Source organism: Mastacembelus armatus, chromosome 16 (assembly GCF_900324485.2).
Source record: "Mastacembelus armatus chromosome 16, fMasArm1.2, whole genome shotgun sequence".
Taxonomy (NCBI): domain Eukaryota; kingdom Metazoa; phylum Chordata; class Actinopteri; order Synbranchiformes; family Mastacembelidae; genus Mastacembelus; species Mastacembelus armatus.
Window position 1 is genome coordinate 10,827,581 of NC_046648.1, and position 144,179 is coordinate 10,971,759.

Genomic DNA, 144,179 nt, shown 5'->3' on the forward strand with positions numbered 1-144,179 from the left:
TGTTCTGGTGTTAATACAGAAAATGTACAAGGTACACACTGTCTTTTTTCCTTTATTTTCAATTTCATTTTCATGTTTTTCACTGAGATTTTCTCACTGTGCTTTTTTCACAGGCTTGTGACACTGCAGTATTCAACTGATTACCCTTTATGACTATCTTGTAGAAGATTTAGTATAATAATTGTGGAGAAATTATTAAATTAAAAATGAATTAATCTCACTCTGATATACCAGTCTAACTTTATAGAAGTTTTTTTTTCACCAAGTTTCTGATCAGTCACCCTAGCATAGATGTTGCCTCAGTAATCAATATCCATCAGTCCAAATTACGCAACTGATGTGCCAGCCAAATTTTTTTGCATATCATAGAATTTGATGATGCAAAGGAGTAATTTTACACAATTTGTACTTCAGAGAAGTGTGAATCTGTCTGTGTCTTGCAGCCTTGTGGTATTTTGCCTTGTAGTTTACATGGCAGTGTGGCAGGAGGTCCCTGTGTTACTCTGCTAATCAGCCTGTAATCCCTGTGCCACTGATGTGAGAAGTGATGCTCCACGCGACTCTATCATCTTCTCATCAGTGTTCTCTTTGTCTCCTCTGTCTCTCTCTTCCATTACGTCTCTGTCTGAGGGACTGTTGCTTTTCTGTGATTGGGCCATTGTTCTGGCTTGCTCACTGAGCCAGCCTGTTGGGCATGTTTACATGGATTCATGCTTCTAGGCTGCTGGCTAATGCAACACCTTTGTTCTTTTAATTGCTTGCTGTTCCAGCCACAGGCTGAAAGGAATGAATAATTCCTCAGCTACAAAATACCAAAATTTTCACTCAGTAAAGAACTTCGCATTCTGAACATGAAATGTGCCCAGGCAGGTTGGTACTGAATATGGACAGCAGCAACATGTACAAGTACTGCTGTTGTTTGAAAATGACTCCAGTTTTGGAAGTGTTAATTTAAAAGATAATTCTTGCTCTCAGTATCATTAATGAACTTTAGACACAGCAATGTGGCAAACAACAGTGCCATCTAAGAGAATTTGCAGCTTCCACAATGAGTCATTTTATTTGTCACCAGGTCAAATTTGGTTGAAGTTAAGCAGTAAACGGCGTATAATAAAAGTCTCCTCAAGGACTTAAAAAGCATCAGTGGTCCTTTAATGCCCAGACTCACCATTTTCTTTCTGCGTCGTTTGGTGTGCTGGAAAATATATTGCAGCCATTGGCTCTTGATAGCTTTTAAAAAACTGTAATGCAACGTGCAGCAGCAGAGACTCAAAGAGTTGCATCGATTAATTGACAGGGAACATCAAGTTTAATCTTCAAGTCAGATTTCATTCAGCAGATCATCACTGTGCAGCTCTGGTTTAAATCTCTCCTTTCACTGCCATTTCCCATTCTTGTCTGCTGAGTAGGTGAAAGTGTGCTAATAGCTGCTCTCTATCTGTTAGCTTCTCAAACACAAAGATCGATCAAGTATGGGGTGTGTGTGCCTGTTTATGTGTTTTAGGGTTGGAGGTAAGGAGTGGGGGGAAGTGCTTGGTGTTAGTAATGAGGAGAGTCTTGACATGCACAGGAAGCTCAAATAGAACACCGCATGTTGGACAATCAGACTCCCTTGTGGCATCTTAGGAGGAGGAGGGTGGGGTGCGCTGGCTGTGTGGGGTCTGGAGATAGATGAGGTGAAGCTGTCAATAAAAAGCAGCTCTTTATCCTCTGTTAATGCTCCATTCATTTCATTACTGTCAGGCTTGTCTGGTCAAAGAGACATAGGTAGTTTTCCCTGAATGCTTTTTGGTACGATGTGAAGGTAGAGAGGCCAGACAAGGCAAGCTGAAATAGGACGAGACAGAGGTGGGCTGAGATAAAATGAGACAGGATGAATCACTGTAGAAGAAAAGCCTTTTGGTGGTAGGGTATATTAAATAGAGGGACTCTGCCAGATCTTTGAGTTTTGAGAATTGACTCCCCTGGATTAAATCAGGGGTTATTTTGGCCTCACAATAGGATTGCTCCATTGTTGTAGGGCATCACTTCTACTGCATTTCCCTAGAGAAGGCTGGCATGCTAGCTACTGTCAGAGGCAGACAATTACTAATTAAAACAAAAGATTAATAACACTGCCTTTCTTAATTCTTGCTCGCAGGAAGTAAACCTGGTCTAAAGAGAGGTTTGTGTCTTTAAACTATAAATGACCCTTTGAAATGCTCACTTAGCACTTTCTATGCAATCTTGATCCATGTTCATGTGACATTATTTTCGTCAGATGCCATGCCAGGTTCCATGTATATAATTTGTGAGCTGTTAAGATAATACAAGGTAATATAAGATAAGATAAGATAAAACAAACGTTATCAATCCTTAAAGGAAAATTCAGAAAGTTGAATTAGTTGAGTTTCAGTCTGGTTGTATGCTTCTAATCATTTGCTTTCTGGGAAGGTCACTGCCCATCTCTCTTTCTAAAATCATGTGTAATGTTTGAATTTTAGGACTGGAACCTGTTTCACATGAGCGATTATCAGGCAAGACAGCAGTGGAATCACATTTCACCAGTGTTTGTTACACTAAATAGCAGATAGATTTACCAAGCTTGTCAAAATGAGAGCTGAACAGGCCTTTTGCTGCAAACTGTTGTGTGGATGAGCTCCTTATCAGGTTTTAGACAGCTCCACATCTCAAGACCAAGACAAACAGTTTTTGAGTGATCTCAGTTTTTATACATGAACAGTAAAATGTGTGTTCTTAAAAGATGTCGCAGGTTGCTCAGTGATGAAACCCTAATTAAAGTTTAAGCACATGCACAGGTTGATTAAAGTTTGCTTGTAAGGAAAGCTGAATTCTGTGGCAACAATACAGTATACTTTCCTGTAATGGATTGCTTTTAAACGATGTTCTGTTTAATTATGTTTTATTGGTTCTGAAGGATTATCTTTATTGGGTTTTGACAACTTATTTTTTTTTACTCCAGCCCACCATCATGCTGCCCAACAGGCACACATAGAAACATTGTGTGAGGCCCACAGCTCATGATGATTAATCCGTGTGAGGCTTCACTCAGCTGGTGGCCTCAGCTGCACTGCACACTTGAGCCGTCACATTCTCTCCATCTAAAATCTAGATCAGGGAACTGGACAGGGATCCAGTGGTGCTCTGTTGTCAAAGTAACTGCCACATTTGTCTTGTCAATTGAATCTGTAGCCAGGTGGAACTAATTCTCTAGGGTGCCTGGAGACCTGGTTCAAAGAGGACCATATTTTGACATCGATGGAGATATCGATTGCGCTAGTACCTAAAGTCCCTCCTCTTTAAGTACTGGACAGAGGACTTCATTTCTATTAAAAAATACACAGTCAATTAATCAATGTAACGTTTACAACCACCTGGGAGCAACACAATAAGCTGAAAAACAATATAAGAAATACTGACCTTTTAAAGTAGATATGACAAAAAGTTAGCACTTACCTACTGTAGTTACATATGGGCATACTGTATGTTTGCACACATGATGTTTGGAAGTCCAATATTCAGGTCTGTCTGAACTCCACTTGGTATGGGCCAATCCAACTTTCTTGCGTGACACACAATTCACTGACTTTATCAAGCCAATGCCAGTGATCTCTGTCCAAATTAAAATCTGTATTTCTCACGAAGTAGAGTTCAGTGCAATATTTGTTTATAAGATAAGTCCAAAGACACTAATGCTTTAAATGAATGTAAGTATTGGCAGAAAAATCAATTTGGTTGATGACACATGTATCCATACCAGTACTATCGTACACAGTATTAGTAGCTGCCGCCACTTTCTGCCACGGTAGGTTTCCACTTTCACTGCGACAGTTCGACATTTGTACCGTGGCATGGCATGCGTTACACTATAATGTCTGTAGGTGGCGCTCAGCTTACACTCAAATATACAACAGCCTGCACATGCATAGACCATACTGTAGCCCAGTGGTTCCATGGTTCCCAATCCTGGTTCTAAAAGACCCCTGCCCTGCTTGTTTTCCAGGGGACGAGGACCAGGGTTGGGAACCCTGCTCTATAATGCAAATGTACTTAGAAATTGTAGTAAAGAAGAAGCCTTGTGGTCAGGGTCTGCTGTAAACTGTAATTTATTCTCTCTCTCTCTCTCTCTCTATATATATATATATATATATATATATATATATATATATACACATATATATATTTTACCAGCATTAACACTGTCTTTCATGTGCATGGTCAAGGGTTTACTTTGTGAAAAAGTAGAAATGCACTACCCTCATTTAAAGATTTCAGTAACCCCCCGCCCACTTCCACACACACACACACACACACACACACACACAGACACACCAACCGACTGTAAAACATTTCAGCTTACCGAATGTAAGTGACAGCCAGAATCAATGAAAGTGATCATGCTTCAAATGTGAATGCACAATGTAACATTTCTATGTGCAATTTAGAAGCAATATTTATTGTCTCTGAATAAACAGTTTCCACTTATTTTTTTGTTTATATACTGATTACAGTATTTTTTAAAATTTTGTTTGTATTGTTCATATTCTAATTATCTTGGCTGTTACTTTTTCTTTTTACCTGTTATGCATCAGCCTCCTCTCTGTAAAGAGCCTTACTGCCAGAGCAGAACTCAAGTTAGAGTCGAACCTGCACATTTGTACCTTCACCATCCTCTCCAACAATCAGCTTGTCGGCGAGAATCAGCTGCTGTTCCTTAGAAATGATAGCACTGACTCAAAAAAAGACTATATAGTAACAGTGCAGTACACTGTTAAACCTCCACTCTCCCCTCTTTGTGTTCAGCTACATTGTTTTAATGAAGCCCAGTTGACAATATTTTTGCTGATAAAATTAAAGCAGCTGTGTGTTATATCAGATTTGAAATGAGACCTTTTCATTCTAGCAAACTGTACTATTTTGGCAACTTATGGTGTTGTGCTCCATGTTTAATAGATCTTTGAATCAAAGATACAGTATGTGAAACCTGGTGTAACAGATTATAATTATTTATCTGCCACTGCACCTGTATATTTCCTGTGGCCCACAAACAGGCTTATAGGTTTTGCGACACCTGGTGGCAGAAAGGAGAACTGCATGATGGATTGTTTTTTGTTTAGTCCGGTACACGACTAAAACCACTGCATTCCCGTAAAGCCACTGCCAAACATATCTCAATAAAAAAAGTGTGAAACTTTGAATCACTACATCTGTGTACAGCAACTGACCGATGTGGAGAGAGTACAAAAATATTCTACTCAAGCAAAACTACTGTTACTTTAATGAAAATTTACTTGAGTACAAGTAAAATTATTGCAAAAATCTACTCAGTAAAAAGTAGCCCTTTTAAAATGTGCTCAAAGTAAAAGTTACTTAGTTACTTTTCAGTGCATACAAAATAAGGCATGTCGACACATGGCATTTAGGAAACTACATTTCATTATTTTACTGCTCTGTTTTAAAAAACATTCAAAATTAAAGTGCCATAAAAATAACAGGATGTGTGATTTAAAATATATTGGAAATGCATGTCATGTATTTTTGTGCAACAAACATCCTTTTTTTCATCAACACTAATATTGCAATTGTGCAAATTTAAAAATTCTTTAATTGCATCAGGTATAAAACTGCTCTACCTGTCAAATACCCAAAAAAGGTTCAATACAGCCAGGGGTCTTTTCATCTGAATTAGGCTCAAACTCTTCTTCAACCAGTGCATCAGGAGGCGGGTCAGTGTTGATCGACTCACCTGGTTTGACTCTTGTCTTACTGAATAGGCATTATCAGCGTACATCAGTCCTATTTATATAGATCAGTAGGTCCCTACTCACCTACTGAAACCTACTGGTAGGTTCTGAAGGTTGTTTTTATCCTACATATCTTCATTGTCGTCATTACGTAAGTTACGTCCTTACGTTTAAGCACAACAACTACTCAGTTATATTTAGGCATTAAAGCATCTTGGTTAGGTTTAGGAAATAAAATGTCTTGGTTAGGGTTAGGAAATAAAACATATTGGTTAGGTTTAGGAAATAAAACATATTGGTTAGTTTTAGGAAATAAAACATATTGGTTAGTTTTAGGAAATAAAATGTCTCCAGCTCTGTGTTAATTTAGCACCACTGTTAAATACACTCTGGAAACACTACAGTAGTTTCCGGTTCTGCATTTCTTATTGTTTCCTTTTTACTCAGTACGAAATGTACCAAAGTACAATACTTAAAAATATATATACTTAAGTAAAAGTAAAATTACAGATTTTAAAAACTACTTTAAAAAGTACAGGTACACATAAAACCTACTTCATTACAGTAACGTGAGTAAATGGATTAATGCATCTATGGCCTTCACAGCTTCCTCTGAAAAACTTTTGCTTTTAGCTAATAACTGCTATGTTGACCGCCCTATTCACTAATAAGAATAATAATAATAATAATAATAGTGAATTCTGCCATGAATTCATTTGATGCATTGTTAATGTAAATGTTGCAGCTAGAGATGCCAGCAAATGCTAGTGGAGCATAACATGACATAACATGACGACAACAATGATTTTATTCTTCATAACAAAATTCAAGGAACCTAAAAGAATAAAAAGCTCAGAACAATGAAAGGCAGCCAATGACCAATGTCGGTGTTGCTTAATAAATTGTGACATCGGATGAGTACCACTCAGTTGCGAAAATACCAGTTTTTTACAGTTTTTTTAATCCTCTGTGAGGTCATCATAAGAAGCGAACTGTTTTATTTTGATAATTAATATATGAAATATTACTTAATGCAGTTTTAAATAATAATTAATACATTGAGTTTTCCCCAGATTCCCAGTCAATATGTTCAGCTCGTCTGTGTGGTGTTTAATTGAAAGTTCCATAAAAGTCAATTTGATTTTCAATCCAAAGTGCAACACCAACATTCTTGTAAATACACCCCAGCAATGCAAAAAGAGCACCTTTTTTTCACAGGGTATTTAAATGATAATAAAATCATAATAAAACAATTTTCCATGTCATAGCTTTTCAATAAAGTAACATTGATTATAATGTATAATTGCAAAGTTAAATCATGAAAGAAAAATATAAAAAAGACAAAAAAGTTTTGATATCTAACATCAGCTTATTGTTTAGGCTTTAATAAGCAAAAATAGAGTAATATGGATCATGCCATTGCTGCCTGTATCTCCCTGATAAAGTGGTGTAATGTATGAGTGCAGGTGTTGCCTTTTTTGTAATTAATAGTCTTATAATTGGATAAATTAATGAGCTGGCAGATGAAATATGGGAGCAGACATGTGAGGAAAACAGTTATCTCTCAGGAAAAGACCAATCTGAACTTGTGTAATGAAGAAAAACTTTGCTAACTCACTGGCTCCCTCCCTCCATCTGCTCCTGTTTGACTTGCTGTTGTTCTCCAGGGCCCGAGTCACTGCAGTTGCTCTCAGTTTACAATGCAAACAGTAACAGCTGATAGTGATTTCTCGTTGTGGAGATAAATAAAATCAGTGTAATCCTATTTCATTGTCTGATCAGATAGGAAGTCTAATTCATAGCTTGTCTCTTCCATTTCACAGGTTCTTGTGAATCTCTGGGTCGACCGATGCAGCCATGGGCAGAGTGTTGGACCTCTGAGCGCAACCTTCCTCCCCCTCCTCCTCTACTGCATTATTTTACTCTTCTCCATCCTCCTCTTCTCTTCTTCCTTTGTCCTACGCAGATGTACATTCCGTCCTACAGAAACTAGCCATCAACCTATCATACCTCCTCCTTCCCGCCATCTGCAAACCATGACAAGTATTGTTTCTCCAAATCCTGGCCAAGCAAGGCAGTTTCTCCCAGTTCTACTCTTGTATTTTGTACCTCTGTTGTTAATGGGGAGTTGGAGTTACGCAGCCCCCTCAGGCCCAGAGTCAGACTCCTGCTCCACCTTAGTCCAGAACCGTTTCTTTGGATTCTTCCTATCATCATCCGTGTTCCCCACAGTGCCTTGTTCTTGGACCCTCCAGAACCCTGATCCACGGCGTTATACCATCTTCATTAAGGTGACCAAACCTACAGAGGATTGTGCACCATCACAGCTACGCACTTTCCAGTATGACTCCTTTCTGGAAACCACACGCACCTACCTGGGCATGGAGAGCTTTGATGAGGTGGTCAGGCTGTGTGATACCTCTGCCCCAGTGGCCTTCCTGGAGGCTGGAAAGCAATTCCTCCAAATGAGGAAGGGACCTTCTCGGATGATCTCAGGCATAACAAATGGTGATGGGGATTTCAAAACAGAGTACTTGGTGGTGGGAAAACGCAACCCCAGCATGGCAGCCTGTCAGATGCTATGCCAGTGGCTGGAGGACTGTCTGGCCTCCAGTACATCTAACAGGCCCTGTGGTATTATGCAGACTCCATGTTTGTGCTGGGAACCTCCACCACAGCTCAGTGAGGGGGATAGGTGTTATCACAATGGAGTTTACCTGGAAAACTGTTTACCCAGCATGAAGGAGAGGGGAAAAGAAGCAGAAATAAATGGTGAGTTGAAAAGATTTTACAAGTCCTCAATTAAAACATTTGTAAATTCATGATGTTTTTTGTTATTTGATCAGGGCATCGTCATCTGCACAATTCAGAAAAGCACCTAAGTGGTAAGATTGACAGTTACCTGTGCTTTTCTGTAAAAGAAGTAGGTCAATAATGAAAAACAAACCACACTCTAAACTCTCTTCATGCTCTCAGCAAAATAACATCTTCGATGCCAGTCCAACTGGTAAAGCTGTGTATGATGTGAAACTTCAGGATTATTGTGGAACACTGGAAAAAACCAAGAGGAGTGCTGTGGCTGAAGACGTAAGGACAGAATGAGGCAAATGGAAGGTTTAGTGTTTCAATTGATGGAATTGAGCTCTGTGACCTTGCACGGTCAGCACCATATTCCATCTCTCTGTAGTCCAGGGAGGGACACTCAATCGGCCTTTGGGAAACATGTGGAAACAGAGGAGAATCGAGTGTTGATATTGGATAGCTTTAGGGATGCTCAGAGCATGGAGAAGGGACTGAGATGTAAAGAGAGACAAAAAGACAAAAGAGGAATCTAGAAAAACAGAGGCAGAAATGTGATGGGATAGGGGCCTGTGGCTTGAAGTCTAATTGTCTGTTTCCCTCCCCTTCGCTCAGCAGACAGGATGTAGCCTGACATCTCTATCCTGGTTTCTTCAGGACTATGGCCAGAGGGATGGAACATTTCTTAGCTCCCCTTTCTCCCCCTAACTTTTCCACCCTCTATCTCACCCTCCTTCCTCTGCTCGCTTCCCCTAATCAGCCTGTGGTCTTATTTTCTCAGTCCTCCTCCTATTCTGAGCCACCATTGCTGCCTCCCCATCTTTCCCTCCCCAGGCTGGTAGTGGGCTGATATTGAGCCAGTCGTGGGAAGCCAACCAAGCAGAGAAGATACTGTGGTGGGTATCTCCTGCCTTATCCCTCCTCCGGTCTCTAGAGCAGCTAATATCCCCTTGCCGCCCCAGCCTCCTCTCAACTAGTTATTGCACTTATGTAATCCCACTTATGGTGTTCAACAGCGGGGTGTGGGCTGTTTGTGCCTTAAGGTGTGAAAAACAAAAAAATATATATACCATCCATAGTTGGCTTGTGCAGACATAGAAAAAAGAAGGATGCATTATAGCTTTTCTTCTCCCTATGTGTGCGTCAAACTACACTGACACTGTCTCCTAGATGATAGTTCCTGGTTCAGATTGAGAAAATGGATGTGCAACCCCATGATGAACTCAAAGGGAAGAGGATAGCAGTATGTGAATATTTGGCTGGATGAGTGACTGGATGGATTGAATTGGTAGATGAAGATTAAGAGAGGCTGGGGAGATGTAATGGATTCTGTGTGAAAATAGGTTGGGGAGCTGGGTGGTTATGGCCTGCTGTGCAGCAAAAGGGGGAATAGAAGGGGTAATAGTTGTCAGTGATGAATGAAGGAAAGACAATAGATAGAGAGATGAGAGAGATAGATCAGCAGAGGAAAATTAAGGAGAGTGAAGAGGTTGACACCAGCTGAGAAGGGATAGTTGTCTGATGTAGCCTTGATGAGGATAAATAGTTGATGCTTGGGCCAGGCAATATGCAGCTGGACTTGTTTGGTCTCAGCACCTTCAGTAACAGAGGAGTTCATATATTACAGTCTCTCTCCCAGCCTTCTTCACTCCCTCTCTACATAATGACTGGGGTCCTGCCCAGCAGATGGAGGGGTGAGACCTGCTGCCAGCACTGAGCTCTGCTTATGTCTACCTGATAGGGGCTAGGTGAGGAGCTTGGCTCCCTATACAGAGACAGTGTGAGAGCTGTGTCTTTTGTTCTACTCCTTCACGTATGGCCCTGTGTACCCAGAGCTTAGAATTTAACAGAAAAACAACATAGGAAAGATAACACTGCACAGATAGTTTTAAAATATTTTTTTCTGATGCTATCTAGAGATAACTTGAATTTGCATTATCTTTCAGGTTCATGCTGAGGTCATGTTCATTTTAGCAAATTTCTTACCCAGGAATCTCTAGCTGTACACAAGTAGTTGAAAATCTGCACTGTGTCATGACAGGAAACAGTAATGCCATTATGTACAAGGCTGAAGGTAAAGGGTGTAGAAATTGGACTGGTGGAAAACTGTATATCTGACTTTGTTTTTACAACACTAGCCACAAGATGTTTGCAGCAATATTCACATGCTGTACATCAACATAAGGAAAAGAAAGTTCGCTCAACAAAACCAATTTTAGGAAAACTAAACACAATTCAAACAACCAGCAGTTAAATAGATGCATATCGAAAACAAGTTAAAGGTGCAAGACCTAAAAAATGTTGTGAAATTTTAAATGAAATATAATAATTAATAATTACAATTTCATGCAATTTCATGCTAATGCAACAAGCTATGCACGTTTAAAAGCTAACGCTAATCTAGCATATTCTCTACTAAAAAAACTCACTGAAATACCAGCCAAAGAATTGCAGATATAAATGTTGCATTATGTCATTTTAAAGTTTTTCAGTTTCTTTTACATACTTACTTAACTTACTTAATTCCCTTATTAGTCCCACAATGGGGAAATTCCATTTCCACCCAAGCACACACACACAGTAGTGAACACACAAACACACCGTGCACACACACCCGGAGCAGTGGGCAGCCAATGCTTCGGCGCCCGGGGAGCCTGGCGTCCGGTGCTTTGCCTAAGGGTCTCACCTCGGTCGTGGCATTGAGAGTGGACAGGGCGCTGGCTGTTCACTCTGCCCACTGACAATTCCTGCCGGACCTGAGACTCGAACCTGTGACTTTTAATTTACTCCCTATCCATTAGGCCATGACTGCCCCATTTTTTGGAATGGTGGTAATGATTAATTGATAATCCATCTATTATGGTTGTAGTATTTGTGTATGGTCTTCGTCAATAAATTCCATTGCTGTTCTAAGACGATTAGCCAGTTGTGTATGCGGGGGCATAGTTAGATTACTCTATTGACTTGCAAGCTGATGTGTCAATAACATGGGCAATAGTACACTTTTAATAATAATGCGAATACACAATTGCTGCCCGATGAGTGTGGGTGACCTCTTGCTTGACAGAAATGGTACAGTTTGCTTATCTTCTGCTTTACTACATCAATAGAGTCATCAATAGGAAGCTCTTAACCTGAATTGATTTTAATATGACCTTTTGATCATCTAGGATTAGGCTCCGGGGTGGAAGTCTGTTTTTTTTTTTTTTAAATCAATATCATTCAGGTTTCAGTTAAGAGTTTCAGTGTCCCTAGATAGCATAAATTTGGGGGAACATAAAAGCAAATATCCTACAAACTTAATTCCAGTACAGAAACATTGGAAAATTCTTTCAATTAGCTGCTTCAGTTAGTTTGTTAAAAAAAATAATACTAATCAGTTTTGATACAGTAATTACAACTAATGAGGAGAACACCATGCTTTACACATCGACAGCTCACTGTGTGGTGTGAGAAACAGTTAACCTTTAAAAGTTGTACAGAAATACTGTCCGTGAAAATCCATTTTGGTAGACTTCCAATGAATGGTTGTGCGTATGTGTGTGGATGTGGGATGTTTTGTGTCACGATCTGTAGCACAGAGAAGGAAAGGATTCATTTGTTCACCCTCAGTGGACAGCAGGGGAGGCAGAGTGATTAAAGGGTGGATCACAAAGATGAGAGGAGATGAGACGGCTCATGACTCAGTCTAAATAAAATAACCGCTTTTGTGATAACATTGAGAAAGTTTCAGGAATAAACTTATGATGCAGTTGGTCTGCTACAATTTACTTGCAATACTGTGGGATCATCTGGGTCATGACCTTTATTACACTTTATTCATTTTCATTCTCCAATGTGAAAAATTCAATACAATGAACAAAATCCTTTCTAATAACTAAGGCACCTATCTGTGTCACAGTGCTTTCAGTCTGTGACAGTGTGTCCTTGTTTGGATAGTTTCAATGTTGCAAACAAGGTTCTAGGTATGAAATAAGTACTTCTATTATGGGGGCTTTCTATGTGGAATTTGCAGGTTCTTTACTCACTGCGATCCAACACCAAGATTGGGTGAACTGAAAACCACATTAGCTGTAGATGTCAGCCAATTAATGTGTGGCTGAATCTTTAAAAGTGTGCTACTTGCTGGGTATATGAGAAAACACTATCAAGGTCATTTTAAATTAGTCTATTGTGCACTGGTCAGTTTTAGGGTGACCTTTACTTAAAGGGTCATTCATGCAGTTCTCATAAATTAAAAAAATAAATAAATTAATAAAATTCAGGTGACTATATTATATTGATTGATAAATTCAGGTCATTAACTCGAGCAATGCAAAACCTACTGAAGTCAACTTGTTACTTTTATTCAAAAGGTGTTACACAGTTAATAAATGTGGACATACATGCTATTTGCTGGTAAAGGGAGGGTAAAGGTTTTCAGTCACACATATATGAAGGAGTTTAACCCTCCCCCCCACACACACACACATATACACAATTGTTTGTGGTGTGCCTTGCCTTTGGCACAGTGCATGCTGGGATAGGGTCCAGGATAAGAGGATATAGAAAATGAGGGTTGGAGCGAACTGTCTCTACTGTCTGTCTGTTTTGTTGATTATGGCTCTCTGAAGACTGTTTGCTGTAGTTACTGAGGCTTGAAAAAACAAAGATGATCTTTGCCTAGTCTGTCTTTGACAAGAACTGCCAGCTCACCACACATTATACATATTCCCATTCTCATTGTCAGTTTGGACTCTGGGGAATATGAAGCACTGAATGTTTGTTTCCTCTTATATGTTTTTTTTTTTTCTCAGAACATTTTTCCTGTTTCTTCCAGTTTTCTCAAATCTTGAGTGGAGTATGACACTCATAGCAGTGACAGTCACAGAGCTGTCACCAAGCTAGTACTAGTTGTCATACAGTATGTGTGACAGTAACTACATTTTTGTTTTGTTTTCATCACTGACCCCATTAGTGAGCTTTTGTGACTACTGTCCAAAAATGTAGAGTGTGAAAAATACATCCCAACTGTATACCACAGTATAACGCAAAGAAGTTAAATAGCACTACAAACTACAGCCATTACATTGAAAAGGTGCTGAGGTCAAATTTATTACTTTAACAGTCATCGTCCTGCTTAGCAACACAGGTGAAGAAGGTTTGAATGGAGGACCACAGTCCTCTGCATCTCCATGTCCCTCTGTACCACGTTGGTTGTCCAGCTGATCAACCGTTTTGTTAATGGGCCTAAAGACAGTGGGGCAAAAATACTGTAGGTGTGGATGTGTGTTAATCTAACAATAACGGAAATAGGATTTAAAATGTTTAAGTTTCTCCTTTTGAGATTTAATTGTACTTATTCTGGTAGTTAGTTCTGGACATGACAGAAAAGTGTTTAGATACATCATTTCACTACTGTCTCACATAGAGATTATGATGGAAAGGTGAAGAAATAATAAGAACCAGACACATCCACAGTTCAAAAAAGTGACAGTATGTGGAGAGACGTCGGAAGAAATACCCATGAACTCTCCTGATGTGCACACCTTTCTCCAGTTGCTGGCATGGATGAATGGCAAGATGAATGTGTGCTATGTCTCTCCTTGCAAGCTGCTGCATGGCTGGAACACATTGTTGCTAACCTAAGGGATTTCCAACCTGCCTCCATAAGGAGCGCTGAAGAATCCTAAAGCAGCGATAATGCATTAGCTCCTTTTGACACTCATACGCATGGACGTGCGCACCTACATGCACACACATCCACACTGTCTGCAACATTCACTGTACATGGTGAAATGTCACACCAGCAAATGGCACACACACTGGTGCAACCACACACTGGTCCCTCATGACTAAATGTGGGTGGCTGACTGAAGGAGAGAATAAAGCTGATTTTGTGTGTGTGTGCGTGTGCGTGTGTGTATGTGCGTGTGTGTATCATCATGTGTAGAGAGCAAGGCGTGGTGTTAACCACAGGGAGTGTGGTGTGGGCAGGAATAAACCGAAGAGAGATGGCAGTGAGATGCTCCGTGCTGGTGTAGAGGTCGCTCTGCCTGCAGGGAGCCTCGCAGCCTGTTTGGAAAGTTTTCATATGGAGCTTTCTCTTTTGGGATGAAGGCAGGGAAAACAATTTATGCAGTCCTATTTGTGGTCATGCACGTTCACCTCATTCACAATTAGTGCAATTATTAGAGCGGTGGCTGTGATTTCTGTTGTTTCTTTCCAAGTCAAATGAAAACCCTCACTAACAGTTACACAGATATATTTAAAAATGTAAATAAATGAAATAATGGGAGAGAGTGGGGCCAGGACTCCTGCAGTCTACCATGCCCAGCACTGCAGCATGGGTAATTTTAAAAAAAAAAAGGAGAAAGCACTGTTGTGCTTTCTATTAGAGAAACCGCTTTATTAGCATATACAGCTGCTCTTCTGTTGTAGAGGAAAAGGTGACAGTTTTATGTCATGTTAGCACAATATTCAATTGCATGTTAGCATGCTATTATTAAGATTTTGCTTAAAGCACCACTGTACCTAAATGCAGCATCACAGAGACAGTAACATGGCTGTAGAAACTTGTTGCAGGCAGGATTAGGATGTGCCTATATGGAAGTGAATAACTTAACATTTTATCAGAGTTCAAGCCAGTGACCTCACTTCTCATGATGTTTTCTGGCTTTTACCACCTTCACCTGTTGTCTGGCAAAGGAATGACCTGAAATTTAAGGTCAGTGTGAAGCAAGCTGAGGAGTTGTCTGTCTCCTTTCTCCAGGCTGTCTTTGAATAGAAGGCCTTTCTCTGGACCCTCCTCACTCAGCCGGAGGGTTTATTAAAAATTCATGCTTTAATTAAGCAATTTTACTGCTGCTACTTAGTGGGTGATGATAAAAGTATTGCTCCAGGATAAGCATGACAAGCAGACAAGTGTATGTGTGTGTGTGTATATATACATATATATATGTATATATATATATATATATATGTACTCATGCTCATGTTTGTATGTGTGCATGCATGTGCGTCAAGACATTCATATGTAAGGTCATTAATTTCCTGCGATAAAGAAAAGTGTGAGGATTAGAGAAAAGACAAGTCGAATTTTTTTACCTCCCTCATCAGTCACACATGACTGCAGGAGAACGGTCGGCGAATAACGTTGCAGTGTGATAGGGATCCTTCTGTTCTGTGACAAGCAGCTTGTCACTGTTCACCTGTTCACTGATACACTCTCTTTCTCTTCTCTATTTTACACTTCATCAAACATTTTTTTTTTTGGAGAAACCTGGTAGAGTCAAGATTTGAAACTCTATTTCTCCTCTCAGAAAAGTGCTTGGAGGGTGAAATTGTGTGTGTGAGGGAGAAAATAGAGAATTAGAGTGTGCGCTCATGTTGCCAGTCTCCTTGGCTGTGAGGACATTTAATGCTAGTCTGACTGTCTCACTGTCATTCTTCAGATTTGATGACTTGGGCAATGAGGATGAATTACCTCAGATCACACTGCAATGTACAAGTTTACTGCTGCTGTGCACCAGACTCGGTGAAAGTCTCTAAATGTGCGTGTGTGTGTGAGAGAGAGAGAGAGAGTGTGTGTGTATATATGTGTTGTTGCATCTGTGCCCTTGTTAAGAGCAGGTGATTGCTCTGCGGGATGGCTGTAAAGTCTGCTCTCCTTGGCTACATCACCTGAAATGACACCCAGAGGTGACACACTGTCATAACAGACACCCACATGGACTGTACTCATACACACCCACAAAAAGTTAAACATATCTTGGCCAGGGCCAAGGAATGAACTTATTAGTGCAGACATGTTCCATGTGCTCTTCTAACAATACACACACAAGCAGAAAATGCACAGACAGACTCCACCAAATTCTTTTTCTTTTCTGAAGGCTATACATGAATGCATAACCATTCAAGTCTACCCTCAATTCCATTAGTACCTAATTAGCTGGTAAGTGTGTACGTTTCAGGCACTTCTTTGTCTTCATTGCTGGTTTTGGAGTTCTTTAGGTAATAGGCCAGAGACATGTCTGAGAGGTATTTTGTGCACAGTTTAATTCAGTTTTCTTCTGCCCACAACATTATCAATTTGAGGTGTTTAAGATTTAACAAGTCAAACTCAAGCCAATCTTCCTCTTAAGTTATTTGTGCAATCTTCTTACACCAGACTGTTTTCCCCAAACATCCAGTGTACTAACAAGTGTATATGTTAGCCTTCTATATATTTATTTATTTATTGCTCCTCCAAAGGTGCTTAAAATTCATCTGAATCTGCTGTTAGTGCAATACGTGCAGTCTACTGCCAGTCTGATCATGACTAATTTCATTTTCTGATACAATTGGTTTGTTTTCTTAGATTTGTAATGAAATAATATAGATGAATTGTGATTTTGAAAAGAGAAATTTCATTATTGAGAAATCATATTGATATGTTAGTATGTTAAATGTACCTTAGAATCAAACCTGGACTGCTATATAGCATTTGTCACAATAACTTGGCCACTGGATGCCCTGTAATTCTAATTTCTACATCACACCCAACTGTGCTTCTCCAACAGCAGTCAAACATAAATACAGACATTAGGGCAACATAACTATCATAGGAAGTGTTCTGCCGGTATGTCAGCTCTCTTTCTGTAATGTAGGTTTGAAATCAACTTTTTGGTTTAGAGTGATTTATTTACTCCCATCAAAGCATGAAAACATAAAATTGGTGTGCTCTTCCAGTTTCTCATTTATATGCTTGACAGACTTCTTATCTTTTCATGGCTCTCCTATCCACTAAAAAGTGTATTGCTCAATCTGAGACCAAATTTTCCATGACATCTTTTCAGGCATTTTGTACATGGGCCTGTAAACAGAGATAGCTCCATTCATAAATGTTTTCTCAGTTTTGATGGTGTTTCTTAGGTGACAAGTCAAAACAATATCTTAGCATAATTTTAAGAGTTCTTTTTATTATTTAAGCACCAACAGTAGGACAAGATGATAGATTTTCTTTTTTTTTTATCTTTTGAGAGTTCTCATTATATTTGTATAGATTTAACTGGCATAGCCTATACAAAGAAGAACAACAACATTATCACAATTTCTTTAAAAGCTGCTATTTCCTCCAGTTGGTCTTGAACAAAATCTTCATAAATGTCCAACAGATTTAAAAGTTCCTGGTCTCTCCACTGACCCCCATTGCTGTGGCTGCTCTCCTCCATCTTTATATTTGCCTGTCGGTGAAGGGCCCACAAATCATATATAAATCTGATCTACAAACCGACATATGCAAGTGACCCAGATCCAATCTGGAAATATGTAATTTTATTTGTTCATACTGATGTGAGAAAATCAGATCTGATTCACCTGGAGGGAAAAAATGGAATTTGGATCATTTCAGTATGTAAATTCAAATAGCTACTGTATGAGACAAAAGGTTGACACTGATTACAACTGGACTTAGCATTTTCTGTTATGGTTATGATTATGCTCAGTAGATGTTTTCTGACATAAATGTAAAAACCTGAGCTTGCAAGATGTGGTAATATAACATGAGTAAATGGTGAGGGCAGATCAACTGCCTAGGGGACCCAAGGGCAAAAATGTACCGTTATCTGATGAATCATAAATTTATTTAGACATATTAACCATTGAAGAACAATATGAACTAAAAATAAAAGCTTTCATGCCAAAAAAAACCAAAACAAAACAATATACAGCCTCGGGTCTTTGATGCCCCTGCTGTTCTGGGATCCCACAGCAGTAAAAAACGTACTGTGTTGATAAGGTAATACAAGAGTACAGAAAAAAAATAAAGCTTTATTGCTGTTTGTTGTTTACATACAATCCATTAACTTGTTGGTTAGAGCATGGGTGTATTATATTGGCATCATGCTTAAGTGCCTATTTTCAGCATTACCCATTAGAGAAAGTGATGTTTTAGTTTTCAGGATTTCCTAAATGAGTATTCATTGTGACTTAAAGATCTCAGTATGCAACATACTATACAATAGGTCTTGTCAGGGGCGGTTCTAGACTCAACTAGATCAACTATTAAACTATCAAAATTTATTGAAAGTATATTTTTTACTTTTTAAAATAAAAATGAAAATAACAAGAAATGGAGGACATGTCGATTAAAAAAAAAAGATCTGAGTTTTTCAAAATTATTTATTTATTAAATTCTTTTTGCTATTCTGCACATACGTGATAGCCCTTCCTTAGAAGTGCAACGGCTTGTGCTGTATGTCAGCTGGAGGCGGGAGACGATGAAACGTCTTGTGACGCGTAGGTGGTTATAGAAGGTAGGTTGTGTTATCAGCAACAATAGTGCAGGCTAAGCCCCCCTAAGGATGAAATCCTGGAACCGCCCCTGAGTCTTGCTGACTTTCACTGGTTGATGTCAAAATGTTATTTGAAGAAATTAAATACAAACATCGAAAAGGCCATCTCTTAGATGTGTTCAGCTTTGTGAGCTTTTGCAGTGGAATTTTTTTTTTTTTATGTTCTGACTTATCAATCTTTATGCAGATATTTATTTTGCAAGGCACCCTTATTTAGTTTCCCTCGAACTAAATGAAAATTTGAATTTCTATGCCATTTTGTCAGAATTAAACCCACTAAAATGTGGAAATTCATTTCCATCCATTGCTTTCAAAATACTTAAAATTGGTGGGTCCAAGCTAGATGTGCCACTAGAACCTTAAGTACCAGAAGTCAGCACAGCAGTTGATCTGCTCTTTAATAACAGGAAAAGGCCTGGCTGCTCCTGGTACTGTTAGCAGAATAATAACTAAGGCACATTTCAAAACATGAAATATCACTCAGTTCACAGGTTTCCATCTGTCAGATGCTGCTCACGGAGACAGGAGGGTTCATTTAAGTGCTTCCACATAGAACTATAATGACTCCAGCCACCTCTGATTTAAAAGAGGTCACTCAGCATTAAGAACCCAGTTTGATTGTGAAAGGTTCCTTGAATAAATCACTCACAAAGGCATATGTTCACCGCTATCACGGGCACTGCTGTAGCACAGTGTGAGAGGGAACTTGGTGCACATTTCATTTTTCAGAATGTTGCACACACAGGTGCAAAGCTTTCCATTGGTTTCAGAGTCTGAGGTGTGAAGTCTTGACAGTTTTTCCACATACCAGCGTCCAATTATAACTCAAGACTCACAGGATTCACATAAATACAGATGAGATGTTTTCAACGTTTTATTTATGTCACTTTGGTATAAAGTTTAGGTTGTTATTGATATTGAACACTGGTGGAAAATTTAGGCCCATTCCTTCCTAATGAAGATGTAAATCATTATGGAGTTTTATTTTTTGAAAAGGCTTAGTAATTTCCTATAACAACTGGATACCATATTTGATTTTGATATTACTCAAATAGGAGGAAATTTGCATTTGTTGAGGACTACTTTTAGTTGCAGATGAATAGACATTCAGTGCTCTTGGTGACTTCTGTGACTGTTGAAAATCACATTTTGTGACAGTGGTCATTTAGGCTCCACTCTTTAGCTTTGAGGCTCTTCTGTTGAACCTGTCTGCAGGGATTTTCTCCCATTCAGCCAGAAGAGCATTAGGAAAGTCCAACACTGATGCTGATAAGGTCTGGCTCACAGCCGTTGTTCCAGGCCATCAAATACATGTTAGACGGGACTAAGGTCAGGACTCTGTGTAAGCCAGTCAGTCCATATGGACCTGGTTTTGTACTTTACATCAAGATATGTTCAAACAGGGAAAAGTCTCAACAAAAAGACAAAAAGTTAGATGAAGTATCTAAAAACTGCATACAAGAACCATTCATGAAAACAACACATTTTTAAGTATCACCAACACTTCCTTAAATTAAAAAATACAATGCCTTAATCTGAGTCTTTGGAATAACTAATTTCAATAGGTTTGCAAGAACAAACCTAATCTAAGAAAAACATGACTTAAGGATAACAGTATATACATATCTGACACAAGGGTTCTGACTTTTGCTGTAATGACAAGAATCTACTTAATTGGAAGTATGTCATATGGACAGGGATGTCAACCTACCTTTGGTCATATGTAAACGGGCATGTGTAAAGAATACATGGAACTACACAAAACGAATTGTGTTGTTCATAGATGCACCCACCAGAGTGGAGGTGGGAGCCGAGAACTTCAATTTCCATACATGTACAACTGTATGCACATTATACATGGTGACCTGAGAGGTTCTTCCTTCATGGCCCACAAAAGATGAACCCCCAGCAGCCCCCTGCCACCTCCTCACTCTCATCTCTCTGTTTCTCTCACTGTATCTTTCTGTGTCTGAGTCACAATGCAGTCACCATCCCACACTGTGTGGGGAGACAAGGGCTTCTGATGTATGAGCGTGTTATAAAGCGTGGGAAGAGTAAACCGCATTGCTCAGACATCTGTGCATAAGTAGTGTGTGTGTGTGTGTGTGTGTGTGTGTGTGTGTGTGTGTGTGTGTGTGAACACGTGCATGTGTGCTCTTGTATCTGTTTGTTTGTGTGCCAGTGGATTTCAGGGTTTACAGGTTAGAGATCCCTGGATGCCTCTGAATATATTTCATATACTGTAGCGTGCTGGATGGGTTTTAAATTGAGCAGTTAAATGTGCTCCCAAAGTAACTTGGAGAAACTCTTAGGAGAAAAACAATGGCACATTCATCAGCTGTGGAATGAATGAAGAAGCTGCAGAGAACTAAGGATACACCAGAGCACAGCGGGGGCGATTTTGAGTCTTAATAGCCATGCGGAGGAAGGTTGAGGGGGTGGGGAATCCACTCAGGTCCATGGAGGAAATAGACACGAGAGCCCTGACAGTTCCATAGGAACATTATACCCTCATGCCCAGCACATTGGTGGTACTGGGAGAGACAACCTGTAAACAACATGCAGCTGAAGTTAAAGTACTTCTCTGCAGCGTAGAAGCTTTAACTGCAGTGGAAATCAACAGACACAAAAACAAGGCTGAATTTGCAGCGTGGTTGGCAGTGACTTCCAGAATAATTGCACTGAGTTGTTTGACAAGCAAACATGCGCATGGATTTGTGCAGCTTCGTGCACAATTGCTATCTGAGCACTCAGGCTTTATCAGCAGTTGTTTCTGGCAAAGATTGATGTGTGTCGAAAAGGACAAAAAAAAAATGTGTGTGCTGTCCATCAGACCAGAGTAAAAATAAGAAAAGCATCTGATCCCTGTGGTGAAAGACCTTTGGAGTCTTTTTCTTATCGTTGCCTCTGAAATGGGATATCCATCTTCGGAATTGAAATGTCTGGTTAGCTGACCTGCACCTGCAACCAAAGAGCTGCCCACATGAAATGTATTTATAGACAATGGGTTTCAGAGACAGTGCTGCTTTGGAAGGCGCGATGGTTTGTGGATGATGGTGTGGCTAAAGAGGTGACACAGCATTACACTGGCTCAAGGAACTGCTAAAATGCAGCATTTTCATTTTCCAATTAGTTTTTTCAGTGAATTACAACTGGGAGCACTGTGCGTGTGCTTTTTTTTGGTATTTTAACGACATGAATTTGACAGATACATGGGTTTTGAATAGTCAACTCTGACATGCATGTCATGGAAATGCACTGACAGTTTGACATGTTGATCTCAGATCTGAGTCACATTTCTGCACAAATCACAACAGCAAACAAACTTGCCTAGACTTTGGACAACATTTCCAGCTCAACATCAACTTTCAGTTAAAAGCTGTCATATTATTAGGAAGATCACGGCAGCACTCTGGGTTTGCAAAGATATATAGTTGTGCAGCTTGCTTGGCCATCTATTTATTTATTTATTAATGTTTTTTACATCAGCTTGCTAAGAACAGTTTGTTGGTTGTGATGGACTGCAACAGAATCAGAACTACAAACTTTTATTCAGGTCAGTGGCTTGTCAATTGCTGTAACCCTATCTATAATTGCTATACATCAATATATATGAATATTGAGTAATGACTTCATACAGAAGCAGCATGCACGCCTGGCCTCACATCCGGAAGATATCACATTCTATGAAAGTTAACAGAAAATGTTATAAGCAAACCTACCTTTAATAGAAAATGAAGGCTATGCTTGACCCTCCCAAGGTATGTGGCCCATTCACCTCCTGCATCATTCTTAGCTTGGACACACACAGAGAGACATAAAACATTAACCCTTCCAGCAGTAATACAAGGAAAAACACCTCATGCACTGACCATTCTGCAGAACTGATGTTATTCCTGTTCTACTGACTCACATTTTTTGAGAACAGAGAACAGCTTACTAAGTAGAACACAGCACTACAAATGTAATAGTAGCATCTCTTAATACATTAAATGACATCATCCAGCCTGAGGGACACTATGGTAGCTGTGCTTCAGGTATGTTTTATTCTGTACTGTCTTGTACATCTCCAGATTCTGCTTATTCTTCTAAATGATGCAGTTCATTTTTAGTGCCATTATAAACAACTCTGACACAGAATTGGTTCAGACTTGTGGCTGTAAAGTGTTTTCCAAATCGAAGTTCTGTGACAGTGACAGCTGGGGCCTGAGGAATTATGTTTTCAGGTTATCCATCTGTACGTCCCATTCTTGTGAATATGATATCCTGGAAATGCCTTGAGGGAACTTCTTCAAATTTGGGGGTTTCATATTCAGTGAAGTTATAGTCTAACTTGCATGTAAAGCATAAGGTGGCTTGTTGGGAGAGGCATACAACCGCAATGTGGTAATTCTACCTTCAAGAAAAAAAAAAGTTAAGGAAAAATCAAACTTACATTTGTGTTTGTTTCTCTGTAACCTTGGGTCATTTCTCTTCAACACAATTTTGACTTTTTGCTTATAACATTTTCTGTTCCCTTTCAAAAGAGTCCAGGATTGTGATTGGAATCAAAATGACAGGAGAACAGTAAATTTGGGGGGGACGGTAATTTATTTTTCAGCTTGAGCACAAAAACGAGTAGAACATAGTAATGGTGTAAATGCTTTTAAACTATCCAACATATAGTGTGCATCACTAACCCTTTTAAGCAAATTATGGTCAATTTTGCTATGGCTATAGATGCAACCAGAGTCCAGAGGACTCCTAATAACTTTTATATGATTATTTTCTCAAATATAGCATGACAACACATAGACCTGATTAATAGATTAGATCATTGTAAATTTGTGGTTCCAATCTCTTAAGAGTGAAAATTTGTGACTTTTACTTAATGTAAGACAATAATGTCTTGCATATTTCCTGGGCATAAGCAATATGAACTTGGGCTCCTGTGATAACAATTTTTACAGTTTTTTTTTTATGTTGGATAAACTATACAAATAATGCTAAAATAATCAACAAATTAGATTCTGTGAGAGAACAGAAAGCACCCTGCTTTCTTGATATCAATTAAACCTCTGCTTTGCATTCATTAACTTAACACTGTTATTCAGCAGTGACACTGCTCCCTCTGGCACAATGATTTCTAAGTAACATGGAGCTTTTTTATTATCTTACCAGTCATTTTGCATATGAATAATCCTTTACTGGGTTTGACAACACAAAAAAAAGTTACCTCTGAAGCTTAATGATACTAACACCGCTGCATATTCCATGTCTGGAATGTGTGCTGATATTTGGTCAGTGTTCCTGATTTCTGCTAGCCACTGTTTTGATATCATTTGAATGTGGCTGACTTGATTCCAGTGTAGTGTACAATACTGTATAAAAAAAATGCAATGAATGCTGCCTTCTTCTCCTGAAAGCAAGGGTAAAAAAGCCTAAAAGATGGTGTTTCACCATCTTCTTCCTGACACGAATTTTAAAAAACTGGATGGAAACAGGGTGCCATTTTTATAACTTTCGACATGTGGATACACTGCTGGTTTGTTTAAACAAATGCTTGGTTCTTGATGTGTCAGAATTCCATTTTATTAACACACCTCTGAATTTACTTTAGTGGCTGCATGTTGACAGAAATACTACTAGACTCAAATTCTAATAAAATGTAAATATCCTCCATTACACGCCTCTAGTTTACCTTGACTCAATAATACTCACTCATTCATTGTCCTTCCTCCTTTTGGAAATACTTTCTAAGGCACCAAATATGTATTCATTTGCTGCTGAAAGAAAACAGAGAAAGAAGAGAGAAGAAGAGAAAGAACCATTTGTCAAAGACTACAATAAACAGCTGTTTTACCAACTACTGGGTGTGTTTGAGAAATAAAACTATATTATTGTGATGTTATACATAAATATTACCATGTTTAGTAGAAAACAATGAACATAGGATTCAGAGCCACAGACAAGATAAGGTTAGGGTTAGGACTAAGAGTTAAGGTTAGTCTTACTAGATGGACTAACACATTGCTGATCTTGACCTTTGGAATTTGTTGACAGTGAGAAAAGTAAGCCACGGCTATAGTACCTTTCATTTGCACATTTTTAGATTTATTTGACTTTCTACAGCTTTATTTTAAAAATATTGGTACTGGTTTAGGTTTTATGTGGGTTTTCTCTGGGTACTCCGGTTTCCTCCTACACTCCAAAATCATTTATGTCAGGTTGATCAGTGATTTTAAATTGCCCATAGACCTGTGATGGACTGGTGAGCTGTCCAGGGTTTACCCCTGCGTTTCACGCAAAGAGAGCTGGGAAAGGCTCCAGCACCTTAAATAGGAATAAGCAGGTATAGATAATGAATGGATGGATAGATTGATGATACTGAAATACAGCAATATAAAATTAACCCTATTGAACTGAATAAAAAAAAGAAAATCTGGTTGTAACAGAGGGAACAACCAGAGGCAGAATACTGGCATATTATGTTGGTGACTGCTTTCTTAATGTCACAAATGACTTGGCAGTTGAGCTCATTGGGTGCTGGGTGCTCTGTGGTAGGTTCATCCACAGGTTAAGCTTCTTGTGCTACAGGAGGAGACTGATCGATGAGAAGCAGTTGTCCTATCTATTTTCTTTTTGTCCAGAACACAGAACAAAATCTGCAGGGAACACAGACCTGTTGGAAACACAGTTAACATTCACAACTGCTATTCACATAATAGTTATGGCTATTATATATAATATATATGAATTTGTTATGCATTTCTCATAGAGCAGAAAATCAGTTTGATGAAACCAACAGCATATTTTCTCTAAGAAATATCAGATGGCGAATGGTATTTTGACTGCTAAAATCAGAAAAAACAAAACATTATGTCTTTTATAAATAAAGTGTGAGCATTTTCATTAATGTGAATTCAGTTCAGCGCACCTTTTTTCCCTCTTTTTCATTTCCCCCTCTCTTCTTATCTGTCCTAATATTTTTCCCCTCTTCCTGTTCCTGTCTTCGTTCATCTCTCTCCCTCCATCCCCCCCATGCTCTCTCCTTTCACCGCCTGTTATCTCCACCATGCAGTTGACTGCTTCTGTCCTCTGGGTGTCAGCACTTCCCTTATCCTTCATTCAGCCGTGCAGCTTTGTGTGAACCAATGGCCCCATTTCTGCCTGCATTTCATGTTTCCATGAGGATTTTCTCCTTTCCTCTTTCTCTTGTCTTAACATTTTCCACAGCCTCATCTCCTCCTTCCCCCATCTGCCTGCTTGTTGCCACAATAATTGTCAACTTCTGCACCATATTACATCCATCCTTTCTTCCCATCACACACACACACACACACACACACACCTACAAACACAGCTGTACTTCTGCATTTGTGAGGACACTCATTCACGATCATGATGCATTCCCTAGTGCCAACTTACACTATAAAACTCAAAATGTCCTCACTTTCCAAAAATTGCCTCACTTCCAAGGTATCCAACTAAGCTGCTTCTAACAAAGATAGCCATACAAGTACATACACACATCTCTCAATCAATAACACTGCAGTAACCCTATCTGTAAGAGCTCTTTGAGCATGTGTGTGTGTGTGTGTGTGTGTGTGTGTGTGGTTCAGTGGAAAGTTGGGATGTTGTGGTATTGTTGATTTCAAAGCTGCAGAAACTGGAGCTGTAATAGGAGATAGCCATACACTCATCCCACTGCTCCAAATAGCAGAAAGTCTTTAGGATGTTCATTATAGGCACACACACACACGTTGGATGATACACACGCAGGGACCCAGTGCTCACAGAGTAATTGAAGGGGAACGTGTGTGTTTTGGAGAAAGTGAAGGTCAAAGTAAAGCAGGGATTTTGGAAGGTAAAGGAGGGAGGATGAGTTTATGGATTACTGAGGTGACTTGGACAATCCAGCCACTTCGAGGGTGTTCTGACAAAAGACCTCCTCTGAATTATTGAGAACTTAATGCAATGTCCTTGCAGAGGGAGAAAGACAACACCGCAATACTCTCCTCCTACTTTTCTCCTCCACCCTGACTCTGATTATTGGGTAGGGGGAAAAAGAAAAAACTTCATAGTCTTGTCATTTTTTCTTTTTTCTGCAACAGAATGAGTCTTTTCTGTATAAGGACCCCCTCCCCCTCTTTTCCTCTTGCCTTGCCAAAACCTTCATTTGACAGAAGGCACTTCTGTCCTTTGCTCCAAACTGCAGTTAATCTTCCTCTGTATTCATAAAGCATATTTGTTCACAATAAACCTTGAATGATTCAGGATAGTGGCTGAAGGTTATTCTGCTGTCAGGTTGAATACAACCCCCAACACAGAGAGTTTGCAGTAAAAGATGCACTTGGTTCACATTGCAATGAATGCTCTATATGATTCTTGAATGGAAAGGCTAATTAGAGGCTAATTACTATGTTGATTGGTTTTTTACACACTCATTAAATCTAAGTTTGATTTACTTACTGGTTAGTACGTTCGAAGAACAGTCAAAAACTACAAGGACAAAAGGAGTCCTGAAGTGTCCTAAAGCAGAGTTAAATGCAGTTTTATTTTCTTAAAGGTCATTGTATGACTTCACATTCTTTTTCATATGAAACCCATTGGGTCCTACTGAAGATGTAAATCTTTAAAAGCGTAAATCTTTAAACATGCCTTTAGTTCTATATCTTGTTTCATTATTTGAAGATAATGCAAATGTTTATCTCTCTGTCCATTCTTTTTTAAAATTCCCCTTCTTCATATTAACTTTCCCTTTCCTCACAAACTTTAACATTTTGCTTCAGGCATTAATGAAGTTTGATTGACCATACTGGTAATGCTTTTATGATTCTGGTGACCGGGCTGGCACAAAGACAGCTCTCACCAGAAAATGTACACCTATAATATAGATAAGGGACACATGTTCTAGTCTTTATTGATTCACACTCCAGGTCAGTTTACGATTACATAACGCATTACATTTCTGATGTACTGGTAACAGTAATTACAGGATATTAACTCTATGTTTTGAGGTCCTGTAGAATATGGTTTTGATTATTTAATCTTCATTTGATTTTCACTCTTAAACCTTTTCTACATTTTGTTTACATTTTTTTAGTAAAACCTCTGTAGAGAAATGAACAGATGAATGGGTGGATCAGTATTACTGGTAACTAAAAGGCCAGAAACAAACCACCTGTCAGAGAAGGTGCACTCTAAACCTTTTTAATCTATTTTTTCTTAATAACAATGATTCAGTAGTACAAATAATAATTACTATATCACACATCAATTGTCGATTTACAACACAAAAATAGTTTACAAGGCTTATGAAAGGTAGTAATTTGTTGAAAAATCCTACTTTTCTCTGTAAAACAAAGGCTCTGAATCACCTGCTTGGAACTACATGTTTTTTCAAAACTCGCTGTCATAACTCTTCATAACTCTACAGGAGTCCTTTACAGGCCAATGCAGGCAAGTTGGACTCAACAAAACCCTAATGTGCACATGTTTCTTGGATCTCCTGAACATCATACAACACAGAGAGATCACAATACATGATCACTCATTCACCACACAAGTAAAATACTGCTGATCTTGATTAACAGGTGCATCTTGCTGTCCTTTATTCATATCAGCCCTTTAGGCAATTCTAAATTAAGTCATGATTGATTCAACTTTATCAATCATCAAATTATTATTTGTTCATTAAACAGAATATAGTCTAGCCAAGATAGTGCAGGTCAGCCTTGGGAAAGAAGCAATTCTTGACCTGACTTGAGTTTAGACCTGCAGCACCTCTGAGCACACAAATTGATGACATTTCTTTTTTCTTTGTGGATTTAGATTTTGTAGTGCCATTAAACAAGATACAGATGATGCAGAGAATAAGAATAAATCAATATTCCAATTTGTACAGTTTGGATTCTTATCACATGGTCAGCTCCTGCCTGTGCTGGACTGCTTATGAACTGATTGAGTGTGGTCACAGAAATATGAGCAAATTCATTTTCACAGCCATAAGCAAACACTTGGGCCACACTCGGTCAGTCTGCTGACAACAAACAGATATTGACTGTGATCACTGGTGCTTACTGATTTCATTTTGGAAGTGAAAGATCGTTTACACGTATGGACTTTATTCACTGGAATGTGTCTCTTTTAATCTATAAAGTTTGACTCGTCATGCAGACATGGTGAGATCACACTCAGCTGTAGAGGAACTGTGTGTGTGTTTGTCTGTGTGCTCGCGGATGCGTGTGTGTGTGTGTGTGTGTGTGTGTGTGTGTATGTGTGCAACAATGTCTGACTCTTTTGACTGACTTAATGCTCTCCCTGGTCCACTCCCTCATCCTGCCTCTTTCCCCAATGGAAATTGATTTGTGAGTAATTAAACACATGCGTGTCTGGATATTGGCCAACTTCATGTTCTATTCATTCAGATTAATACATATTTGTCGTTGCCAATGGGAGCTGAAAGGCATCTGCCTGTGCTATTAAACATTCATGAGTGTGCAGGACAGAGAGAGAGAGAGAGAGAGAGAGAGAGAGGAAGAAAGAGAGAGAGACATTCGGCAGCTTTTTTCCTGCTCTTCCTCATATCAGCACACATCTTAATGGAGTGCATTAAATCAGAATGGCCAAACAGGGAATTTCACAATGACAATGGCATCCATCACACCTCTGCTTTAAAGGAAAACTTTCCCCTCAGATCCTCTTTCACTGTTAGATACCATCAGTCTGTTCAGAGCAGGAGTTGTGCTGCAGGTTACTTTTTAGTGTGTTCAACTTTATAACTGTGACACCATACATCTGCAAATACCAATGTCTTTGTCTGTGCCTTTTTGACAAATCTGGTCTTTTACTGTATATGTGTATGATATTTACCATAAAGAGTTTGCCAACTATTTTTTTTATTTATCTTTTTATTTGCTCTGCATTGCGGTCACTATAGTTGTTAAATTTGTCCATCTGTAGATTTCTCCCTGTACTGCTGATGAATACCATTGTGCTATAGAAAAGTTGGGAGAGGACATTCAGTTATACAGTAGGTGCTTAAAGGTTTACATCAAGAACAGGTGATCAAATTTCACATAGTATGCATTAGAGGTGAAACACAAAACTGCTATGTTACAACAAATAATCTGTCTGCTTCATCACTAGAAAGAGAAGTCTGGACAGTGTTGGTTACATATTGTAACCCAAGATTCTGTGAAATGGGAGCAGCTCAGTGGGCTTTCGCTAATGGGTCTTATCCCATTCCTCATGCTAAGCACTGAAGAGAAAATTGTCTACACCCACATCGGGTGGGCACCTTCCGCCCGAACCATGTGATCTCATCACGTCCGTGCTACTCATACATAAGCGGCAGTTTAGGTGGTATCTTCCGAAAAAAAAGCGCTAGATTTTTCTTCAGCTAGAAGTGGGGCCCACAGCCCAGAGGTCAGGTGCCCAATTCACAGAATCTTGGATTACAATACATAACCAATGGTCTGCCTCATTGGTGCGCAGGCCTCTGGGCTATTGCTAATGGGTCAATGCTTCTTCTTCTCCTTTCGGCTGCTCCCTTCAGGGGTTGCCACAGCGAAGCCTCCATTTTACCCTATCCTCAGTATCCTTCACATCCACACCAGCTATCCTCATATCCTCCTTCACTACATTCAAGAACCTCCTTTTTGGTCTTCCTCTAGGCCTCCTTTCTGGCAGCTCTAACCTCAGCATCCTTTTAAAAATGTATTCACTGTCCCTCCTCTGAACATGTCCAAACCATCTATATCTGGCTTCCCAGGCTTTTTCTCCAAAACATCTAACATAAGCTTTCCCTCTGATGTACTCATTCCTGATCCTATCCATCCTCGTCCCTCCCAGAGAGAACCTCAATATCTTCAGCTCTGCTACGTCCAGCTCTGCCTTCTGTCTTTTTCTCAGTGCCACTGTCTCTAAACCATACAACATTGCTGGTCTCACCACTGTCTTGTACACCTTTCCTTTCATTCTTGCTGAGACTCTTTTGTCACACGTCACACCTGACACTTTCCTCCACCCGTTCCAACTTGCTTGCACACGTCTCTTCACCTCTTTTCCACACTCTCTGTTGCTCTGGACTGTTGTTGACCCTAGGTACTTAAAATCCTCCACCTTCTTCACCTCTACTCCCTGTAACCTCACCGTTCTACTTGAGCCCCTCTCATTTACACACATGTACTCTGTTTTACTGTGGCTAACCTTCATTCCTCTCCTTTCCAGAGCAAACCTCCAACTCTCTAGATTTTTCTCCACCTGCTCCCTGCTCTCACTACAGATGACAATGTCATCTGCAAACATCATGGTCCATGGAGATTCCTGTCTAACCTCATCTGTCAGCCTGTCCATCACCACAGCAAACAAGAAGGGGCTCAAAGCCGATCCTTGGTGCAGTCCCACCTCCACCTTGAACTCCTCTGTCACCCCTACAGCACACCTCCCCACTGTCTTACAGCTCTCATACATGTCCTGCACCACTCGAACATACTTCTCTGCCACTCCAGACTTCCTCATACAAAACCACAGCTCCTCTCTCGTCACCCTGTCATACGCTTTTTCCAAATCTACAAAGACACAATGCAGCTCCTTCTGGCTTTCTCTGTACTTCTCCATCAGCATTCTCAAAGCAAATATTGCATCTGTGGTGCTCTTTCTAGGCATGAAACCATACTGCACGAATGCTCACTTCTGACCTCAGCCAAGCCTCCACTACTCTTTCCCATGACTTAATTGTGTGACTCATCAGCTTCTGTAGATTCCACAACTCTGCATGTCTCCCTTGTTCTTAAAGATGGGCACCAGTACACTTCTCCTCCATTCCTCAGGCATCCTCTCACTCTCCAAGCTCTTGTTAAGTAGCCCAGTCAAAAACTTGCTAATGGGTCATTGTGATAGCCAGGAATGCTCCATGCCTCACTGGGCCTGACAACCCAGGAGAAAAACCAAAAATTTAAAGCCTGAACCAAACCAAACTCCAAGTGGGGAACATAAGTACACACATAACCAGAAACCCAGGCTCTTAACATCAATGGCTTAGATAAGTGGGTCACACGCCTGCGCCTCCACAATGAGCTGCCCGTGCAAATGTGGTTACCCAGCTTGGTCATGTCCTAGAGAAGACACTCCCATAGTGGAATGTGCACAAATATTGGCTGGTGGCTCCCTTTGTGCCTCAGTGTGAACTTGTGTGATAGTGTCACCCAACTCACAGTCAGGATGGCCCAGCCAACGGACTCTGTAGTGAAATAAATGCTGCTCAAGCCGGTGAATATCCGCCGTGCGCTCCATGTAGCATGCCAGCACATGCAATTCAATTCAATTCAATTCAATTCAATTTATTTGTATAGCGCCAAATCACAATACAAATCATCTCAAGGCACTTTACAAAAACTAAAGCTAAAAACCCAACAATTCCCTTATGAGCAAGCACTTGGCGACAGTGGAGAGGAAAAACTCCCTTTAACGGAAGAAAAAACCTTCAGCAGAACCGAGCTCAGTTTGGGCGGCCATCTGCCTCGACCGGTTGGGATGAGTGGATAGAGGAGAGAGAAAAGAACAGCAACAATAAAGAACAAATAGACATTGCAGGTTGGTGAGACCAGTAACTGCACATCAGCGACATACAGCTCCAGGACCAGGAACACCTGCAGAAGGTACAGAGAGAACAGAGAGAGAGGGAGAGAGCACAAACTAGGGGAGAGAGAGAGCAGAAGGTTAGTAACATTCAATGGTGGAATATACATGAGGTGGGAGGAGAGAAGAGAGGGGAGGGGAAAGGAGGGGGGGTTAGGGTAGGGGAGCTCAGTGCACCGATGGTCCTCAGGCAGTCTAGGCCTATAGCAGCATAACTAAGGGATGGTTCAGGGTTGCCTGAAGCCAGCCCTATTTATATGCTTTGTCAAGGAGGAAGGTTTTAAGTCTAGCCTTAAAAGTACATGCAAGCCAAGAAAATGAGTCTTAGAAGAAAGATGAGGAAGAAGTCCCTCCAGAGTGATCACCTTGGATCTGAATGTGGTGCTGAATGCATTTAGAGTGCAGGATTAGGATGCATTTAAGCTGTACTGTGATTTTCTCTGAATTATATGCAAAGTAGGGACACCAATAGAACTGAGAGATCGCTCATTCTCTTGCTGGGGCCAAGCCAATAAGAAGGTGGTTTTCAAAAGAGGGAAAAACACAGTATGGCCCGCTTCAGGGACTCAAAAGGAGCAACCACGAGTGTGCACAAAAACAGAATGAGATTATTATTATGGTGCCCAGAAGCGCACAACAGAGGAAGCGGGCAAGTGGACAGAGAGATGTCCCTTGTAGCCATGTTGAAAATGTGAAAGAGCATATGAATCAGTAGTATGAACCCTCAGGATAGTGGCTAACAACACCATGGGGAAAAAACTCCAAGGTCGCTAATGCTCCCTCTCAGTGGCTGGACCCACCCGGGCTGTGCTAATACATCAGCAGGTGCAACAGGACCTGAGGATGTGATGCTGCAGTCATTAGAGTTACTCTCCTGTCCTTCTCCTGAATCAGGTCCACCAAAGGTGGGATCAGAGACATTGGGGAAAAAACATACCAAAGGTCTTCATGCACTGCTGCTGAGTAAACGCATCCACTTCCAGAGGGGGATTATCCTGTGCCCACAGAGAAAAGCAACATGCGCATTGCCGCATGCTATAAAGTGAACCGCTGACTTTTGCTCAGACCTGTCCCAACTAAGTGACCAAATCATGAGGACTAAAGCAAAACATTATGTTAACAACTGCATTTCCCATGGTTGGTGAGAATGAGAGTTATTTTGATCAACAGGAGGTGCGCATGATGACAAGCAATGTTTAAGAAATCCGATGAGCAAACTCCAGCTTGACTATTCGTATCTGCTGTTGCTGTCATGTTATCCAACTGTTATTCAACTATCCAACTCAGGACAAAAAAGTCACTCCACAATGGAGGAAAATGTTGAAACACTTTTCTAGTTCCAGCCCATTTATGTGTGCTGCTTGTTAGGGTCATAGCACCCTGACGGCTCTGTGAGGGAGGCTTCAGTATGATGTGTGATGTATGATTGCCCTGGGGAAAACCCCTGCCTCAGCATGAGGGAGTTCTCCACCTACAGAATATCCAAGCCGCCCTGATGGCACATGATTAAGGACATTGTGCCTGTCTGGTGAGGAGTGAAGACATGCAGCATAGGTGAGAGTTCTACCAATCTCTCTTCAGAGAGGCAAGCCCTCATACTGAGCACATTACACTCCACACCCAGATAAACAAAAACCTGAATGGACTGGGATGATCTCTTTTCCCAATGTAACGCGACACCCTACGTGATCAGATGGGACACCAGCTCCGTGGTCTTTAATTGCAGCTCCTCCTGGGAGCAAACTAACAACAGCAGGTTATCTGCATAAGAAACAGCCCCCTCATTCCCCATCTCCTCAGGGGTTCCAGAGCCATCTCCACGCACTTGGAGAAGGTACAGGGAGTGAGCTAGAAGCTGAACAGTCAAATGAAGAATGATCATGTCAGATCTTACTAAGTAAACCAATCATTCTGGTTAACACAGTGTGAAACCTGCGTTGTCATGACCATGTGAAACACTCCTGACCTGCACCAATATTTAAGCAATGTCATATCGAGCAAAAACACTCCTCTCCCCCGATTTCCTGGGCATGAGGAAATAATGGGAGTAGAGGAATGTCCACGTCCTCTGGTGGCACTTTGGAAAACTAGCCACCCTCACTAACCACTTGTGGATATCCACCCACAGCACCTCAGGATGCGCAGAGGAGTGAGTCAAGGCTTATGTAACCCACAGAATAGCAGCTAGGATGGGGAGGGGACAACCAGGAAAATGGTCACTATGGATTAAATTGTCGATCAGTCAGTCCATTGCGCACAGTCGTAATAATACTCTGTGATCAGAGAGTGATGTGGTGGTTTTAGCAGAGCATGGTTTTCCAGCCAGACATTTGTCTGCTATTTATTGCATTGTATTAAACATACATATACAGTGCAAAGGCTGAACTCGAAGTTATAAACATGTTTCTACAAACTTTCTCTGGTAGCTTTGCAATGTTTTATAAACTTGTGTATGTATGTGTCCAGGTGGCTGGAGTATGTGGGGTCAGTGGGCGCAGTGCAGCAGTGAGTGCGGAGGTGGAATTCAAACTAGGACTAGGACCTGTCAGTCACCTCCAGAGGAGTCATACCTGTGTGAGGGTGTGGTGGAGGAGGGACGACCCTGTAACTCCCAGGCCTGCACCGGTAAGCTACTCTTTCTATGTGTGTCTGTGTGTAGGTGTGTTGTGATTTCTGTATACATCCATATCTGCCACTGTGTGCCGTTTTTATGCTTGGTGGATTAATGAGTGTGTGGTGTGTGCAATGTTTTTACAGATATATATGTATATTTATTTTTTTCTTTTCCTTTCTTACATCTTGTTCATCTGTTTGTGCATCCATCCTCTATAAGTCAGTCTTTGACTTAAGGAGTGCATGTTGGAAAGGGGACTTTGATCGATGAAAAATAACAATGACATGGTGAGGACCATGCAGAGTCTGTTAGAATCATTACCCCAATGAAATGGCAAAAGGGACACAGAAAATCAACCTCTGAGCATTATTATTTAGATGGTATTTACCAAGAAGTTTTAGTGCTTCCACTTAATTGTTTCAGAAGATAAAGCTTTCCTCATCTGTAAAGAACTATCAATGCATTTGTCTTACAAATAGCTCAAACAGCAGATAAACATTCCTATAGATGTGTTTTTGTTTTTTTTGTTAATTATTTTAATTTAGTCTTGCTATCAGTAGCATTTAAACTCTCTGATAAACAGTATACAACAGCAGAAATAAATAAGAACCCCACACACAGAACATAAACACTGACAGCACAACAAAAGTCCCAAGTTTGGCTGATGCTGTTCTGGGTGACCAATCACGTCACGGTTGTGTCCCAATTATAAGCCATTAATGAAGAAGCTCTGGTTGCTAACCCCGCCCCCTCCTCCCCCGGCCTTGCCTCACCCCCTTTAGGCAAAGGTCGCCATCTCTCTCGCAGCCAATCGCTTCGCTCAGTGGACAGCCGAAAGCGTGATGACGTAGACAAGCCCCGCAGCGGACATCAGAGCCCACAGACAGGTAAGACAACGGGACGCAGAGGGATCCCATGCATCAGTCACTGTGGCAGCTTGGGTAATCACTACACTTGTACAATACATACAAAATGACAACCAAAAACTAGAGAGCTACACTCACTTTTAATATACACATCAATCAAAATCTCCCAAAGTAGAGACTCGTCCGCAAAGGACTAATTCCAACATGGACCCTGACTAAACATAGTGAAACTGTATTTTATGTGAGGTCATAACAGGACACTGTGCCCTGTTTGTAAAACACTATATCAAATGGAGTCCTCCCTCTCTGTTAAAGTGATACTCCACCCAAAATCAAGCATGGGAAGCACCTCAACCCCTCAACCCCTTGTTGGCTGAAAGAAGTTGTTGCAACAATTTGGGATCTATGTTTATTTGCTACATTTTATTTGCTATATTATTTTAGATGCCACTCGTATGTATGTGCAGTTTAGGAGTCAGGATGTGTTTAGCTTAGCTAAGCATTGTGACTACAAAAAGTTAACACAGAGAAATTACTAAACTGACTGACTTAATATAAAGCTGAAAAATACTTCAGACAACCCCTTCAGGGCTCAATGATATACAGTGCACATCAAAAATATTATTAAACCAGGGACTCCTCCAACTCTGGGTTGCTAAATACAGTCATTGAGTACAAGGAGAACAAAAATGTTAACCTCCATTACGTCACTGCACAGAGCTGTTTATATTTTGATATAATAAATAGAATAGTAACTCAATGTAAAACTACAAATGCTGATTTTCACGTCTCATTTTATCTTTAATTAAAGATAAAAGCAGTGTTTCTCAAAGGGGGGTTGGAAACCATAAGGCTCGCTTGAACATTTATAGCATAACATAAGATGCTTCTTAGATCCTTTGGAGGAAGTTCCCCTTCTTATCTAAAAAAGAAGGGCTATGCAGAAAAAGTATGGGAACCACTGTATTAATGAAACATAAAATGTATGACATTAAGTCAACTTTAGAGGCAAAGGTAGGTACCTTTTTTAAGACAGCGAAACATTTATGCTAAGCTAGCAAAGCTAATCACATCCTGACATGATGTGAGTGAAGTTTTTTTTTTGCTTCTGTTTAGCAGGATCTGATAGGAGTAGTTTCTATGATGCCTGTTTATGCCAAAACCATTGCCAGTACAGTACAAGCCTTTCACGTCCACAGGGGGTAAATGTTTGATACGTCAACATAGACTTTGGGTGAAGTATTAACATAATTTGATAACTGATTCCCCGCATCCTGTTTAAGTTTTGCTCCCTGCTTCCCAAGCTGTGACTGCTTAATTTTCCTGTTTTGGTCAATTGACCCATTGACTCAACATTGAAAAGATGACTGACATATCCTAAGCCAGTGGCATTCACTTCCTCTGGAAGTCGATGCAAAGGATATGACATCAGAACCCCAGAGATGAAGAAGGACAAGTAGAACCGAAGCTGGTGTTCATTTGCAGGGCCACCTCATTTAAAAGATGCCAAACATTAGATTGCTGGACCTGTGTCTCCTTTCCAAATGAGATGGTCTAAAGAAGATGTAGGCATTCTTACATGTTTCTGTCTCTGCCTTTTAAAAATGAGCAGGGTAGAACGATTTGCAAAATCACACATCATAAAGGATGACCACTTATGTAGTGGTCATCCTGGTGAGGAACCGTCAGCGTGGAGTGTGTGTTCTGCCACATGTGGGGAAAGCTGGCAGAGTCACACTCGTTTCTGTGTCCTTATGTAGTGGTCATCCTTGACACCAGTTAGATCCTTGAAGAAGACTTCATTAATCAGCTAGATTTGAGGGGACCTTTGGGGTGGAACAGCCCTATCCACCTGGTAGGAAATATTAAACTTTTGAAGGAGGTGGCCCCTAAAATGTGGCAGAGCTAAAATCTACCTTTTATCACACCACACCCCTTCCTCTTTTGGCCACGGAGGCTGCATCCTGCATGATAATTAGTTACGGCCCTCTCCTTTCCTTCTCCTTCTCCTCATCCCTCCTTTCTCCCTCTATCCTACTATCCTTAACCCACCCCTTCCTCCTCAGTAGACTCATCTTCAGGTGAGGAATGGTCAGCGTGGAGTGTGTGTTCTGCCACATGTGGGGAAGGCTGGCAGAGTCGCACTCGTTTCTGTGTGTCCTCCTCCTACAGCACCCAGTGTAGTGGGCCATTACGAGAGCAGAGACCTTGCAACAACTCTGCTGTTTGTCCAGGTAAGCCCCCCATCCCCCCTCTTGTGCAACCATCCTGCTCTCTCCCAGCCTTCTCCTGGATCCTCCCTTACCCATACAAGACCCACCCGACTCCTCTCTTCAGGCATTTAGACCTGTGATCCCTGGGATGATTTCTACTTTCACCTTATGGAAGGATATTTGCCTGCAATTTATACTGATTCCTGCAGAATTTTTAACAGAGATATAATGGTGATATATGATATATTATATGCAGACAGGCAGGGAGACTCCTTAACTTAGAAAGCAATATTACCCCAGGACAATGGATTGCAAAGGTGACCCCAATAAAACCAAGCAGTAGCAAAGCTAATAATGGCCACTGTAGTTCAGTATCTCAGTGATGTTTTCTTTTATTGTTATGGTATATTAAGGAGGGTTGCTTTTGTCATACCCTAGCTGCTCTGATTACAGTGCATGGTGCTTGGGACGAGTGGTCACCATGGAGTTTGTGTTCATCAACCTGTGGTCGAGGTTACAGGTCCCGAACACGAACCTGCACTCCCCCTCAATTTGGGGGAGATCCCTGTGAGGGCCCAGAGAAACAGACCAAATTCTGCAACATAGCTGTCTGTCCAGGTGAGAAACTCAGGAAGAAACTCATCTTAACTATGAAACTTTTCAAAAAAAATTGTTTATTCTGCACCATACAATCAAATGTTGCCCGGCAAATGCTACCAGCATCTGAAAATCCCACCCTCTAACACATTTGTATTAGTGGCAGTGTGTCTAACAATTGCTCTACCTGTATCTGCAGTACTGTATGTTTCTGTGTTTTGACTTGATGTAGAATAAACAGGTCACTCTATAATACCTTTGCAATGCGAATGTGATCATTCAAATGCCAAATAAGTAACATGTTTTACTGTTTTTTTTTTGTTTGTTTGTTTGTTTTTTTGGGGTGACCCTGGCCATCCTCAGTGGATGGGGTATGGAATGAGTGGTCCAGCTGGAGCTCCTGCTCCTCTTCCTGCTCTAATGGAACCATGCAGAGAACCAGGGAGTGTAATGGCCCTTCATATGGTGGTTCTGAGTGCAGAGGAGAATGGCTGGAGACTGTGGACTGCTTCCTTGGGGAGTGCCCAGGTGCTCATGTAACCTACCAGACTGATTTCAACACTTTGGAAATGTTTACATTAGATATTCTGGTATTTGATTGTAATATTGGAATGGAGTGTTGGATCGATGAAATGATGTCTTAGCTATGTTACGTGAGACTTTAAAGGACCACACTGTGATTTATCCAGTGATGTGGGAGGATTTTATTCAATGCCAAGTTAGATATTGTGCCTGACACCTATGCCTGAAAGCATAACAATAAGATGATGCAGAAATAAAACAAACTGGTAGTGAGCCTCAAATGAGTACAATTGCACTGTTTATTCATAGGTAACAGGTAAAATGTAAATGACTAATACAGTAGGAAAAAAATAATGAATGTGTTTTATTCTTTCAAAACTACAATCATTTTCTATTTATTTTAGTATTTTATGAATTATCAAATCACGTGATTTGGTCACATTAGACTTCTAAGGGTTAAGGAACTCTGAAGTCTCTGCTACTTAGGTCTAATGCTCTATAGAGGTACATATGAAATAATGTTCATTTTAAAAATACAAAATCATACACCATGTTTTGAAATTTGATCTAGAGTAATGTAAAGCATACATAATTTGTACTGAATGGACTAAACCATGTAAAAAGACTGGCATGGTCTGTGTTTATGACTGGTATGTGTGTGTTATATTTTGCCTGACTGACTTATGTCTAACATTGACATGTTGTATTCATTCTGTCAGTGGATGGCAAGTGGCAGCCATGGTCTTTGTGGTCAGGCTGTTCAAAAACCTGCGGAGGAGGGAGCCAGCAGAGAAACAGGATTTGTTATGGGCCCTTTTTTGGAGGACAGTCTTGTCCTGGAGAACGCGAGGAGGTGCGACGCTGTAATGAAAAGAGATGCCCAGGTCAGTGGTGGAAAGAGAGGCTGCTTTATCAGCAGCATTTCATCAGGGCCCGAAAGCCATGCTATTTAGAAAAGAAAAGTGTTGGACTGTACTATAACAAATGCATACATGGTACAGTTCTTCAAAACTCACCTATACTTCTCTGTGAGCAGAACCTCATGAAATATGTGGTGAAGACAACTTCTCTAATGTTGTTTGGAAAACGACTCCTGCTGGAGATACAGCAGCAGTGCGCTGTCCTCCCAATGCTATGGGTGAGTTATACCATATATAAGACTTGGTGTTTTAAATACAGTGCATTCAGAAAGTATTCAGACCCCTTCAATTTTTACAATTTTAATATGTTGCAACCTAAAACTACAATTGTTTAATTTTTTTCTTATTAATCTACACATAATGACAAAGTGAAAACAGAATTGCATGAATGTTTGTTAATGTATTAAAATGGCAAAACTGAAATATCACATCTACATAAGTATTCAGAGCCCAGGAGCACATAATACTCAAAAAGTTTGGCACAATCAGGACTCTTCCAAAGTATCAAGGGAGAAGGGTCTTAGTAACAGAGGTGACCAAGAATCTGATGGTCACTCTGACTGAGCTCCAGAGATCCTGTGTGGAGATGGTCCAAAGTTCCAGAAGGACAACAATCACTGCAGCACTCCACCAATCTGGGCTTCATGGAAGAGTGGCTAGACGGAAGCCTCTCCCGCAAAAAAGCACCTGAAAGACCCTTAGACTGTGAGGAAAAAGATTCTCTTGTCTGATGAACCTGTTCTAAATGTTATGTCTGAAGGAAACCAGGCACCTCTCATCAGCTGCCCAGTACCATCCCAACAGTGAAGCATGGTGGTGGCAGCATCAAGCTGTGGGGGTGTTTTTCAGCAGCAGGGAGATTGGTCAGGGTTGAGGAAAAGCTGAATGGAGCAAAGCACAGAGATATCCTCAATGAAAACCTGTTTCCCAGTGCCCAGGTCCACAGACCAGGCCAAAGATTCAATTCCAACATGACAATGACCCTAAGCACACATCCAAGGCAACACAGAATTGGCTTAGGGACAACTCTGTGAATGTCCTACAGTGTCCCAGCCAGAGCCCTGACTTCAACCCTGTGGAACATCTATGGAGAGACCTGAAAATGGCTGTCCACCTATGGTTCCCATCCAACCTGACCAAGCTTGAGAGGATTTACAAAGAAGAATGGCAAAAAAATCCTTCAATCCCGGTCTGCAAAGATTGTTGCATCATACTAAAAAAAAGACTTGAGGCTGTAATTGCTTCTAAAGGTGCTTTAACTAAGTACTGAGTAAAGGCTTTGGATACTTATGAAATATGGTATTTCAGTTTTTCCTTTTTAATACATTTACAAACATTCCTTAAAATTCTGTTTTCACATTGTGGTACTGAGAAAAAAATAAACAACTGTAGTCAGGCTGTAACATAATAAAATGTAAAAAAAGTGACAGGGTTCTGAAAACTTTCTGAATGCACTGTATACTGTATATTAGAAAAACATTGCTAATATTGAGCTCTTGTTGCATGTGTCCCCATACAGGTCTCATCCTGCGCCGCTGCACCCTGGATGAAGAAGGCATTGCTTACTGGGAGAACCCCACCTACATGAAATGTATTTCCAATGACTATCGCAGTATACAAACTTTGGTAGGAATCTACAAGTGTTTTCCATTATAGTCCTTAGACCCAAGTAATTGATTGTGGTTTTTAAAATGCTGTGTCAGAGCAGAAAGGTGGGGGAGTTCAGCAGATTTTAATATTAGTCTACAAGATATGCCAAAACCTGTTGCTGCTTTATTACATTGTCTTCATAAAAACCTGCAAAATAAAGCAGCCCAAATCAAAGACTCCAAAATGGTACAAAATCAGACAGTGCCCTGGGCTGATGCAGAAGGAAACTGACATGTTTATAGGAGCATCAAACTGTGATGATCACAAACTGTAACAACTAACAGGATTCACTTTCTCTGTCAGACTCGGGAACATTTGTCCAAAGCACAGCGTGGTCTTGTGGGAGATGGTGTTTCAGAGGTGATGACCAAGCTGAGAGTTACGTCCAGTGATGGGACCAGCTACAGCGGTGATCTGCTTGCCATTGTGGATGTACTGAAAAACATGACAGAGATATTCAGGAGGGCCTACTATAGTCCTAGCAGTGCAGACATGAGGGTGAGGTGATATATAGGTTGACTAGTAGTCTGCTGATGTTAATTGTGTACGAGGGTGATATAACACACAAATAAAATAAGCAAGACAACTCAACTTAATAAGAACAAGAATAATAAAAGGCATAACTAATCAACAAAAAGCATAATGTATACTGTATAAATGAGTAGTAGCACTGATAATCAGTGACCAAAAGCAGCAAATTTAGAATTTAATTTAATTTAGATTTGAAGGATTCAATTGAGTTGGCTGACTCACAGTACTATCAGGTGGCAGTGAATTCCTGATATACAATAAGCAAAGGCTCTAGAACCAGTAGATTTTTTTTTCTTAACAGAGAGGACAACCAGAAGGTAGGCAAAAGTGGAGAGAATGAGAGGGATGATAAGACCAATGGAGAGTGAAAAGATAAGGTAGGGCAATGCCCTGAATGATGTACAAAGGTAATATTAATACTTTAAAATACGCTCTATATGTGGATTGGGATTCAGTGTAGAGAAACAAGAATGATTGTAATATGTAATGTACTGTATGTAATACTTGCATGGTTTTATAGTATTATTGGGGCAGTGTGTTGGATTTTCGAAAGACAAGCAAGGGAGACGAGAATAGGACATTGAATGATCCAAACAAGTTGAGATGAATCAAGATCTCCCTTTTTAAACTGGATAAGCAAGATTTGTTGTTTTTGTTTTTATGCTGCTAAACCAAAGAGCCGCTAAACTGCATTTCATAGTTTTTTACTCACGAGTGACAATTAGACTTCTATTCTGTTCTATCCAATATTCCTCAATAAAGCAGATGTGGTAACTGATTCAATGTGCGGTTTAAACAAGATAAATTTGTCAAATAAGATATATTGATTATTTCCCTTTTGTACTTGGGGCTTAGTGTGGTTGTTTAGCCCAGTGATAAGGCTATCAAAATGAGATTGTAGATGAGTAGGGCTAATGACAAGAAATAATGTTTTATGATTGTTCAAATGCAATGATTGGCTTGGCAGCACTATTCCATTGATTCCAGTTCAGATATGCCATTTGCTTTCATAGTTATGTATATCTGAATGTCATCTGCACCGCAATAAAAGTAGATGTTAAACAATAATGAGAAATAAGGGCAAAGAGGGCAGAGAGCAGTGGCCAAGAACTCAGTCCCGAGGTATGCCATGATGTAGTGCTGCCAGTGCCGACAGCTCATTATTATGGGGGACTTGAATAGACCATCCAGAAAGGTAGGACTGAAGCCAGCTTTAAGAAGCCCCCTGCACCATAAAATTGTTCTCAGGGCTATACAGAAGGATGTCATGATCAATCTTTGAAAGCAGCACTCAGGTCAATAAGGAATACAATTGACCCAAATTGTTGCCCAGATGTATTACATTATCACTTGTGACCCTGGTGAGAAGTGGTTCAGTTGTGTGAAAGCAGTGGAAGGCTGAATAAAAAGGCTCAAGTCTTTAGTTGACTGGGTAGTTTGGGTCAATAGAAGGCTACTTAAGAAGGGGAGAAATGCTTGTAATTTCAACACTATGACTGAATAAGTGATTGCGTGTAATGCTAGGTGCAACAAGATGATTTTAACAGATCAGTTGAAATGAAATCTAATATATAGGCTGCAGCCTTACTTTCCATAATAAGGTCATTAGTAGCTGTCAGTGAGACTGATGTGAAAATTAAAAGGGAAACTGTGGATATATAGGACTGCTGGAAAAAATGATCAGTTAAAGGCAGAATTTGGAAGATTTCAGACCTGATAGTGTCAGTTACATTGCAAAAGAAATCTGAAAGGTTTTGTGTAGTCGAAGAGATAGTGCTGAGAAGGCTAAAGAGTGTGATTAGTTTCATTTACTTGGGAATCAGGTGAACCAGAAGCAAGAAGGAGAGCAGCAAGTGCAGGAGGTAAATGTTTGCAAAAATAATCTAAAGTATGTGGAGATATGGAACAGGATTTAAAGGTAATTGGTGAGCAATGTAATATATAGAGATATTGGGCGAGAGAGTACAAGCATTCAAATTAGAACCTGAAACATCTTGGATTAGAATTAGATCAAGAATGTCCTTATGCAGGTGAGCTGAGACATTGATATGCTGGGTAAAATCGAGAATATTAACTATTGCTAAAAAAATCAACAATCCTAAAGGCTTATTAACGCGAACATTAAAATCACCTACTAAAATGTTGTCATTCTGGAAAGTCAGGTAGGTTAATTTAGATCTAATCTAGATTAACATAATCTAATCTAGAAATTTCTATGAACCAACTGGCCTGTAAGGCACAACAAGCAGAAATGGTGGATAAGAAGATGTTAGAATAGAGTCAGTTGTTATAATTAAAGTTTCAAAAATAGACAATGAACGTTGAGTAGATGGAATGAAGCCAAAGACAGATTTAAACAATATTCGAATGCCACTCCCAGATCTGCCATGTTGTGCGAGCAAGTCTCCCTTCTAAGATTTGATCAAATTTAAATGACTCAAAGGGACATTAACATTCTACTGTAGATATTAGTATAACCCCATGATGGACAAAACCACATTATTCTTTTTCTTATTGCTAAAAGATGGTGATATGAGGCAATAGTTTTGCAACATGCATGCATATTACATCCTACAATAGGTATCTCCAACAACTTGATTTTGCACCTTTTAGTAAAGGTTTTTTTTTTTTTTCAGCTATGGATTTACACACATTCTCTAGTAAGGAGCAGGATGTTGTATGTGGGACAGGGTTAAAAAAAAACTACATTTGTTATTGTTGGTTAGGGTCTTTCCACATGCCAAAACTTAAAACCATTAAAATATTAATTATTAATTATATATTTTCTCATTTTTTCCAGAACTTTGTGCAGTCAGTCAGCAATCTGTTGATGGAAGAGAACAGGGAGAGATGGGAAGAAGCACAACTGGTTAGTATATTTATCTTTCTAAATCAGGACTCACACCATCACCTCATCTGTAATTGCATCTTTTGTTGAACTTAGCACACAATAATAATAACTACCCTGAGTCTGTAGAATCTTTGCGTTAGACAATGTGACAAAGACACAGGTGGACGAACAGCCCACCTGTGTCTTTATAGATGGACAGTGGTTGATGGAGAGGAGAGCTGCCAAAGGACAGAAATAGCTACAGTTTATGAGTAACTGAGTTAATGCAAACACCCACTTCTCCATGTGTTACATTCATCCACATGTTCCACAGCATCTTTGCTTCTGAAAAGCTATCTCTTTAAAATAAGCATAAATTCTTAAAATACAAATAACACAAAGTTAGAGTTAGTAGTTTATGCAGTTGCAGTAAATGAGCCATGATTAAAAATTTAGTTTTAATGCTTTTGTTTTGAAAAGCAAACCTGACACTGATAGTTTTAGATATCTTAAGCAAGTTTTAGGTCTCTGCAACTCAATTTTATACTATATGAAAATAAATGGAGCATCAGTTGGAGCCTGAAAGGCAGAAAACTACATTAAATTGTAAGACACTAGAGGGTGCTTTGGTAAATGATCTGCAATAATGCTGCAATAGATGATAAAATTAGATTAAAAACACACTGATATAGACATTAGCACTTACCAGTCTATTTTAGCTTGAACACACCCCCTTTACATATTACAAAATGCATAGTAGTAGTAACATGGAAAACAGAACTGTACACTAAATATATGTGTATAGCTGTATTATTTCTAAATGACTTACATGCCATTTACAGTAGTGTACTTTGGGGATGTAGTGTATCACCATGCTTCATATTTTAGTAACAATTACAAAGAACTGCCAGTAAAATGAACAACACAGACTCAAACTAGAATCAGTTGATAGTAAACGGTCACTTTATTATCCTAACTAATTATTAATTTATCCATCCATCATCTATACCCGCTTATTCCTATTTAGGGTCACTGGGATCTGCTGGAGCCTATCCCAGCTTTCTTTGGGTGAAAGGCAGGGGTACATCCTGGACAGGTCACCAGTCCATCACAGCCTTACTAATTAAATAAAACACAAATGTAATATTTATAGAAAACTAAATATTACGTTGTCTTAACTGAGATGGTAATTAACTGTTTTATTTGCCCAACTAATATATAGTACTGTGCAGAAGTTTTAGGCACTTTAGATGTTTAATTTGCCCAACTAATATATAGTACTGTGCAGAAGTTTTAGGCACTTTAGATGTTTAATTTGCCCAACTAATATATAGTACTGTGCAGAAGTTTTAGGCACTTTAGATGTTTAATATTCTTGTCACACAGCACTGTCAGGTGTCCGATTGATCCCAGGTTCATTGTGAAAGACAACAAGGACATCGAGAATCCATTAGAGTTCATCAAGAACTTTTTTAGAGGCTAAAAGAATCAGAAGTCTTATAGCAGATGGTCTGACCCACAAAATGTCCAGATCTGGGCAGCGTGGAGTCAGTCTTGGATCACACGAAGAGATAGAAACACTGGGACAGCCTGAATCTACAGAAGAACTTCAGCAGGTTCTCTAAGATGCTGCACAGTACCAGGAGAAACTGTGTGCAGGTCAAACCAAAGAGAACTGCTCCTAGTTTAAGGGCAAAGGGAAGTGCTGCAAATACTGATTAAAGCCTTTGCACAGTACTGTGCCTCATACCTTTAGGGAGTCCTGAGTATTGTAAAACAGTCCCCTCATTCTGGAAGGTTACGGTCTCTGAATTTATCCCCATTTAAAACATGAAAATGAAGAAGAAAACCATAAGAAACAGATCGTAAATGTTAATGCTGGGCACAGCTGTATGGAATATGAGAAAGGGTTGCACTGAAACATCAGGGGATGGTGTGAGTGTTTTCCCCAAATGCAGTTTTTCTACAGATATTTTTTGTGTGTCAAGTTTTTCAACAGCAGTCTGAAATATTCTCCTCAAATCTATTTTTTTTTTTTTTTCATTTGTTGTGCTTTTATGTGTCTGTTTTCTCAGCTAGGGCCCAACATCAAAGAGCTGTTTCGTCTTGTGGAGGACTTTGTGGATGTCATTGGACTGAGGATGAAAGACTTTCAAGACATGTATGAAGTCACCGATAACCTAGGTCAGCATTATCTCTGTCCAGGAGATCTTCATAGCTATCTCAGCTCATCACAATAAATTCTCCTATCACAACTTTCCTTTCTCTGAAGATCGATCTTCATAACTACAATATCAGTACATAAAAGTAAGGGTGAGGGAGGATGACCTGGTGGTAAAACACAAATTTCACATTTCACTTCAGTTTCAAACTCAGCTACAACAATGTAACACGCAGCAAGGTTTAGATGATTCCTCAGTTATATTGATAATGGGGTGTAAATCAGTCAAGAGGAAACATGAAATTGTATTTGTAATTCTCATGAAAGACACTATATTTGAAAGGGAGAGGGGTTTTGATGGGGACAACCACAATAACAATAACATGACTTTTATAGTGGACATCAGGACAGCGTGCATCTCCTCTTTCCAATTTTGCATCAGGACATAATTTTCAAACAACAACAAAAAAACAATAAAATAATATTTAAAAAATAAATTAAGATTGGGATGGTATTCCTAATATTTTGACCATGCGATTTGTATCATTGAGCATAGGATAAATAACAGAAACATTTCTACGTATGATACAGCCAGCACCTCTGTATACTGGGATTTTGAACGCTTTTAATTCATATCATTTGAGTTGTTTTATATTGTTAAGCTTACTGTTATTGTTTTATTAACTGTGTTGATTGGTCACATGATACATATATTATTATGGGACTTGTGTGGACAATATTAATGAACTTATTGGTACATAAATGTTCCAGTGCTAGTGAGCTGGCTACTTTTACTTTTTGGGTGTTCTAAAACAAATACATTGACAGAATAAGACCTACAAACATTAAGAGGCTGAAGTGAACATGCATGAGACAGGGCACAATTTTTGCAATGCAACATGAAGCAGCAATCACTCGTACAACAATTCAATGAACACATTCACTGTTACATGCCACCACACAAAGCAGTATAAAACAATAGCACATAAATGAGCAATAATAATACTTACTCCATTATGCACATATTAGTCATGCAGAGCAATAAGACACAGATAAAGTATAATTTTACAACAAATTGTATTGTATATGATGTTTTTCAGCTCCATTTGCATTTGCTCTGTTTCAACTAATTGTATTATTATTGTATCGAGGCATGGCATAATCTCTGTAGCATTCAATTTCTGTTCCCCAGTATTGACATCAAGTTAATATTAGCACTGCCCAGGCCAGCAGGTCTTTGCATGTGTCTTATGGGATTCAGAAACTATATTCACAACCACCTGCTTGGCAACCGTAAACGCTCTATTTTTCTTAAAAAGGGGGGAAAAAATGTAGCGTAGTCATCACCAAGTCTCCGCTGCTCCCTGTGACCTCCAGATAAAAACGAGGCAGAGTTTGAATTGAGTCAAAGGAGAGTATGTGGGAATTGAGGCCAGATGAGAGGTCCTGTTTATAGCGTTGCCACCTCGCTGTCTGGAGCCAAACAGCCGCCCACAGCAGCAGCATGCCTCCCCTGGGGCATCTGACCTCCTCTCGCCTCCTACACCTCAAACATAAGCAAAGCCACGCACAGGAACACTCCTTCATCTGCCTACATATAGTTAGACCAGAGTTTCTTCTTACCAACTAATGCAGTTATATAGGATGTGGGAATTTACCTGCTTGTTTTTGTTTATTTTGTTTGTTCCTGATCACTTTGATAAATTCTATTGTATTTTTTCCATTTAAATGTATGTCTGAAGATTTTCAGTCATCCAGGTGAAGTTAGAAGTAGAAGTACTGGGAGAATGAATAAACCATACATTTAAATCTAGAAGCTGAGTCATGGCAACTGGACTTCTAGTGAAATTGAAATGTTTCACCACTAATCTAAGTAGCTTCATCAGCTGGTGTGGAATCTCAAATTTATTCTTCAGGCTGGTTTCACTCCACCTCTAGCCTAAATAGGCCTATTAGGTGGACTATGTGGCGAGAATTATTACATCCACACTCCTGAGTTGGTTTCACTTCACACTTGGCCTGAATAGGCTTTTTAGGTAAACAATAAGTGAGCACAGGTGAGGATTTTTAGGATCTAATAGTAGACTCTTGTGAACCCTCTGACTGGGTGTAATGTGTGTCCTTCCTGAAGGACGTTTAAAAAGTTCTTTAATTTCCTGGGAATAGCTGAATGGGCAGCCTGGTAGAGTGAAGACAGGTTATGTCTAAGCCGCCCACCCCTGTTAAGGGAGGGGTTTTTCTACTTGAATAAATGTAGCTTCTCTGACTCCTCTCTCAAACCGCCATCCAGTCTTCAAATGGGTGTCCTGTTTCCTTTAAATGGAGGTGCATAGCTGACTGTAGGAGAAGCAAAGGAGTTGCACTGAGCCATCATCCTGTTAAGTAGTTGTTTGGTTTCCAATGTAGAGTATATTTTTCTCTATACTAGACTGCATACACTACAGTGCTCATCTTTTGTTTTGGTATCTGGTCTTTAGGATGAATCAGTCTCTGTGTTGTTGGGTCTGAAGTGAACTGGTATGTGGTGCTTCCCAAAGATCCTTTTAAGCCTCTCTGAAGGATGTGGATGCTGCCTTATTGAAATCAGCCTCATTTAGATTTAAAGGTGTGGTTTATTCATTCTCACAGAAATGAGATTATTGTAGATTAATCAAATGTGTAGGGCTAATGAAGAGATCTTTTCCACTTTGCTTTTGGAGGTGAACTGCTTCAGTGGCATGAATTAGAAAAAACACGCATCCTGGCAGTATCTGCTCTCCATGTTAGCGCAGAGAAGACAGAGAGATCTTAGCCCAGCAGCTGGGCTCCCTAGCAGGTTAATTCAACTGTGCTAGCATTACAAAATTATGCTACACTGCTACATGTTCTTGCAGCTGCTTTACTTGGAGAAATTGACTTTCACATTAATGTGTATACAGGACCATAAGTCAAGTAAAGTCAGGTCAATTTAATTTAACCAGGCCAAATTCACAAATTTATCAGTGAGGGCTTGATAGCAGATGGTACTCACACATAATTCAAATTCAAAAAAAGGAGGAAAAAAATACTGATTTAATTTCAGGTCTTAATTCCTAACCCCAACTCTAACCCAGAGAATGTCAATATTGATATTACTGCTGCTACTACATAACATTAAATAAAAAGTGTTAAGAGCTACAGTGCTTTCTCTGTTACAGTTTTGAGCATCCATAAACGTCCAGTGGTGGGTCATGCAGACATCAACTTTCCCATGAAAGGCTGGAGGGGTATGGTGGACTGGGCCCGCAGTTCAGAGGACAGAGTCACCATCCCCAAAAACATCCTGTCTACTGGCAAGCCAGGTGAGAGCACCACCTCATATCTGTACTGACAGGGAGGAAATGCAGGGTTTTTTTTGTTTTTACTGTTTTCCCTGTAACAATGAACAACAGGTTATTCTTAGTCTTTCCTCCATAATTTACCACTTTTACCTTAAGAGAGCAAAACATATAACCCAAGTACTGATTATAGCCTGTCTGCATTCTGTTCGAGAATTCAAGAATGTCTTTAAGAATGCATTTGTGTTTGAATCTGAATATGTATGTGTGCGTTTGATTGAGGTGGGGTGTGTGTGTGTGTGTGTGTGTGTCGGTGGGGGGGTGGGTGGGTGTCAAGACAAAAAAGTAGAAATGGGGAAACAGCAGTTGATTTATAAAATTTATGAAACAGTTTTCACTGCCATTAATCTGCAAAGGAAAGCTCCCTGCTCAGATAAACACATGCAGAGATGGTTGTATTTAATGTTGCAAATAAAACATGCAGGAGAATAACAAATTCATTTTACATCACCCGCTGTTCAGCAGCTGTACAACAAAAAGGCGCATTGGCTTCAATAAGGGGAGAGTAAGTTTCATAAAATGTTAATACAAAGACCATCTGCCTGAACAGTTTGACAGCAGTTAAATGCAAACATGAACACTTACATACTTATTTGTTCTTTATAGACAAAAGATCTTAAATGAGGAACAAAGCAAGGACGCAAAAGCCATAATGTACATGTGAAAATTTACTTGCATCTGATTGGAGGATTTGCTGTTTTCCTCCATTTCAAGTCATTGTTAAAAAAAACTTAATTGGAGGTCTGTTTACCTTTCCAGAGTTTTAAGAATATCTCATGGTCTCCCACAGAGTTTGCTCAGGTGTAACCATGGAGCATAATGCCGTAAGGTGACACTAAGCCACCTTTATGACAGCTGAGCAAATGCTGAGGAAGACTGTGAGGTGGCGCCGAAAGTGTAGGAAAAAGACACAGTTTTGTTAACCATTTAAATTCTCTATAGTTCATGCCATCATATGGTGGTCAATACGGAAAACTAGTTGTTTCAAAGAGAATCACCTCATGATTTTAATACTGTAAACCATTTTGAGATATCAATGTCAGAGAAAAAGTTATTCCTTGTTTTAGAAAGGATACTTACAGAACATTTCTGGTTTCATATCAAGTGAAATTAGTTTCTACTCTACAGCTGTACCCTGCTAGCTTGGCAAAAGTCTGATAAACAAACAGAAGGTAAAATTGTAGCACGACAATGTTATTATCCTTGAGAAATATTATTAAAACCACTGATGTTTAGAAGTCTCCACAGTGTGTTCTTAGAGGCCTGGAGTTCCAGTTAGCATTGTAACTGTATGGGTTGCATGGTAAAAAGAGGTAACCAATAATTAGCCAACGGTTTAACATGGTCAATTATGAACATGTTTAGTGAGTTGCAGCCCTACACAATGAATTAATTATTTAGTGATGAGGTATTTGTGGAAAATGACTATATGGGATAGTGAAAAAATATTAAATTCATTTTTCAGAAACCAGAAGAAAAATTGGAACATCAACAAAACCAAAAGTAAATTTTTATAATCTATTCCTCAGGTTTACACATTTACTGTATCTATAGTGTGTATGTTTGCCTATGCATGTGCTGCAAATACTTCCTCCAGCACACCATCTCAAATAGTGAAGTAGTTCAGAACTTAAACTTCTCACATGTGACATCTGAATACAACTAATTAACATGGGCAGCTTTCAGTTCTTTATCTGTGACTCACAGCAGTTCCTCATTCATCCATCCAGTTCCTGCTGCTCAGCTAGCTAGCTATGTGCTAGAAGGTTATACACATTTCGCCAGATGTTTTCTTATCCTGTCACATCAACCAGCTCTTTCGTAGGGGATTCCAAGATGTTACTAAATCCAGATAGAATATAGTCTTGAGGTTTCAGCAGGACCAAAAATGGCGCCATTTGTTGTTACGTTGTTTTTGACTCTCATCGCTCAAAAGATCAAGTTTGTATGCCAAACACTCTTGGATCTTCAATCATCTACCAAAGATGTGGTAGCGCTTGATGATGGAGGACAAAATTTGTTGCCCGTTTTTCTCGGAGATTCCGCATCACCTCTGCTGAGCTGTGGTTTAAATATCCCGCTGCAGACGCCGAAAACGGTGTGATAGGCGTGGAGGTCAGCTGGTGCAGCTGAGGGTTCACCTGTTGGGTTTTTCCGTTACCTCTTGGACAAAGCATGGACTATGGCTCTCCATGTCCCCACACTTCTAGGACGCCTGTTTGAGTGGTGAGCTCCCCAGAGGACGAGGCGTTCTAGCCCCACCGGCCACCTTCTCTGTGGCTCCTGTGGGGGATGAATTTCTGTAACCTGAAGCTGCCGCACCAGGTTTGGCCTGCCAAAAGCAAACATTGTTTGCCAACAAAACCTTCATAATCTGAGATTTCTTCAGCTCCGGTGACCTGACCGAGATGAGTCTAGTGTCCGAGTTTCTACCGGTTGGTTGTGGCTACTTTAATTCCCTGCGGACATCAGGCCACGGAGGATGAATAGCAATTGCTTACAAAGAGGGCTATAAATGTAAGTCCTCCTTCTTGTCTACTTTCTCCAGCACTGAATTGACTTTATTTGAAAACGGTCATTCTTATCAGTTGCTGTGTGTCGTCATTTATCGGCCCCCCATATACAATAATGATTTTATCAATGGTTTTTCTGATTTTTTTGGCAGGAATCAGGCCTGATTATGACCATGTCCTTATTCTTGGGGATTTTAACTAACTGCCTAGTTTCACTCCTCTTGCCAAGCCATCCTGGACTCCCTGGCTCCATTAAAAACCAAGCTGCCAAAAGCTAAATCTGAGGCCCTGATTCAATGATAGAACTTGCGCAGTCAAATGGGTGTGTCACAGAGTTGAACATAGGTGGAAGGACAAGCTAAAGGTGTCATTCCAAATTTTAAGAGATTGTTGCCATCATTATAACACTGTGAAAGAACACTTCTCAAAGAGAATCTCTTCTAACTGTCATAACCCACATGTACTATTTTAACAATCAACTCTGTTCTTAATGCCTCAAAATCTGTCAGCTTAGAACTCTACTTAAAACTCATTTTTATCCCCTGGCCTTCGACCCAGCATGAAACACTGATCTTATTTGTTTTCATTCTAAGACAGTTGATCTTAGTTGTCCTGCTACTGTACTTTTAGTTCTTTTTTAATGCCTTGTCCATCCATCCATCTTCTTCCACTTATCCGAGGCCGGGTCACAGGGGCAGTAGCCTAAGCAGGGAGATCCAGACTTCCCTTTCCCTGGACACTTCCTCCAGCTCTTCCGGGGGGACAACGGAGCATTCCCAGGCCAGCCGAGAGACATGGTCCCTCCAGCATGTCCTGGGTCTTCCCCGGGGCCTCCTCCCGGTGGGACATGCCTGGAACACCTCCCCAGGGGAGTCGCCCATGAGGCATCCGGAACAGATGCCTGAGCCACCTCAGCTGGCTTCCCTTGATGTGGAGGAGCAGCGGCTCTACTCCGACCTCCTCCCGGGTGACCGAGCTCCTTTCGGCTCAGCTCCTTCTTCACCATGACGGACTGGTACACCAACCGCATTACTGCTGCTTATGCCCCGATCTGTCTGTCAATCTCGCGTTCTGTCCTTCCCTCACTCGTGAACAAGATCCCAAGATACTTAAACTACTCCACCTGAGGCAGGATCTCTCCCCTGGCCTAGAGATGGCAAGCCACCTTTTTCCGATTGAGAACCATGGCCTCGGACTTGGAAGTGCTGATTCTCATCCCAGCCTCTACACACTTGGTTGCAAACCGCCCCCACACATGCTGGAGTTCCTGGCTCGATACAGCAAACAGGATAACATCATCTGCAAAAAGCAGAGATGAGATCCTGTGGTCCCCGAACTGGACTCCCTCCGGCCCCTGGCTGCACCTAGAAATTCTGTCCATAAAAATGATGAACAGAACCGGTGACAAAGGGAAGCCCTGCCGGAGTCCAACATGCACTGGGAAAAGGTCTGACTTACTGCCGGCAATGCGAACCAAGCTCCTGCTTCGTGTGTACAGAGACCGGATAGCCCTCAGCAAAGGGCCACGGACCCCATACTCCTGGATCACCTCCCACAGGATGTCGCGAGGGACCCAGTCGAATGCCTTCTCCAAACCCACAAAGCACATGTGAACTGGTTGGGCAAACTCCTATGAACCCTCGAGCACCCTCGAGAGGATATAGAAAATGCCTTGTTATATGTCCTATGTCCTATGTCCTAATTATTATAGTATTTATTTATTTAATTTATTTATGGTGATTTTGTGTCAGCTGTGGCTGCTTTTAAAGGGCTTTATGAATAAAGTTGTATTGCACTGTATTATTGTAGTTTATAGTCTGCCATGGGTTTTCCATGGCCCAGAGCAACAGAAGACAACTTAGATGTCTCTGAAGGGGAAAGACAGCAGCCATTGAAATTAGTTTCATTTTAATTACAGACAATTCAGTTCTTGATGATGCAGTAACATCTAATAGTGATGTTAAAAAAAACACTACTCATAATGTATCCTGAGAATCTGAATTATTTCTTTATTGAACGTGGGGAACACTTTTGCTTTATTGAATATGAAATTGTGATAGGTGCATTTTACAGGCTAAATTGTTTCCCATTTATTGTACCAAGGATATATTTTCTTTGGCAGATGCTAAACAACTAAAACATTCACACTATACATTTCAGACTTATACATGCAAAACATTTGGGAAACAATCATTTAAAAAACATGTACCACATAATTATGCATAATTTAAAAACAAAATGCCATCCCATACAGCTGCACACAGACAGTCTGTAGTATAGTACGAATACTTCAACTAAATGCATACATCCACTTTAATAACTCAGACAGGGTAGAAACTCAAAGTCTGATAACTAATTCATCTGCGCTGTATGTGCTGACAACAGATCAGCCTGATACCTGCAGATTGTTGTTAGATTGCATTAGCGCTTCAACAAGAACAAACTGAATAAAGTAGATTCCACACACTGTTTAGTTGATTTTCATGGCCTAACATCTTGATCTTGACATTTTTCTATATCAGTACATTCAGTTGTCAGCCGGCATGTGTTCAACCATAAAAGGACAGCCCTGTACTGCTAACATGCTAATGAGGCCGTCACTCCTAATCAGGAGTCAACAGGAGCCAATCAGAAGCAATTAGGGACAATTTTCTCCCCAGCTGGGAGATGTGTCTCCACACCAGCAGCCAGGCCTCTTTATGCATACAGCTTGAACCTACTTACATAGAGTTAAACAGCTCTCTGATGCCTCATACACTGACTGATTGGTCCCTTCTCACATCTCAAATGTTCTGAAACATTTCCTTAAAATATATAATACAAATGGACACACAAAAAATGCCATTTATAATCAAAGACCTAACCTAACTCAAGGACCGCATGATAGCTCTCTAAGTACAAATCATAGATATTTGTTTCCTGGCCTTTTTTGAAATCATGCTGTTCAGTTTTAGATTTCTGGGTGTGTTTTTCCAAAGACATGAAATTCTTTAGGCCTTTATTTTCTCGTGTATGTACACAGTGAGCCCAGCTTCAAAGAATACAAGATTAAAAACTGGCAGGGAAAGAATGAACAACCAGGAAACAGGGAGATCAGGGCATGGGGAAGTGTACTAAGTGAACTATTGTGAGCTGCATGATATAAACCCAGATTCTTACCAATCTCAGAACTCAGCAGTAATTCAATTCATACTTTTCTACAGGATCGCTCCTTTTTTTTACTCTGGGTCACAGATGCCATTTTTCAAAGTAGTTTTCAAGTAAAAAGCAGCCGTCACCACCAGATGCCTAGTTTACCAAGATGTTTTGTTACTTCAGCTGGAAGTATATAACAGTAAATATCCATTAAAATAGAATCAGCGTTACTGTGCATTTATATGTAATGATACAGGTCATATGACACCAAAATGGCAAACTGTGTGGTGGAGAATGCAGACCGGTATGTAAGCCAAGTACAAGATTATGTTTAAACAAAATAATTACTGATATAAAAAAAGATATTAGATGGTTATCAGAGGAACTGTGTCTAAAAGACTCATTTCTGTCTAAAGCCCTTGATGTGGCTTGTAGGTGGTTTGTGAAGAAAGTAAAAAACTGATGAAGGATTGTGAAAGAGGCAGTGCACACTCAAAGAAACACCTGGTCTCTCTAGGGATGGAGGGTCTTTCACCTGTGCTTCCATCTGACAGCCTGCTGCTACCTCCAGCCACTGGCCCACAACTCATCCTCGTGTGTATTTATTTACACTCCCTATTCCAGTTTGAACAGGTAGAACTGGTCGTTTCAGTGCAATTGAGATTTTGAGCCTATACACTTGCCTACAGCAGGCTTGCAGCACCAGAAAAAAAAAAAAAAAAAAAAAAAAATATATATATATATATATATATATATATATATATATAATTCAATTTATAAGTATTATAATATAATTATATAATTGAAATAATAGAAATAATAATTATTATATATATGTGTGTGTGTGTATGTGTGTGTGTAGTCTTGCCATTAAGCTTAGATTTAGGTAGTCCCAAGAGATAGTTGGTATCAAGCTAAGACCAGATCTTGTGCTGTATTTTGTGGAACTCACTGTTCTCTGGGAAGATGCTAGATGCTCTTGTACTGACCTATATAAATAGGACTGATGTACGCTGATAACCCCTATTCAATATTAAGACAACATTCAAATCGGCTGGCTACCTTCTGCTTCTAGATTAGTTTGTTCTGCTGCTGAGCAAGATGTCCGAACTGGTATTTAGTTATTTGTGTGCACTGTGAGTTGACCAGGTCTGTAGCTTTCTGCTTAGCTTGCTAATAGCATAGTCATAGTAATATGGCATGAATCAGGGCTGTGGATCAATAACACTTTAGCTTATTTCTACGAGCCCAGTTTTTCTGCTGCAGCGCGCTGTCCAACCCAGTGGCAACAGTTCATAGTAAGCGTATGAGGTCTGTTTCTCTTTTTCTTTAGCTGAGATCTAAGGTAGGCTCAGGGCCTACTAGGCTGGTTTCGGTGTGTGGGTGCAGGCAAAGAGGTGCTGGCCTCTCTCCAATAGTGTGTTTTGGGACGCTATTAAGACTTCTTGGTGTTTGTGGGCCCAAGTCAACAAAACACCATTATTGAGAGGGTGCTCACCTGTTGACCCTGTAGGCTTGCCTGTACTCTCATACCCACACTGAGGCCCTATTTTGAAATAATGAAAGCAATAGCATTAGTAGGTTATCAAAGAGAAGGTGGAAAGCAACATAGAATATAATATGTGACCAGGTTTAGGATAGGGAGGGTTGGAACACAATCTTGTGGGACCTTGAATATTTATGATGGCATAGCCTGATAACCCCCTCTTTGGGGCAACATGACAGGGCAATCTAGATAGGGAGCTTCCATATGAAGGCTCATTCATTTCTTAGTACATTCCATTATGTGTTTTGGTAACAGGAGGGATAGTATACACCCAAACAAATAAAGAAAACACAGTACTCTGTACAATCTACACATTTCTAGAGCAGTCATCATACAATACCTGACTGCATACAGTCTCATGTAAATTAACACATAAATCTGACAACAACATGCCCTTAACAAGTCTATTATTTAGACGGTTACGCTTAATTTTAGGTGCCCCAGGATCGGATCCGGTCCCAAAGTTGGTCCAAAGTATGTCCAGATATTTCACCAAAAATCATCGGATAAATTTGAATACACAAATTTTATATCTAATAAAACCTTAAGGTCTCACGATTCAAATGGTATAAAGCAATTTAGGATTGAATAATCACATTGTCTACAGTTTCTTAATATTTAACAACAGTACAAATACAGTACAGTAAGCTGGTTCTTACCTTTTTGTCGTGTTACTTCATACGTGTACTCAAACATCGTGTCGCATATCGTTTTGTTCATTAGAATCCATGGAGCCAACAGGACAACATCATCTGCAAAAAGCAGAGATGAAATCCTGTGGTCCCCGAACTGGACTCCCTCCGGCCCCTGGCTGCGCCTAGAATTTCTGTCCATAAAAGTAATGAACAGAACCGGTGACAAAGGGAAGCCCTGCCGGAGTCCAACATGCACTGGGAAAAGGTCTGACTTATGGAAGACGTGTTGACGGGATTGAGGAGATCCTCGAATGATTCCTTCCACCGTCTGACAATATCCCCAGTCGAGGTCAGCAGCTCCCCACTTCCACTGTAAACAGCGTTGGTAGAGCACTGCTTCCCCCTCCTGAGGCGCCGGACGCTTTGCCAGAATTTCTTCGGGGCCGACAGGTAGTCCTTCTCCATGGCCTCACCGAACTCCTCCCATACCCGAGTTTTTGCCTCCGTCACCTCCTGGGCTGCAGCACACTTGGCCCTGCGGTACCTGTCAGCTGCTTCGGAAGTCCCACAAGCCAACCAAGCTTGGTAGGACTCCTTCTTCAGCTTGACGGCATCCCTTACCACCGGTGTCCACCACCGGGTTCGGGGATTGCCGCCACGACAGGCACCCGAAACCTTACGGCCACAGCTCCTAGTCTCCGCGTCGACAATCACAGCTCCTAGCCGCCGCATCGACAATGGAGGTAGAAAACATGGTCCATTCGGACTCAATGTCCCCAGCCTCCCCCGGGATATGGTAGAAGCTCTCTCGGAGATGTGAGTTAAAGACCCCTCTGACAGTGGGTTCAGCCAAACATTCCCAACAGACCCTCACAGTACGTTTGGGCCTGCCAAGTCTGTCCTGCTTCCTCCTCCGCCAGCGGATCCAACTCACCACCAGGTGGTGATCAGTTGACAGCTCTGCCCCTCTCTTCACCCGAGTGTCCAAGACATACGGTCAGATGACCTCTGGCCTAGGGTGTCCTGGTGCCATGTGCACTGATGAACACCCTTATGCTTGAACATGGTGTTCGTTATGGACAAACTGTGACTAGCTCAGAAGTCCAACAACAGAACACCACTCGGGTTCATATCGGGGAGGCCGTTCCTCCCAATCACGCCCCTCCAGGTTTCACTGTCGCTGCCCACGTGAGCGTTGAAGTCCCCCAACTGAATTATGGCGTCCCCGGTAGGAGCACCTTTCACCACCCCCCCGAGAGACTCCAAAAAGGCCGGGTACTCTGCACTGCTGTTCGGCCCATAGGCCAAAACAACAGTGAGAAACCTATCCCCGACCCAAAGGCGCAGGGAAACGACCCTTTCACTCTGGGGGGAAAACTCCAACACGTGGCGGCTGAGCTGGGGAGCTATGAGCAAGCCCACACCAGCTCACCGCCACTCACCGCGAGCAACTCCAGAGTAGAAGAGAGTCCAGCCCCTCTCAAGGAGCTGGGTTCCAGAGCCCAGGCTGTGCGTGGAGGTAAGTCCGACTATCTCTAGTCAGTACCGCTCGACCTCCTGCACAAGCTCAGGCTCCTTCCCCCCCAGTGAGGTGACATTCCATGTCTCTAGAGCCAGTTTCAGCATCCAGAGATTGGGTCGCTGAGGTCCCCGTCCTCGACCACTGCCCGATCCACTATGCACCAGCCCCTTATGGATCCTCCTGCGGGTGGTGGGTCCACAGAAGGGCGGCCCCATGTCGCTCTTTCAGGCTTTGCCCGGCTGGGCCCCATGGGGGGAGACCCAGCCACCAGGCGCTCGCCTACGGGCCCGAACCCCAGGCCTGGCTCCAGGGTGGGGCCCCGGCTTCGCCATGCCGGGCGACATCACGGTCCTCGTTTGTCTTTCCATAAGAGGTCACTGAACGCTCTTAGTCTGGTCCGTCACCTAGGACCTGTTTGCCTTGGGAGACCCTGCCAGGGGCATATAGCCCCAGACAACATAGCTCCTAGGATCATACGGGCACTCAAACCCCTCCACCACGATAAGGTGGCGGTTCAATTCCTGTTAGGATTTTGTATAGCTTTGTCAAATTAATTAATTAAGGACAGACTTCATAAACATAATAATCTGATAACAATTTTAGCTAAAGCTGCAGTTCCAACTTTTGCCTCAAAAAAGCAAGATCATCTTGGCTCTTTTAACACTAGAACTGCCAAGGGGTCATTTTTTTACTGCCCTCCTGTTTTCAAATGCCTGTAACTCTGTTAAAATAAAAGCCATACATATCTCCGTTCATAGCTTTTCCTAAAATGGTGTTATTGGGGTTGGGTTAAAAGAAAAAGAAAATATGGCCATTTATACCTAGTCAAGTCAATTTTATTTATATAGCACATTTAAAAAACAACATAAATTGACCCAAAGTGTTTTCCAGAGTATAGAAGTGAGGCAGGTACAAATACACAAGGTAGCTCCAACAATTAAAAACATAAAAACATGAAACAATTGATAACATTAACTTAAAAGAACAGGTGTAAATTAAAAGGCAACCTTAACAGCTGTACAGTAAAAAAAAAAGTAAAAAGCCAATGAACAGATAAAATTGAAATAAGTAATAAAAAGACATAAATTACATAAATTAACCTGAGATATAAGCGAGAGAGTCTTTAATTTGGATTTGAAAATGACAATAGAAGGGCTGGACCTGATGTGAGGGGGGAGACACTTCCAGAGCCTAAGGGCAATGATGGAGAAATCTCTATCACCTTTGATCTTTAAGCGTGAGTGGGGAATGATGAATAGCAGTTGTGATGATGACCTGAGTGACCTAGGTTTGGAGCATGGTGTAAGCAAGTCAGTGATGTAGGATGGAGCTAACCCATGTAGGGCTTTAAAAACAAAAAAGTAACATTTTAAAATCAATTCTAAATTTCACAGGCAACCAGTGAAAATTCGCGAGAATGTGAGTAATATGTTTCTTGGTTCCTGTAAGGAGGCGTGCAGCAGCATTTTGTACAAGCTGTAGTTCAGTACGAGATAAAACAGGTTTAACCCTCGCTATGTTTCTCAGATGATAAAAACTCCCATTTACTACACTGTTTACTTATTTGTTCAAATTCAGTGAGCTGTCCAACCATTTTTCACAACAGGGTGCAGTTCAGTGCAACTGGCTTACTCTGTTGAAAAATATGCACAGAACTCGTGATAACGCTCATGTTTTTACAACAAAAACAGTTGTCTCTGCTCTGCCGCATACGTCATATTGTTCATTTCTCTGATTGGTTTATTCTGCGTCTATTGGCCAGCCCCTGGTATTCGATTTCAACCAAAGAGATTCCAGACTAATTCTTTGTAAAGAATAGAAAAAGAGTTAGTCTGGCTAGTTAATCCTGGCAAGACAAGGCAAGTTTATTTCTAGCACAATTAAAATTACACAGAGTAATTCAAAGTGCTTTACAGAAATAAAAGGCAAGTTAAAAGTACATAGGCAAAATTACAGCAAATGGTATACAAAATTAAAGGAGAATGAGTTCAGATAAAACACTTTGAATAGTCATATGCAGAGCTAAAATGAAAAGTTTTTAGCTTGAACTTAAACATTGTGAGAGTTGATGCTTGTCTAACATTATCAGGAAGATTTTAGCTGCATAAAATTGTAACACTGCTTCTCTATGTTTAGTCCTGACTCTGGGCACGAGCAGAAGGCCTGTCCCTGATGTTTTCAGAGTTTGAGATAGTTCATATGGCAGCAACATGTCAGAGATGTACTGTGGTGCTGAGCCATGAAGACACTTGGACACAAGCATTGCTGTTTTAAGGTCTATTCTCTCAGCGACAGGAGGCCAGTGCAAAGATCTGAAAATGGGACAAATGTGGTTCTACTTCCTGGTTCTAGTCAGGACCCGGGCAGCAGTGTTCTGAATGTACTCTAGCCCCATGATCAGGCTGTTACAGTAATCTAACCTGCTGGAGATAAATCCATGGATGAGTCTCTCCATGTCTTGTTTAGACATGATCCCTTTGAATCTGGCAATGTTTCTGAGGTAGTAAAATGCTGATGATGTAGTTGATTTATTGTGGCTGTTACAATTCAAGTCGTGTTTACCCCTAGATTTCTAACCTGAATTTTAGATTTTAGAGAAAGAGACTGACTGACACATGTCATGACCCCACATGTCAAAGCCATTTGGTCTGAGACACAGTTACCAATTTCAAAGTACTTCCTGTCTTCAAAATAGGACTTAAACCATTTAAGGGAAGTACCAGAGATGCCTATCCAGTCCTCTAACCTTTGTAACAGGATCATCATCAACTTTTCGTTTGGACGTTGATTGTCCATATCGGGATTCTCGGAGTCATTTCTCTATTAGTCTATCCAGTCTGCTTGATACCATATCCCACTTGAAACTGTCATCTAGTCCCCTCGACAGGATTCCAACAAAGGTCCTAATTGAAGTAATAGACTGCTTAAGACCAACTTATTATTCATATTTAATTGGATTTAAGTCACTGTCATGTGGTTGTATCCCAGATTATTGTAAAATTGCTTGCATTGAACCAATTTTGAAGAATCCCGGTCTTGATCAAACTAATCCAGAAAACTTTTGTCCCATTTCTAAACTGCCTTTCATTGCTATCATTCTGGAAAAAATAGTTTCTGAGCAATTGCTAGATGTGTTGGAAGCTAACAGCATCTTAGAAAAGTTCTAAACTGGTTTTCACCACAGCACAGAGACAGCTCTCTCAAGTCACCAATGACCTCTTGAATGCTGATACCGGCAAGTGCTCCATCCTGTTACTGTTGGATTTCTTCTCACCTTGACTATTGTTATAGTTTTTTTTCTTGTCTTACAAACTGTTCAGAACTTAGCTGCCAGGGAAATAACTGGAACAGGGAGATTTGACCACATTACTCCTCTTTGTGCCTCTCTCCACCCTGCTCACTGTTTGTTTTAGGATGAATTGGCAGCGACTAAAAACAAAAGGGGACAGAGCCTTTTCCTTCTGGGCTCCAAGACTGGAATAATCTACCTAAGGAAATCATACTCTCAGAATTACTGTTTTCCTTTAAATCACATCTGAAAACACATTTTTATTGTATTGCTTTCTCAGATTTAATTTGAGCATTTTATTGGTCTTAATTTTGTTGTGCCTACTTTTATTATTATATTTATTACAATTTTTTTGTTCTTACTGATTTATTTGCTTTTACTTCTATTGTCCAGCATTTTGTTCTAAATCCTAAGTGCTTTAAAAAACAATGTTATTATTATTATGAATTTAGAAAAACTGATACTATTGTTGCTCACACTACCAACATTAAAATACAGCAAAGCCTTGTGTGCTTGATCAAAATAATATGTGACAGCAGCAAGAGGAGGGTTAAATTTGTATGATGTTTACTTTGTTCTTTAAGAGGTAATAGAGTATATTAGGTAAGCACAACTGCACACTCCACTCAATATTAAAGGTTTTTGTAGTCCACTTACTCTCACTGCTAACTGGTTGAGAAGGGGCCTTACTAATGGAGATGATATGGGTTGAATGCAGTGTAGAAACAGGAATTGAACTGAGCCATAATCTGTGCTTTAGTGAAGAATCTAGCTTCATCCACTAATTTCACATGTGAGGCCATGTGAATGAAGAAGCTTCTGCAACACTTCATGCAAACCCACATTCAACTTCACAAATGCCAACAAATATTCAGCACATATATCACACAAATAGATGTATATGGACAGATACTTGGCTATAACCCACTTCAGCTTTCTCACACAGACTCATAACTTGAATCACTATTATGAGTCTGCTAAAAGTCCCTCCAGGCTACCTCTTGTTGGGCACAGCAATCTGGCTGAGCATATTGGATGGGCCAGCCAAAGAGTGGATGAGTAGGACAGATAATACTTCATCCCCCTGACACACACACAAACATACACAACCACACATACATTTTGCTTGGTTCCCCCCGATGCCCATGGGAACTCAGCTGTTGCCTGGGAGCTACAGCCCCTGCCTGCTGCCTGGCACACTGCTGTGTGCTCTCAGGCTGCCATATAGTGTGTTGGAGCAGAAGAGCTGGATGTCTTCAGATGGCATGGCAGATGGAGTTGTGTGTGTGTGTGTGTTTATTTATTTTTATTTTATTTATTTAGTTTTCGCTTCTGATACTGCAGTCGGAAAGAGGAGGCTTCTCCATGCCCCAGGCTCGTCTGTGCCTTCATGTCGTCCAGCAGTGAAGTTTTGACAAATATGTTCCCATGCTGCCCCTAACTGCAGCAGGGAGAGCACACCCACAGAGAGTTGCAGCCAGAAGTTGTTCTTCCTCTTTTGCATCTCTGAAGGAATTGATGCCCAGTGCTTGTTTGCCTCTACAGTGGTCAGACAATCCTGTCACCACATGAAAATACTGAATTGCGATTGGTGATTTCTATCTTCTAGCATAGCTGAGGTCGGATAAAGGTTATGGGTTTGTCACTATACTATATTACTATTGTAACGTGGTGGTTATGGTAACTAACCATCTACAATTTCTTAAACTTTAGTTAGAGATAAAAATGTTTGTGAATTACTATTAATGTCAGATTGATACACCGAGTCTTACTTTCAGCCTCACTACATAAAGAGCACATGTCTGGTATTTAATGTTGACAAGATGGTCATCCACTACAGAACCAGTCATGCTGTCACGTCCAGCCTAGCTTTTGTTCCACTACTTTCTGCAACACAATGCAGTCTCTGCTTTAGCACTTCTTTAATTTGTCTTTTTGAGGGCATGACGTTTGTTCCTGTGATTTATTTTTCTGTTCTATGACAAATCAGAGTAGTTGTTATGAGAAATTGAGACCAGCATGATTTTAATAAACTGACAGTAGTAGCGGTTCAAAGTGTCACTTTGCCACAGTAAGTTGCCACTTTCACTGCGACAGTTTGTCATTTGTACCACAGCATGACATGTGTTACACTATAATGTCTGTAGGTGGCGCTCAGCTTACACTGACATGTTTTTTTTTTTTTTTTTTTTTTGCAGTACGATTTACCCAAAGGAAAAGGACAGGAACGTACAGTACAGTATTTGAATGAGTGACAGTTGTGGTGACTTCATTAGTTACTAGTATTATTAAATGTCTCTGCATTGCTTTTATTTTTACAATGCCAAAGACATTAAAGATTTAGTAGAAAGAAGAGAGAGATAACATTATGACAGAAACAGAAAAGACTATGCTACAGGTACAGTACATTTACTGATGACGATTTTTCATACACTGCATTCAGAAAGTATTCAGACCCCCTTCACTTTTTTCAGTTTTGATATGTTGCAACCTGATATTAAGAAAGTGAAAGTGACTTATAGGGCCAAGTATGGTGACCCATACTCGGAATTTGTGCTCTGCATTTAACACACACAGTGCTCTGCATTTAACACACAAGTGCACACACACAGCAGTGAACACACACACGGAGCAGTGGGCAGCAAGTGCTGCGGCACCCGGGGAGCAGTTGGGGGTCCGGTGCCTTGCTCAAAGGTCTCACCTCAGTTATGGTACTGAAGGTGGACAGGGCGCTAGCTATTCACTCCATGTCACCGACAATTCCTGCTGGACCTGAGACTCAAACCTGCAATTTTCAGGTTACAAGTCCGACTCCCGTGACATTAGGCTACGATTGCCCCCGATTGTTTAAATTTGTTTTTTCTCTCAATCTATACTCAATGACATAATGACAAAGTGAAAACAGGATTTTAGGAATGGTTGTTTATTTGAAAGGAAAAACTGAAAGGGAAGGGAATGGAAATTTAGTCATTGTATTTTCAAGAGTGAGGACAGTATCAACCTCTGCTCCCACAATTTGCTGTTATGGACATCAGCAGTATCATATCACATTAAAAGATGAGGACAATACTGTGTATGTGCTGATGGCAACTGATTTTATACAGTAGTGTGTTCAAAAACCAGGTTACATATACTCTTAATTTCTGAGATCTGTCTATGTGAATTTCATTGTGCCTGAATGAATTTAAGAGTGTGCAGTTGCTCGCACGTGCATCTGTGTGTGTGTGCATGTGCGGCTGTAAAGTAGTGTAAGAGACAGTGTTTATAGCTGACTAGTCATGTAGGCCAGCTTCAGTGTAAACAGCTCTAAGGAGCTGGGAGCGGGGGCAGCAGGGCTGACATGCCTTCTCCTTTGTAGCAGGCCACTGTACTACCAGAGAATGAAGTATTTGATCTGTACCAACACTTACCTGATTTAATTTTGATTTTGATTTTGATTTTGTGAATGTGTACATTTCTGATTTGTCCCCAACACAGATTCAGACGACTCCTCAGCATTTGTAACCGGCATTGTTCTGTACAGAAACCTGGGCAGTATTCTGACTCTGCAGAGGTAAGACTACTGAATACTTTACAGCAACAACTGAAATACTAGAAGGTTTGTTGACCAGTTTCTGTCTGATCATGAAGCTACATCACTATTACAAGACTTTAGACAGGTAGATTCCAGTCATGGAGTCCACAGCGATTACATGAATTTGAACATGAATTTATTTGAAAAACCTTAAAGTTATTGTGCTAATTGTTTTCTATCTCTATTGGCACATTAACACACCAGTGTCATGCAGAATGGCATGATCACTTATCATTAAACAACTAAGTGAACCTTAAATTAAGATTATTTTTACAAATGAAGCTTCACAAATTGTATGAAATGACAAATGCTTGACAGAAATATACCAGAATATCCCAGGTTTTCCTCATGCTAGGAGCACAACAGAACTGTATGGAAGTTCACAGTAGGATATGGTTGAATTATTTGGGTTTTACAGTTAAAGCTATAAGGGAATATGTTTAATATGCCCTTCTGTTTTTAGTAATCCAAACAGCATAGCTCTCTGAATGCTAATTATGCACATGCTTTTATAATACCAAGACAGTGAACCTCAGTGTTGGTCACCTGTCATTTTCTCAAATTTTAAGTGAAATAGCTCAACTTACCTACAGGATTGATTCCTGTGATATTTTTAATAGATATTCATCTTCCCCTTAGAATGAATGCAACTTACCCCTGACATCTTATTATGTATGTGCCATGAGCTAGAACTGAAAGTCCTGAGAGATCAAAAACAGGTAAAGGGACAGATGAATAGGTGGAAGAACACCAAAATATTGCTTTTGCATTTCCAGATCTAGTGACCCGAACATTGTTTGTTAGTGACATTCAACTTGATTAGGTTCAGGGAAAGATCATAGTTCAGGTTTACAATAGAGATTTTGTATTTTCATTAAACCAGCTAGACACTGAAATGTATTAAATGATGATGTTAAACCAAGTGAACCATGTTCTAGGGTCTACTAATAAACTGCGCTAGGTTTATGGACTGTCACAGTACAGTCAGTGCTTTTTACATCAGTGCTGCAGTGAATGTGTTACCAGTTAAATGAAAACAAGGATCTGATGCAGACACAGCAGTACACTAGCGTGTATGTCTTTTATCTTCATGAGAAAAGTAAAGCATTTCTTAGACAAAGTTGCTGTTACTGCTTACATGATCAGCAACATACATTTTAACACAGCAGTGTTATGTAATAACTGTGGCTATGTTGGTAAAGAGCTCCTCATTACAATACTATGGTAAAAGCACATAATGAACTGGTAACACAGAAATTCGAAATGAAGCACTCATTTTCTTGTCTTTCCATGTTTGTCTGAAGTCTTGGGCTTGGTGTTGCTCTCCATATTTCTCCACTCATTTTCACTTTTCTTTTTTTTTTATTTTCATCCTTGTCCTGTCTTTGTTTCTGCATTTGATTGCCCTTCAAGGAAAATGAGATGAGTTTGAGGCAAGAGACTAGATGACACAAAAGTTTAAGTTGACTGATTATGTTTTGAAATGGTGAGAGTGTGGTTGTGAATAGAGGATACAGTGATAATGTAACGAACTGGAAAACACAGCAGAGGCTGTGGAACATGTTTGGCCGATTGGAAGCTTTCGGTGTCAGTACTTCCAGTAGCAATTCACTTTTTCCTGATTGCCTCATTCCACATGATTGATAGTACCTGTGAAAAGCAGAAATTGCAATGCATATTAAGCAGACAGAGACAATGTAAATAAAATACCCCAAAATGCTGTATACGCTGTTGAAAAACAATGTTTCAGATACTAAGAAAAGTTTTCTAGACTCTTAAGGGTTTACTTTGCAGGTAAGATTGTGTATACTATGTATTTGCTCTGGAAACTTCATTTAATGAATTATCCTTCAGTTTTTTCTTGAAAACAGCAGCCACATAGGAAACTGACACACTAAAAACAGTTCATACACTCTCATGAGAAATACATGAGAGTATGAGTATACATACTCATGTATGAGTATACATGAGAATATGCAAACTCCACACAGAAAGGCACCTGCTGGGTTTCGAACCAGGAACCGTCTTGCTGTGAGGCAATAGTGCTAACTGCAACTGTGTTGCCCTCATGAGAAATCATCAAAATTAATTAAAACTTATCTTTCTCTGCTAAATATGGTATCTCTCTCGGGACCTTCAGCCATGAACAGCCGCCTGCTTGACCTTCTTTATAAGTGTGGCCAAATAACACCTGGACCCCTGTATTTTAAATTATAATACATGTAGACATGTCACTGGGACCCTACCTTTCCTCTGAGAAAAAACACTCCACAGGATTCTCAGTTGTCAGTGCATCAGGATAAAGTAGTGAATGTGATGGCCATGACTATCACAGTCTATTATGCCCACCTAAAATATAGTCCTTCTGAGTCCACCCTATTTCTAAATTCAGCAGAGGTGCGCCAGGTGTGGCTGGCTGCAGAATAACCAAATGTGTTTGTGTATACGTGACTGCTGTCATCACCAGTTTCAGAAAAATAGTACCCTTAATCTTGTTAAATGTTACAACATCAATTTTCTTTTTTCCCCCATATAGGAACAGCACAGTCCTCAACTCCAAGGTTTTGTCAGTGACTATCAAGCCTACGCCTGCTTCCCTGTCTGCTCCAGTTGTAGTTGAGTTTTCTCACCTCTACAATGTGAGGGACGAATTTAATTTTTATCTGAAAGAAATTCCACATATGCAACTACTGTGATATGCTAATGGTGTTTATTATTAATACTTCCACGTTAGGTTTATGGTGATTTTATTGTCTTTGCTCTATCCATTCATTAGGGTACCACCAACCAGACGTGTATATCATGGGATGAGAGTGACAGGTAAGATCCAGATTATTCACTTCTCATGTGACCATGCACACACATCCTAACTTGCTAATGTGTGAACCTGGATTTACACGACTACCTCCACCATTAGTGCCTCCACCAAACTGAAGGTTCACTTGGAGGGAGCATAAAGGTCTAAGTGGGAGAATGCCCTTAAATTTGCTGAGAACATGCTTGCTCCCCAAAGGATGAAGAGAAAACAAACATTAATTCAAACATTTATTATATTATTTATTTATTCCTGCAACTGGTCTAATAACCAAAAACATGTGAAGCATGTGGATTAAACATCCACTGATGAATCTTTCTCACTATAGAGGCAAAAAGTGGCAGAAAGAGTCAGAAGCATCAAATCTTTGTAAGCCATTATTTCATTGTACAGTCTGCTTGTGCAGATTTTGAACATTTCCATGGCAAAAAACCAGCAGTGATCTCCTTTTCATTATTTTGTCCTAATATTTAATTTTATATCAGGTCAGTTCCCCCTACAGACACCCAGTCAAATTGCAGCATTCTAGCTGACAATGAGTGGTCTAGATGCCATTTGTAATTATTTCAGTATCTGTGGCATAAACACTGGCAGCCCCGCATGTACAATAGTCTATAGTGCATGAGCGAGGTCTCTGTACTGCAAGTTGGCGTTTTAGAGACGCCATGTTCCCTATGAAAGTTCTATGGTTGGCCACTGCATTTTAATCTTGACAAAGTCAGTGTGCCGCTCCCGAGTGAAAGGTGCTGAGTGTGTTGGACAGCTCGGCAGCAGTTGTCTGGGACAACACTAACCCCACGCTATCACTGCTACGACACTGATGCAGCATGTGGAAAATTAAAAGTGTCACTCACAGCTTTTCTCCTCCTCCCACGCACACATATCAACACACACACGATAGAGAGCAGTTCAGAGTGTTGAGAGAGATGGAGTATTGAGCATGAAGGATAAATAAAGGTAAAAGACACATATTCATCTACTAAACCATTTGGTCTTTGCACTTAAGCACCCTCTTTGTTTGAGACAAGAAGCTTGTTCCAGTGTAAGCACGATGTGAGGAAAAGAGCCAGGCAGAAAGAGGCAAACATTTTGAAGCCTTATTGCAATATGGGTTTGGACATTTGCACTTAGATGGAGAGGTATGCTTTTATCCCGCTGAATAAGAGCAGAACATTAATTGTATTGGCCAAAGGATTAAAGGAACTTTGGCTCAACACATATACGGTAGATGTGGAACAAGAGTGAAGCACAGAGAGACAAGTGATTTGGTAAAAAAAGTATTAAATACTGAATTGAAGAGATTTTACTAGATCAGCATGTCTTAATAACAGTGTAAATAGGTTGCTACAGTTCTAACAGTGTTATGTGAAATTCAAAATTACTGTAAACTCTTGAGTGGAGACTTTATTTATTTTAACTGCAGAGAGAAGCAGACCCTCACATTAGAAACCATCTATTTGCTCAAATGATGTGAAAGAGCCGGAAGATTAATATTAAGTTTCATTCATGGCAGATTAATTGTGATGACAAAAGAGAAACGTCCATCCATAGTGATTTAAATTCATCAGTGGCTGCAAATACTTTTTTGTATTAAAAAGAGTCATTTAGAACAGCAGAGTGATGAAGAAGAAATGGCTTGTTTACCGATGGCATAATTATAGCACACACAGTTTCAATCCCTTTGTGGTTTTTATGCTGCCTTTATATTGTCTACCAGCCTTTTTTGGGACTTTTTGGGCTTTTGTTTTGGACCAGTCATGGTCATTTGAAAACTAGCTTTTGACTGACAATTAATAGTACTGCACATACAGTATATGATCTATTGCCAGTTGGTAACCAAAACTGTGTCTAAAGGACTTTTACTAAAAAAATGTTACCATGATATATTAAGTAAGTTTAATATGTTTTGCCATGGTTGCCATGGTTACTAATCATATATAAAAGACATGATAATAGGAAAGACAATGACAGAAACAGGACACAGAATCTAATCTTGTGGTGCTTAGGTGTGTGGCTGCGGTTTGGAGCTGTGAGGCGACATGTTTTATGCAAAATTAAAATCCACCTTGGACAGCAGCTATGATTAATGAGCTAATATTTGGGAGAGAAATTGGAATGTGAGGCATCATCTTTGTCATGTTGATAAGAGCTGTGAAGCAGATTGGCCCTTCACTCCCACCATGCTTCAGCCTCCTGAAGTCAATAACATCAGAAGATTCTTTCTGCGTGTCTCACTCTCACACTGATATTACTTTGTTGTGTATACAGTATTATTTGCGTGATATTATGCTGATGCTATAAAGAAGTAAATGTGATTTGGCACATCTGACAATTACAACACTCTAAAAGCAATACCCCAGTAGGTAGATTAGTCTGTTGGGCAACTTAGCATTAGGTGTTCTGTTATCCTGTTAATCTTATATGATTTAATGATTATTATTGGCACATTTTATCACTTTATTGTTATTGACCTTAAAGAAAGTTAGGAGTAAAACGGATGGGGGACAGCATATAAATATGGAACCCCTGCCAGATGTGACTCAGAGATGTTGGATTTTTTGGTTAGTGCTCCAAAACCCTTGGCCATCAGGATGCCTCTACTCAAAAGAGATTTAAATACTGTTTTAAATTAAAGAGAGACAACATGGTGAGACAACCTAAATCATCCATCCATCTATTTTCTGCACTGCTTATTCCTATGGTGGGTCGTAGGGAGCTGGCGCTAATTCCAGACGAGTAAGATGGGTACACCCTGTATAGATTATCAATCTTATCACGGGGCTGACACATAAAGACTGTGGAATCCACACAAGAGAACATGCAAAATCCACACACAGAATGCTCTGGGGAGTTCTAAGTGAACAATGCTGTCCATTGCTTGAGGGTGACACCTCCAGCTAGAAATCACTGCATAGGTTAATACATTCCCAGAACAATCTGTTTTAAAATGAATTACAACCTAATACAAATTGTGTCCGAGTGCTAGAACAGAGAAACAGAGAATGGATTTTTGTGTTTAAACTTATCTTTGGACACTCTCCCAGATAAAAAATAAATAAATTAAATAAAAAAACCTTGTTAACATTTCATTTGTTCCCTACATAAACCCATTAACTTGTAGTCATTCTTTATCATGCCTTACAATAAAATGAAATAAATATATTTTTGGTGCCTTGTATCCACCTTTTCAAGCAAAACCTGCATATCTCTCATTGTTTTTGAACCTATATTTCAAGTCTGTGCATTATTAACAAGTTTTGCCACATCCCATCATCATCCTCACTGTGCTGTGTGCAGAGAACAGCCCTGCAGTCAGTGGTCAAAGCAGGCCAACTGCTCTAAAAAACAGTTAGATTTGGACAGTGCAGGACAAATGAAAAGAAACTGTTTGCAGGGCTGTTTTAGAAGACAGAGGTATTAATTAGAAGTTGCATAGCTAGAAGCTAGAAGTTCTTTACCTGACTGCCTTGATTCTTATCATACAAATCAACTTTGCTGTCTCAGTTAGTTTACAGAGTCGCTGATGATGTTATGAAGTTGCCTCAGTTCATAAAAGATGTTGAAGCTAAGCACTGTGGACTTGAATTTTCATCATTACCACAATACAATTATAAGAGAACAGTTGGGGTTCAGTGGGCAAGAGGCAGTTTTGTTTAAAAAGGGTGAATAGACTGTATTTTATTTCACTTTATATTCAGAGTATAGTAATCCATTCAAACTCTTATATCAGCCAACCCACCAGCTGTTTCAGAGTTGATCAATACCCTGGAAGTGTTACCCTACATCTGACTGGCATTAATCTATGAGCAAAAAGACAGAGGCCAAAGTTGTGTTGTTTTTTATAAATGTGTTTCCCACAATCCAGTTGAACTAGCTCATCTTATCATGGGCTTTACAATTGTATAGTTTCATTTAGAAAGGCTTAAATACACCAGTTAAATACCTTTATGACAGCTGTGAGAAGAAAATATCAGCTCTTTAAATAATTTGGTTCTCCAAGCTGCTTTAATTTGCCACTTTGGAACTGTATAAGAGCAGTTAACACAACAGTTATTATCAGCTAATCTAGCTGTTATGGTGAACATAATTAAAGACAGACAAACACAGAGCAATATCAGCATCCATTAGGAGTTGTGTCTGTTTTTAACTGGCAAACTAGTGGTCTGGCAAGTTAGTTGATAGTAGCTCCAGTTTGTTCATCAGTTAGTTGCTAAAATGAGCTAGTAGGTGAGACTGGATAAAAGCAGTAATCTAACAAATGAGCAAACCAAAATAAAGATAAAAGATAAAGATAAAGATAAAGAAATATGCTAAAATTCTCTTTATATCCACGCACTTTAGATCTAGATTTTAGATTTTTTCAACCTTCAGAGTTGAAAATGTCTATGGGTGGAGACACCTTTTACTTGATCCAGGTTTGAATAAACATACTGACTGGTACAACCTTGAAACTGATTTTAACTTTTCCTTGTTAAAAGGGAATAAAAATATCTTAGACTGTTAACAGTGAGTCAATTTATTGATTGCACTTCTACAGTAAAGAAGATAATTAATGAAGTTCTTAATGTAAAAATCTAGATTTAAAGGGGTGCACCAGCACTTGCAAGAAACAGATTTAAAAAATAACAGAAAAACTGAAGCCTCAGAGGCTGACAGACACTGATTTTAAGTTTTGAGTATATGGGTCAAGTTTCAAAAACTGTGAACCCTATCTTTTCTGTAATGCAACTTGACATGTCCCCATTTCATAATGCAAGGTCTCACTTAGAACTCTGTAGCCTCTCAGCCCAAACCAAGATGACACTGATGAGATCACAGGGCTTATTTACATAATGTTGTGTTGTACTTACCATTACTATTCAACTAAAATAAATAAAAACCACAGGTTATACCTTTAAAAAAAAATGTAATTTTTGATTCAATGTCACGAGGCAAGTGTAAGGCTACACAATAACACTGTTGGCTATGATGGCTAATGTGTTCTGAAAATATTTTTAATCAAACACACAAAATCTTACTATTGTTGTGTCACAGAAAACATCTATAAATACCCATTACTGCATAAAAGTCAATGTTTCTTTTGTGCTTATAGATTGCTTGTCATCCAAGTAACTTGTTTTTGGCAGAGGACATCTGTTCATGCAGGGCTGCTCCACCACCACCTAAATTAGCCAATTAGATGGTGGGGCAAAACTGTCTGCAGGGCAGTGTGTGATTCACAACTCCACAGAGACATAATATATCAACATTTTTGGTAAGCTGATGTGCTAATGTTAACAGTGAGTCATCTCCTGGGGACAACACATACATACAGATGCACAACCAACACAGTCTGAAATCATACATTTGTGTTTATGTATTTATTGTATAAAACCTTTGGATGTGAGAGGGTATTAATGGGTATTTTCAGTAATCTGCTACAGGCATCACCATTATGTTGTTAAAATGCTGCTGTTTTGGGTTGATGTACAGATGGATGGCTCACTCGTTCACTTGTCTGCCTGGGGGTTCACTGAAAAGTTTGATTAGTATGAAAATTACTGAAAATTACATGTATGTGAATCATATACCTTCACAGTCACCAGGTTTGAACCAACCTGAACACTTAGGACAGAGTTTGAAGTAACATGTAATATACAAATGACGTGTTAATTGTGTTAAAAAGTAGGGGTAGGATCATGTATACATGTAAACGCGCCATACAGTAATTTTTTGCATGACTCAGCTCAAACTCTTGCCAGTTTTCTGTTGTAAGAAGTTAATAATTAATAAATTATTCATTATAATGTGAGCCCTGCACAGCTGGGAGGGAGTGCGGCACATACTCTCACTTGGACCAATGGCTCATTGAGTTCAGCAGCCCAACACTGTCAGCTCTCCCAACACCTCCTATACCATCTTTACACACAATGACCAGTATTGTGCTAAAGAGGTGTATTCCAGTCAGTCATAGGCAATCACTGATCTGACGCTTAAATCCACTCACAATAATTAGTCTACAAAATAACACATGAATGCAGCTCAAGAACAAATACCCTGCACATGTCCAGATGATGTGTCTGGCACTACTGACAACAGATGAAGTCAGTGTAGCTACTGTTACTCAACCAATCTGTGCAGGGATCACAATAGGGGGTACAGAGAATATGATTGACTCTGAGCATGAGTGATATTATATTAGATACCTACAATGCCATAGATTTGGAACTATATTTCTATATGCTGATCATGCTGTGGGTGGCTCATATAGCGCTATAACTTTCCACCATTAACTAGGGTGTTGATAGTTCAGCTCTGCAGATCACAGGCCGATTTGTCTTAACCCATCTGGTCTGAGTTATAGATTATATCGGTGAACAGTCATTCACAGAAATCCCTTTTCACTTGCTGTTTTCATTTTCAAACCAGAGTCCAGTATAAGGACCTCATTATATTATTATGTTAATTTATTATATTATAACTATAATAACTTCAAATTATAGTGCTTATGTCTGGTTTCATGATCTGTCTGTACTTTACACAAACATTTTGTAACTTCATTTGTAAATTAATTAAAACACATTTTCAGTTTATTGCCTGATGAAACATCAAACAGCTACAGTATCACACACTCCTACAGTTTCAATGACAACTTGACAACTGTGCACCTCAGGTCTGCAGCCCTTCAGTAAGGTTAGAAAAAAAATATTCATATACCACCTGTAGTAAGACTTGCTGCCAAGCTACCTGTTAAACTTTATCAAACTGAGCCGTCCTCATTGCAGGACAAACTGGTCTCTGTGCAGCCGCTGTGAGACGAGTGCACAGGGACCATCTCCAGCATGCAAACAGTTTGTTCTGATGAAATTTGGCTGCAGGTCGTCTGTCTTACGATGGTTGTAAAAGGCATCATATGTGTTTTAACAGTTTTTCGCTATTGAGTGATTGATCCATGAACTTTGAATCTTTCCAACATTGCCAATACCTCACATGGCAACTTATTGCGGCGGAGTGTAACACCACTATTATTGTAGTGCTCTCCAGCGCTATTAAAACATTAACTGAGGTAATATCTTTACCTACTCCAGCAGAGTTCCACATATTTTTGAGATTGTAAGACAAGAACTGCATTTCATTCTGGAGGCTAAAAGTGAAATAATATCTAACTTCTAACTTTTTGCATAGGATTTTATGTATTTGTTTTTTTGCATTTCAGCCTTTCAAACCTAGTGGTCATGGTACAGTGAACAGATAGCTCTTATCTCTGTATTCTTATCTCTTATCTGCTGCTGCCATTGTGAGAAGGTTTTAGGGGGCACATATTTGGATCTCCAAAGATGCCAAATTACTTAAATTATTGGTATTGTTCTGTTGTGCTTAATTAATTAATACATTAATTTAGAAGAGTTGCAGTTCAGAATGTATAATAGGTTTAACAGCAGTGACTGGCTTATTGTTATATATATATATATATATATATATTTTTTTTTTTTTAAATCTGATTCTGGTTTGTTGATGGGGACAGGGAGAGTTATTATATTTCAGCATTCTTTCAATTGTTGCTTAGAGCCCAAGGTTGTTGTTCACTTTGGCTTTAGAATTCTAGAGCTATTGTTGATTAACTTTGGGTGTATTTTTCAAAGTGAAATGTCAAAAAATTGCCATATACCAGGATTTGAATCAGCTGTATCACGCTTGGAGTGGAGGTCTCACCATATGTTCTGTTCAGCATTGTTTTTTATCTCTATTTTTCAAAACAGTAAATATCTACAAAATGTTGTTCTCAAAAAATGGTTAGTTTTTTTAGTAGTATAGCAGCAATTCCAGGAATAAGTGAAGATCATCTTCCACCCAAGTGAAAAAAAAAAAAACACATTTATTTTCAACTTACTACTTTGACCTTTTCAGTAGGAAATTTTTCAGTGCAGCTTTTTATAATCCATGTTACTATGTGTAAATCTTTTCATGCTTAAGATGTGCTTAGTCTTCTACGGTAGGTGAGAGGCACACATTTATCACCAATCAGGTCTAAAAGTGTTTTTAGTTATAACGCTTTTAGGTATCTTACTTTAAGAAGATCATCATATCATTAGCCATAAGATTCTTTTGGGAATGACCTGGAATGTAAAAATACTGAGGGGAAAAAAGCCTGGAATAAGGGACTCTGCTCATGCCTTTGGTAGCCAATGGCACACTCACTGGAAAGACACCAGTGAGTTACAGTGGAGCTGTATGATGCATCTGTGACTAGAGGATTTCGAGGATTAAACTGGATTTAGTGATGTCCAGTTACCTTGGAAGATTTTTTAGACCCCTTTAGACCCCGATTTTTGCACCCTTAATGTTGTAGATTTTATTTGAAATTGATAAATTTTCTATTTTACCATCACCCGTGGAGACAAAATAAAAATATATTTTGTGGGAATTTTTGCAAATATAAATTGCTCAAAAAATTAATGGAAGACTATCACAACAGGGATATCAGTCTCTCCATTTAAGAAGCCCATGTGATTGTGTTATTTTTACTTGCTTTGGCGCAAATAAATAACTGGTGAAATGGAGAGGCAAAAACCAGACAATCCACCAAAAGGGAATAGTTTAGCATGTGGAGGCCACAGACAAATGCTTTCTCCTTATCCATCAGGACTAATACTTCACAAGTTTTGTGTTTCATTGTTGACCTTGTCACTACTGGTTTGAGGCATGAGGCAGGTTGCACAGGTAGTCCAATTACTCCAAGATGGCAAATCCACACATGCAGTCGTAAGAAGGTTTGTTGTGTTTCCAGGCGCAGTTTCAAGAGCATGGAGGCAATACCAGGACACTGGCCCTTACACGAGAGCTGGTTTGTGGTGGGTCACTGATGGTCTGGGGAGGCAAATCCATGGAATGAAATTTTCAAAGCAACTTTCAGACTACAGTGTAAAGGTTCATCCTGGTGCAGGACAATTCTCAGCCTCATGTGGTCAGTGTAGGCAGTTCCTGGATGACAAAGACATTAATGCAATTAAGTAGCCCTCACATCCCCATAACCTAAGTCCAACTGAGCACCTATGGGACATTATCCAGGCTTTTCCACTACCATAATTCAGGTCGACTTAACTCAACTCAACTCGACTGGGTTTTTTTGGTTTTCCATTAGTGGATAGTACCTGGTAGCAGGTACTTTTTTAGTACCTCAAAGGTTGAGATGCCAAGCAAGCTGAGCCAATACTGAAATGTGATGTCAACAAACTGATGTCACTGGAAGAGTCATGAGAGCTATGTCCAACCGTGTCCAACTTGGTCTTTAGTATTGTCTTTAGTGAGGCAAATAGTTAAAAGCTACTTGCAAAACAACACGTCAATAAGCAAGTATAGATAATGGATGGATAGAATATTTAAGGTGAGATCCTATTGAACTCACAAGGCAGTCACAGCCAATCAAAGGGGACTTCCCTACTCACTGCTGATTAGGTGCATTCTTCCCATCAGAAGCTTTACAACATTAACGTTGTCTTCATGCAGGTACTGAGGCCACTGTGCTCCAGGGAAGCTTCTGACCAGCTTCTGGTCTTCTGCTACAGTCAAAGGTGTTACTTTGGAATTAGTTTGTAAATTATAAACCTAAGATAATCAAGCGTTAACTATGGTCACTAACGGTGGTTGAATATGTTTGTGAAGTTGACAAACAGCACTATGTTATATTTTACAAAATTAAAGCAAAGAGGTTGCACCTGACAATGATATGGAATAAGACATGTTTTCTTTTTGCCATTATGGGTTACTGAGTATAACTTGTTGGGCAAAACTTGACAGTTTTTTTCTATACAAAATCTCTAACACAAATTGGGCAAATAACGAATGGATCCAGATGCTTTCTGAATACACCATAATATGAAGATGCAGAAATAAAAGTCAGAGTCAGCCATATACAGTAACATGACTTACATAATTGGCTTATTGCTTAGCCTCTATTTGATTAGTCTATATGGGGCAGTCTCTAAATTTTTCTGCATTCTTTTCAAAAAAAGCAGCATGATGATTGACATTTCAAGTACTTGCTATTGTCAGTGCCTGACAAGTTAATTTGGATTCCATGGTTTTAGTATAACCTTGAGTCAAAGCGTGCATGCTACTCAATCAAGCTGATGTATATTTGAGTCAGTCAAATGGATGTAAAGTTGTGTGAGGAGAATTGAGTCTGTCACTTGTTGCTGCCTTTGTTAATTCGTAACACTTGTTTGCTTTTTCGTCAATTTGACATATTTGCTTAACTTTTCAGTGCAGTGAAACGGAGTAATCCAAGGCAAGTCTGTGTCAGCGGTCCAGTCAAATGGAGTTTAGTTGTTCAAAACGCCAGATGTGTAAAATCACGTAACCCTACAGCAACAATATATCAAACATTCATGTACTACTCACATAGTAGATGAATGTAGTTTACCATTTTCTTTTTGAAACGAATCACACAAATATTTGGAAATAGGTCAGCAAAATAAGTCAACACTATGGAGTACTTTACAAAATGTTTAAAAATTGGAGATATTATGCTTTGAGCTGCGTGTTTCATTCTAAATCAGTATTGATGTAGTAAGTCAAACTTCTGATTTACTAAAATCTGAACTCTTTCCATTTTCACGTAACTAATTTAATAGTCCTACAATTTCTTCATTATTTTTGCTGGTAAATGGCTTCCACAACACCTTATCAAAACACAATTCACATAAATATTCACAAAAGATATTACATTTCTAAAACTCTTTCAGAAAGTCTCTACAATATTGTGACCGAACCTCACATTAAAACTCCTCTTTAACAGGCCTTTTGTTGCAGAAGTCATTTTGATTTCTCACAAAAAAGAAAGAAAGAAACGGAAGTGTACAATTAAGCTATGCGGTAAGCCAGCCTGCAAAACACCAGAACAGTGAACCTAACCCGTTATTAATGTGATTAATTACCTGCATATTTTCTCTGCTCCATTGTTAGTCACCAGGTGTGATTGATTGTTACCAAGAAACACAGCTCTGACAGAGAGAATTAGTGTTCAGTCTTTGTCAATGTTAAATGCTCAAATGATTTTTAACAGGAAAAAAGCAAATAATAATAATAAATAATAATAGTTAATCAAGGGTTTGGCATGTTTATAGCACGCTTTTTCCACAGTGCCATGTGTAGCATACACTTATTTTTAATAGGATTACAAGGAGTAGGCTATTAAAAAAATAATATATGTACAGAATAATATTGTAATTCATAACCTACTCATAATAAATAAGGGCAATAGTAGCTATTTATGAATTTGTTGTACTAATTATGCTTACCATATTGCACTACTACTACTAGTAGTTATTATTATTATTGTTATTATTGTTAATATTAATATTAATATCAATATTAACAATATTCATGTTGTTGTTCTTTGGGGCTGATGTTGCTGTTTGCGGTGTAGAGGTATAATGTGTCCAGGGAAAGACCTGCAGCACGCCGCCTCACAGCCTCCCCATCACCGCGTTCACTTCGCTCGCTGCACCTTCGCCTTCAACCGGCGGAGATGTAAAGTGGATTAAACAGCCGGTGTAACGCGGTGGGAGTTGATCCGCTTTCTTATTTATTTTGTCAGGACTGTATCTATATTCACCGCATCGCTTCTGTGTGTGTGTCTGTGTGTGTGTGTGTGTGTGTTTGTGTGCGCGTGTGTTTGTATGTGTGTGTGTGCGCGCGTGTGTGTGTTTTTCCCGTGCAGCTCCTCTCTGCTGGGATCCTGGTCTGCCAGGGGCTGCAAAGCCGTGCTAGTCGACTCATTCAGAACCAAATGCGTGTGTGACAGACTGTCCACCTTCGCCATTTTAGCACGGCTAAATCCCGAAATGGTAAGTCGGACAACCTCCCGTTGACTTCGTTGGCGTTAAAGGTATCGGAGACGGTGTGTTTTTGTGGAGTTTGTGTGAATGTATCAGCTGTTTTTTTTTTTTTTTTTTTTTCCCAAAGGGCGTCATTGTCATTACATATCAACAGATCCTCCCTCTCTCCCTCTTCCCCCTCCTTCCCTCTCTCTGTCTCGACATGCCAAAGCCATGCTGCAAAAGGTTATTATAAGCTTGCCAAGTTAAAGGATTTGGAAGGGGGTGTCTTTATTCACGTTGCGCCTAGAAGCAGATGGGCTGTTAGTGTGTTCCAAGAGAACATGCACACAGGAAGAGCAGCATGGTGCTAACCTGTGCTTTAAGCTGTGAGATGCACTGATAGTCATACTGTACATGACATGGTGAGTGGGGTTTATGATCATTTTTGTAGTTGATGATCACCTGCATGCACCCCCCTCCCCCACCTTCCTTTTTTTCTGATTTGATGTGAACACCAACAACTGATGTTCATATTAGCATATTTTAACATAGTAGACTGTCAGTCTTGTCTCCATGGTTACCAGGGCCCATGGAGAGCATGCTTCCTGGCTATTCGGTAATGTATACAAAAAAGGGACAGGTACATTTTGACAAGATGTGGAGCTACATTAGGCTACATCAGAACACACTTCTCTTAGACCATAGCTGCAGCTGGACACAGTGAGCCAGCAGTGTGTATGCGTGATAACAGGAAACATCTTTATGCTAAAAATCACAGAATTCCACTGAAACAAACGTGCCCCGGTTTCTTCGGGGAAAGGCCAGTGTCATTGTGGGGAATTTTCATTCAGTGCGATTAGTTATTATTAGACTGGAAATTGCCTCGGAAGCAGTTTGTTCACCAGTTGCCCTGGTAACAAGATGGGTACTGAGGTTTTCTTAAAGACACAGGATGCAGTATGCTGTTCATCCTGCTGCCTGCAAGGCCTACACAGAAGGCTAGGCCAGGGAAATATGTGGATTATGTTGATAAAACAGGCTTTACAAGCACCTATGGTTCCGTTTGTTGAGGATAGATTTGATTGAAACAGATAGATGACAATGTAAAGTACAGCTGTATGGTTTGATGGCTTCTGCATTGTTAGTCCTAATAGATAGTGGCTTCAGTGGCATGTTATATTTGCACATGTAAACGCAGTGCTGAAATAATTCATTAGGCGAATGTACACAACGAGAAAGGTAAAAATGTCAGTTTGGCTGGAGTTATGCTATGTGACACATATTATTTGTGTCTCACTGTCAGTCACTAAGAATTAGGTCCCTGATGCCCCATGTTGTGAACTCACAAGTAATTGCTTTGTCATTTCCGTTTGAGTTTCAGGTGTTTTGCATCAGTCTAGTTTTCTCAGAGGCGTAGAGGTGTTGGCTGTTAGATGTTTTTTTGCTTTTACTTAAGACAGAACCATAGTAACTTTTTCCCCCCTCCATTCAGTCTTTGTTCTAGGATAAGCTAACTGTGTCTTCAATCCCTTCAGTCTTTACTCTAAGGTAGGCTAACCATGTCTTTAGTCCCTTAAATCTGTATGCTAAGTTAGTCTAACTGTATCCTGATTCCAGCTTCATCCTTAATGTACAAACATGAGATTGGTGTCAATCTTATTATTTCAGTTTTGGAAAAAAAACTACATAACAACGGCATAACCTTCTTAACTGTTGTGGACAACATAGCCTGAACTAGGGGCTGAACCAAAATGAGATGGCCTAGTCTATGGAGGACTTCCTGCCCAACTGTTCCCGCCCCTGTTGTTGCTTTACGAACCACTGCTCCTGTCGCCTAGCAACCTTGGCAGCTGCAGGTGGACCAGAGTTAGATGATGGTAGTGGGAAAATTTATTAATACTATAGCTAATGATGGAGTCAGAAATGTTGGTTATATTTTTTGTTTTATGCTCTGTTGGAGGAAAATGAGATGCCTCACCGCCACCTTGACATTATTAGATAAGTCTCCTTACTTTTTGTATTGTTATTTATTCACATGAGTTGAAGCCCATTACTTACATTTGTGTAAAAGATTGAATTTGGCCCAGATTCACTGATTCAGCACTTTAGTCCTGTTCACTTTTTGACATTGGGGCCAAGGATATGTTGGGCTGCAAAGGATCAAATAGATGAAGCTTTCGTTTCCCAGTGAAAGAAAGATGCAGAGTTTGTGATGCAATCGGCCTTTAAATGCAGCCTTCGAAGGATGTGTCCAATGAATTGGTACACAATCTAAACCTCACAGAGCCTCTAGCTGTAGACTTTTTGTCTTGCTCAAATACAGATATATATATATGAAATATGAATATCTGCATATAATTGTAATTGAACCAATAATGCCTCAGTTTGCATTCCTCCTTGCAGCCTGCCTCCACCTGTGCAGATGACAGCCTGTTCACAACGTACCATGAGGGAAGCTAAATTGTGACAGATCTTTGTGCCAGAATCTCAGGAAAAAGCAACTCCCCTTCCTCACGCAGCTGTCCCTTCCCCCCACATTATATTATTTCGTGAGACAGCCATGGCTACCATGCTAATTATTTCTACTGCACACACACTAAAAGGTCCAGCCACTCTGTCTGCTGCTAGAAACCTACAGCCCCAGCATGACAAACACCCCAACCGCTTTTTTTCCTGTCTTTCCTCTCACTCATCTCTTCGTTCTATCTCTCTGTTCTCCCCTTCAGTCATTTCATCACACCATTTTTCATGCTCTGATGCTGCATTATATTTTTGCTCTCCTTTGCTCCCTGAGCTTACTACATCATTTACTCTCTTGCTGCTACCTCTTGTGTCCATTTTGCTCAGTCTAATTTTGCTGCAGGCTTTTTGAAGGAAAAACAGAGGCAGAAATGCACTGTAGTCAATGGCAAACCTCTTCTCAAAGTCCAGTTTGAGTGGCAAGAGGATGGATGAAAATGCCAGTGCTTATATCGTATTGGATGTTGTAAGCCTTCATCACCTTTTCTTCAGGTTGAGACTATAGTTGTGTTGACATATATTGTCTTTGGTGGCTCTGCTGAAATGAAGAAAACTGTGTAATGGGTTTTAAAAAATACAATGGAAAGTGAATGCTGTATAGAAGAGTAGATATATCACCTCAAGGCTTTGCAAAAAAGTGGTTTCATTAATATCCTGTTGGGCCATATTCAGAGTTTGAAATTCATTATAGAAAACTCAAGGAAGAAGTTAGCATTCTGTGAAACATTCGTATTTGCTTACTTGCAAATTAGCATCGCAAGACTGAAAGAACTCTTTTCTGTACATCTCCCAATAATAAATAAATGTACCAATCAGAACCTCTGAAGCTCACTTATCAGTATGTTATTATGTTATACATTATTCCCTTTGTTTCTTTACATACATATTATAATAGCATGTTTTGGTTTTGTTTTCTTTTTTTTTCCTCTAGGAGGAGTGACTTCCCAGAGTCTCTTTTGGGTCCAGTTATTTGTATATTGTCACTATGGTCATTTGCTTTTTGGTAACAAACAGATCTACCATGTAACTTCCCCTAAGAACACAGGATGAAGTAAACAAGATATAATGTAATAATTTGTGTGTTTTACTTCACCAGATGTAGATATTGTTTTTCTTGTTGACCTTTTGATTAAACTAACAATTATTTTAATCAGTGATTACTATTCCATTATTTAACCAGTACATTTTTTTTCTTCATTGTAAATTGTGCAGTTGTCAGTATTTATCATTGCTAAGTTATCAACTCTTTTTTTAATCTCAGATTTCACTAACCTTCAGTAAATATGGTCATTCAGTATTTACCAATACACCAGATAATAACAAAGATTTGTGTATTCGTGTGTGAATTTATTTTTACTTTATTTGATAGGGTTTGACAATATATAACTGAAGATGCATAAATGTTTTGGTTCATATTTAGATCAGTAGTTTTATCATCTAGTCCCTCCATTCTCATATTGTGATAGCAAGTGATAGCAGCGGAACTTTAAGTAGTTGCAGTTGTATACTGGTAATATTGGCGGCAGTGCATCTGATTTCTTGAGGAAATGACATCCCCTAAAACTATTGAGTGGTGGTAGATGGAGTGTCTTCATGTCTGCCCATGTAGAATAATGCAGTCTGGTCCCTTTTTTGTTTGATGCTAGTACTGTTGTTTGGATGCTGCATGAGGTTTCCAACATTGTCACTGTCAAGAAGGAACTAAAAGTTTGTCTGGCTCAGCAGACGCCTTTCCATTCCACTGCACTCATAATCTTTTTCTCGCCCCCTTTGCTCTTAGAGAAGAAACTCACTGCAGTGCAGATTAATCAGAGGGATTTAATTACTTTGGCCCCAGCACACACATCAAACCTGGAGACAAGACAGGCAATAAACTCAGCCAATTATCTCCTGCTAGTGGGAGGATTGGGGGGTGGTACTCCCTTATGTCGTGGCCCCCTCATGGCCACCCACTGGCCACCTCCAACAACTGCAAAGCTTATTTCATTAAAAAGTCCTCTCACCTCGCCTTAACTCTTCATCTGACAAAAACACCACACAGCAGCATTAGGGGTGGTTTGTAGACATTGGGGTCTGTAAAGAACTTGAGTATAAGTTTTGATATCTGCTAAATGATAGATAAATGACACCTGGGTTTGTGGTTTATGATATACAGATTCTGTATATCCCCCGCCCCCTGCCAGCTCTAATAATGTTGGTGATTCCCTGGCTTTTGTTGTGGATTTCAGTGAAATATATCAATATCTAGAGGACTGATTGGCATTGGCATTGCATTGGCATGCAACTGCATATTGTGCTGCATTCATGGTTTCTAGGTTATATCCTACTGAACTTCCCTCCACCACTGCCATGAGTTTATAGAGTTGATGGACAAACACAAATTGTATTTTATATTTGCTATATTTGAACTTTGGGGTATGCCTCTGGACAGAGGAGCAGCGAGCAGGTACGTTGTTGATGATGAACCTTTGAGATATGACTTCATGTTGAGTGGTTCTCCAATCAGTTCTTAAATATTTAATGTCTGAAATTGTCAAAGTTGTGTCTTAGATTGGTACCTGAAACCAGCAACCTTTAGGGCTTTTTAGTTCATGCCAGACATTCACAAAGACTAAGATGTTTGGGGTGCTAAATGTGAGGTGAGGAAGCTTTAAAAATACTGGAATGATATTTTTAATTATATATTTATCTGTTTCACTTAAGGCCTTTGTGGAAGCAACCCTTCTGTGCAGAATGTTTGCCTGTATCTTCCGATGCAGTGTTTTTTTGGCACTTACATTAGTAATGCCAGATAATCTTGGCTAGGTTAGGTGATTGACTGTCTTTTTCAAACATTTTCTGTATCTTGTTTATTTGTTCCCTTCCCTTTATATTTTTGCCTATGATACTACATTACTTAAATTTTTGTTACTGTTAATTTACACATTCTGGAAGAGTTTTTTTTCCTCTATTTTGTGTGGCTCTAAGATATTAATTATTAAATGTATATCTTGTCTTACAGAAAACAAGTTGAAAATTAAAACCCAGAAAATCATTTTTGAAATATTGTCTCTATATTTAGACACGCAGCCCATTCACCCTGCTGCAGATGCTCCTGCCATGGTAACAAAGACAATGTCTGCTGTAGCAAAGTGATGGCATTTGGCTGTCAGTTTTCAGCATAGGAAAGAATGTCAGCCTCATATTATGTGCATGTTAATTATTTATAGTTGACTTGACCTGCTTCACTAGTTGTGTGTGTGTGTGTGTGTGTGTGTGTGTGTGTTTGTATATATGTGTTTAAGCTGATTTTAGGTGTTGGGGTTTATTTATGAATCACCTTGAAATAACCTTTCTCTGTAACCAGGCCCAATAGGTGGTCACACTGTCAACTGCATGATATTATTCTTGTCATGGTAAAAAAGTCTAAAAGCCATACCAGTGAAGTTATTTTAGTTGAGTGTGTGTGTATGTGTGTTTGGGAGGGGGGGGTCATCCTGCTCACTGTTATGTCTGACTGAGACTACATACTTTAGCTTACTGACTTTAATCATCTACGTGCGTGTCTCATCAAATTGTCAGTCTTTCAAGTCAAATGGCCATTTCCTATATGTTGTTTTTTCGCCCACAGAACTACCATTAGGTAAAAGCTAATATAGATAATGAGCAACAAGTCTGCAGTGCACAGACTGAGTGGCTGTTTGTCTACAGAGACAGCACTCCTTGCCTTGTTTATCATTCTTTATTGACATTTTTACTCACTCCAGTGGTTTAACTTCTCACCTTGCTGCAGTGACACAGAAGTGAACCAATCCTAAGTGCATCCTGCTCATAATTCACACCTAAACCACAGAATGATTTAGCTCAAGCGTTCAGAGCATTGAAAAACTGTGACATATGACCTAGAAACTATTATTTGTACAATGCCCATGCTCTATAGAGGTCCTAGGATTTATGACTCCTTTCCATTGGGAATGTAAAGAGCAATAAGGAAGTATTATGTCATTATTATAGAGTCACAGAGTCAGGAGGTTAGGACAACAAACTTGAGGATTTTTAACTTGTTTCCCGTTTCCCATCAGACAAGGCAAAGGCAAGGCAAGTTTATTTGTATAGCACAATTCATACAAGGAGTAGTTCAAAGTTTACAGAAATAAAAGACAAGTTAAAAATCAAATTTTAAAACAATGTATAGAATCTACAATATATAGATTTTAAATAGAATTTAAAAATTCCTTAGATTTAAATTAGAAGAGAATAATTACAGATAAAACACTTTCAGCTGTCATATACATTTTAGCTCCATTTTAAAAGATACATACTCGAATGATAAAAACTCCACAAATGACAGTCTGTGGGTAACCATACTATCCCAAAAAAGGCACAGACACCACTACCCTTTTTGTTTCAGAAATGTGAAATTAGGTGGGGTGGCTTCAATAAGAACTACATTTCCTGTCTAGCTGTCTAACCATGTTTCTGTTAAAACATACAATCAAGATTATAAGAGGAAATAAATTTATTGATTAAAAATGATAAAAGCCAATTTTGAGTATAGCCCTGAAGTGAGCACATTTTCTTCTTTTTGTAAAATTGGTGAGAATCAGTGACAGAATGGCTGCAAGAAGGCTCTTTTTTTGAGATGCACTAAACCAGTGTAATGGAGTTTGATAAAACAAACTTGAGTGCCATTTTTTGGGAACTTTAGCCTACAGAAATCATCTAAGAGACTGAAGTGATTATACAGAAAATGTGGTCTGCTGCTTTTGAACCATGAATAATCCATTTAGGGGGTGAGGTCAAATAGAGCCAAGAGGGGATTTTTCTGCTTTAGTATCTGTCCATGCCAAACCTTCTCATTGATGTTGTTTGCAATGGTGGTTTTCAAGTTCTGTGCTATAGTTTTTCTAATCATCTTACTGTTCAAAGGAGCATTTTGATGATTGTGTATAATTAGTTGTAGCTTTGGGAAACAGGATGTACTATCACATTTGCAGGTTGAAGTTTGATTATATCATAATCTTTGGAGAACATAACATAACCGCAACACTCTTTTTCTGTGTTGTCTTCTTGTTTTTCAGAACATGGATAAGACACAGCTCCCATCTGTGACACTGATTGTGGGGTGTGGAGTCTCTTCACTGACATTGTTACTACTCATCATCATCTATGTGTCTGTCTGGAGGTGAGATAACACAGCTTGTTTTGGAAACATGAGAAGTGGGCTGTTCATGCAGAAGCACTAACATTGGCAGAGACTGTTATTGTAAGTGAAATAAAAAAGGAGACGATGTTACTGAAAGTTAAAATTAATGAGGAAATCATAATGCGAGAATGTTCTTCTTTACACAAAAAAGAAAAAAAATCAACTATCCTTAAGTGTGCCCCTTCTCCAACAACATTCTTGCTGTCTTTAAAAGATTCCTGAGCTGTCATGTTTGGAACAGTGGAAGCCACATACACAATATGCGTCCATTAGTGCACCTCTTGAGAACACACTTGAATCAGTAGTCTCCTAAAACAGTGAATGATTTTGTTTGTTTACTATTGATTCTGAAGAAAAAGGTTAAAAATGTTAATGAAAATGAAATGAAAGATGGCACAATGAGAAACACTGAGTCATTCTGCTAAACTCTTCAAGTGAACAGTATTCCATTTGAAGGCACTGTTGTCGTAGGCCAGCTGGATTTCTCACACCAGAGACCTTTTCTTACACAAACATGTAGCTTTGATACAAGATGAAAATATACAACTGTCCAGCATGTGAATATTTATGTTCATATTTATATTATTGCTTATTTGGTCTCTTATGTGTGTTTTTATTTAAATCCATATATTTTTCTGTTGACTACAAAGCACATCAAGAGCCACTTTACTGGAACCATTTCTTGAGTCTCCAATACTTAGCCAATACAGCTGATTCTGATTCTAATGACATTCAGCAGCATTTTGTTTGTTTGTTTTTTTTTGCAATATCTTTCATTTTCTCACAGGTACATCCGGTCTGAGCGCTCCGTTATTCTCATTAACTTCTGCCTCTCCATCATCTCCTCCAATGCCCTTATTCTCATTGGACAGACACAGACAAGGAATAAGGTAAAAACCGGTCACATTGCCTGATTTACAGTTTTGTAAAAAATGTTTTCCTAACATTTTATGTGTGTTGTTCATTTTTATTTTTTTGGTCATTTCAGGTTTTATGCACCCTGATTGCTGCATTCCTTCATTTCTTCTTCCTGTCATCATTCTGCTGGGTTCTGACTGAGGCATGGCAGTCATACATGGCAGTGACAGGACGCCTCAGGAATCGCATCATACGCAAGCGCTTCCTGTGTCTCGGCTGGGGTGGGCCTTGTGTCTGTTGATCATTATGTTGTTTATATGACCTGTCTTATTTCTTTTGTGTTAATGTCCATTTTTTATTCACCACCCAGGGCTCCCTGCACTAGTAGTGGCAATCTCAGTGGGATTCACTAAGGCAAAGGGATATGGAACACCAAGCTAGTAAGCATGCTTGTCTATCGATATACCTCCTCCTCTTTAACTATTAATGCAGGGCTATTACACATGATGGGGGAGGGTATGTTTGCTGCATAATTAACCACTCTCTTTATCTGTGCCATCTATCTTTTACCTTCCTCGCCATGCATCTATCTTTCATCTTATTCTATCCCTTTTCTTCACAATCTTTTACTTTACATTGCACTTTCCTCCATCATCGACCTTTCTAATCACATCACTCTTTTCTCTGCATTTTCCTGCTCCTCTCTTGTAGTTGCTGGCTCTCTCTGGAAGGAGGTCTTCTTTATGCATTTGTTGGACCTGCTGCAGCTGTTGTCTTGGTATTTTCTCTTTCATCTAAAGTCTGTCCATGTTGGTTTATTTATATCTTTGTAGGATCTACAATACTAATACAAGTTAACAACACTAGTAATAATCTCACTTATATTCATCTGTTTTTGGTTTTTATTTTATTTACAACCAAATCAAATATTTAATACAATATATGATTTAAACACAACATTTAAAGAACAGACGTAGGCAACAGTTTGGACAACCTTATTTTTTATATCATAAATGGAAACAATAGTTAGTGAGTAGTATTTGAGTAAAGCTTTGATTTTATTGCTCTTTTCAAAATGCAGATTATAAAGTTCTTCGCCTAAAATAAATAAAATAAAATACACCTAAAATATGCATATGTAGCCTCATATGCATGCACAACCAAAAAACAAGTAAAACTAAATTTTCACATGCATGGACATGCACACAAATTTGTATTAGTGCAAGGTGTATGTGAACACATACATGCCTGTGGACGTTTTCTGTCAACTGTCTACTGAAATAATAATAATCCAGTATTAATCTTCTACAAGATGAAAATTAGCAGAAGATCACATAAAAGCTTTCCTGTAGAGGTATTTCTAGGCCAGTTTTAAAAGAAGAGGTACTTTGCTGAACTGAGAGTTTCCATAGGTGTGGGACATTGTACAGCAAAAGCAGAACTACATGGATATTTACTAAGCTCAAAACAGCAGACTGTAAAGGTGCTTTTAGTTTGTATAGGGCCAATAGTTCACCAAAGAAGAGGGCCAGGCCACATAGGGCTTTAAAAGCAATCACAAAATTTAAAAAATCAGTTCTGAAATTAACCGGTAGCCAGCAGAGTGAGGCAGAGACAGGTGTAGTGTGATGTTTTTTTGGTGGATTATGTCGACGATCTAGCAACTGCATTCTGAACAAAGGTGAGCAATAGATTTATGGTTGAGCCCAGTGTATAGAGAGTTGCAGTGATCTATATGGGACAGAATAATAGTACGAATGACGTTTTCAAGGTGAGCAAAGGTGAGAATATTTTTAATTTTGATAATATTCCTGAGATGTAAAAACAGGATTGAACTGTCTTTATCTATTGTTCAAACAGTGCATTGCCTTTTGAAGAAAGCCTTGTTTTATCTGTTTGCTGCTGCTGCTGAAAAAAAAAAACCATGCAATTTACCCAAATGTTTACATACAATTGTATAACACCTTTGCTCCCCCCATGTTCAGCCTACATCTGAGGTAAATCACAGAACACATAGTGCAGTGACTTTGTGTCCTCTTGTTTCACTAATCAAATCCATTGGCTACAGTTTCAGTGATTCACTTCCCACTTCTTTCCCACCTACAAGTTAACAGCTTGGTTTGGGTGCCCTTTGTACCAACACTGCTTCTTTAATAAAGAGCTACTGCTCCAATTGGCAGTCATACTGAAGGCCTCTTCTTCATTCTGAGAAGCAGAAAAGCTCTAAAATTGTAGGAATTACTGCGTCAAGGATATACTGTATCATCCTGCCTTTGATTTCACACAGCTCATATTGTACAGTTTCTTTTTTCAGCACACCATCTATAATCAAAAATTAATTTATATGTTAGGAGTTCCTCCTTTCACCTATTTTTACTTCTCATACATCATTGAGTGCAAGATAGTTTTTGTCACTAACTTTAAAGATGTCTTAGTCATAGTATTTACAGTACACCACCAACAGTGAGTACAGCTAGTGTGTGTGATCATATTTGTGTTCATGCTGCAGGCATCATCTTGTAACAAAAGCTGTCATCACCATCCATTGTCAGGACAGTGCTGCATGTTCTGAAGTAGTGAACTATGTCTTTGCTCTGCTTTAATCCTGTGCTTCTTCTCTTTGGCAGGTTAACATGGTTATTGGGATTCTCGTTTTTAACAAACTGGTGTCCAAAGACGGCATTACTGATATGAAACTAAAGGAGAGGGCGGGGTATGCCTTATATTACACATCCATTTTACACAGTGACCTATAACCAGACTGATAGCTTATCTAGGTGTGCTGGTATTCTTGGCTGTCATTCCAAAATATGACAAATTAGCTGATTCAATTTTAATTGTATTTTATTATACAGCAAATAGACTGAGACTTAGAGCTAAATGTTGGTCAGAAAGAATGTGAAAACACGTGGAATAAAAATGTGGGAAAGGCTGTCTGGTTATTGGTCCTGCACATACTCAGCAAGATGATGACTCACCTCATTGCTTTCTTTTAAGTTTTGAATGTGTCACATTTTCCTCCAGCTGCTCTTTGTTTGCAGGTGTTGCTCTTCATGTAAATTTCTGTAAATCCAGCTGTGTCTTTTTTTCTCCCGTTTGATTGTTTCTAGTAAAGGGAAGCAGGGCAAGACCTTGCTGAAATAAATGCAAGGAGAAATGTGGTTTGTCACAGCTTTGTTGGTTTGATTGTCATAGCTCTGGTAATCAGTTGTCACTTATGAAATATTGTACTGTAACAGCTGAGACTATAGAATATGGTGATATTGGTGATATATGGTGATGGTGTTGGGTTTGATGGTGTTGTGACTGAGAGAGCTCAACCATTCAATACAGTGTTATCACAATGAACAGAACAAATGGGTAAATGTACAGAAGATGTAGGTGTAAGTTTCTTTCAAAATTGCTTTCACTATAAAGGCAAAGACATTCATTACAGTGAAGAGATAGTGTTGACCCAACAAACTAGTTTTCTACTTTACTGGACAATACAATTAAGCTCATTATTTTCCGTGTAATCCTACATAGACCTAGCCCGCACACCTGCAGTCCAATGTCCATCATGGTTGTCAAGCAATGTCCATCATAGCATTTTGTGCCGAGTACAATGATGTCCTAATTCCCAGTGTTGTCAGTGTCTGTCATTGCTCGGATAAAGGTGCACCTTTGTATCGGCATAAACTGATGAATATCAGATTTAACATTCCACGAAGCAGCTAGTATGTGGTGAACCCCGTACCCCAATTGGGTACAGGTGCAGGACAAAAGCATTATGTAAAACATACAAGTCTGCACTAATAGTCTGCACACTGAATATTGCAGGCATTCCAGAAATGTAATAATGCACCACTTTAAACCCAGCAGCCAACCATGTTGTATCATTCAGTGTGCAGCATTTAATGTGTTAAATACCTTTCCCTTACCCCTCAAGTTTAAATATGACATTATTGCAGTGTAATTTGGTAGGGTTCTTGATAGTGGCTTCTAAGGCAAATTAGAACCAGGTGAGAGGCTAAACGTAGTCCCCTATATCTATGATAGGAAAGTGTAATCTGAGCCAGAATTAGAAAACAAGAGGCAGCTCTAGACCTGTTAGGGGATAACAGTCAAGTGCATGGAGGCTGTTTAGAGCTTGAGCCCAGAGTAACTAAATTAAAAATGTGAGGCCACCACCATGTGGGTTCAACACCTTCAAGGGTAGCAGGCAAAGGCTGGGGAAGGATATACAGTGTGTTAGATATAAAATACCAACATCATTGCAATAACTAATATAAATAAATAAATTATAAGCGCAGTAGAAGATATTGTGATTTTGAAGCTGTTTATATTAGTGTTATTTCTTGACCGACAGTGGCAGCTCAGATCATTTTAAAAGTCATTGTATATATGTGACAAGCTTTTTTTTTTTTTTGCTAACACTAAACTTTTGGTTTAGGTTGTTTCCACTGGCTTCCTATTTAAGACACCTCTAAATTCTACACAGACATTGGATCAATTGCATTATTAGACTGCGGGTTTGGAAGCAAACAAGCACATTTTCTAAAATACTAGTATGGTTATGCAAACATGTCATTGCATATTACTATTCATGATTTGAGTCAAAAACAGAAATGCTAAAACCGCAGAGCACACCTGCACCCTGCTCCCCTTTACCCCACAAGCTGTTTTGTCTCCATTGGCATTGTAGGTGCATTCAAATGTTTTCTTTCTCTATCTGAAAAAATGTTCGCTTTCTTCAGTGATCTCTCTGTTCTACTGTATTTGTTTTTGCTGTCTGAAATGTCATGTTTGAGTTTGCACAGAATCCCCTCTCTCTCACTCAGGGCTCTCCAATCAGGAACACATCAATCTCAGAAGCCCCCTCCCATGTCATCAGTGATTGGGTAAAAATAATACCTGCCCATCCCACCCTTTTCTTAATGTATGGCTACCAGCCCTGCCCATCACCAAACCGCTGACTCCTCTAGCAACTCTGATTGGCTTACTATTACTTCCTGCTTATGTACCACTCTATTTCACTATCAACCTTGCAATTTATGCTACATCCTGTTAGTTGGCTAGAACATAACACAATACTGCCTCTGACAACTTTTTGATGCTTTTAGAGAGACTTTTTTCCAGCATTAACAAATGCTACTGTAATTGCAGCAGTTGAATGATGAGGGAATGTCTGTGTGTGTGTGCCGTTAGTATGATAGTCATGATTATTTCTGCATTCATATTCTTCGACTGAGTACTTCAGATGAGGACTGTTGAGACTGCTATTTCAATTTAAAAACAAAAAACAAACAACCAAAAACAACAGCATGTCAGCATGTTCTCTCTGCTGATTTTGTTTCTTTATTTGATGTGGCACAAGCTCAGACATCATTGTCCTCAAAAGCTTGATTTTAATCACTAATCACTAAGAAACACATATAATACAACAAAAATCGAATTCATCACATTATGTGTAGATTTCAATCAAAACTGTTAAGAGTTAAGAGTGGTGAATAGAAATTCATTGCTATCAGTATTTGTGACAGTGAAATCTCAGATTAAGGTTCTTTTGTTAGCATTTTGAGCTTTTAGCTGCATCCTCATGCTCTTCATCAACAAGTGGAACTGGCTCAAGTGTCCATGTTACCACATGATCTACAGTATGCTCCTTAAAGGATAACAGGTAAGGGTAACTAGGAGAAAAATTACGTTATCTCAGTTAAAAGTTGCCCTTAATATATCCAATCAAATCCAACAAAGGTAGTCTTCTACTATCGCCCCCTTCATTTCACGAAGCACTAAGTGGATGTTGGGTAAGGAGCATTTTGTCACACTTTTTGATTCAACAGTTTCCCTAGTGTAAGCCTTTAAATAATCTGCATCTGTGTCAAATAGGCTATGGATGCAATACATGAATCATTTTATCATCTCTTATCCTTCTGCAAGTCTTGAAGCTGGATAGCTGTCATCTCTTCAACACTTAACTGTATATGCATTTTTGGTTATGTAAATATATGCAGGCAGTGTTTCCACTCAAACTCAAAAGCTTTTGTAATTCAGGATTAATTAGGAAGAGTCATCTCACCTGGAATAATCAAGGTGAAACGGGGACTTACACCATGCAGTGGAAAAAGCACTCTTAAAAATATTGTTGGGCAGTTTAAAAGGCTGAAAATTGATGGTGTGTACATTACCCACATTGTAATTCAATTCAACCAGTGAATGTTGGTCAGAGACAGGTGTGTTAAGCTGTTAACACTTAGCTGCTACCATCAAATAGAGATGAGAAACAGCCTGCAGAGGTCTAGAAAGCTCATTTTTTCATACCCCCTGATGATTTTTAGTTTCAAACTTGTAGCCCTCTGGCCCAGCCCAAAGTCTTAATGAAAGTATTAATGGGGATCCATCCATTCACCCATTTAATTAAAATTAAGCAGGTATGCACTGATGTGAATATATACCCACTAAGCTCAGTAATGTAGTGATGAGTTAATGTGACCTTTAAGAGTTTATGTACTTGGTGTTACTTCACCGTGGGTAGAATTCTATGATTTGTATGGATGTTTCAATACTCCTTTATATAGGCAATATATTTGTAGCTGACTTTAATTGTTACCTTAGAAAAATGATGAAAAATGTTGAAAACAGCTCAGCTTTACAGCAGCTCTGCTACTAGCTCCCAGTGTCTGGAACTATTTATCATGGTCCACCTTTGGCTGTCCTTATTGAGCCAATGGAGATGTTTTCACTTTCTTTTCCTCCCCAGGCCTATTCAGTGCTGGCTCAAGTGACATCATTTGAGGCAATATATAACTATACTACTTTTTATCAAATGTAGGCTGTTCTCTGCTCTCTCCTCTCCTCGTTATGTGTAAAATTGGTGTAGTTCTGCTTTAAATATCACACCAGTGGAAATTTACAGCATTAATTAGGAGCCCAGTTGTGATGAACAATAATGTTTATTAAATCAGGTCTGTCTTTATAAAATAGGGTTCTATATGTTTTGGTCACATAATGTCTTTATCAGAACAAGCTAAAGCATACATTTATCAGTTAATTGGTACTTTTATCAAATCTGTATTTAAAATCATCCCATTTTTGTGAAATCCACCTTTCACAGTGACCTTGGATCGTAGCATTTCCATGTATTGCACACAGTAGGCAGTTAAAAGTTCTCATTTTCACAGGCTATGGTCGGGTGACAAATGTAGGTACACTAAGTTAAGGCTGTTCAGGCCTGTTTGTTGTTGGTTGCACATGACTCTTTGATCAGTTTGACATGACATTTCATTGTTTGTTCTGACCTTACAGTAATATGAAATCATCTCTTTGTAGTTCTCTCCGTGATGGACAAAAGAGGACACAATGTTCAATTCAATTCAATTCAATTTTATTTGTATCACAGTACAAATCATCTCAAGGCACTTTACAAAAACTAAAACTAAAAACCCAACAATTCCCTTATGAGCAAGCACTTGGCGACAGTGGAGAGGAAAAACTCCCTTTAACGGAAGAAAAAACCTCCAGCAGAACCGAGCTCAGTTTGGGCGGCCATCTGCCTCGACCGGTTGGGGTGAGTGGATAGAGGAGAGAGAAAAGAACAGCAACAATAAACAACAGATAGACACTGCAGGTTGGTGGGACCAGTAACTACACATCAGCGATATACAGCTCCAGGACCAGGTACACCTGCAGAAGGTACAGAGAGAACAGAGAGAGAAGGAGAGAGCACAAACTAGGGGAGAGAGAGAGCACAAGGTTAGTGACATTCAATGGTGGAATATACATGAGGTGGGAGGAGAGGAAGAGAGGGGAGGGGAAGGGAAAGGAGGGGGGGTTAGGGTAGGGGAGCTCAGTGCACCGATGGTCCTCAGGCAGTCTAGGCCTATAGCAGCATAACTAAGGGATGGTTCAGGGTTGCCTGAGGCCAGCCCGAACTATATGCTTTGTCAAAGAGGAAGGTTTTAAGTCTAGCCTTAAAAGTACAGAGAGTGTCTGCCTCCTGAACCAAGGCTGGGAGCTGGTTCCACAGGAGAGGAGCTTGATAACTAAAGTCTCTGCCTCCCAGTCTGCTTCTGGAAACTCTGGGAACCACAAGTAGACCTGCACTCTGAGAGCAAAGTGCTCTATTGGGATAATATGGTACTATGAGGTCTTTAAGGTATGAAGGAGCTTGATTATGAAGGGATTTGTATGTAAGAAGAAGGATTTTAAATTCTATTCTATATTTTACAGGGAGCCAATGAAGAGAAGCCATTATAGGAGAAATATGATTTCTCTTGCTAGTTCCTGTCAGGACTCTGGCTGCGGCATTCTGGATTAATTGGAGGCTTTTTATGGAGATATTGGGACATCCAGATAGTAATGAGTTACAGTAATCTAGCCTTGAGGTAACAAATGCATGGACTAGTTTTTCTGCATCATTTTGAGACAGGAAGCTCCTAATTTTGGAAATGTTGCGCAGGTGAAAGAATGCAGTTCTAGAGATTTGTTTTATGTGTGAGTTAAAGGACATGTCCTGGTCAAAAATAACTCCAAGGTTTTTTACAGTAGTGCTAGAGGCCAGGGCTATGCCATCTAGAGTAGGTATAATTTTAGAAAAGTTATTTCTGAGATTTTTTGGCCCAAATATAATGACTTCTGTTTTCTCTGAGTTTAAAAGTAAAAAGCTACTGGTCATCCAGGCCTTTATGTCAGTTAGACAGGCTTGAAGTCTGGTTAACTGGTTTGTGTTAACAGGTTTAATAGATAGATACAACTGAGTGTCATCTGCATAGCAGTGGTAATTAATAGAGTGCTTCCTAATGACATAGCCTAGAGGAAGCATGTACAGGGTGAACAGAATCGGTCCTAGCACAGAGCCTTGTGGAACTCCATAACTAACTTTTGTTCGAGTGGGAGGTTCATCATGGACATGAACAAACTGGAATCTGTCCGATAAATAGGATTGGAACCATTTTAACGCTGTTCCTCTGATACCAGTCACATGCTCCAATCTCTGTAATAAGATGTTGTGATCAATAGTGTTGAATGCAGCACTAAGGTCTAGGAGGACAAGTATAGAAACAAGTCCATTATCTGAGGCTAAGAGAAGATCGTTGGTGACTTTTAACAGTGCTGTTTCTGTACTATGATGTGCTCTAAATCCTGATTGAAAGTCTTCAAATAGTTCATTCCTGTGTAAGTGGTCTGATAGCTGCTTAGCAACAGCTTTTTCTAGGATTTTAGAAATAAATGGCAGGTTGGATATTGGTCTATAATTAGCCAAGACTCCTGGATCAAGACTAGGCTTTTTGAGTAAAGGTTTGATTACTGCAGTCTTAAAGGCCTGTGGTACGTAGCCTGATACTAGAGATAAATTTACCAAGTTTAATAAAGATGAGTTCATTAATGGCAGGGTGTCTTTAAGCAGTCTAGTCGGGATGGGGTCCAAGAGACACGTTGATGATTTCGATGAAGCAACTACTGATGTAAATTCAGAGAGATCTATGGGAGAGAAGCAGTCTAAACATAACTGAGGTCCTACAGATGATTCAAGAGCTACTGTAGTAGAAGATTAATTTATTGCAGGTATAGGAAGCATCTGCTGAATTTTATCTCTAATAGTTGTGATTTTATTTGTAAAGAAACTCATAAATTCATCACTGCTGAGAGCTAAGGGAACACTGGGCTCAACAGAGCTGTGACTTTTTGTCAGCCTGGCTACAGTGCTGAAAAGAAACCTGGGATTGTTCTTATTTTCCTCTATTAGTGATGAATAGTATGCAGTTCTGGCTTTACGGAGAGCTTTTTTATATGTTAGTAGACTGTTTTTCCAGGCTAGAAAAAATGTGTTTTGTCCTTTTCGATGCCGATCCCCCACCCCTCAGTCACCTCTCTTAATGTACATTTTTCAAGGTTCTAATGCAAAACATTTTTAACAGAGCCAAATAATTTCTGCAGCATCTAATATTGCATTAGTACCTGCAACAGGATGTCTGCCCACACTTTTGAGACAGGCCTCTCTGCACTGAAAATTCTTCACTCATTAAGAAACTGCTTAAATGGTTTCAGTCATCAAGCCAATGTATTTACAGATTGTAATAGCAGGTTATTAAACAGTGAACTTTTAGATGAGAAGGCTTTTTATAGCTTAAACTATTAGCAATCAACAATCCCTAGCATTCCATTTGAGGCACAGCTTTAGAACAACTTGTAAAGCGTATGAAAGGTTGAAAATGTTTGACTCAAGGACTAGATTGTGTTTGTTCATTGTAGATATTTATTTATTTAGCTTCATACATTTTACCTCACTCACCCAGATGCACTTTTTGCCTCTCAGTCTATAAGTCAAGCGAATTGATGTTTTATTTCAAAACGTGTGATTGCTTTTTAATATCACTGCCTACAGCTTACATTTAGCAGCTGTATTGCCCTTTTACCTAAAATTGAATTTCCTCCATTATCTGATTTTTAATCCTGGCTTCCAAGGGTACAAAAATCGATTCCCTCAGCTCTTCAGCTTTAATTGTTGACTACCGCAAGGGCATATGGGAACAGATTAGTTTATTGCTTATCAATATAATCAGTCTTTATCAAACCACAACAGAAGAGGGCTATACATGAATGGAACCCTGATGGTCTGAGGGGTGTTGGAAGCTTTTGGTATTGGAAGGAGAATTCACTGGTCATAACGGCAAATCATTTATTGTTTTTTTTTTAATTAGATTTGTACTGGTGGAAATGCATATAAAAAGCCTACCATATTCAGTAAATTCATTAAACTCTAAAACCATGATAGGGGTAAATTTTGCAGTTTAGTGCTATTTTTGAGAATATCCCATCTAGGGCTGATATTTCCAGCACTATAGCTGTAATGGAATTTTGAAGCAGGAAATGTTTCAACACTCTACAAAATCAATAGTTAAACGTGAGGTTTGATGTCACTCACATATATACACTCAACAGTTTCTTTACTTGAGAATGACACAGTGAAGACCTAGAGGATGAATCAAGTTGGACAAACAGAGGCAAAGGGTATCTAAGTCTTAAAGTGAAATGACCTAGAGTTATGAAGTTTGGGGAGCTCCTAGTCTCAAAGGTATTTCTTCTTACTGATAGTTCCTCCTCCTCGCAGTTGCTCATCATTTCCCATATGTAATGAAAAATGAACAGAACCAGTTAGCACAGAGATGACCAGGGCTGAGATGCATTGAGCGCATCATCACAGTCAGAGCAGCAGAGATGTAAACCCTCAAGAGGTGTATGAAGCACATGAAATTGGAAATTTATATCAAGCAACTAAATGGCTAGGTTGATGAAATATTCAGACAGGAGTGCCAGTTCTTTCAACCCATCAAGCCAGTAATTTGTGAAGAGAATCCAACATCAGAGTGTGAAATTAAGTATTTACCAATGGCTGTCTTGGTCCCATCTCCCCCTGTCCCCAGAGACCCACACAGGTAAACCCCAAAACACAAACTCTGAGCTGGATGGTAGCCCTGAGAGAGAGATTGTGTGAGAACACTGTAACTCACTGTGTGCGTGATTGTTATGTGCGTGTGAGTCTGTGTATAGGTGCATTTGTATCTGTTTGTGTATGTTACAGCGTGTTAATTTGACTTTGCAGTCAGATGACAGTGCCACTGTACAATATGACGCTCAAATGTGCCAAGTGTGGAGTTATCTCTTCGGCTGACGTTTCCACCACAGCTACCAGTAACGCCATGTTAGTCCCACTAATTATTTTTCCTTAACTATTCTTACCACTGTTCTCTCCTCTACTGTAAGACTCCCTTCTTCTCCCTCTTCTGATTGGTTGTCTTTTCTTTTTATCTTTCTGTCTTTTTTTCTTCTCCCTGATGCCCTGGCAGAGAGTATTTCACTCAATATGCTAGGCTCCTGAAGCGTGTGTGCTGCTTCTGAAAGCAAAATATGTGTTAAATGCACTCTATATACAGTTGCACTCAAAATTATTCGACCCCCATTACAAATTAAGTGGCAGAATTTACACACTTTCAGTTGTTTGCTAATTAAACAAGAACAAATTAAATGGCTCAACACAAGTTATGTTAAATCAACCCAAATTTCAACTTTTAATTTCTGCCATCTCAAAATTATTCAACCCTCTGAAAAGAATTCCTCATAAGAGACACATTTGTAAATCAGGTGTTCTCAAGCACACCTGGTGAAGGGCTTTGTTAGTTGCACCAGGTGCGCTTGAGGAGGAACACATCAAATACCTGAACTAACCAGAGGTTTGTTGTGTGTCATGTTTCATTGCATGTTAGAAATATGGCTACGTCAACAGAATTGTCAAAAAAGGTAAGAGATCGTTGCCTTTCACCAACATGGAAATGGATACAAGAAGAACGAGAAGGCACTGAATGTTCCTAGAGACAACACTTTAAGCATAGTTCCCAAGTTCAGTGTTAAAGGAACAGTGGCTACACTATCTAGACATAGTACGAAAAGGAAGCTATCAAGAGCTGCAGCAAGATTTCTCAGAAGGAAGGTAAAGAAAAACCCTTGAGTGACTGCAAAAGACCTGCAGCGAGACTTGGTGGCAACAGGTACTAAGATTTCAGCTTGCATAGTAGAAGAAGAAAACACCATGATGTCTGTGAGAAAGCTGAAGCTTGAACCCCATAGAGAATGTCTAGAAGAAAGAATTTGAAAAATGTGGTTGGAGCACACAAACCCAAGAATATTAGTGAACTGGAGGCCAATGCACAATCAGGAGTGGGCAAAAATTCCACAGGAATTGTGCCAGAAGCTGGTGTCTGGCTATGCATCATATTTGCAGCAGGTTATATCAGCAAAAAGGTGCTCTACAAAGTACTGAAGATGTGTGTCATGAAGGGATTGAATAAGTCTGAGACTGCTGAAGTCATTAAAAGTTGCATTTTACTAAATTCTGAGAAAGCACTTGTAGCATTACTTGTGTTGAGCTATTTAATTTGTTTTTGTTTGATTTGTTCATTCCAAACAACTGAAAGTACACCTAATTTGCAGTGGGAGTTAAATTATTTTGAGTGCAACTGTATGTGAATAATTATGCGTATGTGTTTGATGACTGGATGACATTGAGTGAATTTGTGTCTTTTAGGAGCTCATTAGAGTGAGAAGGCTAGTTAGGACAGATGCTAAGAAGGTCATGGATGCAGAGAGGAGTCTAATGCACATTTATTGTCTTTGTTAGTGTTAGTGTGTGAGTGTGTGTGTGTGTGTGTGACACTGTGATCGTGATCTATGAGTGACTGGATCATGTCCATATTTTTTCAACCTGTGCCCTTGTTTTCTACCTGTGGCTACAGTGTTAATCAGATCACAATTATAGAGGTCAGTTATGGAGCTATGTACCTCTTTTTGCAGTGAGTGATGCTCTGCTACATTCCACGAACTACAACCTCCAAATAGCCCCTTAATATTTTAAATAGCTGTGACTGAACAATTAATACACACCATTTAACTTCACAACCTCTAATGTGACATCACTGGCACATTTCACACACTTCAAATACTAATTTATTTTTTCAAGTTCCTGCTTGTGAGTAGTCCAACGAATACAATATGTTCAAACACAGAGAATTATGTGTTAAAGACAGACTCTCCCACATGCTGTACTGTAGATATTTCACACTATGATTTGAGGCACATTACAGTGTAAATAACCTGATCCTGTCACTTTCACCTCCATTCATCCAGCCATTATGGCATTTAATTTTTTCTAAACGATGTGGTGCTTAATGATATAAGTAGATCTAAATACAATAGAAAAAAATTAAAATATTCAGATGACATTTTGTTTTATTGTTTTGTTTCCATCTTTTTACAGTTGCTTTTTTGTTGTAGTTGATTTTATCCTGTCCGAATTACCTCACTTTTTATCCCAGTATTTTCTCGCTGCTTAAAATGAAAAAAATGTTCCTAAAATAATAATGTCCTCAAATAATAATGTTTACCACGGTCCTGTCACTTTTATTGTTGCCAATTTTGTTCTGGCCTTTTTGTTTTTACTCCTAATTCCATTTCATTCCTAAGTATTTGTTCCTATTTAGATAGCAGTATCTCTTACCAAATAACATAGGCAGGCCTCAGTCAACATTTGTTCACGTTTGTGTTCTAGTCAATGTTTCCTTTACCCATTGGATTGTATTAAAGAACAGCATTTTTGGAATTGATGAAGTTTCTAGGTCTACAGTCAAATAATTGATGTCATAAATGATGGAAAACAAGGACCAGACTGAAAATTAGCCAGAATTGTACCTTTGGATGCAGCAATGATATGTTATGCCAATTTTCATCTTTAACTGTGACCAATTTAACACAAAGATCATTGTTGAGGTATTGAGAACATCTTTCACAATGTTGCTTTAGGCAGGGTAGAAAAGCCTCTGATAAAGGATTGATATCATGGCATATATCAACTTTCAAATGAGGTCAAGGAAAAAACTGGCCAACGTCAGCAAACCAATATTCTTTGGGCATTTTTCCAAACCAATTTAATGCCATTGGTTGAACTAGGTATTTTTATAAAGATAGTGTAGAGCATTCATTACAGCTTCTTTGTGGTCTTCATTTTCTTGTAAATGGAAACTAGATGATGTGCTTTAAAAATGATTTATTCTAATGTAATTCTACTTGAAACATTAGAATTAAATTGTTGGAGTCGAAGGCGGTTTCTTAATGAATGTTAACATATTTTTATAAATCCCACTTTCTGTTGTGTTAGCGGCAATATTATCTTGATAGTAAATAATGAAGATATTCCTAGGGCATGCTTTGTAGCAATTGTGGCACCATTTCTTGATTACTAATGCTTTGTCCAAATGGTGCAGTCACCTGCCTCATATATTAGTCATGATTACCATTTGGATTTTGATGTAAACAGTTTAAGTCAGACTGTAGTATGGTGTTTTCATGTGGCATGAATGCAGCACAAGCACCATATATCCATTCATTTTAATTGTTCCTTTGAAGATAAAACCTTCCATTAGACCATTTACAGCAATTCCAATGCTTTCAAAGGTTTATTAAACTATGATACCACATTCTCAAATAGTGATTTCAAAGAAACAGACATTTATTTGTTTTTCCTTGTTAATCACTTGCTCAGCACACATCCCACACAGATGTTAGAATTGAAAGATTAAAAGCATTTTAGTAGTTCAACCCTTCTCTTTCCAAGTGGATTTTTAATGTAAAATGTCTGACTGAAATTTTATTGACAGCAGCTTAACTGATCAAAAAAGTCAAAACTGGATTGAAATAATGTGAATGCAGTTGCATGTGTATGGAGACAGAACAGTGACAATTCGCACTGGAACAAAAAAAAAAAAAACATTTAAGCTTTTCTGCTGAAAAAAAGAATTGAAACAATCTTTTCAGCTTTTGATCATGTTAATGAAGTTTTTTGAAAGCCAAAGTTGTTTTGCTTTTTCCCCCCAATCTTCTGATTCCCAATGGATGTCAGTGTTTAAAGATGCCGTTTTTTTTTTTGTTTTTTTTTTTTTCAGTTTTACTTTTCTGTCATTGTTTTGGTGCGGAGGGAAGGGCTCTGAAGGGCAAAAACTAACTGCATACCAGACCAATACTGTGTGGGGAAAAAACAGACTTGCTGTGTGGGAGCTCCAGATGAACACATGCTACAGTCATGCTAGGCAGCAAGTGTCATCTATGGAAAGCCATTTTAACATTTAATGGAACCACACAAGTGTGTAATTACATTTTAGATAATTAATTTAATACATTTGTCATAGTAAAATTTGCATTGTCACTAATCAGAATGATAAAAATATCCACAATCCACATTATCAGTAGAAACTGATAATGTTGACAACATACTAGTCAGACTGGACAGCAGAACATGTAGTAACCACATGACTTAGTCCAGCCCCTCACAGCCTTTCCCTCAACACCAAAAACTATGTGACAAAAATCTAAAACTGATTTTAAAAAGGAAAAACCTTTGGCATTTAAAGGTACTAATTGAAAGTCAGAAGATTGTTGCTAATTGTTTTTGTTTATTTGTTTGTTTGTTTTTGTTTTTTTTACTGTCACTGTTCTGGCTTCAAACACACAATTTAACATAGGCAGAGGAGTTAAATGCTTTATCTACCTCTGGGATATTCTAACAGGCCAAAAAATGTTAACACAGTGACAATTGCAATTATTCTTGTTTATTACTTTTTAGAACAAATAGATTTGGTCAGGAAAAAAACAAAAAAACAAGGAAAGCAAGCAGCAAAATGGGAGCAACAGCATGGATGTGGGGAATCACACTTCTCCAGACTCTCTGTCCTCTTCTGCTCTGTCTCTTCTGTTCGTCTTTGCGTTCTGTTTCAGCTTCATTACACTTGTTTTCCCCACTGCTCACCCTTGCTCCTCCCTCTCTTTCCTGTGCCACTGGATCCTCAATGGTTTGACTGAAGCATCTTAAACATACATGCATGTAATATATGTGAATTTTGAACATATATATCTGCAGAAAATGGATGTATGTTTTTTTGTGATAATAGCGTACTTCTTTGTTGTGATGTTATGTATTTATGCATGGTTAGACTTGAAGGCTGCTAACAGTCTGCTAACGGTGTAGGCAATTCTTCATGGCAAGTAGGAGATTAGTTTCAGATGGTGTTAAGCATTAAGTTGTCTTCCTTTTTATGTTAGAAACAGAAAGAAACTGCCTTGGAATTGCTTTTCATAGAAGAGAGTCTATATCTTATTTAAAGGAAAATTATATGAGAAAGCAGTGCAATCTTACCCTGTCAGTCATGTTGACAAAGGTTTAGGAGTGTTGTCCTTGACTGCATTTCCCATCCCGTCCTGCAGGGCGTCACTGTGGAGCTCCTGTGTGGTTTTGCCCCTCCTGGCCCTCACATGGATGTCAGCCGTCCTTGCCATCACTGATCGACGCTCTGCACTTTTCCAGATCCTCTTTGCTGTCTTTGATTCACTGGAAGGCTTTGTCATTGTCATGGTGCACTGCATCCTGCGCAGAGAGGTCAATAAAAACAAGCTCACCTCTAGCTTTTAGTTTCAGCTCTAGCACTACCTACCAATGCTAAAATTTGTATGAGCGCAGTCAGGCTCCAAATGAGATGAACTATAGTAAAGCATCTTTGCAGAAGAATTTAGTACTATATACATTCTGCTTTGATTTCTGCTGTTACAAAAATGCATCACCATCAAAATACATTTGCCCTTGAGCGACACAGTCATCATAGTTTAATTTAAAAAGTTGTTTTGGTGGGGATGCAGGGACACCACTGGCTACAACAGTCCATTAGCACATTCACACTTCTATGGTTTAATAACATTTATTACATGTCTAATGACCAATGTAGTGCTACCATCAGGACTAACTTGTACACCAGATGTTTTTAGTCTAACTATTAACTACTACATATAAGTCACCCTAGAAGCTGGTTGCTATAGGAGTGCAAACCTTTAGCAATGTTTATAAAAATCTACTCACTCAGTGTTTGTGAACTCATGTATTTATTAATTCAATTCATATTAAGATTATGATCTTAATGTGCTATAGGTTCAGGAGGCAGTGAAGTGTCGAGTGGTTGACCGGCAGGAGGATGCTAATGGAGATTCGGGAGGATCTTTCCAGAATGGCCATGCTCAGCTCATGGTATGAATTTACATGTTACCTCGTATGATTTCTTATGAAACTATACAATTATACATTATATTTATACAGTATTTATTGTTGTCTATTCTCAGACTGACTTTGAGAAAGATGTTGATATGGCTTGCAGATCAGGTAAGCTCTGAGTTGACTGTGTTTGACTTTGTGTTTATGTATGCATTTGATTTGACTTTGGGGACTGCTGTTCAAAAAGCCGCAGATGTCTCTTTGTGCCTCCTCTCTGTATTTTGGCTGCCTCAAATTCCTTAGCGTTGTCGTAACAGATGTGAGGCATGTTCCCCTCAGTACTGCAGTCATGCCTACAATCAACATCACAGCAGCCTCCCTTTGCCAAGGAGCTGTTTTGACAAGAGATACAGTGCATTACTGCTGCATAATGCAGTTTAGCATTGGCTGATGGGAGTGGGATGAACGTGTGTTGAGCAGTTATATGCAGATAAATGGGGCTGCCAGAGTCTCTCCTTCACTGCCACTGTATAATTAAGTCTCTCCCGACAGTGCAGCATCAGATACCGGCTCTGCTCTGATATCCGCTGGGAGTGAAAATCTGATTATCTCTTGAGACAGGATATCAAGAAAAGCATCTGGAGCAGAATAGCTATTGAGACACAGACAGACCCAATTGAGAAAAGACAAAAAAGAACAGAGAGAACAATTTTTTTTTGTTTTTTCCTTTGCATGTATCAAGTAGGAGGAGACTTAGGGAGAATAGGAGATATTTAGTGTTGTGGATAAAGCATTGTCTGATGTTGTTTACCAGCCTGGACATGGGAGATGCATACAACTGTTAGGCAACAATTGTTATGGTGAAATGAGACTGGGGAAGGTAGGCATGATGGGAGCCATGTACTGCAGGTCGAGGTGCTTTTATAGTTTATTTGTCCGAGCAGTCAGCATGGTATAAACCAGAATGAGTTAATAAAACTATGTTTCATTATTTTTCACCACAGGATAGACAGTGCGATGTGCAGTAAGAAAGGGGAGGGTGGAGTCAATAAGGACCCACAGCTCATTTTTGCCTCAGGGTCCACAAGCAGGTGGATCTAGTCTCAGCTCCTCTCAGAGAAAGTTTTCTGTCCTTGTGTTGCCTCCAGGCACTATGAAACGCTCATCTCTCCAGGGGGAGGAAAAGGCCTCCTCCGGGACCCTTGCCCTTCAGAAGGGTTCTAACTTTAACACAATGCCGGCCAGCATGGCGAAAGTTCACCTCCAGAATGTGGCAGACTACACCAGCCACACTCTGACGTTACGCAGGGAGAAAGGTGCCACTAAGGGAATCAGCACTGAGCTACCGGGTGCCAAATCCATCTACATCTGTGAGGGAGAGCTCTTCAAGCAGCTGGATGGAGAGCTACCTCGAGGGAATGGTGAGGGCAGCAGCTCTGAGGGTACTGCCAAAGGACCAGGGTATGTCATTTTACCAACCAACAACACAGGCACCTTGAAGCCAGCCAAAGGGAAAGAGGAGCAAACAGCCAAGTATAACATTAGCATCGAGCAGCTGCCTCAGACCAGGCTCATCCACCTGGCTAACCCTGCCAGCGGAGAGCCAGTGCCTGGCTTTGGGCTGAAGACCCTTCCTGCTGACCAGGTCAGTGTGTCATGCTCTGACAGAGACTCACCTTCGCACAACCTGCAGAAGATGCCCAGAGATTCCCAGGTGACCAACAGTGTGTGTGACGGTGGAGACTCTGGAAACTCTGGTGTGATGTCCAAGAGTGAGACTGTCTCAACACTGTCGATGAGTTCACTGGAGGTAAGGCAACTAATTTGATTATTATATTAATGTCATAGTAATACACTGTCAGCCTCATACTTCATAACTTCATAACTTCAGAATAACACATACATGTGGGGTTGTGTTTTGTATAGCTACTACTTACCATAAATTCTCAAATATTTTTGAGGTATTACTTCCACTGCAGAAAACAGGCCTTTATTTGAAGCTGGGTGATATTTAAATGGAAGATTTTAATTTGTTGCTTAACATTTTCTAAGTGTTCATTTATAACATTATATAACAAGACATGTCCTCTTATCTGCTCCTGTTTTAATTTGCTTATTTGCTTTTAATGCTTCTAGTTGTCAGCAGCCGCCAATCGATAAGACACCATATTCATTCCTTTTTTTGGATTTCATGCCAGGCTGACCACTCTACTGCTTCATTCAAGTTTTTAACAGGAATATACTTGTATTAAAAAACAGAATTCATCCATCCATTATCTATACCCGCTTATCCTAAACATAATTCAATCATTTCTATGTTCATTTAAACTTTTGAGCTTACTTCTTTAACAGGCACACTATGTTTTTTCCTTAAAGGCCTTTAATGTGAAATGCCTGCAGGAAGTGGAGTTTTACTGACAAAAAAGTAGAACTAACTGGGGAAAAAAAGTTAGTAAAAAAAATCATCACTTGCACTTATGGAATTAGTGAGAATGGATATTATGCTGAATTTACCATGTAAGATACAGCTTGTGTTTTTAACTGACTTTAGTTGGAGAATTTACAGTAGTATCATTGTGATAAACATCACTTTCTCCTCATATCTCCTCTGCATTATCAAACTCTTAGTACAGGGACATTAAGAGTTTTCGTTTTATCTCATAGTTGGCATGGAGCCCAGCCATTCATATATTAAACTATAGTAAGGAGTGATATTCTATAAATTTGTTCTAGATAGATCTTTGTGACATGTACTTCACCACAAGCTGTGTTTTACCAACACAACATTAGTGCATTCTGCTGGATGAAGAAATAATTAACAGAAATGGTCCACTAGGGAGCTATACATCAATAAACTGAATATCAATTTATAAAAATAATAAAAAGCATCATTAATGAGGTCTCCACAGGGCAGCATTGTCCTACTTTTCTTATATGCTGAGGTCATCCTCTCTGTTGCTAATAATACAGGAAGAAGCCAAGTTATTTCATTTGCAGCAAATACTGCATCACGAGAAAATATCCCAGCTTTTTGTGTGAGGACAGAACCTTTAAAAAGGCTAGTTTTCACTTAGTTTCTTGTGCAGACAGCAGTGGCAGGATGAGCTGAGACAGTGATCAGCACACTACAGCCTGGACTTCTTCCTGCTGGTGTCTTTTTACTTCAGGGCAAAACACACACTTCCATAATGCCGTGTGAGGCGGCAGCTGCCACAGCAACAAAGCAGCCTGAAGGTCAGGTTTTCCTTCACCACTCCGTGACGGAGGACTTAAAGGTCATCCGGTCACAATCTGTTAACTGCAAACTTGTGCCAACAGGGTCAGTATGACCAGCAGCAAACCTTGTTTCCTGCCTCATGACTCACTACTCTCCTCTGAATCTAAGAAACACCCTTTGTTGACTGGCTGATGTGGAAATATGCAGCAAAACGGTTGAGCATTTGTCTGCTCACATGTCGCACAATATCAAGACACATCTTTAATCTCTCTGTCTCATCTCCCCCCCGCCAGAGACGAAAATCACGCTATGCAGAGCTTGACTTTGAGGTAATTTTAGTCTCTTTGAATCCTACAGAGCTTTTTAGACTTACACCAAAAAGCTGGTATGTCTTTTAGCTATGCAGTCCTCTGGATGTTTGCATACATTAGTGTTGAGATTAGTGAAATTAACGGGATAAAGTAGGATTGATGGTAGCCTGTGCTATTTACCTTGTACGTAACGTGCAATGTTCCTGTGTAGAAGATAATGCACACCCGGAAACGCCACCAGGACATGTTTCAGGACCTGAACAGGAAGATTCACAGTGCAGACAAGGATAGAGAGTCTCCACCTGTTGACGCCAAAGCTGCCAAAAGATGGAGTGTGTCCTCTACCAGCAGCGACAAGACCAACATGAGTGTAAAGAGTTTAACTTTATTCTGTTCTGCCCTTACCCCTTTATATCTAAACTTTTCTCTTTTTCTCTTATCATTAGTGGAGTTGCCTGTTTAATTATAAGTGCAGCTATTTTAAAGACTGCATTTTTTTTTTTTTTTATCTGTTTGTAATGCCAGGAGTAATTAGCTGTTGGGGGCATTTAGACCCATAATTGTGGGTGGGCATACAAGCTCAGACAAATATGCAGTGCCACTCCAAATGTTGAGCTGGTAGCACCAGCTAAACACGAGCTAATGTTCTGCTCCTGGTGTCATGATAGTATTGTCAGTATTTGAATTTAGTTATTTTTAAAAGTAAACTACTCAGAAATGTCTCACCTCTGAGTCTAATGGTGCCGTTTTTACTGCTCTGCATGTCTTCTATTTCAAATACATATGTTTGTAAAAAGAGCAGAAAAGACTCACCCAGTAATGGATAAAGTAAAGCAAAAATTTGGAATGGCTTTAGGACACTGCTCAGGTAGTTGTCAGGCCAGCCCCATGCTTACTGTAAGTGGTATTTTCAGTTTAGCACAGTGGAACTGTAAATTCCAATTTAAACTTTACTTTAATGAGATCCTCAAGTCTCTATGATAATTAAAGTATATGCAGGGTTATGTTATGGCTATTATGTCTGGAAAATGGCTATACATAAATATTACAGTACCCAGTATCCCCATTGACCTTTACTACTACTGCAACAGATATGAAGCCAGCCAAGCACATCAGAGAACTAAAGAGCCTATATTTTGTAACACAGTTGAGTTTCATGCCCATCCGAGCCTTACAAAGCCCCAAATGCCCGTCAACTAACATTGTCTTTGCAGAAATGAATAGGACTATGTTGAGATTCAGGGCATTATTCTTAGACTTTTTTGTTTTGAAAAGAAATTAGCTAGCTAAATAATGACTTGATGACTTGTGCAATTTCTTTTATTACTACACAAGGGGAAACTAGCCTGGGACTGGATTTGTTGGAAACTAGCAGGTACAAAGGGGAATGTCATGTTGGCATTGTAGCTGCAGTCCTTCCATGGCAGAAGTTGATTTCTATTTCCTTCTGCTGCAGAAGCCCCTGAGCTCCATTTGTTTTCCAGCTTTGGAGTTAGGTCTTCTCTGACTTAGGGCCAGCTTCACTTCCACCATATCTAAGCTACAGCAATTTGACACTGACTTTCAGAGCCCAATAAGATGTCTGTGATAATCCAGCAGATTCACAGAGCATTAGTTTTTTCCCCAGAAAATGGAAGAGGCAGAGAGATCAACTTCTTCATTCTGGGTACAAGATGTGTTTTGAGGATGTGCCTCAGCCACAATCATATCTATCATATCTGAATCCCATTTCTTTTTAGCATAGCCAGTTAGATTGTTTTGCATATACTATGCTATAGATTGAATCTGCAAGTTCACATCCATTTCATAGGGCTTTGTCAAATGAGATCTACATGAATAGTAGAGATTTTGGAAAATATGTGTTTGATTTTTTTACCAATTGTTATGTCGGTGTGTAAAATGTTGGAGCTTAACCAGAGAGGGGGTGGGGGTAGCCATTGCTGCCAGATGTTATTTGCCAGTAATTCCTCTCCCAACTTCCCTTGAAACAAACAAAACAAAACTTTATTACTTCTACTCTTTTATTATTTCTATGTATGTATGGATTCAACTAATGAGACACAGTGTGTTAACTTCAGACAGAATCAAGCTTTCCAGAATCACTTTCCTACTGTTTTTATGCTAAACTAAGCTCCATCTCCACACTTACCCACAGACACAAGACTGGCAGTGATGATCTCACTGAACTCTCAACAAGAAACCAAAAACGTTTTCGAATGTCGAGCTATCCCTTGAAGAAATAAGAAGCAGTTATGAGGTAAAGTAGGTCAGACAAACAAGCTGTCTTCCTCTGTCCTCTACTTAACAGGACAAGCTGCAGACCCCAAGCAAGAGGGCGTGGGAGGGTATCAGGAAGACCCACTCCCCCCCATCCTGGGTGAGGAAGGACCTGGAGGCTGTGGCGGCCTCTCCTCTGGAGCTGCAGACGGTGGAGTGGGAGAAAACTAGTGCCACCATTCCATTGGTGGGCCAGGAGATCATGGACCTGCAAACGGAGGTGTGACCCAGAAATTTGGCCTCGCACTGACAACTTTTTTTTTTTTCCAGTGCTCTCAGACAAACGGACACACCACACACACTGCCCTGCTACACTATGTACTTCTACTCAAAAGCTGGAATAAGCCCACTTCAAGAACGTGAGAAGGGAGAACGGTGAGGAGGAAAGAAAATCAATATAACCAATTAAAGAGAGAACGGGAACATGGTGTCTTTCTATGTTGTTTCATTTGATGTTTGCACTGTGTTTTTGTCGACAAAATACTGGTCATCCTGTTGTATATGGTCTCATAAACCATGCTGGCTCTAATGGGTAGACAGATTGCCAAAGCAGCTGATTCAGCTGCTATATCTGCATTGTGTAATAAACAGCATAGCAAAGGTAAACATGCAATGTTTACCCTCGTATTAAATGGTTACAATGTAATAATCATTATTATTTCTTTTTTTAAGAGAGTATTGTTGCTTCTACTCTCTCCTTCTTCTGATGAACACTGATATTGCACACAGCTTGAGATGCCTCTTGATTTTTTTCTTCAACATCAACCTCAAAAGGGAAAGTGAACAGTTTGAGGAGGCAGACTGCCAAACATACACCTTTGTGCCCCTCAGTGCTGTTGTCCCCTCGCCCCATATAACTCACCCCAGTCCTTTTTAGTGCCCCCCGATCCAGATGGGGATAGGTCTACCCCGCAGAGACAAGCAATGAGAGGGGGCGGAGGGAAATCAAATAAGTCACCCTGAGCCAAAGTGGCAGGTTGCCTTCTCATCAGTGGGACACCTCAGAGACACAAGAGTGGGCCAGTGGGCTTTGTGCCCTGGTTGGCCTCCAACCTCAGCGCCATCCACTGAGGGGACAGCATGGATGTTGGTGCATCCTGAAGGAGCCACGTTCAACAAACACATGCTCTTTGGGTTTCTTAATGTACAAGCAGGCTTGGTGCAGTACAGTAAATGCAAAATGTGAGGGTGTTTCACAGATGCTAAGGAAAAAGGTACTTGTGTGTGTATGTGTGTGTTAAAAATGGAAGATGAATGAATATATCTATAAATATATATGGTAAGATGATAAAAGGTGATGATATATACAAGGCAGAGTTAGTGTGAGGAATAGTGGTTGCACACAGAGAAAGCACAAGGCTCATTTGGAGTCCTGATGTACAGCATTGTAATTATTTCAACAGAGTTCTACAGAATGGATTTTAGCCTATAAATATCTTTCTTACTGTGCTTGGGGATAGTTGTTATCATTATTATAAATATGAACATGATTATTCTGATACTGATCCTTCCATCCCCTCCCCCTGTCCTTTCAAGGTACTGGACTATACGAGTGTTCTGTATCGCAATGTAACAGTGTGTGTTTTGATATCACCGCCGGTCACTCCCTCAGATCTGTATTTGTTAAACCCTTGTTCGCCGACCCCTGACCTCCAACTTCTGATGCCCTCATTTGCACTCCCACCCACTCTGCCACATACCCCTTCCACCTCCCCTCACTACCTTTTTATTTTAATGGGGTCGCCTCTTTGTTAATGTACAGTTTTCAGAGCACAAAATGAATGTGTCTTATTTCTAATAAAATCATATCTATATAATACCTGTATTCTTGTTTTCATAAATGTGTGACATCATTCAACATAATACATGTAATCTAATGTTAGAGAAGTGTTTTTCCTGCTGTTGGCGTCAGGTCACATTTGCTGAACGGTACCAGTTATAGTCAGTGTGTCATGACATACAAAAATATAGTGTAACAATAGCACAACAAAATAATGTATAGCTGAATTCAACCTCTTTAGAGCTTCTATTTTTAAGGAGGATTGTGGAAATTCTTCTTTGAAAATTTTCAGAATCTCCCTTTGAATTAACAGTTTAACATTTCAGAAGATTTTCTGCACTCAATTTGGTTTTAAGGGCACCCCACTGATCACTGTGAAAGAAGTCTACCATGTAACTCCAGAAGGCTAGCTGTTTCTCCCTGTTTCCAGTCTTTATTCTGAGTTTAGCTAATTGCCTCTTTGTTGCAGCTCTACACTATGTCTCTTGGGAAGTGTTTAATATGTCTTTAAAATAAGACAATTTCCACAAATTTGCATTTATATTTACTGAACTTTCAGTCAATGTCTGTATTGTATGAAAAGTTTATAACAGACAAAAAGCATTAGTAATGTCAGTAGTTGAGTTACTGTCGGACATATATGTGCAGATGGTCTAAATGTGCTACTGACAGTGATCAACAGAGATCCTACCTTGGTTTTATTTTGACTCTGACACTGCACCACTCTGATATAAATACTGTTGCTTTTTTTTTTATCAGTAGCTATTGATCAGGTGGCCAAATGATGAAACAAGATTCCAATGTAAGTAGAGCCACAGCATCTGGGTAACCAGTTACCTTTGTATCTACACCTTTTTTCATCCATTCTGCCAGCAGATTTTAGGAGGCATTTTTATTCAGTTGCTAGTTTTTGAGTAACACTGTATACATGCTTTAAAAGCTTGTATTTGGTTTTCATTAACATAAAGTTAACACTATAACATGCTTAATTACAGATAGCAGTAAAGGCCAGGTGATCAACAAACACAATATAATTATTGTAACAAAACCCCAAGCCACATGGTACTACTTTATGAAGTAGGAAATCAAGCAAAAAGTTAAAGTAAGTAGTCATTTTAAATTTTTCTTTCCCTCTTTCAATGTTGCACCAGTTGATGTGACTTGGACAGCTAGGGCCAGAGAACAGTGCTGCACTGTCACAGGTCACAGCCTCTTCTCTCCTGTGACCCTGCAATTGAGATGTAAATGGGAGTAACAATTACAATTGCGCACCACCTGTGATTAAAACTGCATACTTATACAGTTGAATGGAAACACTTCAGAATAACTGACTAACTAACCCCCAACCCCAATGGCTGAATTCGACCCTACAAGTCCATGACGAGCTGGATGGATGGAAGGGGTCAGAAGGTGGGCCAGAGTAGGTGAAAAGGCTAGAAATCAGGACCTGAAAAAGCCTACCAAAATACAGACAGGCAGATGAGCAGTCTCATGTGACCATGTCTAATGTCAGCTTTGAAGTTGAGCAGGGATCAGGAGTCTTTTGGGTGGAGGACTCCTAAGGAGAGCTGAAAACTAGGGCTGTTCTTGAGGACTCTTGAGGACAGCCCTGCAGGTGGAAACGAAGCCAGGGCTGAAGGTGTGGTCTCAGGAGGGACACCTGGTTAACTGCATGAACTAGAACACATGGTCTCGACAGGGGCGTATTGTTGCTCCCGCCAGGCCATAGACAGCTTAGACAGAATTCTTTTTTTTTTTAGGAGTTATCTGTTTGAACCACAGCAAAGATGTACCATATAGGATGCAGAATTGGAAGAAGAATACAGGAAGAAGTCAATCAGACTGTACCAACTACATGTCATGTCATGGTAGGATGAGAATTTTGTTTTTGAGATTTTGTGTAAGATTCCCATCTCACCCTTATGGGTGGTGTGTGTGTCTTCCTCAATCTCGGGTCCTCTACCAGAGGCCTGGGAGTTTGAGGGTTCTTCACAGTATCTTAGCTGTTCCTAGCACTGCGCTCTTCTGGACTGAGATCTCTGATGTTGTTCCTGGGATCTATTGGAGCCACTCTCCTAGTTTGGGGGTCACAGCCCCGAGGGTGCCGATTACCACGGGGACCACTGTTGCCTTCACCTTCCACATCTTTTCTAGCTCTTCTTTAAGCCCTTGGTATTTCTCCAGCTTCTCATTGTCCTTCTTTCTGATGTTGCTGTCACTTGGGATCGCTACATCTACCACTACGGCCTTCTTCTGCTGACCTTGGGACCTCCAGCCCATACTCGGCACAGAGTACTCGGTTCCTGTACACTATGCCGGCCACTTGGTTATGGCGTTCCATGTACGCTCTGCCTGCTAGCATCTTACAACCTGCTGTTATGTGCTGGATTGTCTCAGGGGCATCTTTGCACAGCCTGCACCTGGGGTCCTGCCTGGTGCGGTAGACCCGGGCCTCTATCAATCTTGTGCTCAGGGCCTGTTCTTGTGCTGCTACGATCAGTGCCTCTGTGCTGTCTTTCAGTCCAGCTTTTTCCAGCCACCGGTACTTTTTGATATCAGCCACTTCTTGTATCTGTCGGTGGTACATGCCGTGCAGGGGTTTGTCATGCCATGATGGTTCTTGCTCTTCATCCTCTGCATCGGGCTTCTGTTGCCTGAGATATTCACTAAGTATTCCATCGCTTGGGGCCATCCACAACACAAATGCTACGGCAAGGGGGAGCCAGGACGCAAGGTCAGGGGTTAAACAGTACCATCCCCATCCTAGACTGGGTACCAAGCCCCAATAACAAGCCCCCACACGCTCAACACAAGAGCAGCTGACCTGAGATTGAAAATCGCGAGTAAGATGGACACCTACAACTTCCGTAGACAGTTACCAAGACTAAGTGAAGTACCCTCTGAAAGTCTACTGGAAGATGTGAATGCAGCATTACGAACAATCCCTACTGTGACCATTACTGAGACCAACAAGCTGATATACACCTCGGCAACAGTAATCCTCGAGATGCTTGGTCACAAAATAAACATAACCACCAAGGAGCAGTATCCTGCATGGAGAAGGAGGTTGGAGGCAAAAATAAGGGCAACACGTAGAGAAGTTATCCAACTAGCAGTACTGCAGAGAGGTGGGATGAAGTTGGGTAAGAAGTACAGCAATCTGTCCATAGCTGAGGCCCTGGAGACTGCCAAGCAACAACTCACAGCCCTGGCCACATGCCTAAAAAGGTATACCAGAGAATTAGAAGCAAGGAGAATAAACAGGGTGTTCTCCACTGAACCATTCCCAGTGTACTCCCAGTGACAGGGTAGTAACATGAGAGCAGACCCACCAAGGCTGGAGACTGAACAATACTGGAAAACCATATGGGTGAAGGACGCATCACATAACACCAATGCCCAGTGGCTGGCGGACCTGAGAGCAGAGGAGTGAGCGAGACATCAACTCACTGATCCACACCACCAGGATATACAACAACGACATTGGAATGTCATTCAGACTGGACAAGTGTGGTCAAATAATAACAAAGAGATGGAAGGTTGTTAGGACTGAAGGGGTTGAACTTCCAGAAGGCAGCATAGAGGATGTTGATGGAAGCTACAAGTACCTTGGAATGCCACAGGCAAATGGGAACCAAGAAGAAGCCACAAGGAAAGCCGCCACGGCCAAATACCTACAGAGAGTAAGACAAGTCCTAAGAAGTCAGCTAAATGGGAAGAACAAGGTTCAAACCATCAACACCTACGCCCTGACGGTCATCAGATATCCCGCTGGCATAATAAGCTGGCCAAAAGAGGACATAGAAGCCACTGATTTCAAGACAAGGAAGCTCCTCACAATGCATGGAGGGTTTCACCCCAAATCCAGCACCCTGGGACTGTACACTAAGAGGAAGGAAGGAGGCCGAGGACTGGTAAGTGTCAGAGCCACCATCCGAGACGAAACAGCAAAGATCCATAAGTACATCAGGAAGATGGCCATGAGCGATGGAATACTTAGTGAATATCTCAGGTAACAGAAGCCCCATGCAGAAAAGAGGAGCAAGAACCATCATGGCAGGACAAACCCCTGCACACTATGTACCACCGACAGATTGAAGAAGTGTCTGATATCGAAAAGTCCTACCAGTGGCTGGAAAAAGCTGGACAGAAAGACAACACAGTGGCACTAATTGTAGCATCACAAGAACAGGCCCTGAGCACAAGATCGATATAGGCTGGGGTCTACCACACCAGGCAGGACCCCAGGTGCAGACTGTGCAAAGATGCCCCTGAGACAATCCAGCACATAACAGCAGGTTGTAAGATGCTAGCAGGCAGGGCATACAGAGAACGCCATAACCAAGTGGCTGGCATAGTGTACAGGAACATCTGTGCCGAGTATGGGCTGGTCCCAAGGTCAAAATGGGACAAACCTCCGAAGGTGGTGGAGAATGACCGAGCTAAGATCTTGTGGGACTTCCAGATACAGACCGACAAACAGGTGATGGCTAACCAACCGGACATAGTAGTGGTGGACAAACAACAGAAGAAAGCTGTAGTGGTAAATGTAGCAATCCCAAGTGATAGCAACATCAGAAAGAAGGACAATGAGAAGCTTGAAAAATACAAGGGGCTGAAAGAAGAGCTAGAAAAGATGTGGAAGGCTAAGGCAACAGTGGTCCCAGTGGTAATCGGCACCCTCTGGGCTGTGACCCACAAATTGCGAGAGTGGCTCCAACAGATCCAAAGAACAACATCAGAGCTCTCAGGTCAGAAAAGCGCAGTGCTAGGAACAGCTAAGATACTGCGAAGGACCCTCAAACTCCCAGGCCTCTGGTAGAGGACCCGAGATTGAGGAAGACACACACACACACACACATATATATATATAATTTTTTGGTCAATTTTCTTTTTTTTGTTTTTTTGTGACTGGTATCCTAACTTACGTTCAGGTGATAGTTATTTGGAACAATGGAACAATGTTTGAAAATGTTGTCCCCTAAGCTTCAGGTTTGGAGCAAAGAACACGTTCCTAAATCTGCTAAAGCAGCCACCTCAGTGTTTTTGGCTGCCATGTAAGTTGATCATTTAATACTGTATTTGGGTTTGAGTTATTTTTAATATATTTGTATAATATATTGGTGCACTGGTTCTTTGTGGTGGTGGGAGTGTCAGGGTGGGTGTGGTTTATAGGTAGGGCCTACAACTAATGGTCTCATGTGCGCATCTGGTTTTTTGGCTGGTCATGGGATTGGATGAGCCTAGGGAGGTTACTTTCTGTTTGCTGCATCAACTGTGATAATTAAGATTGGATTAGTGCTTTTGGCCCAATTAATCTTTGGCTCATTAATCTTCTCGCACCCAAGTTCTGTGTGAAAATTAATATCACTCAAATGACACTCAACTACTGTCCAAAGTGTACGGCCAAGTGGATGAACGGCAAACACAGGTTCTGGTGCCACATTAAGGCGATAGAACCTGGTGAAAGTGCCCAGGACTCTGACAGTGCTCGCTCGCTTTGCTCCCCGCAAGGTCACCATAACTCTGGCGGAAGGGTAATAAATCTTCACTGGGGCAGGCTTGCCAGCTACGTTATGATAATTATTTACTCCTCTCGACTGAATAATATGGTGCAGTCAGTTTTGGAGGCAGATGGATAAAATGATGTCTGAAACACCCCCTTTTATGAGTCTGAAGCAGAAAGTCAGGCCTAACAAAACTGATCACTACCGTAGTCTCAGTTGTCTCTGTCTACAGCTTTAGTCTTTGTTGAGCCAGCTCTCAAGAAGAAAGTCTGGGTAAGCGTTTGAAATACATCTCACAAATAGTGTTTCATCCCAGTCCTGATGCATTAATTATTTATAACCCTGACCATCCAGTGTTTTTGCCAAAAACCTGACCAACTTTTTTTTCCCACATCTAACCAAGTACTGTTTGTTCCTACACCTAACCAAGCAGTCTTTGTTCCTAAATCTCACCATTAAAGTTTAGCACTATCTTCACCACACTGTTTTGACAAATGCATGTTTCAAGGCTCCTATAAGTTGTATTATATGATAAGAGGACTTGGTTTGAACACTTGTTCAAGAATTTTCATGTTAAAAAAGCAACCAATTGCTTAAACATGGATGAGGTGTCCACATACTATATATTTATAAGATCAGAACTGGCACAGGGTTAATTCACATTAAGTGTGTTGTATTCCAGAGAAACCATCATCTCCAAAAATGGAGCCAAATGGGCAACTGCTAACCATAATGAGCTAGTAAGTTCTTTATTTGCAGATTGTGAGGGAGTGTGCTTGTTTATGGAACTACAAGAACCAAAAACGAAGATGACTCATAAATGTACACTGAAACAATTTCTGGTTGCTGTAATCATTCCACTGTCCATATCATAAAGCATTGTATTAATGGTAATAAAGTAATAACAAATCAAATGATAATTTCAAAAATGACATTAAGTAACTACTGTCTTAAAACAAGGTCTTTTTCAATGACCTGTTGCATTTGTGGAATCATAAACCATCCTGACCAGTTACCATCACCATCTCTTATTCACAAGTAGGGTTAACATCTTCACCTGTTGCTCTAACACTATAGAAAGCATCTCTGCAATATAGTGTTAAAGAACCTATAATAAGACTAGAAGACACAAACAGCCGAAACAAAGAATAACTCATCTAACATGAAGTGCTGTAGATGATGCAGATACGTTTCAGTTACTTTCAGTCACATCTCTTTCCTGTAGCTTTCAAATGTAATATAAATAATATGCATTTTCATCAAAAAACTAAAAATTCAGTTGCCAGAATTATTTCCACTGTCAATGTCACTGCTACAGTCACCAGTCCTAGTCGTTAAGAATGACTCGTGCGCTCAGCGTATATATTGTATCATGTAATACAGTATGACAAGATGGAATTTAAAAAAAAGGACTTGAAAGGCTTTTCCATGATCTGGAAGAATGATATAGTAGAGGGTGATAAAGACAGAGCACTTGATGTCCCTTAGAATAGCTCATTTGGCAGAAGGATGGCAGCAGTCTGTTTAAAGTTACAGCTTGGAGCTCCACCACACTCCACCACGACAACAGCTAGCTGAAGAGATCAGAGACCAGTGTCAGGAAATGTCATCAGAGTGTCAGTCCATTAATGGTCAGTGTCAGGCCTTTGTAGGACCAGGCACAAGTGGAAGCTAATGCCCACTGATGGTCTAATTAATGGGTGAGGTTAATGTGTCTGGATGGATACTAATGATGTTACAGGCCAATTTCTCTTCATGCTGCAGCAGAACGAAGGGCACCACAGAACAAAATGAGCCTTTGAAGTGAGGGGAATCGAGTGAAGTCATTGCACTTCAAACAGTTATTACAGCATGAGTCAGGAGTTCATGAGTGGTAAGAGAATATGGGGGTGTGTTTGACACCGCTGTCGTGACAGGCATTACTGTTCCAAACAAAGTGCTGTGAAATCTCCAAAGGTCATACTGACTTCATTTCCCAGCGGAGTTAGATGTGAATAGATGGTGAGATGAAGATAAAGAAGTGTGTCAGATAAAAAGCTGAGATGATATTGTTTGTCAACCACAGCGACTTTAATGGCATTGTTTTTCTGGGCGCTATAGGAGCATTTTTCTATTCCCATTTAGAACAGAGTCAAAGTTAGCAATATGAAGACATGGACATTTAGTGAATTTTAATAAATGGGGCAGCTGACAATTAGAGAATGATCAAATGATAGTGTGTGAGCAAAGATGACAAAGGGTAATAGACTTCAGTTTGGGCCACCATGGACTATTGGGTCTGTGTGGGTTTCTGCCAGTTTCCTCCCACAGCCTAAACAGTTGCAGGTTAGGTTAATTGGTGACTCTAAATTGGCTGTAAGTGTGAATGTGAGTGTCTCTGTATGTCAATGTCGCGCCCTCTGCCCTACTGCTTAGACGAAGGACCGTGTGAAAGTCTAAAATATAACCACAGACGAGCCACTTACGTCTTCACTCTTCCACAGCTGTATTAAAAAAAACAACAGGAAAACAAACTCCAAGTAGGAACAACTCTCCCATTCCGAACGAACTGAATGAAGTTAATGAATGGTTTTAATTGTATCCTAATAAAACTAAACAGATGCATTCCTCTATGTAAACAAAACAAAATAGATGTCATTTTTAAGTGCTCTATTAAACCCAAATAAAATAAACTATATTAAAATAGCCCATATGCCCCCTGACCCTAAAAAAGACTAAGCAGGTATAAATGATGAATGGATGGATGGATGGATGGATGGTCGGTCGGTCCATATGTCCTTATAAATCTATGCACTACCACAGATGTAATTTTATTGTTTTTGCAATGCTGATATGAGGGCTCAGAGTCTCTTTTTCTTAGAAGGTACAATCCAGTGGTTAGGTTTTGGTTATGCTACACACCATTGATTGTAAGTTACTGGCAAAGTGGCAGGGGACTTTTGTGGAAGAAAGGAAACTTGGAGCGACTCTTACCAAATTTCCACTCCAGGGCACAAGCATTCTAGTCATGTGCTTTATGTGAATCTTCTTGAAGAGTGGGTGCCAAGAGCTGGAAAGAGCTCAGAGGTCCTTCCTGATCCAAGATGTGAAGTAGGAAGAGGAAAGTGAACAGTGAACAGTGGTCCTTCAGTGGACCTGTATGTGAGGCTTTTTTCTAAAGACCACCAACAGCATGGGAAAATATTAATTCGTCCAGAAATATTTCAGGAGTACCCAGGTCACATAAAACTTTTGGGTCATGAGATTGTGCCGAAAGGAAATGCAGCTTTAACATGTATGAGTTACCAGATACCAGAGCACCTCCTAGTGACACTGAAGAAATATGTTGTATATGGCATATGGCTTTGTATTTTCTGTTGCTTCATGAAAGGAACAAATAAAAAGAAAGAAAGAAAGAAGGAGGTGGACCTTATGTTGCTCCTAGGCATTATACAACCTTCAAAAAGTGAGTGATATAAGAAAACAGATTTTAATTTTTAATTGCCTGTAATCTAATTTCTTCCCGTATATACAGTAGGTGCACTTGGACCTTGGATTGAAACTGGTGAGGACTGAAGCCTCTGCTACTGCCCACATGCTGCTTTCACATAACTGTATTTAGCAATCCTTTCACCACACAAGATCAGAATAAGGCTATTTTACAAAATTGTGGACTACTTTTAATGAAAATATCAGTTAATACAAAGGGGAATGCTAACAGCAAAATGTGATAGTCTGTGACCTCCAGTCTCCTGTATTGCACAACAATCAGTTATTCCAGCCTGCACAATAGTAGTGATAAAAAAATAAATAAAGGGTACTCTGTTTGCAAGGATTTATATTCTCTTAAATTTAAGCATTTATGGCATCTCTGAAACTTAGATGACCTTTAGTCTGACCTTTATTTCTTACTTCTTTTTTGCTCTTCTGTGTTGATTGAACCTGGGTGCACTCATTATCATTAAAAGAGACTTCTGACTTAATTCTCTTTATGATTCATTTATTGTTCATCTGAAAAGAACTTATCTAAAAAATGTATCTAACAAGTAGCTTCCTCTACACCATGTAAAGAACACACTATTTTGCAAATCATCAAGTGTGGAATTGTTCCTTATGGCCATATGATTTACAATCCTTATTTAACTGTACACATGGTCTTAGGCATGTCAGTGATCATAAAACTCAAGCACATCATGCTTGCCTAGACAATCTGAAAAATGTCACTGAAACATATCAGTAAAAAAAATCCCAAAGTAATTTTCAGCCATTATTACAATGCATGTGTTGTTATTTATTCGACAGGCACATTTCCGTCACTATTAATTTGCCACATCTAAAAACTGGCTGTTGCAGCTGGACGGGGGCAGACAGCAAAAACAATGACTAGAGGCAGCATATTGCATGTTGAAGGAAGAATTAAATGAGCATATGCCCCCTGGCTTTATGTCCTAGGTCATCTGTTAATTTTTCATGGGTGCCTCACTAATTCATGAGGACATCTGTTTTTGCAGCTTCCATTTTATGAGTCCCATGTTCAGCATTTATGAGTGAGTCCAGCTGCAAACTGATTAGACAGAACTTCTGACAGAAGCACAGGAAGACTAAGCACAGACACAACAAAACACATAGACACATGCTGGCATATGTCGGTCTGTTACTATAAATTGCAAAACTAAAATTTTAAATCCAGCTAATGTTCCCTTGAGGCTGTAGCATTCAACAACCTATTAAAATGTACAATGAATAACATACTGACAAGTTTGCTATTATTATAGCCTCACCAGCAGTGGGAGTGGAAGGCTAGAATTCGTCCTTAGGGTGGTAGAAAAGAAAAGGTCATGAGGTTATAAAAAGCACAGGGATGATCCCCAGTATCAACCCTGTGGATCATGAGTGCATTCATAATCACTTAATGCCCTTTTCCGCATTTTCAGCCCCATTCTTTGCATAACAGTTGTATGCAAATTCCCCTGTGTGTAGAACACTCCTGATACCACTGGCAAAAATGAGTCATTTCTTTTTAATACAGCTGAAATCATGAAACAGATTTTTTTACGTCTTGCCTTTGCCATTTCTTTTTCTTAGCCACAAAAGCAAGGGATGGCAACATATGAAATACTGTAACTCCACTACTGGATGGATTGACATTACAGGGTTGATGTAATTTAACGGCTCCCCTTGAGAGAACCAAATGAAAGGAAAATAACTGTGCCATATAGGATATCAAACAATCATAAACAACAGCATTTTATGTTATTGCTGTTTTTTCTATGGATACAACATTGTACTAAAATCATGTGTGCCCCTGTACATAAACTCTGACCCATACATATGCACCTTATGGAGACAAGGGGAAGGGCAATAGAGGTGGTGAAGTGAAATTGTAGAAATTAATTTTGAGAGGAACAACTGTAAAATCCATATATGGTTCATTCTTTGGATTTCCTGTTTCAAAACAAAATCAGAAAAAAATAACAACTTGTTGCAGGGAAAATAACTTTGGCTTTTCTGTTTAAAAAAAAAAAACGTAAAAAACAGAAATTCAGATTAATAATTAAGATTAACTTTCTCTGAATCAGAGCCAAATTAAGTATGGGTGTTGAAGTATATATGACAGTATCATCTGCATAAAAATGAAAGCTTGCATTGGAAATGTTTTGAGTGATGTTATTGATATAAAGAATGGATAGGAGTGGTCCGAGAACTGACCCTTGTGGGATACCTTTAGTAACAGTAAGTGGATTAGAAATGGGACCCTTAGTTTGTAAACGCTGAGTCCTTTGTGAAAGATAATTTTCAAACCAGGTGATAGATTGATTTGAAAGTCCAATATTCCCAAGTCTCTGTTTCAATAGTATATGATCAACGGTGTCGAAAGCTTTGGAAAGATGAAAAGGGTAGCACAGTGTTGTTTATTGTCATCTTGGATTTATTCCCCACGCTCCTCATCACCATGTGCATTCTGATCGTATGACAGGTCTCGACGTGTTCAGAGAAACTCTGCGTTGTGTCGAGCACAAATAGTGACACAGGGCTTTTGGTTGAATTTGCCTTTTATTCGATGGTATCTGGTACCCAAAACAAAACATAAGAAGATCCTCCAGTGAATATTCCACCTGCTCAGCTCCTCTCTCCCACAGCAGTTCCAAACAGGAAAAGGGCCACGAGCATATTCACTGATAATATTGAACATATCTTAATTTTGATCTCGCATCTGTTTAGAAATTGCGTGATAATGGCCATTTTAATTAATTTAACACAGCAGTGGACAGAAAGTCACCCTGATGAGCTTTTTTGCCCCGGATTGCGGTTAAAATATGTGAATAAGATGAATGGATATCAACCTTAGCCTACTATATATTGACCAAGGGCCTCACACGCATGTGTGAGCCAGATAAATGCACGTTCACACATGCGTTATTAGTTACATTACAGACCCGAACCAGCTGATAGAGTTACACTGACTTGTAGCAATTCTGTCGAGTTTCAGAGAAGAGAAACTCTTTTCCTACTGGCATATCAATACATCACTGCCATTTTAAAAAACGAACCAGTAGTCTTACCTTAATGTAGCAATATGCAACGCTTTCCCTTTGCATCGTAAAAATCAATGATCTCTTCTATGTTGACTTTTTCTGTAAGGTCACTCTCAATATGTAGCAGGCTCAGCGCTGAGAGTCTTTCCTGATGCATCGTAGTCCATAACCAATTTCGAATGCGCCTCATTGCAGAGAATGACCTCTCACATGTTGCTGTGCCAACTGGTAATGAGAGAGCTAAATGATAGAGTTTTTCATAGTTTGGATAATGTCCAGTCAGAAGTTCTTTTTTGATGTTCTCAGTAGATAGACTTGGGATGCTGTGTTTCACCATGGTCATCTCAGTCATGGCTAGTTTGGGGTTGATGGAGAGCACGTTTGCATATTGGCTGAGTAGGCTCTTTGTCACATTTTAACACTGCATCTACACTATTTTGCAATGTCCATAGACTGAGTTGAAAACCTTGATGAATACTCACCAAGAAACATGTCCAAAACAGGAAAGTATAATTCCCTTGCCAATTTCCGTTTCATGCTTTCAGCATCTGCTGTTTGGTGTCCCTCTGGCCAAAAGTGCAGGTGACAAATGCACAGTCAAGTGCAGCTGGCTGCTTGAGGGGCCGCTTGTGCGGTCTTTCATCGTTGTCTTCCATACAAATACCAACTGACTTGCAGAACATTCTGATTTCATTCCAAATGTTATCCCAGGGTTGCTCGGTCCTCATGTTTTCAAAACATCTGATCATAGACTCCACCACATGTCTGGCCATAGACGAGGTCGGATCCTTCCCCTGAAGAGCCTTGTGAGTGGCATGGACCACGCTGAGTAACTGATGGAACGTGATAAGACAGACACAGAAATCTCATGTGTTCACTGCAGTAAGCAGACCAGACACCTCCACAAATCTCCGGTGAGGTGGCACAGACAGCTGAGACAGGGTGGACACCAGGCCCTTCATTGACACTTTCACAGCAGACACATTCTTCCATCTACATGCCCATGTAGTGTCACAAAGTGCTGTTAGCTCTGCTGTGATGCCTAACTCAGTGTTTTTGTATGCCTGATGAGTCCCTGGTTGGTTGAAGAATGTATACATACTCTCCAGCATGAGAAAAAATCCCATAGCTCTGCGATTTATTTTACAGGCATCCACCAAGACCAGGTTTAATTTGTGGGCCATGCAATGGATGTAGATAGTAGAAGGATGGTCCTGGCGCAGTTTTTTCTGAACACCATTAACATGGCCAGACATGCCGGCAGCACGTAACTCTGTGCAACTATGGGTAAACTGTAGAGTCCACACTGCTCCAGAAACTCCTTAATATGACCATACAGTGCCCCTGCATCTGCACTCTCAGAACAATTTGCAAATCCCAGAAATCGCTCCTTTACTTCCAGCCCCTCTCCGTATCTCACACAAACGATCATTTGCTCTTCTTTAAAAGAATGCACCTCGTCCACTAGAAGAGTGTAAAACCCATTCTCCACAACACTTCAAATAATGCTATTCTTCACACTTTTTGCTCCTATGTCTATTAGTTCATTTTGTGTGCCATGGCTTGTAAGATTGAAGGGGCTATTCAACCTGGCATCGAAAGCCTCGTTACGCTTTGAGTACCATTTACACATCTCCAAAAAATTCCCACGATTGGCCAAACAGTCCCTCTCATGTCCTCGAAGATCAAGCCCTTACTTGCCAAAATACCACAACATATCAATGATAGTGGCTGCATACTCCCTGTTGCTCTTAACCCTCTGGGGTCGACGCATGCGCCGGCACGTTTTGACGCATCTTTTCCTGATAAGGCCGAAACAAACTTAAATTACTCCGTCAATTCTGATCGTACAAATAAAAGAAATATATCATTCAAATCTGTAAAGGGTCTAGTTTCAGTTGTATACCATCATAATAACAACAAAATGTTGTGCTTTTTTTAAATAAAGAAAGCCGACAGGGTGCGCTCTCTGCCTTTTCTGTCTCTGCCATTTCTCTTCACAGACGCGTAAATAAAACAACCAGAATCTCAGCGAATACTTGGCTCCTAAAAATAAAAATTATATGGCTAGAAAGCTTGAAATGTTTTCTTTTAAATGAAACAATTCAAGTCGGAAACAAATCATCACTTTTTATTTAATCCGTATGAACGTAAGGAGAAGTCCGTTTTTTCCTGTCTCACCTCATTACAGGTAATGCGGTCCAGCCTTGTACACTGTCCACTGTTCACATGTAAATAATCTCAGGTGAACCAGGTAAATATGTGCACGCCCCTGAGAAATGACACAAAATATCAAACTTCATCATAGAATTTACTCACTTTTTCTGCGCGTTTGGATGATGGCACGTCACGGATGTGAAGAAGCGCTTCTTGTATTCCACACAGAGTCAAATAGTTTAGCTTGTCCTCAGAGTAAAAACACTGATTTTAACTCAAATGAGGATCGTTTGGCTCCTCATTGTTTTGTATTGTGCTGCACTAATCCGTCCCATCTACACTGACTGAAAGGCTCATTATGCGCGTCTTTGTCTGGTCGTTCAGTGCGTCTTTTGTGTTCTCAGGTAAATCACATGACTATTCATCCTCAGACACACCCTCTTGCATATGGCCTTTCTGGACAAAAAGTGTCTTAGAAAATTTAAATCAGTATTGTTTACTGTCAATGTGTGAACAAGATGACATTCACAGCACTCTGAAGTAAACACTTTAGCCTACAACATGCAGGTTTCCAAAGTCTTGTGAACCAATGTTCTGTTTGTGTTTTATGGTCTTATTTCAGTGAGTAAAAAATTTTAGTTTTTCACTAAACATGCATAAACACTGCTTTCTCAAAAACACAATCATGTATAAACTTGCTGCTCACATATTATTGTAGCCAATTTTGTGCTGATTACAGTGTTATTAGACTTTAGACATTAATATGTTTAAAAGACAAGCACAAATGTCAGGACATGTCAAAATTTGTCCAGGCCACCAAAACCCCCTCAGACCCCAGAGGGTTAATTTTTATTTAGTTAACGTCACGTTTTCGACAGTGAAAACGTCGTTGATGAAAATTATAACGAAAATACTTCATCAACGAAATTAACACTGCTTACCAGGATGTGTTTTCCAGAGATAAACTTGATTATGGTGAGGCGAAGGATTTTGTTCATCATATCCATCTCACAGATGATCGTCCCTTTCGGCTCCCATACCATCATGTGCCTCCAGCTCACTACCATAAGATGAAGATCGGTATGGAAGAAGTCAGGCGATTTGAGGTTCCGCACCGATTTTCGTTGGCTTAATGCTAGGATGGTAAAGGATGCTCATCCTCTACCCCATCAATCCGACTGTCTTGCACATCAGGGTTTTATAATATTCCCCTTCATGAGTCAGATAAGCATTACACAGCCTTTACTACACCGCTGGGCTTGTATGAGTACAACAGACTCCCCCAAGGCTTGTGCAACAGTCCGGCATCCTTTATGTGAATGATGCTTAGCATTTTTGGTGATCTGAACTTCTCCAGTCTCCTCTGTTACCTGGATGACCTTCTGGCTGGTGGGGTGGCGGTTGACCAAAACAAAGTGAGGGTCATTTGCACACCATCACAGAGGAAAGTAAGATCCTTCCTTGGGATGGTGATGTTCTATCAGCACTTTATACCAGGTTGTTCTAGGGTGGCTAAACCACTATTTGCTCTGACTGCTGGTCAGAAGAGGAGACTGAGGGGCGGGACAGGACCTGGGAAGGCCGGAACCTTCCGTGAATTGACCCCTCAGGACTGGACTCCTGATTGTGAGATGTCATTTGAGGAACTTAAAGATGCACTCCTCAACTGTGTAATGCTGGCTCATCTTGATTTTGAGAGGCCATTCCTGTTATCCACTGATGCATCTGCAGATGGACTAGGAGCTGTTTTGGCACAGGTACCGGCTGGCGAAGTGAGGGCTAGGCCCATAGCTTTCACTAGTAAGTTTCTCAGCAGAAGTGAAACTAGGTACCCGGCACACAGACTTGAGTTTCTGGCTCTGAAGTGGGCCGTGTGTGATAAGTTCAGCCATTGGCTCAAAGGCCAAAGGCTGTGTGGACTGATAATAACCCTCTCACATACATTCTGACCAAACCAAAGTTGGATGCCTGCGAGCAGCGTTGGGTAGCAAAGCTGGCCCCACACACCTTCGAGATTAAGTATGTCCCTGATAGGCTGAATGTGGTAGCTGACGTCCTTAGTAGGGAACCATTGGGGAAACCCTTGGCTCAGCAACTCTTGTCTGAACTTTACTCTGAGTTAGCAGGACAGGTCAATGAGGTGAAGGATGCCCTATTCCAGGACGCTTTCCGTCTAACCTGTCTGCCTCAGTCACTAAGCAGTCATCCCCTCTCCATCGTGGGCAATGGGTCTATGTCGGAGGATGATGTCTCCTCCCTCTTGTGCGCCTTTGGTGACTGGGAGTCTGCTCCTCGTCTGGCATGCATGATGATGCTGGGTTGGTAAGTCGTATACCTCGCCTTACCATCCTACGGGGAATGGAAATACAGAACGATTTAATTGTACTCTTGGCAGTATGCTATAATCTTTACTCCTTAGGTCAAAGCAGAAATGGCCGTAGATGTTGGTTTCCATGACGTTTGTGTACAACTGTACTGTTCATAAGACCACGGGTTTCGCGCCATTTTATCTGATGTTTGGGAGGGCCCCTAGGTTTCCAGTTGATTGGATGTTCAAGAACGTTTTACATGATGTCACTGTTAGTGACTACAATGGATATGTCACATCTCTGCTCGATGACTTGCGTACTGCTTTGCTCCTGGCACAGGAACACATCTCTGTGGAGCAGAGACATTAGGCTGACCAGTATAACAAATGGGTCAAGGGTCTGTCTCTTTATCTCGGTGACCAGGTGTTAGTGGCGAATAAAGGGGCTAGGGGGAAGCGGAAACTGTCAGATAAGAGGGAACCTGTTGTTTACACGGTAGTGGGCCGTAGTCCAGGCCTGCATATCTACCGCATCAGAGACAGGGAAGGGAATGAGCGTGTGGTGCATCGCAACCTTCTCCTGTTGGTTAACTTTTTGCCCTTGGATGTTGCCCAGGGGGATGTTATTGTCTGTCCGGCTGGAAGTGTGGTTCGCTGCAGTGTTAATTTCGTTGACGAAGTATTTTCATTATAATTTTCGTCAACGACAAAAGTGTCTGCACTGAAGAAAACGAGACGTTAACTAAATAAAAATTAAGTGGTGACGACGAAAACAAAAAAATATACTGACATTTTCGTTGACTAATAAAAACGGGACGAAAATGTGAGTGAGCGTCGTTTTTAGAAAAGATCCAATCAGAATCAATCTTCTTAGACACACACGCACATTTGAAAAGTAACTGATCCACCTAGTGACGCGGGATGCGCGAGTACACGACATCATCATAGCCTTCACTGGGTTTATGTCTGACTTAAACTATATATATGAAGAAGATATATGGGTCAGTTTCATCTTTGATGCAATGGTATTACTGCTAAATACAGTTTTTCTCTTAAATATTTTGGAGTTGCACTTTCGCTTTAAAGAAAGAAAGAAGAAAAGAATGTCATATAGGATATAAACAATGCATATCTAATTTTTGGTCTTTTATGGAAAGGCCATATTCCATATTTAATGAAACTTGTTTTTCATTTAATTTTAATTTAGAATATTTTGTATATTACAATAGTTTTAATAAATTACACTTAAATTAAACCCAATAGATTTTAGTCGACAAAATCTACAGTAGATTTAGTCGACTAAAATCTTATGCTATTTAGTCGACTAAAACTAGACTAAAACTAAAACAAAGCAGATGACTAAAATATGACTAAAACTAAAATTGCATTTTAGTCAAAAGACTATGACTAAAACTAAATTAAAATCTGCTCTCAAAATTAACACTGCTGGTAAGTCAATACTAGGTCAGCTAACCTCGTCTTCCACTCAGTTGTTACTTCACAGCCCTCAATGTCAATGTCAGCTAACCCACTGTTCTTCAATTGCTGTACAGGGTCACTCAGGGGAATAGACGAGGAGGCTGGGCTAACAGACTGGTTAGACAGGGTCTTACTGAGACCTTGTGTAATTGACAAATCCTCCACCGCAAAACACGGGAAAACGTCCGCAATCTTGGCATAATGTCACTGGGCTTCATGTGGGGTTGAGGATTTTCATTGGGATCCAGTGATCACCCCACATGGGCGTCATGACGCGACCCACCATAATGTTCGCCGGAGTTGAACGAGATGATGTAAGTTACACTATGTCGGAGTTCCCCGGTGATTTAGGAGCTAAGGGAGGCAGCTTACCCCACACAATGTACTCGTGCTGGGGTAACAGAGTTACAGCCTGACTGTGCCTATTCTGTCAGGCACTACAGGACCCGACCACCGGGACAGGCAGCTCAACAACTGCAAAAACTCATCACACCCTGGTTCAGCAGAACTGGTGGTAACAAGCTCCCAATACTTGGGGTTGGATTTCATCTTCTGGATGATGGGTCGAAGCACATTGCTTCCAACAATAAGTTTGTCCTTCTGTCCAGGAACCACAAATTTAGGCACAACAAACCTGGACCCGTAAATCTCAATGTCCAAGTCATATATACAGGTGGGCTGTGTCATAAGACCGCCACAGCCAACAAACACCACACCTTCAGGAACACGCTGAGGAATCATGACAACATCAGCAGCTCTAAGCTTGCTTTCAGCATCTACGCTTCAGCGTGCATGACATGCTCCCCGAGTCCAGAATCCCCTCAAAGAACATCATCCATTAATCAACACTGGAGCAAAACAATTAACTTGCTCCACCAACCCTTTGGGACCCCACAATAACTGTTTTCCCAGTTTGGCGCAATCCCCTTTTACAATGGGGATACCACCGAAGAAGAACAAACATTTATTATCAACTCAAGTGAGAGTCCTAGCAGATTGGAGGTCTTACTACCCAAGTATGTTACGCTTGAAGTTGAACACTATTTTGTGTAATTATAACATTAAATAATTTATAACCCCAATTGTAACAGTAAAAGAATTTCCTGAAACACAGCCAATCAAACTCATCTTTGCCTGGGTTTTGCCCAAGCTAGATTACGATCATGAAGCATATCTGAAAATTGGGAAGAGAAGCAGGGAGTTTTCTGGCCTTTAACTCTGTAACGCTTGTGTGGAGAATGCTTATTTATCAATCCATATGAAAGGTGTAAAATATTTATGAATATTTATTAGCCATTTGTGTGTCTTTATATGCCCTACAAGATGTGTTATAAAGATTTTCATACTTCCTCACTGCCTCTGGCAGCTGTTCCTCAAAACTATCCGTTGCTATAACAACACCCCACTTCAAATTTCTGACCAATCACATAATAGTGTCATTAGTTAGACACCACACAAGAAAAAAGTTTTTCCCAGATGATGTGCAACGACTTTTTGGACAAATCTTATCAATTTTTCCAGTGTCACCTATACTGTCTTGCGTGAGCACAGGGTCTTCCCCACTGCAGTCACACCCCTCTGTGTGTCTGCTCTGTTCAGTGAGTGGCTGAGAGATAAGCAGTGCAATCCGTTGACCGCACAGCAGCTGACATAAATGTGAATGAACTGCGCATGTGCACGCTGTGTTGCCACAAACCAATCGCTTACCGGCTTCTTCTTTGTATTAAATTTGAAAAATTATTGTGACCATTTATTCTTCTCATCCGCTTATATTACTCGCTCGCACAGGGCTTTAGTTCAGTTTAAATATTCAGCTATATAATTATATTAGAACAGTTTGTGAGCACAGATTGTGGGAAAAACAATGCCGACATGACGCGGATGCAAATACGACGTGATGACGTAATTGATATGCTAATGATGCATGGTGTCATTTAGCTACTTTCCACCGAAAATAGCTGGCAACACCAAATGTGTCAAGAACAAGCTGCGGGAACTCTCAAACCAGGAGAGAAATGACGTCATTCTTTTCTCATCATTGTCAGCAAATACAGAAGTAAGTAAGTACTGACCTGTAAAATATAAGTATAGTCTCCGAGTAAGACACACAGCAGCACTCATATCTTTCTCCAGGTTGCGTCTAACAGGAAACGGGAAGTTGGGCCCCATTAGGCAACCGGGAGCGGACGACTACAGTGCCAAAGGTTCCACTTACCATTACACTCCATTGCTTACCCATATTTACACAGCATTACATATAATAATTGCAAAATAATAATCCATCATAATCATTGGAGTATACCTGCACTGTTAAAGTGACAACAAAAAAGGCTTGACCTATTACTTATTACTTATAACACCAAATGTGGTTGCATATATTTTGGCGCACCACATGCATTTGATAAATGCTAATGCTAGCTAACGAAATGACTCATGAGAAATATTCTAAACTAGCAGCTGTACTGTTTCTTCAGTACAAAGTACATGGATATTAACCTATAAATGGGCAATGAGCCTGAAAAAATTAGTGAAAAGCTGTTTATTTTCTGTTCAATGAGGTAATCACGGAGAGTGTTAGTGTAAATATTGTACAACCAAACTGTCGTGCATTAATACATATTTGTATTGTATTTTTCAGTTGAAGAAATGTAGAAAGAAAAAAAAAAGACCACAGCACTGCCTTTTGGTGAAGACAGAATATTACATTTTCTCTGATTCTGCACATCAGATATTTTGGCAGTTTTAACATTTTGATGAGACTGTAATGACAGTGGTCCTTGATGGAAACAAAATGAGACAGGATGTTTTTATTTATATTTAAATGCAGTTGTTAGAAAGGAACTCACACCTTTCAGGAGGAATACCATCACCATGGTAACTGCACTCAGAGAATGCTGATTGTTGATGCTCTTTGGACTCAAACTCTGGCCGCTAATAAAGACCAGTCAGTCTGTGACTGTTTATGTTCTGTTGTTTGTAGAATAATTAATGAAGTTAAGAGAGAAAATAATATAAAAATTGACCACAGTCTTAAGGCCTATACATACTCCGCGAGAACAGAGAAATTTGTGTTCTCCTTCCCTGTAAAGTTTGTAAAAGTTAATTGAGCCGCGGCAGGTAATGGCAGTAATACCAAACCATGAGTAATCTCGCGCTATTATCGCGAGAGTTCGTAAATGTTTGCCCTGTGTTTATTTTACTGTAACCTTGTATAGTAGGCTTAAATACTCCAAATATATCACTCCAATTAATTCTGTAAAACTCCTGATGCGTGTTTATGAGTGTTTTGAGAGCATAGAATGCAGTGTTTGCTCAATGAATGTTGAAACTGTAATGTTAGATGCCAGATTGTGACTATTACTTGGTTCATTGCTTGAATATGGTTTTGCACGATCAGCTAAAGCTAGTTAATGTACATTCCAAGGAGCTATGTCCAAGTTTGAGATGCATAGTGATGTAAATGTACTTTATTTAGACTTCTATAGCTATGTTGTATGTTGGACAGTGAATGCACTGAATGTAAATTGTAAATGAGTTGAAATGAGTTAATAGATGCAACCTGGAGAAAGATACGAGTGCTCCTGTGTTTCTTACTCAGAGACTCTACTTAAATTTTACAGACACAATTCGTTTTGTTATTGTGGTCACCGTGCCCAGGACCCGTAACATGCACACAAATAACAAAAAACACATTCAGCAGAACAACTTACTCATTAAACAGTAATGTAACAGTATCCAAAGAGTGTTTCACATATTGTACTTACGGACAGATCTATTCCGAGGCTCAAACATGAGGAAAACAGTGTAGAAGAACTGTGGCTTGTTCATGAATAGCACACAGAAAACAGGAAATTAAACTTAAGGGAAATAAAACACTACCTAAAACAACTGCTTGGGGGCAGTAACTGTTTAAACTCAGGTCTCCTCTCTGCACTGTGCTGTTCACCTCCACTAATCTTTCCCAAGTGTTACTGTTTCTGTACAATCCTTCAGTTAATAAGTTATATCAAAATATAATCAATCAAATATGTTCAAAAACAAAACATATCTACAGCTGCAGTTTAGATGCACACGAATGTTTTAGCAAGGAGGGCTAGCTGATTGTCCTCATGAAGACAACCCAAAATTTCCAAAATATTAAAGTAACACAAGATGTACATGCTTTTTTCCTAACTAAGTTTCTTCATTAGTCTATTATGGGCTATGGCCAGTACGTGTGCAGCGTGCTGTATGTGTGATTGTAAGCTTTATTCAGGCCTGTGATATAATAGCAATGAACTTATCTCTGCAACCCTTCCAATAACAGATGGCAGCTTGATCCAGCAGCAGACCTTCCCTCGGTGTCCATATATTATTCCCTTAACACTAGAGGTCGACCGATATGGGTTGTCTCTGGCCGATGCTGATATTTAGAAATCAGGGCAGCCTATGGCCGATATGTGATGCCGATTCTTTTGGCCGATTTTAATTTTCCCCCTTGATCTCACAAGGTATAACTGCCCAGGAATAAAAAGTGTATTATTGTTATGTTTGTGGTATTTTGTGTCCTTGCTTTTTCTGCTCCCATGCTCAGCAACTTCTGGCAGATATTGCACTTCGCCTTCCCTGATGTTGGCTGAGTGAAATACTGCCATACTGGGTTAAATTTCTTTTCAGCCATCAAACTGAAATTATAAAAAAGAAAAAAAAAATACAAGGTTTGTCATTTTAAACTCACTTTTTCTATAATTACATTATGCCATGCACATCACAGTCCTAATATGTCTTGGAAAAAAACAAGATTGATTTATTGCAGGGTACCTGTCATGATCCTTATGTTTGTTGACAGACACTGCTATAATAAAAACGGCCATAGTCTAAGAATATGCGTAAAAAAATCATATGTGCAACAAGTCATTTGCATGTGAAAGTAGAAACGCGCAGTTCAAACAAAACTTCAGGCTAAAACGTGCACATTAACTTTCCTCATTAAAAGTGTATTTTATGGTGGGAGCATCGTGCCCGTGTTGCGTGTGTCGGACGCACAGACACATTTATTGAAGAACGTTATCCTGCGTGTTTTAGCAAGAATATTCGCCTGAATTTCAGACGCGTTTCTACTTTTAGATTTGTTGCACACATGACGGTCAGCTTCAATTCTAATACGCTACAATGTAATACACGTTGGAAACGAATGGTTTTCAATGGCCATCAATAGCTGAAGCCGTGTGTATGCGACTGTACTAATTTAGCTGCTGGGCTTGTTAGCATGCAACCAATGAAATGTATAAGGTTAAATTAAAAACGAAAGATAATTACTTTCTTACAGTTTTTGGACACTTTTCAGCTCACTAAACACCGGTGGTGACAACCTGCTTGTTGCAAGACGTCTTCAAGTGCTCCACAACAGCAGATGTGCCTGCTTATAAATCGGCCTAGTTGTGCAGTGAAATCGGCCGATGACGATTAATAAAATGTGCAAAAAATCAGCCGATAGATCAGTCGACCTCTACTTAACACCATATTCCCTTAACACCATATACCTCTTTATAGCAATACTGAATAGTGCTACCGTGTGATTTGTTATATGTTTATGTTTTTGTTGTAGTACTTCTGATTGTTTGCTAGTATTACTAAGGGGAGATTTAATGCAATGTGGAGAGGCTGTGTTCACTACACATGAGAAAACTAATTACTGTAAATCTAATCTGCAGGAGAAGACTATTACTTGGAAATAAAAGCTCAGTGTAATTCTGTTGTGTTCTTAGACTATGCATGAGCAGACATATGTATTCATGTACTCTCACCCATACCTCTGTTTCTCCATATATCTGTATCTGTGCACTTATACTGTGCAGAAGCTTTGTGTGTTCATCACACAGAATCAATAAGATACAGGTAAAAAAATAGGTTCTGTCTTTGTCAGTATGATCCCACTGATAATCTTCTACCATTCTCTCAATTCAAACAAAAGAAATAATGAAAAGAGCAAACTCAACAAATATTTGTTGTAGTTGGAGGACCCCAGGTCAAGCTGTTGTTAAGACATCAGACAGAAAAATGTATCTTCTTTTATTACAGCACAGTGGAATCTATATCTAGCACAGTATGTATAGATTATTCGACTTGGCCATACATTCTCAAAGAACATATAGAGTACTAAGGCTGAGGGAGAGAGGCATGTTTTCACAAGCTGGAAATATTATCATCTTAAATTCATCTCTGCAAAAGATGCACAAAAGATTGTCTTCTGTTGGAAAGAAATTGTAAGTAGAAAAAGGCTTTCAACCGCAAGAAATAATGTCTCATTTATTCAAGCATCTGGTAGAGTGGCACCGCAATGAGAAACTTGTCGACAGGGAGGCCACTGCTGCCAGTGATGAATGTACTTTGTTCAAGAAACAGAGAAAAAAAATGTTTTCAGGTCAGGGGATATGAAATTGAGACTTGAGCATTTCTCAAACATCAACACTCTGATCCTATGTTGGCCACCTGTGGAGTGGCTTTCTAACTTCTGAAGATTAGTGCTCACCCGTAAAAGTCTGATAACAAATTTGAGATACAATTACTGTTTCACTTCTAGCTTCAACTGTGCAGAACAGAACAGAAAATGTGCCAGTGCAGAAAACCACATTACACTGGCTGATCCAAAGTACAATTTATGTTCAATTCAATTTATTTGTATAGCACCAATCATCTCAAGGCACTTTACATATAAACCAAACAAATCCCTAATGATCAAGCACTTGGTGACTGTGGAGAGGAAATACTCTTTTTAACAGAAGAGAGAAAAACACAGCAACAACAAACAACAATTAAATACTGTGCAGGTTGGTAGGGCCAGTAACTACACATAAGCAATAAACAGCTCCAGGACCAGGGACACCTGCAGAAGGTATAAAGAGAGAGACAGAGACTAAGAGAAGAGCACAGACTTTACATGGCAACGTAAATGTGTTGTGTGGCCAGCAGTGAAGCTGTACATTGCATATAGAAGAAGCTCAGCAATTAAGAACATGGCTATCTGTGGCACCAGGCTCTTCATGTTCTGTCTACATATATAACTTGGTGTCAAAAGTAGAATAAAGTGATATGAAGGAAAAGATGCCAGCATGAGAGTATGGATCCAGAAGTTTGAACTGTTTTTCATTGTAGTGACAGGTCAGAGAAGTCGAATAAAGTCCAGCACTCCTTTGTGTTGCTGGTGAGGATGCACTTAAGGCATTCAGTACATTTGAATTTGATGCCTGTGTTACAGAATTGAAGAACAAGGCATGAGATTGTGAGTTTGCACAGCTGACCAAATTGCTAATATGTGACAGAATCATATTTGGAATACTTGATGATCTAGTCAGAGGAAGAATAGTGAGATAACCAGTTCTCTGTAGCATAGGCCATTGACATACAGTATGCAGATCAAGTAACTTGAGTCCAAGTGAGTTAAACAGTTTCCAACAGAAAAATAGAAATTTGCATATACAAAATTTAAAGCTACAAGGAGCAAAGAAAGACAAAAAAAAAAAAAAAACAAGGCACAGATCGGAAATGAGAAAATGCAGAGAGAAAACCCAAACAAGCCCAACAAGGTGACCCAATGCATTGACCCAATGAAATGCCAAACGCAAAAGTGTTCTCCATTGTGGATACCGAACAGGGGTTCTGACAAATGTTGTACATTCAGTTCACCCTTCGTGAGGTACAGATTTGACAGATTGCCACACATCATGCAGTTTTTAAATGAAGGTTTTTATTATTAAGGGAAAACAAAACCCAAAACTACATGGCCCTGTGTGAAAAAGTGTTTCCCCCCCCTGTTAAAACATAACGTAACTGTGGTTTATCACACCTGAGTTCAATTCCTCTAGCCACACCCAGGCCTGATTACTGCCACACCTGTCACATCACTTAAATAGGACCTGCCTGACAAAGTGAAGTAGACCAAAAGATCGCATATGGGTATTGTGAAGTTCAAAGAAGGGGCCAGGGATCCCCTCTACTGACCAGGAATATCTGGAGGAAAGATAGTGGAAGTAGCAAAGTGTGCAACCTGCAGTTCCTTTGGAAATACAGTAACAGTAACTCCAAAGTGACACTTACCCATTTATGCCACACCCAGTTCCAGAGCAAGTGTGGGCCAAAGTGGGTCATTGATATATTCTAATTCAGCAAGGCAGAATATGTGATATGCGTGGATTACTACTCCAAATTCTCCAAAATCACAATACTGAATTGAAATACATACAAGCAAGTGATCGCTGGACTACAATCAGTCTTTGCTGGAGAAAGAGAAGATGGCTGAATTTGCTGCAGAATTAGGGGTTCACTCACACCACTTTACAGTAACAGAGACCCATATTGTCTTGTAGTCGCTGGGAACCATCAGCAAAATCCAATGAAGATCTCCAGATTTGAAATGGTGAGCCTCCCAGTTGATACGCCTGGAACTCAGCATCTATACTACTGCTGAAACAGCTGGATGAGTAACCTGCTTTGCAATAGGATTGAGCCAGTCACCTGGCTCGAGCCGTCATAATTTGCTCCTCATGAAAGATGGTCAGATTCTTATGTTTGCTGTTTGTTCTGCTTCCAAAACAATGTTAGGAACTTAGTGTTCACCTGCGACCTAATATATTCCACCCCATCACTTCACCAGACTAAACATCAGTTTTGGTGACAGGTAAATTATAAATATCTGGCTGCTTTGAAGGCATTTCCAGAATCCTCAAAAGACCCCCCTGTACATCTGGATAAAAAAATAGTCTGTCCCCTGTAAGATACAAAACAGCTTTTTAACCACTTCTTGAAACTATAACTCCATCTCCTATCCAAGTAGCCAATAATTACAAATGTCCCTGAGTGTTTTATGTGGAACGACATAAATCATTTTTGTGAAGATATATAAAATAATAGAAAGTAACACTGATAAAGACAAATATGCACAACAACTCTGGTAACATTTTCACAGTGCAGTGGACAGTTTATCTTCCTGGATAAGCTGTTGTTATATAACTAAAAATTCATTTATTTGTTAATAAAAACAGACGATTATCTTTACTTAAAAATAATATTAAAACATGAGAGGCACAAGATTGTCTTTGTCGCATCAAGAAAGTAGAGCAGCTTTGTCTGTTCTTTGCTCAATTTCTGTATTTTTCTCTAATTCACTGCTTTGTTTTTTATGGGTTTTTTTTATACTTTACACAATATTATTCCTGCTCCCATGTAATTGCTATACTCCTTTCACCAAACAAATGTCAGAGAATAAAAATGTGTACTTCAGATTCTCATTGTTCAGGAAAAACATGGTCTGCCATTTTTGAGGTTTTCAGTGCAGTTGATCAGAGGTCCTAAACAGTCAGCAACATTCCAGCCTGGGTCCCCCCTTCTCAGTCAGACTCAGTGACAATAAAAGACAGCTATGAGGAAAAATTGTGTGTTTTGTTTTATTTTGCCCTCCCCAACATTCAAGCGTTTATGACATGAGGCGCCGCCAACAGCTGCTAAACCTGCCACTGATCCGACAAACAAACCCTGATTTACAGCCTGTCACTCCTGCACTCTGACTGAGAAATGTTCCCAGCAGGGGCTGGACGCGAACCTTTCCACATTGATCTGTGTCTGCCCACAGTCAATGATTAATGTTCCTGTCAGGAATCAACTGACACACACATACACTCTTCCACAACTTTACTCCAAATAAATGACCTGGTTGTATTCCTGGGAGAAAAACACAACTTTTTTCTTCAATAAAAACAAAATTGTATGCAAATAAACAGAGTAGAGAATGTGCTTTCACCCACACCTGAATTAAGTGTGTGTGTGTGTGTTTTTCTTCTTCTTTTTAGACTCCCTGCCTAATGGTGCAGCCTAAGTGTCTCAGTACGCTACAGCTGAATGCAGAAGTCTTACAGCGCAGACCCGCTCTGCATCCGGCTTCTTGGATAACTTCTAATGGGTATTATTGCTTGCGTAATTGGAAAACTCATTAAAAATAAATCAACAATAGCGCTTAGCTCTCCAATCGTAATAACTCAGCCATCAGTTGCCTGCTCATTCGAGACACCATGGTTACAGAGATATAGAAAAGTTTACCCTCTTAAAAAAATAATGTCACAGTCATGAAAAATGAGCATTCCTCTTTAGTGGGCCATGTTCAGGAAATTACATTAAACTGGTGGCATTCAGACCACATTGTACTATCAGTGCTGAGAAGTACTCTGCAATTTTCCATAGGTTTCACAAATGGGTTTGGAATTGATTTGGTCAAACATGAAATCATTTAAACTCACTTTTTGGTCAAGACCAGAATGATTGTTGCTTAAGTGGCTCATGATAAAAATAAGAGGTAAACGCTTTTATTATTTACCTGTCCACTATGCAAATATCAGGCATGTTACTGATGTGTGTTTTCACTGAGGGATTTAAAAGAGTGCCTTGGAGAATGAGCGTGCCAGAAAAGCTCTCAGACTAATAATGCCAATTAGAAATCACAGAAATTATATGATTCACTGGGCTTCCATGCTGGCTGAGGAAAGATGACTCTTGTTCCCCATAATGAGATCCAAACGACCCTCGGCTATTCCCAGCACTCCTAGTGTAAAATCTAACACTCCTGAACACAAGTATTTCCAAGTGGTCTAGCTTTTATAGTTCACTGTGTTTAGAAAAAAAAATAATGACACTGCTAAGAGCATGAGTTAAATCAATGTACAGTTTTAAGAACATCAGTACATAGACATACATTATTTTAGAACCCTCTATTGCTGATTAAAATGACTGACCTATTCATCACTTAAAGCTTAGCTGCACCCTCATATTCTGCTAGAAGCCACTCTTCCAGGATATTTAGAAAATGCAACACAGGAGGAAGACATGTGGCCTCATGGCTGCATGTTAGGCATGTAGAGTTAAAGGACCATCGCTCAGTATCACATCAACAGAGTCAGAGCTACAT

At 39.9% G+C, this 144,179-nt stretch overlaps 1 protein-coding gene across 1 annotated transcript; it reads left to right on the forward strand.

Annotated features, from left to right (window-relative positions):
- The first annotated feature begins 7,780 nt into the window (after positions 1–7,780).
- Positions 7,781–113,726, forward strand: adgrb1a (adhesion G protein-coupled receptor B1a). Its single transcript, XM_026293744.1, has 33 exons — positions 7,781–8,516; positions 34,946–35,104; positions 35,876–35,980; positions 38,026–38,193; positions 38,626–38,790; positions 39,133–39,297; positions 40,011–40,175; positions 40,328–40,429; positions 41,731–41,837; positions 42,165–42,359; positions 45,193–45,261; positions 47,298–47,406; positions 50,560–50,703; positions 66,857–66,932; positions 69,490–69,592; positions 69,730–69,773; positions 81,470–81,596; positions 89,150–89,253; positions 90,062–90,164; positions 90,263–90,413; positions 90,503–90,572; positions 90,844–90,910; positions 92,760–92,845; positions 94,953–95,012; positions 97,148–97,168; positions 101,717–101,815; positions 106,921–107,092; positions 107,636–107,731; positions 107,824–107,863; positions 108,844–109,505; positions 111,206–111,241; positions 111,435–111,593; positions 113,532–113,726. Exons 1-33 carry the CDS (start codon positions 7,781–7,783, stop codon positions 113,724–113,726), a joined length of 4,860 nt encoding a protein of 1,619 aa, XP_026149529.1.
- The last annotated feature ends 30,453 nt before the right edge of the window (positions 113,727–144,179 follow it).

Excerpts from the sequence above, each read along its gene's own strand:
- adgrb1a (XM_026293744.1), top strand. The coding sequence starts at position 7,781 with ATGACAAGTATTGTTTCTCCAAATCCTGGCCAAGCAAGGCAGTTTCTC. Across the intron at positions 8,517-34,945 it reads AAAAGAAGCAGAAATAAATG|GTGGCTGGAGTATGTGGGGT; the intron begins GTGAGTTGAAAA and ends GTATGTGTCCAG. Across the intron at positions 95,013-97,147 it reads CCCATGTCATCAGTGATTGG|CATACATTTATCAGTTAATT; the intron begins GTAAAAATAATA and ends AACAAGCTAAAG.